The sequence below is a fragment of the Vitis vinifera genome, chromosome 11, assembly GCF_030704535.1.
Source record: "Vitis vinifera cultivar Pinot Noir 40024 chromosome 11, ASM3070453v1".
NCBI classification, from domain to species: domain Eukaryota; kingdom Viridiplantae; phylum Streptophyta; class Magnoliopsida; order Vitales; family Vitaceae; genus Vitis; species Vitis vinifera.
In genome coordinates, this window is record NC_081815.1 from 5,825,354 (window position 1) to 5,969,532 (window position 144,179).

Below are 144,179 nucleotides of genomic sequence, written 5' to 3' on the forward strand. Positions count from 1 at the left end.
TATTCAGTATCACCCAGGGAAGGCGAATGTTGTGACTAACGCCTTGAGTAGGAAATCTGTTGGTTCCTTATCAACTATTAGAGGTTGTCAGAAGCAATTATTGCAAGATTTGAGGAGTTTACAAGTCCATATAAGAGTTTTGGACTCGGGAGCTCTTGCGGCGAACTTTAGAGTGCAACCAAACTTGGTTGGGAGAATTAAGACCCTACAAAAGAATGATATGCAATTAGTGCAGCTTATGGAGGAAGTTAAGAGGGGTAGTAAGCCTGACTTTGTCTTATCAGATTATGGGATTTTGAGATTTAAGACTAAACTTTGTGTCCCAAATGATGGAAATTTAAGGAGAAAGCTATTAGAGGAAGCTCATTGTTCTAAGTTTGCGATCCACCCAGGAGGGACGAAGATGTATAGAGATTTGAAGCAAAATTATTGGTGGCCAGGTATGAAGCGGGATATTACAAGATTTGTGGCTTAGTGTTTGGTGTGCCAACAGGTGAAAACTGAACATCAACGACTAGCAGGATCATTACAACCACTTTTTATTCTTGAATGGAAATGGAAATATATTACCATGGACTTTGTGACAGGGTTGCCAAGAACCTTAAGGGGTAAAAATGTTATTTTGGTAATTGTGGATCGACTGAAAAAAGTCTGCTCATTTTCTACCTATGAAAGTCAAATTTTCTATGGATCGTTTAGCTTCTTTTTATATTAAGGAGATTGTGAGAATGCATGGTATACCTGTTTCTATAGTATCTGACAGAGATCCTCATTTCACTTCTAGATTTTGGCATAGTTTATAGAAAACATTAGGTACTAAGTTGAGTTTTAGTACTGCTTTTCATCCGCAAACTGATGGTCAATCAGAGAGGGTAATTCAGGTCTTGGAAGATTTGTTGAGAGCTTGTGCTTTGGACCTAAAAGGTAGTTGGGATGATTATTTGCCTCTAGTGGAGTTTGCCTATAATAATAGCTTTCAAGCTAGCATTGGGATGACACATTTTAAGGCCTTATATGGTGGGAGATGTCGATCTCCTGTTTATTGGGATGATGTTGGAGAGAAGAAACTTTTGGGGCCTGAACTTGTGCAATGGTTATGTTGATAATCGCATACGAGTTTTGGAGTTTGAGGTGGGTGATTATGTTTTCTTGAAAGTTTCACCTATGAAGTCTATAATGAGATTTGGAAGAAAAGAGAAACCTAATCCTCATTTTGTGGGACCATTTGAGGTATTAGAAAGAGACACTTTGGCTTATAAAGTGGCCTTACCCCCAAGTCTATCTAAGATTCATAATGTATTCCATGTTTTGACTTTGAGGAAATATATTTATGATCCTTTTCATGTTGTAGAGTTGGAGTCTATTCAAAATTTTGAGGACTTGACCTATAAAGAGGTGTCCATTCAAATTGTGGATGTGATGGATAAGGTACTACGACATGTTGTTGTCAAGTTGGTAAAGATCCAGTGGAGCAATCATAGTATTTGAGAGCCCACTTGGGAGTTAGAAGAAGAGATGAGAGAAAAACATCCTCAATTATTTCAAGACTCAGGTATGTCAAGTTTAGATGACTAAACTTTGGTTAAGGAAGGGAGGATGTAACGCCCATTTTTTTTTTTTTTTTGTGATGTCCCACATCTGATAGAGGAGAAAGTTCCTGACGCTATATATGTAGAGGCTCCTTTTAACCAAGTAGACACGTTTTAAAACTGTGATGGGGGAGTGGACAATATCTACACGGTTGGGAGCAGATCGTTACAAATGGTATCAAAGTCGATCCCCGACCCCGATATGAGAGTTTGTTTGGCCCAGTAAAAAGTGTTTGTCTGTTTGACCCCGCAATCTTATGGGACACAACGAAGACGTTGTGTTTGCATGGGGGGTGTTTGTAATGTCTCACATCGAATAGGGGAAAAAGTTCTTGGCGTTATATATGTAGAGGCATGTAGAGGCTCCTTTTAACCAAGTAGACACGTTTTAAAACCGTGAGGGTCCAAAGCGGACAATATCTACATGGTTGGGTTTGGATCGTTACACTTTTGTTGGTTGTGTTAAATGTGGTTTATTTATAATAAAATTTAGTTTATTTGATCAATTATTTCAATTAAATTGGATTTTAATTAAAAATTGACAATTTTTATTGAATTTTCCTCCAAAAAAGTTCATCCAAATAAAATTATTGAAGATAAAATTTCTAGAAAAAAAAATCGAGTATCACCAACATGAAAACAACCGAACTTGCCACTTTTTATCTTAAATTTTGAAACTTTTGAAAATGGTCTATTTCTCATTCTTTGTAAAATTTCTATATCATTAAAACAACATACAAAGCGTTTTTCAAAACTCTCCATCCATTGGACCATATTATTTATATTCTTGAAAAAAAATAATTTAATTGGAAAATTATAAATAAAGTTTGATATTATTATTTTTTAGAAAAAAAAAAATCTTCTTATTGTTACTTGTACAATAGAACTAGAATTTCTAATTTGAGCATATTTTGTTGCAAATATTATATCATTATGCATTAATTCACATATCAAATTCCAAAGTTACAGGCTAACCCTTTAATGTTATACTTAAATAATAATAATAATAATAATAATAAGATTGGTGAAATTTCACAATTTTATTGGGAACTTTCCTTCTTTTTTTTTTCTCTCAAGATTTTATCAAATTTCTTCCCTAGTTTTGACAAATTTCTTGATATTATTATTTTGAATCCAATAAAAATACTTCAGAATCTAATTTCAAGTAAACCATATTTACATGAAAACAATAAAATCTATAAATTTTTATCTTAAATTTATAGTTTTTTAAAATAATATATCTCCTATACGCAGTGAATTTTTTGCATAGCTAAGACTACATACAATGTGTCTGAAAACTCTCCATCTATTGGATCGTGTTATCCATATTCTTGAATAAAAAGAAATTTTAAGTTGAAAACTTATAAAATAAAGATTAATATCATTATTATTTGGAAAAGATAAAATATGCAATAGTAAATAAAGAAATTGTCCATATGTGTTTTTTTAATATTTATTCTTGTTTTTTTTTTTAAAATATTGTCTTCGATATTTTTTAATTATTTTTTTCTAATTTATATTTTATTTTAAAATTATATTGCCCTTTTATTTTATATTATCATTTTATTTTAAATTATTTTTCATATTTATCTCATTAATTATATTTTAAAAAATTACTATCACTTCACTTTTAATTTTTTTATATTCATCCTTTTAATTTTATTTAATTTTGAATGTTTTTATTTAAAAACATTAAAAATAGAAAATTGTTCAAAAAAAATGCTAAAACATAAAAATTAAATTAAATTGATAAGATGAATTATTAATATAATTCAATACTCAGCATGATAGATTCAAACCTTGCTAATGGTCCTATTTATTTTAATTGTTTTCCAAACTTTTCCATGAACATAAATGATCCTAGTATACTTTCTAGTCTAACTTTAAACATTAAAACTAAAAACATGAATTTTGTAGAAAAAGCTCAAACTATAGCAATAATTTATAGGATATATTATAAAGTCATGACTACTCAATTAAATCCTAGAGCCATATGTCAATCTGTTAAAGATGAAACATTATTATTACAATATAATCCTAATAATACTCAAGCTTTTGTTCCTAAAAAATTAAAATGGAATGAAATTATTCAAGGAAGTCAATGGGAATTAAAAGATTTAACCCATCCAAAACCCATTAAACCTTTAACAACTCCTTCAAAAATTATTCAACATACTGATGGTACTATTCAAATAGAATTTTCTCCAGCTTCTAGATATTCTCTCAATCAAGATTTCATTTCTTCAAGACCTTCTACTTCAAATGCTAGTTTAAATAGTGTCAATTTTACTCCAAAAATTCCTATTCCTGTTTATCAACAAAATGAATCTCCTCCTGCGTCTCCTACTCATTCAGATATGTTCCCTAATCAAGTCAACATAATTCATAAGAAAAATTACAAAAAGACTCCTTTTACTCCTAATGTAGAATGGATAAAATCAGATTATTTTTCTCCTCAAAATGATACAAAAAGAGCCTATTTTCAAACATTTCCTCCTCAAACTAGAAATGCATTAAGAAAACAATATGAAAAATATATGAATCAAAAGAAAATCACTATTCCCTTTTTCTATTGGTTTTTCAAACTTAAAAAACAAAGAAAACAAATTATAACTTTAAGAGATAAAGAAGGACACCAATTAGCCTTAAAACACTCAGAAAATATTCAAAAAATAATTTTAACAATAACCTCAGAATTAGGTTCACAACCACCCTTAAATAATCATCAATTCAATTTTGACAATAATTCAATTTCTGCATCACCCTTCAAAATTCCAAGAACCAAAGATGAACAAAGTCCCATAATTTATAAGGATATTAGATAAATTCAACAACAATTAGATTATACAAATCATTCTCTTCAATATGTGAATCAATAGACAACAAAAATTTCTCAATTTTTGTTTTCTTCTACCCCCGGGAGAGAGGATAGGAGAAACAACATCAAAATTACAATTTTCTTCAAAAGTTTCTTCAACTTTATCATCATCATCATCATCTTCTAAGTGTTTAGACCAACCTTTTATTATTCCTATAAATGCTGCAAAATCAAATATTCAATTAGCAACTCCAACAGAAATAATGTTAAAAGAAATACAAATCAGATTAGATAAACTCAATATTAATGGTATTAATCAAACTAAGAATCAAATTCAAACCATAACAAAAGGAAAATCAGAAATAAATAAAATAGAAGAACAATTCAAAATGTCTCCTGATTCAATAGTAAAACCTCCTGCAACAGTCAATGCAATTTCTAATAATTTTGTAAGTAGAAAAAATTATTATTCAAAACCCTCTTTTCCTGATGTCCAATTAGAAGAAAGAAATTATCAATTAGCTGCTAGTTATGATGGTAGTAGTTTTTATGAATGGAATATAGATGGAATGAGTGAACATCAAATAATTAATTTACTTCATGAAATGATGATGACTACTAATGCATATAGAATCAAGACTAGTAATTCTGACTTTCATGCTGCCGGTGCCTTGGTCATAGAATTCACTGGTTTGCTTAAAGGATGGTGGGATCATTATTTGAGTCAAAGTGATAGAGAATATATATTAAATGCAAAAAAGACAATAATCAAAGAAGAAGGAACATCAGTCCAAACTTATGAAGAAGATGCTGTCAATACTCTAATATTTGCAATAACAAAACATTTTATAGGAGATCCAGTCTATTTTCAAGAAAGAACTTCTGAAATCCTCAACAATCTTAGATGTCCAACACTTCAAGATTTTAAGTGGTATAAAGATATGTTTTTAGTCAAAGTTATATCAAGACCTGATTGTGGAAATCATTATTGGAAAGAAAAATTTATATTAGGATTACCCACCTTATTTGCAGAAAAAGTTAGACAAAGAATAAGAAATATTCATAATGGTAGGATTCCTTATGAGTCATTAACATATGGAGAATTAATTACTTTTGTTAACAATGAAGGTTTAGCCCTTTATACTGATCTCAAATTAAAAAGTCAAATGAAAAAAGAAAAACAAGATAACAGAAAAGAATTAGGAAAATTTTGTTCATATTACGGTTATGATACATTAGTTGCCCCTTCAAAAAGAAAAAATAAACAAAATAAAATAAAAAGTAAAAAACCTTCAACAGAATCAAAATTTCAAAAGAAGTTTGTAAAATCTACTCCTAATAAATCAAAACCTCCAAACAAATCAAATTTAAAAAAGAAAACACCTACTTGTTATAAATGTGGAAAAGTAGGTCATTATTCAAGAGATTGTCAATTAGAAAATAAAATCAATTCATTAGAAATAAGTGATAAACTCAAAAATCTAATGATAGGATTAATGATTGATAAATAAAATGAAGAATCAAGTGAAAATTATGACTCAGAAGAAGACAATCAAATACTAATAACACAAGAAATATCAAGTGAAGAGTCAAGTCTAGAAGAAGAATCAGATAATCAAAAGGATTGTGATGGTATTTGTGCATGCTCCTATAAATCAATAAATGTGATTTCAAAATATTCAAAAACTCATTTTAACATCATTATTCGAAATTATGTTCCTCTCATAAACTCAATATATTTTCAAATTTGGTATAATAAAGACAAAACCATTAGATATTTGTTCTATTCTTCAATAGAGATACTAAAATTTGAATTTTGTTTACAGATGGAGCAAGAAAGAATTACATTTGGGAAATTTACTCTTCCAGTATTTCCTAAATGTAATCTGTCATTTCGGATTCATAAAGATATTGAAGGTTTAGACAGATCACAAAAATGCATTTTAGACAACCTCTAGAATGCAAAAAGTGATATTCAAAAGTTGGAAGCTTTAAATGCCTTATCTTTCCATTTTAAACAGTTAAATGATAAATTAGAAAGTTTTTCTAACCCTTCAAGTTCTGATATACATTGCACCCCAATGGATACAGATCTTGAAATTTTCATTTGCAGGGAAAAAACAGAAGAATCCAAAGATGCATTTTCAAAAGATTTTCAAAATGAATTTCAAAAAGGACTTTCAAAACCAAATGAAAATTCAAAACTTTCTGAGGAAAGCCAAGAATGTCAAATTTCAAGATTTTCATTTTTCAAGTTGAAAAATTTGGACCTTCTTGAAAGCATTAGACAGATGATCTGTGAAAAGGCTAAAGATACAGGAGAAGCAAAACAAGAGCATATTATGCAATTTCTTGCTGACTGTAGCACTTTTGGAATTACTATTCAAGGGATGAGCTTCACTTGGATTTCTTATTATGACAACACTTAAAATAATTGTCCAAAGATCGATCCCTTGTGTAGGGAAATTCCATTAGAAAGGCATGACTGTAAGTGTGCTCTTACTTACAGTATTTGCAAAGCCAACATTGACTTAGACAGTTACAAACCAATAATCATTAAATTCAACAATGAGTCAATAGAGCTAACTCCTTCTCTTCTCATGGATTATGGAGTTCTTTATCAAATAATTTTCTCTCATCCTGATCAAACCGATGGATTTGGAAGAAAATTAGCAGTCTGTGTTTTAAATGCTTTCATCAGAGATTTTAAAGCAGTTGAACTCATCATAGAAAGTAAACCTCCTGAATGGTCAAATGATGGAGGAGTTTACCCTGCTCAACACCTCATTCTTCTCAAAGCCAATCAAAGAAAATATCAATTGTTCGGTACAGAGAGCCCTTGGCCTTGTACCAAATTTGTCCTAAAAAAACAAATCAGACATTGGAGGTCAAGAATGATTTCAAGAAATCTTGATGCTGAGATTTATAGTTCTTCTAACTATAATCTCATTGTTGAAGACAACAATCAAAAATTCATTTCCTCAATTTATCTTCCAGAAGTCCCTCTTCTTTTTCAAACTCAATTTACTTATCTTGTTGATAAGTACAGAAAAGAATATGTCCTTGAAGAAGAAGCCAGAAAAACTTTTGAAAAATATCTCCTAGAAATGCTCAGTTAAGAGATATCAAGAATCTTTTGTACATTTTTAATTATCTAGTAAAAAAAAAAAAGAGAAAATATGTAAAGCCTGAAAATGTGAAAAGTAAAAAATAAAAAAATCAAAAATCAAAAAATCAAAAAATCAAAAAATCAAAAGTCATGAATTGTGCAAGGACGTGTAACATTAACTTCAAGACAAGCAATAAAAAATTCTCCACATAATAAAAAATTACTAGATCAACAAACCAAAAATCAAGAAGAGTAAAGTAAAAATTCAAAAGAAGAATAAAATAAAATAAAAATTAATCAAGAGCTAAATGAAAATTCAAAACAAGAGTCAAGTGAAACAAAATTTAATCAAATTTTATTTTCTTTTGCCCCGGGAGAGGTGGAGGAAACAGAAACAAAAACAGAAACATCAACAACAACAAAGACAGAAAATCAAATAGAAATTAATGAAACATCAAAAATAGAAAATAAAATCAAAAAGATAAATGTAATATCTTCAAAAGTAGATAAGCAAATATTTTTTTGATGTTGTAGACAAAATTCAAGATGAAGAAATACTAAGAAATTATTTACAAAATTTAAAAAATTTAATTCTCACTGAAAATCCAAATAAAACTCAAGACATCATACCTAATCAATATTCAATGGATGAAATTTATAATAGATTCAAAAAGACTCAAAGGCCAATAACCATTAAAGACTTGGAAGAAGAAATAAAAGAAATAAAAAGACAAATAAATCAATTAAAATTAGATAATGAACAAATAAAATTAGAAAACAAAATAATAAAACAAGAAAATGAACAAATTAGAAATATAATACAATATAAACAAGATTTTGCTGAAACTTCTGATAATCAAGATCCAAGAATAATAATACCTAATAAAATAACTCCTATAGAATCATTTATAAATACAATATCAAAAATAGATTTTCAAAGATGGTATACAAATGTAAAACTTATAGTTGAAGATTTTGAAATAGAAATAGTAGCATTAATAGACTCAAGAGCTGATATGAATTGTATTCAAGAAGGAATAATTCCTACTAAATATTATGAAAAAATAGGACAAGAACTTTTTGCTGCAAATAAAGGAAAATTAGAAATAGAATATAAACTTCAAAATGTTCATATATGTCAAGATAATTATTGTTTTAGAACTCAATTTATATTAGTACAAAATATAAGTGAACCTTTAATATTAGGAACTCCTTTTATTACCTTACTCTATCCTTTTTAAGTAAATGATGAAGGTGTCAAAACTACAATATTAGGAAATACCATATTTTTTCCCTTTCTATATCCATTAACTAAAAAAGAAATACATCAAGTTCAAAGTGATTCAATAAATAAGAATATAAATCTAATTCAAAGAAAGAAAGCTCATATAAATTATCTATCAAAAGAAATTCAATATAAAAAAGTAGATGAACAACTTTTAGAAGATAAAGTTAAAAAGAAAATAAAAGAGATTCAAGATCTTTTTCAAAATGAAATTTGTTGTGATTTTCCTAATGTTTTTTGGTCAAGAAAGAAACATGAGATAAGTTTGCCTTACATTCAAAATTTTGATGAGTCCAAAATTCCCACTAAGGCTAGGCTTATTCAAATGAATGAAAAGCTTTTAGAATATTGTAAACAAGAAATTGATTCATTATTAAAGAAGAAATTAATTAGACCCTCAAAATCTCCTTGGAGTTGTGCCATTTTTTATGTTCAAAATGCTGCTGAGATAGAAAGAGGAGCACCTAGATTAGTCATTAACTATAAACCTTTAAATAAAGTATTACAATGGATAAGATACCCTATTCCTAATAAGCAAGATTTACTCAAAAGACTTCATAGTTCTGTCATTTATTCAAAATTTGATATGAAATCAGGATTCTGGCAGGTTCAAATAAGGGAAGAAGATAGATATAAAACTGCTTTTACTGTCCCTTTTGATCATTATGAATGGAATGTCATGCCTTTTGGTCTCAAAAATGCCCCTTCTGAATTTCAAAATATTATGAATGATATTTTTAATCCTCATTTTCAGTTCATCATTGTATATATTGACGATGTTTTAGTATTTTCTGATTCATTAGAAAAACATTTTATTCATTTGAAAAAGTTCTTTAATGTCATTAAAGCAAACGGAATGGCTTGTTCTGCTCCAAAAATGAAATTGTTTCAAACAAAAATCAGATTTTTAGGACATGAAATTTTTCAAGGAAAAACAAAACCGATTCAAAGGTCAATAGAATTTGCTGACAAATTTCCTGATGAAATAAAAGACAAAAAACAATTGCAAAGATTTTTAGGTTGTTTAAATTATGTTTCTGACTACTTCAAAGATTTGAGAATCATTTGTGAACCCTTATATAAAAGGCTTAGAAAAAATGCACCTGCATGGACTGAGCATCATACTAATTTAGTCAAAGAAATTAAACAAAGAGTCAAACGTTTACCATGCATCAGCATTCCTCATCCAAATGCATTACTCATTGTAGAATCAGATGCATCTAATTTAGGTTATGGAGGCATATTAAAGCAAGAATATAACAATTAAGTGCATATAGTTAGATATCATTCAGGGATCTGGTTGGGCGCTCAAATAAATTATTCAACTGTTAAAAAAGAAGTTTTATCAATAGTTTTATGTATTTCAAAATTTCAAAGTGATTTGATAAATAAAAAATTTCTTTTAAAAATCGATTGCAAAGCTGCAAAAGATATTTTACAAAAAGATGTTAAAAATTTAGTTTCAAAACAAATTTTTGCAAGATGGCAAGCTTTACTTTCAAACTTTGATTTTGAAATCGAATTTATCAAAGGAGAGTTGAATTCCCTTCCTGACTTCCTTACTCGGGAGTTTTTGCAAGGTAAGGATCCTTCTCCATCCTAATGGGTACTCCCGTTAGGCCTCAACTTCCTTCATCATCCAAGAAAACCAAAGCTTCATATGCTATGATTTCAAACTTTTCAAATGTTCGTCCTACTTTTCCTTTGCAAACATCAAATTCCTTTCAAGTTTTGAGTCCAGATTTTCCTCTTCTTCAACCTTCAAAAAGTTTTATTCAAGCTTCTAAATCATCCCCTAAAAATAATGTTGTTCAGAGACAATCTAGCCCCAACACTATTTCAACATTACCTTCTCCTTCTCAGTCTCCTTCTCAGTCTCCTTCTCCTTCATATTCTTATAGTCAATATGTCAAAAAACCCAAAACCTTAGAAATTGCTTTCATTGAGCCAGAGTTCAATTTTGAAGAGATTCCTAAAATTCTTCCTTACATCTTTCCTCAAGGAGTCAACTTCAATTTGAATGATCCTTTGAAAACTCGTCAATTCTATGAGTTCATCTTGGTGGACACTGATTCAGTTGAAATTACTCATAACACTGACAAAAACAATCCTCAGAGGATTGTTTTTTCCTAATGTCAAATTCTCAGAGTCATGACCATTGTAGATTGGAATCAAAAACCCTTCACTTGTAAAGCTTTTAGTCAACCTTTCCATCCCATGAGCTACAATTACATAGATTACATGGATGCTTGGTACAATATGTTTTACTTGCAAAGCTACCAGCATTCCTGGTTCATCCAATTTTCAAGAAATTGCAATACCAAATTTCCTGCTTGGTTTCAAAAATGGTGGACTTTCTTTGGTCTACTAGATTCAATATTTCCTCCTGATATTCAAGAGAAATTCAACTTCTACAAGAGCAAGACTTCATCACAGAATATCACTCAGCCTAAACTCTTGACGTTCTGTTCGAGATTAAGAATTTCATGGATTCTCACATGGAACGTCATCAAGAAGCAAGAGCAACCTCTTTCTTTTCCATTATCTCTTTCCAGAGAATTCAACATCAAATGGTGGGACAAATTCAATCATGATTTTGTATGTCAATAGAAGGTTTTGCAATTAATTTCAACAAGACCCGAATCGTCAAATTCAAAGGATTCATCAAGGTCTTCTCAATGACCGACTCAAGAAGAATTCCTAACTTTGAAAAGCAAATGTCAAGCTTCATTAGCAGTCGCCACTGATTTAGAGCAATATCGTCAAGGACTCATTCAAACGCTCAAACAGTTTGGAAATCAAGAAAATGAAGAAACTGAAGATGTAGTTTTATCAGATGACTCATACGTAGACCTTGAGTTTATCCTTTACGGATGACCTATGGGTCAATCCAGATAAAAGATTTCAAGAATCTTTTGTACATCTGTATCTTTGTAAATTTACTTCCTTGTGTTTATCCAATAAAATAATAATAATAATAATAATAATAATAATAATAATAATAAGTATGTGAAGTCTGAAGGTGTGCAAAGTTTGTAAAAAAAAAATAAAAAATCAAAAGTCATGAATTGTGCAAGGACGTGAATAGTGGGATTTGTCTCCCACTTTAACATGAGAAGGCAACGTGGAAGCCTTGGGAAAGAAGAGAATATCTCTTCTCTTTCTTCCCTCACTCTTTCTTATGCAGAATGCTCCACCTGGCCTACATGTGATGGAATTCAAAAACTTTCAAGATTGAAGATTCATCTGAAGTCCGAATCCTCTCCTATAAATAGAGCTGCAAATGACTTCATCAGGCAGAGTTTGGTAGAGAGTTCGGCAAGGGTTCAAAAGCTCTGAAAGAGTTAGCTTCAAGAGCAGAAAAAATATTAGAGTAAAAATTTTTTGAGAGTTCAAAAAATTTTCTCTTGTAATTTTCTTCTTTGAGTTCGAGTCATCCCTCTGCTGTCAACAACCTGTAGTCATTAACTCTCTGTATTAAGGTATATTTTCAATAAAACAATATTTTCAGATTCAAATATTTGTGTTATTATGCTTAAATTTCTGCAATAAATTAGACAGTATTAGACATTAAATATTTCTATTTTATGCTTGGAGATAATTAGACAGATTTAATTATTGCGTGCATGAACTATTGTATGTCCTAGGTGCAAATGGTAAATTTCTTCCCTAGTTTTGACAAATTTCTTGATATTATTATTTTGAATCCAATAAAAATACTTCAGAATCTAATTTCAAGTAAACCATATTTACATGAAAACAATAAAATCTATAAATTTTTATCTTAAATTTATAGTTTTTTAAAATGATATATCTCCTATACGCAGTGAATTTTTTGCATAGCTAAGACTACATACAATGTGTCCGAAAACTCTCCATCTATTGGATCGTGTTATCCATATTCTTGAATAAAAAGAAATTTTAAGTTGAAAACTTATAAAATAAAGATTAATATCATTATTATTTGGAAAAGATAAAATATGCAATAGTAAATAAAGAAATTGTCCATATGTGTTTTTTTAATATTTATTCTTGTTTTTTTTTAAAAAAATATTGTCTTCGATATTTTTTAATTATTTTTTTCTAATTTATATTTTATTTTAAAATTATATTGCCCTTTTATTTTATATTATCATTTTATTTTAAATTATTTTTCATATTTATCTCATTAATTATATTTTAAAAAATTACTATCACTTCACTTTTAATTTTTTTATATTCATCCTTTTAATTTTATTTAATTTTGAATGTTTTTATTTAAAAACATTAAAAATAGAAAATTGTTCAAAAAAAATGCTAAAACATAAAAATTAAATTAAATTGATAAGATGAATTATTAATATAATTTTAATTATTTAAATAAATCAATGTCAAGAGCTAAAAAGTTGTCATCACAAATTTGTAATAAAATTTTAAAAAATTAAATCTCAAATAAAATATTTTATATAAATCTATTTAATTTTTTTATTTAAAATGCAATGAAACATGTTTTAATAAAAATAGTTTTGAATTTTTAAAATAAATGAATATAAATATTTAAAGGAATTTAAGTTAATTTTTTATAAGAAATTTGATAAATATTAAATTTAATATGTGTATTATTATTTATTTTATTATTTTTTGAAAATTTTCCAAGTATTTCTATAGAATTTGAATAAATTTCGCTCTACATTTTTATCAAAATATCTACCCATATTTTTAATATATTTGTAAAATTTAAGTACTGATATACTTATATTTAATGATATATTCATTATTGACGTTCAATTCAATAATGACCTAATTTGTATGAATTGAAAACTTATATAACATACAAATTTAGTAAAATTATATTACCTTATAATCAATGTCATGATTCATACTATAAATCATGTCCAATGTGTAATCACCCATATTAATGCACTTATCATAAAAAAACCTATATACATTACAACTCAAGATGAAAGTTATAATTTGAATTTTCTTTCTAACTTCTAATGCATCGAAGTCATAAATATCACGAACAATCTACGTCTAAACGTTCAAGTAAACAATAATACAAAAGAAAGATAATAATATATATTTTTGGTAACATTAGATTGATCATTGATTCTTCCAGCTTTAATGAGAAGAAATGGAGGTACCCCACATATAAAAAGTAACATGTAGAGACATGACACGTGAAAATGTTACAGGCGTGGGTCGGTCTGGGCCCCATCATAAGCCAACCCGACTGGGAGAGTTGTCTGTTCTGATCTGTTTTCTTTCAATCATTTAATTCTGGATCCATCGTTACCATTTTACCAGATAAATGAAAAAAAAACAAATATGAAATAAAGTAGTATCATCATTCATCAAGTGCGTCATAACCGGTGCTTTCTTTCCATATTTTCAAGTTCAATTCATCTTTATATGGGCTGAGGAATTGGGCTCAAGTGGACAGAATTCCAAGAAAAGCCTGACCCGATTACAATGCGGGCTTTCCTAAACCCGGTTACAGCTGTGCAATGATTGTTGGTTGGTTGGTGCCGACACGGTGGCAGTTTTGGTGGTTTTTTGTTTTTGTCCGTATTTGCGATGTGGACAAGCAGAGAAGATTGGGTACATCGACCAACCTCAGATAAATGGATTGAATTGAAGTTCCAGTTGACCCTACAATTACGTCAAATTCAAACCACTTTTGGTAAACAATACGCATTGGAATGATAATTAGATATATTTTTATTGAAAACCTTATAGTCATCCAGAAAACAGGCTTACCCGAACCCAAAATTCAGAAGGCAGGCCAAGAAAATATGCCATCTTTGATGACAGCATCCAGAGGACAGTGAGTAAAACAAGTGACTATAGATGAGAGGGAGAAGGTTGGAGGCCTTTGGACGGCTCAATAGAGTCAATACAGAATCATTCTTTTAACTTTGAACAACTCTCAAAAAATATTTGTAATCGTACAAGTGTCACCTTTTGGAGGACAGCGCATTAAATTTATGAGGCTCGCTTTTGTCCCAATTGCTTCCCTTAACGTGGAAGTCAGAGATCCTCTGCTGGGATTGGCCGATGGATCGGCAACCCTTCATCAATTTGTAGAAATTCCGTCCCAATTTTAAATTATTGTTAAAAATTAGTATATTTTGTGTTGATTTTTGGTATGTGAATTTAGAATATCTCTAAGTTCCAAAAAAATCATATGTGTGATTTGTATGGATTGAATTTGAAACTTATTTATCTAATAAGAAAATTAACAAAAATAATTCAACAGTAATTAAGAAAACATAGAGGGAAAGGGGGGGTCCCAGATAAATGTCAACTTTATAATATACATGTCGGCAAACAGGTCATGGCCCATTTTCCGACAACTTAATAGGCCTCCCAAATCTCGATTACAACGACGAATCAAGTCCTTATTATAAAACTGCTAAACCTCCTTCCCTCCGTCCAGACTCTTTATCTCTCGCATTTCCTCACTCTCAGTAATATCTCCATTTGCCTCACAGAAATGTCGTTTTTTCTGGGGCTGGTGATAGGAATAACAGTGGGAATTGGGCTGATCGTGCTGTTCGTGCGATCGGAGAACATCCGGTCGAAGCAGCGGTCCGCCCTCGCCACTACCGTTGCTGCTTTGGCTAGAATGACTGTGGAAGATTCTAGAAAGATCCTCCCTTCCAAGTTTTACCCTTCCTGGGTCGTCTTCTCACAGCGCCAAAAGGCAACTTCTCACTTTCTCTCTTTCTCATACTTTTCTCTCTCTCTACATGTGCTTCTACTCTTTAAGTTTCTGATTGGATTTTTGTTTTTCAGTTGACATGGCTTAATCACCATCTCACGAAGATCTGGCCCTATGTGAATGAGGTGTTACTTCTTTGGCCTTACCCTTTGAAGACAGCGAGAAAATGGGAACAACTGAGTATTACCTTTTCGTTTAATTATTGCTCTAACATACATGTGTAGGCAGCGTCTGAGCTTATAAGGACTAATGTTGAGCCGATTTTGGAGCAATATAGGCCGATGATATTGTCGTCCCTGAAATTCTCGAGATTCACTCTTGGGACTGTGTCACCGCAATTCACAGGTTGGTCCCATTGGTTATACTTTCAGTGGATTTAATATCCCGAAGATTTTGATTTGTATGAAAATTGGGCTTCACGGAATTCGGGGTTTTTTTTTTTGTTGAAATTGTGCTTGGCATCTTTCGTGGATTCAGTTTTGTTCAGATATTTGTTTTTATGTAATTAAAGATGATTTTGTGAATATATTAGGGTATGGGTGAATTATGGGGGTTTAATCAATTCTATATGGGTTATGTAAAGAGTTTTTGTAACTGTTCCTAACTTAGCTATGTTACCCAAATTTCTAATGGTGTTGCTAAAAATGTTTGAGAGGTTATATTTTGGAGTGATAATCTTCTATTCTTTTACATATTGATAAACCGATATAGCAATTCTACTGGGGCTTGTTATTGCTCATATAAAATAAATTTATTAATAAATATCCTTTTTTTTTTTCCAATGTATTTGATTATCATGTGGCATAATGCACTTGAATACAGGGAAAAAAAATGTTTTTATCTAAATAGATTATGTGGCATTTTGAAAAATCATGATAACTTGGAGGAGGTGTTTGTGAATATGGTAATTACAATACTAATATCTTGTGCTCTTGCACAAATTTGGGTTGATTAAGTCAAAACTAATTGGTCAAGGTTCTTAAACAAATGGAATCTCAATCTCTTTGACATTGGTCTAGGGAAAAAGCAATATCGGCTGAAATATAATTGCACAGGTGTTTACATTTTCATATAAGCTATATAAGAACCTTTTGATTTTGTAGGCAATGGCCAAATGAATCCATTGCATTTACGTAGAGACTTGTTACTGTTAGTTGAGATAGCAATGATTTATATGATGGATTCAGCACAGTTAGTGAGAGTGGAGAGTAATTGCTACACACCATGTTTTATTGTCTGAATCAGTTAACTGGTAACAGACTTGGAATGAGACAAGAGCTTAAAAAAAGGTTTGTACAATTGGAATCAATCTTGATTTCTCTCTTAATAAATTTTTCGTTAATGCACAAACTGGCTAAATGACATGAGCTAAATTTTGTTCACAGAGTTTAATTTTATAGGCTTTATCAGGACACTCGATAATCTTTTTGTCCGAATGAAGTTGTTTTGGTTGAAATAACACTGAAACCCTCAGAGATTAATAATCTTATCCTATGTGGGTTCTGGTTGATACCTAATTATTGAGGGTGCAGATCATTCTTATGTTGTTATGCTTTTTACTCTATAGGATGAATATTGTTCTTGTGGATTCTCTTTTATTTATTCTATTTATCAAACTTATATACAAATATCTAGATGTAGTTTCAATTAAAAGTTGTTCTAAATGAGTGATGCAAGAAATTAAGGAATTTTTTCCTATGATATGTTCTTTGAAGGAACTTAATTACTAATTCTACTCATTCTAAAGGAGGTCATGATGAAGTTCTACACATTTATTTGTTATCTTGATCTTGTAGTTTTTACCAATTGATGCCATCTTTTAGGAGTATCTATTATTGAAGATGGAGCTGACTGTATTACCTTGGAGTTGGAGCTTCAGTGGGATGGAAATCCAAGTATAATACTTGACATAAATACTAGACTTGGTGTAGCACTACCTGTGCAGGTATTCTGCAACTCTTTTGTTTTTATTTCAAGAAATAAGTAAAAAGAAAAGAAAAAGAAAGAAAAAGCCATAATTAAAAATTGAAGCATGATGCTTCCATTCTTTGATTTTTCGTATTGAACTCCATATTTTTGCTGCTGAAATCTGCTTTGCCTGTCCTACAATGCTACCAAGGATTAGCTCCTTTGAAAATTTTAAAATTTAGAGCTATTATTTTTGTGTTTTTGTGTCTTTAATTTTTTTTTGTTTCTTGTTTATTTTTTATTTTTTCTTGAGGATGGGTTGGAGCTCTGTGTGTGTGGGGTTGGGGTTGGGTGGATGGTGTTGGAATGGGTTGGCGATGAGGTTAATTAATGAGTGCTATGCAAATAATGGCAAGTGAATGTAGATTTTGAAAACTGAGGCTCAATGGGAAGTGAATATGTTTTGTTTTAGTTTGTGTGATTAGTTTATAACTTACTGAAATGTCAATTCTGGTATGTCTTTTTCTGATTAAAGGACTAGGATTTTAAGGAATGACTAAAATTCCACCCAGGAACAGTTCAAGAAAGGAACAGATGGTGGCAAGTTCATCCTATGCACTGCAGTTGTCTTTAACCATTCATAGTGTATGCTGTTGTTGCAGAAGACCTCCTCTGTGTGGGAACATTGAAACTGGTGGCTGTTCCTTTGGAAATTAATGTTAGTTGGTCAATGGGGGAATTTTGGAGATCATGGAAACAGAATGATTTTTGCTCTTTCCAAGTTGCTAGTTGTTCTGATAAAAAAGTTGCTAGGTGTTGGTTGTTCCCATTAAATTGGAGATTGTTCCTCTTTTGGAAAGGTTTTGAGAAGCATCTTCCTTGGGTTGTCCTTCTATGGGTGGAAGGGGATTCTTATTTGTTATCAATTAGGTTAGAGGGGATGTTAGGGTCCTCTTCATTGTGGTCATCCCATTTAGGAGCATTTGGGTCTTTTCTGTTCTTTAGAGGTGGAGTTTTGATAGTGTCCTCATGTAAACCAACAAGATGGCTATGTGTTGGCTAGGAGTACAGGTAGCCTTTTCGCTCTCCTTCGAAGGGAAGTATCATTTAGGAGGACTTGGGGTCTTTTCTGTTCTTTAGAGGTGGAGTTTTGATGGTCCTGAGGTAATCCAACAAAGAGGCTATGTATTGGCTGTGAGTGCGGGTAGCCTTTTTGCTTCAAAGGGTAATATTATTTTGAGGGTGTAGTGGTTTCTGTTTTCCCTTTTCTTTTTGTGTTTATTCTTGAAAATATTCTTAATCCTTTTATCTTGTTCCTGCTCTCTTTCTGATAGAATTTCAGTTTTTTATCAAAAAAAGAAAAAAGAAAAAAGAAGCCATCAGGGTGTTGGTGGTGAGAGCGGTGGTGGTGTTGGGGGTGGTACCAGTGAAAGGGTTGTGGGCTTTGTGGTGGTTGTGGTAGTGTTAGGGTAGTGACAATTGTAGTATTGGGTAGCATGAAGGTGGTGGGGAAGTGTTTTGTGGGTGTTATTTATTAATTTCTATTAAAATGTTTATGTGGTAAGATACTGCACAAACTTTGCAAGACAATGATATCATTAGAAAGAGTTTGCCTTAGTGGCAGTGGTAGCAGTTACTAGTGATATCATGGTGTTGGTTTTAGGGTGGTGATGATAATTGCATTGTTAGGAGGTTATTATTATTATTTTTATTAGAAGCCAAGTGGTCATTGGTATCAACTTTAGATACAACCAAGAATGAGAAATCTTCTAATGATTAAAAGAGAAAACCTAACAAGAGCAGAAAGATAATTATACTGAATATGTATGAGACAAGGATGTGTATAAAATATGCAACAATGTAGAACTCAAGGGGGTAAAAATCTCCTACAAAAGAAAGCACTTGCTTGGCTTTGTGTTTAGCCAAACGATTAGTAATCTTGTTTGCTGAACTAAGGGACTAAGAAACGGAGCAATCCAAGCTGCTAGCCCAAACGGAGCAAACTCTCTCTCTACCAAAAAATTAGAAAGATCTAAAGGTTTGGTTTGCAACAATCAAACCTAATGGAGGTAGAGTCCACACTAAGAGCATGTTATAACCTACCCTCTTTGATCTGCAACCCATATTCCCATCAAGCTGTAGAATATTCGATGAAGTGCCTTTAAAAGTTGAAGGGGAAAAATTTCATAAGGATGGATATTAATGTATCAAATTCTAAATAGATTCTAAGGTCCTCCATTTATCCTTAAAAATTCTTGAGTTCCTCTTCCTCCAAATTATCCATATAAAATGCAAAGCAAGGCACACGTCAAAGCATCCTTCCTCTAGGAGAATCCCCAAATCCTTTGAAAGAGATAAATAACATATCTATCGTACTCTTAAGGGGAGCCCAATCCTAACAATGCCAAATAGCCTATTCCATAGGCCCAAGGTCATTAGGCAATGTAAAAATAGATGATCAATTGATTCCCCACTTCTTAGGCCTATAACACAATGATTTGCGCCAAGATCTTTGTAAGGCCTCCTTAACTATAGAAAATAATTGGTATTGACTTTCTTATTGGCGACCAACTATGCAATAATGGATGAAGAAGGATAATCAATAATAGATGAAATAGAGGAGTATCTCACTCTCATAATTCTGAAAAGGTTAAGAAATTGAGTGCAAAGTGGTTGGTCTCCTCATAACAAGTCTTTCCAAAAGTACCATCACCAGTAAAAATGGGGTATGAGTGAAAAAAATTAGAGAAAACTTGTGAAATGACTTTATTGTTGGCATCTTAGATTTATGCACAACAGAAGCAACACCAAATTTAAAAATTGATTCTTTAGGGTTAAAATACTATCCTTTATCCTTTAGGTTTGGATGTTCCTAAACCTTAAGTTCCAAGTGTTAAAGACGACCTCGAAGACCTATAGATCTTTTGCCTGATGGCTTTTTCCTTGGATCTCAACACTAGAGGGGTGGAATCCTCTATGGGGTTGATGGCTAGAGCGCTTTCTCTCTCTCTCTCGCTCTCTCTAAGAGAATAAGAAGACTATCAAAAGATTGAAGTCCTAACCCTAAAGAGGGTATTTATAGGCTTCTTGTGGGTTCAAGTGACTTGAGCCTACCCCTGAGTTTGGGTCACTTAAACTAGCCCACATGGGTCCTAATTGATTTAATTGGACTCTAATTAATCAATTACCCTAATCCTAAGAGACTGTTCACTAGCTCTTGTGCAACTTTGCTTATTTACCAAAATGCCCTTATGCACACAAGCGAATTAAGAACTCAATCAACCCTTATAAATTGTACCATCAAGGAATTCGAGCTTGAGTGGGGACCATTGGGGCCCATAGGAAAATACTGACTCCTTTAAAATTCAATTCTAAAGTTGACTCAACATCCCACTACATAAAGTCAATTATACTCCAGTATCTTATGCATATTACAACGAGACATAAGTGTTCAAATTTGTGACCAACTATTCATTGCATGTAGACTCTCTATGAATTGGTTTTCATGATCTAAGGAGGTGTGTGCTGTCAACCTTTCAAGATTACCTTTTCAATCCTTGAGTTACAAATCCTCCTATTATGTGATCAACTGACATACTTTAGTTCATAAAGAGCATATGTCAAATTTCACTAATGAAATTATTGGGGCCATAGATTTCATGATTACATGTCCGAACACACTATCTTAATCCCATGAAATATCATGGTCCCTTTATTGAGAATACCTGTTATCACCAACTTTCATCAACATTGACCTAATCCATAGGGAATATGTGACCATCTTAGGGTCTCACCTATAGGTCAAAACCATTGAAAACTTTAACATAAGGTCAGTACGTTCTCAAGGTTGAAAACCCATACAATGTAGTAACTTGGTGATGTTATAACTATTTGATAGCCAATAATATGACTTCATAGGCCCTGTCTAATTATAACTATGCACACTAATGTACTTATCATAGGAATCCTATCCCGATGACCAAGACCGATTATCTCTCTAATTAGGAAGTAGTATACTACAATCTCAAATGGATTGTCGAAGTCCATTAATCAACTATAAACAAATCATCTACTTGTAAGGAACTCATAATTTGGATTTTTCATGTAACTCTTAATGCACCAAAGTAATGTACAATGCAAGAGATGTTAGACCTGAATGCTCAACATACATAATGCATAGATGGGATAGATAAAAGGGAATTGGAATAATCCATTTATTGTTACATCATGTCATGCTTTTAAGGGCTTTATCCCAACATTTACAAGGGTTATGGTGTGACCACTTGACCACATTGTTAGTGTCCCAATCATTACAATGTGACCCATAGATGCTTAAGATGACTTTATGCAATAAAGCTTGACTTTCCCTCGAGAACGTCTAAAGCTACTTTCCTAAGAGGGCTCTATTCCTTAAAGAATTTTTTCCTTAAACCTAAACTCCCTTTCCTTTTAGGCTTATTTGCTTGGTCCTAACTAATGAGGTGGTCCTTCTTTCTTTCTCCAAATTTTTGACAGAAAAAAAAACCCCTTTGTAATTTCTTAATCTTAGGTGCTACTTTGGAAAGGATCTTAAACATCAACATGAAATAAATAGGCAAGAGAGATAAGCAAGTTATTCTACTACCTCGGGTCAACAAGACTTTCTTCCAACCATTCAATCTATAGAAAATCTTGTCAACAATTGGGTCCCAAAATGAAGCAACTCTAAGGTGGGAACCCAAGGGGAGACCCAAGTATGAAAATGGTCAATTTGAGGCTACACACCCTAGCATAGTAGCCAAACGTACAATATGATCTTGACTCATGTTGATACCTTAAAGGATGCTCTATTCTCTAGGTTAATTTCAAGACTCGAAATGTGTTGAAAACCTAACAAAATGAGCTTAAAGCTTTATAGATATTATGTTCTAGGTCTTATAAAAAATAGGGTGAAATCAACAAACTGCCAATAGGGAACCCTAGTTCTACTTCTATCCACTCAAAAACCTTCCAAGATGCTATGCGCCTCAACTCTCACCTAGAGTTTACTCAAAACATCTGTTGTAATGATAAATTGGAAGGGTAAAAGTGGATGTCCCAGTCTTAATCCTCTAGAAACCTTAACCTAGTAATTGAAGATGGATAACTCTAATCTAATGTGTCCATCTTGAGCCAAAACCTTTTCTTTCTAAAGCATGGTCCAAAAAACCTCAATCAACAGGATCATAATCTTTCAAAATTAATCTTAAAAATCATGCCTTCTTCACCTAAGCGCCTTTGCTTATCCACTACTCCATTTGCCACTAACACAACATCCAAAATATATCTCCCTTCAACTAATGCTCCTTGAGAGATATGGATTGTTTCATACAACACCCTTTAAATCTAGTGTGACAAAACCTTGTCTATTATCTTATAAAGGCTCGCCAACAAACTAATTGATCTAAAATCATATATTTTAGTGGTTCGACTCCTTGTAGGCATAAGAGTTGTAAAAGTGGCATTAATACTCTTATTGATGACCACATTGTTAGAGAATTGTTAAAAAACTTTCATCAAATCCGTATTGGCCCTAACTTTTTGTTCCTTCTCCCATAAGCTACCCTATGAAAAAACTGAGTTTTGATCCCTTTCCTTAGCCCAGTTGACCCTAACTTTTTGTCTTTGATAGACCTCTTCCCTAAACAATAAATTCTCCAACTTTACTTTCCTTGCGACTCTTTAGGACTATTAGCTCATTTGACAAATTGCCCTCAATTTCACATGAATCAATAAAAACTATTTTTAATGATTGCTTCTTTCCTCTCCCTAGTGTCCCCATACTATCCCTATTCTAGACCTTCAACAATTTGATAAATTGTAGTCTCTACATAAACTTGTGACCTTCTCACTCATCAAACTAAAACTCTTTCCACCAAGAATATAAACTCTCCTTAGTTAGTCCTTATTTATAGGCTTTAGTGTCTAAAACAATTAAGCAATGATCATAAATAGGTTAAGGTTAAGATTTTTGTAGGATATGAGGAAAGCTTGCTTCCCCTTCATAGGAAAAAACAAACCCATCCAACCTCTTACACACAAGGGTTTCTTGCAAATTAGACTAAGCAAAGGAAGTGTTCCTAAGGGGTGGATCAACCTATAGGGGATATCTGGATTACTCCATTCTTTATCCTAGGTTTAGTTAAGTGCATGCAATCTTCCTAAGGCTTTCTAGATCCTAGCAATGGAAGCAAGCAAGCAATAAAAAACTTTATAGGATCTAGATTTAATGCTTTGCAAATGTTTACCTAAGATTTGGATGTTTTCAGATCAATTCTTATTAGTTTAGAAAGTGCTAAATCTGTAGAAGATCTCGTAAACGCAGAGTCTTCTGCCAAATGGCTCCTCCTTGAATCCAGGCACTAAGATGGTGGAGATCTCACAGAGGTTGGAGGTTAAGGTTCTTTCTTTCTAAGTGGACAGAAAACAAGAATGCCAAGAGTGAAGCCTTAACCCCTAAGAGAGTATTTATAGGCTTCCCATGGATTTAAGTGACTTGAACCCACTTTAGACTTGAGTTCATTAATCAAACCCAAAAAGGGTCTTAATTGATTAATTAGCTCAATTAATCCCCAATTAATTGCTTAATCCAAAGAGACCATTCACTAGCTCATGTGTAACCTTACATATTTACCAAAACGCCTTTATGCACACAAGTGAACAAAGAATCCGTTATAAATTGTACCACCAAGGAATATGAGCTTGAGTGAGGACCACTGGGATCCATAGGAAAATACTGGCTCTCTCAAAATTCAATTTTGAAGTTGACTTAACATCCCACTATAAAGAGTCAGTTACACTCCAATACCCTATGTATATTACAATGAGACATAAGTGCTCAGATCCATGAACTAATACCTTAGCCACTATATGCAGTCTTCCCATGAACTAATGTCTATAATCTAATAAGGTAAATGCTATCAACCTTTCAAGATTACCTTTACCATCGTTGAGTTATAGATCCTCCTAATATGTGATGAATTGACATACCTTAGCTCACAAAGAGCATATGTCAAGTTCTAGTTAAGGAATTATTATGACAAGAGATTTTTTGAACACACTTCCTTGGGATCACCCAAAGGGACACGTTGTCTCAAACTCCATGTGATATCATGGTGTCTTTGTTGAGAATACCTATTACTACCAACTTTTATCAATAGTGGCCCTATCCATAGGGCCACCTTAAGGTTTCATCCATAAGTCAAAACCATTACAAACTTTGGTACAAGCTTAGTATTCTCTTAAGGTTGAGAAACCATATAATATAGCAATTTGATGAAATCATGATTATTTGATAGTCTTACATCATGATTCACCATAGGTCTTGTCTAATGTGTAACCGTACATATTAGTACAATCATCATGGGAAACCCATCTTGATGACCAAGACCAATCATCTATCCAATTATGAGGTAGTTCACTATAACCTCAAATGAATTGTCTAAGTTTACGAACCGACTGTGAACAAATCATCTACTTACATGGAACAAGATAGATATAAATGGGAAACTGAAATCTTATTATAAATTAATAAATCCAGTGAATGTTACATCCTTTCTTGTTTAAGGGCTCTATCCTAACACAACCAACTCCTATTCCCTTTTGAATCCATCAAACTCCCATATACTAGGGGTAAGCTTAGATATTTTATGTTTAAGTACTGCTGAAATTACTATCATGCTTAACCATTTCTAGTTAAGATGTAAAGAGCAGTTTTGTGGAGGATGAGTATTAACAAAATATCAAACTTAGAGCGGGCTCCATTCCCACATTTATGCAAACACTGGTGTAAAAAAACAATGTCAGTCAACTAAGTGATTCTACTGCATGTTGATCATTAAAAGGAAGAAAAATCAAGTTATAACATTTGCTTCATCTAAATATGCTTAATTTTTAGAGAGGCAAGAGCGTAGTTATTACACTTAAGATTGACCTAGGGAAGGCAGTTGAACTTATAGACATTTTATCACCACCAAGTTGAGAACAATCTTAATGTCAAATTTCACCAGTCAGATCTGATGAAGTTTTGTTGTATGCAAAGTGTCCTTGTATGTGCAAGTTTGACTTGCCAACTTACGTTGTCTCAGGCTGTCTGATAAGGATAAGTGTATGAAAAGTGGAAAAATGTTTATTAGGCCTTTTTTCCTGCATCTTTTGCCAAGACCTTAAAACTAGTCAGGCCTCATTTCCTGCATCTTACATGAAGACTTGTCTTGCATGTTTAACCGGAAAGTTAGGGCTATGTTTGGTTCCCAAAAAATTGTAAGGAAAGGGAAAAAAAATACCAAGGAAAATGTTCTTCTCATATTTGGTTTGCCATGGAAAATATAGAAGAAAATGAAATATAATTAAAAATGATTAGAAATATATGCATTTTCAAATTATTTAATATTTATATAGAAGAAGAAAATAAGTGAAATGAGTTTGAACATACAAAAATAATTTATTAGCTTCAAATATGTTTTTTATTTTCCTTCACTTTTTCTTTCCTTTCATTCCCCCCCCTTTTTTTTTACCTTGTATTTCTCTCAAAAATTTCCAAGAACCAAACAGGTAAAACTTTCTTAGGAAAAGCAAACATTTCAATTTCTCTAGTCTCTTTTGCTACCAAACATAGATAGCATAGAAAGTATCTATCACGCATCTATTTATAGAACACTATTTAAGTTAAGTTGGTATAAGACAATTCTAGGATGGTTGTCTACAATCAAATAGGTTGGTTAAGATTTCAACCTTTTAGGATTTAAGGAGGAAAACAATAATAAAATTATAACAATGAAAGAAAAAACACAAGAGGAAAACCAAAGATAAAGAAGAAATATAAGGAAATCTTAGAGTCTTAGTGAGGCTTTTTAGGAGTCTCACCCTGATGAAAAGTAATGGAGTCTCACTATTGAAAATTGCAAGGTAGGAACTTAATATAATTTATGATCATCATTGATCCTGTTTCATATCAATTAACCTTATTTATATGCTTTGAAATACTCTAGAAATAGAATAAAACTATGAAAAAAATAAGCTTAACCGATGTGGTAATTTATGAGGATTCTTATTCCTTTCCTAAAACTATTAAATCTTCTAAAAAAGTTAAAAGGAAAAAACTTTCGTTTTAGAATAAGGAATTTATTTTATACAAACTTCTCTTAATAAGAGTTTCTAATAAAGAAAACTTATATATTCTAAATAGAAACTATTAAAAAAGAGATTAATTTAGAAAATAGAAAGTTGAGAAACTTCTTACTTCTTTTAAAAAGAATTCTAAAACATCCCAATTTCTAAATAAAACTCAAATATCAACTACTAACTAATTATAACATTAGAGAATCTAAAAAACTACAAAATTATCTCAATACCATTGATAGAGTAATTTAGGATTTTTCTATTTCCTTTAATTTTTTTCTTGAGCAGATCTTGGAAATGCATCCTCATCACAAGCACTCTTATGAATATTCAGAAATTGGTTTGAATTGTATGAACAAAAGCAGTGTACAGCATTATTTGGTTTCCATGCTAAGATGTTTGTAATTGATGTTTAATTCTTTATTCTTCCACCTAGGTAAAAAATATTGGATTCACCGGGGTTTTCAGGTTGATGTTTAAGCCACTAGTTGATGAGTTCCCTTGCTTTGGAGCTGTTTGCTTTTCTCTGAGACAAAAGGTGTGGTATCTCTTTCTAAGATCTGGATGCTTTGTGAAAATTTTGAAAGCTGAAAAGTAAATTTGCACAAATATGCTATACTACGGAAAGAGACTTTAAGAAAGATGCAGATGTACTCAAATATATTTGCATGCATGCCTATGAATGGGTGATAAATTATATCAGGTAGCCTGCTGATTGGTAATATATGCCTTTAAATCCACTTAAATTTCAATAGAATCTCCTATGCAATATCCATAAATTCTAAATTTATTACCATCCAAAACAGATGGGTTCAATTTGGATGTGTGGTAATTTGTGGTGAATATCCATTAGAATTTTATACTAGGATTTTGAGCCACTGCCCCCACCCCCCCTCCTCTCTCTTTCTCACAGACACACACACAAGGACTCATGTGAGTGCGGTTTAACTAACAACATTCTACTTTTGGCTTGCAGAAAAAGTTGGATTTGACTCTTAAAGTTGTTGGTGGGGACATATCGGCAATTCCTGGGATTTCTGATGCTATTAAGGTCTGAGAAAGTCTCATGATTGGGTTCTGTTAGTGTCTCTGGCAGAGCCGATTACTGTATCATGTGATATAATAAATTATTTGAGTATCATGAATTCTATACTTCTAATTTCTTTAAAATCACAGATTTAATATCACAGGGGGTGGTTAATATTTTAAACCTTCAGGGTTTTAGCCTGGTCAATCTGGTTATCAAATGCGGAGCTTTAAAAGTTTTTCTCAAAGCAAGTGAAATGCTTTTGGGATGTTATTTAAATGTGTTATATATTGAATTAATTATGACTTTCTTGGAAGTCTAAACTAGGCACTCCACATGTTCTGACTATCAGAACATCTCTTTGAGGAAATATTAATCTAAACTCTTAAGAGTGAAACTTGGAAGGCTTTCTCCTACAGTGAAACAGAATATCAAGGTTGCAATCATCAATTTTGGGTTATATTTGGAGTAATTCATATAAGTTCAAAAACAAAGGTGTCAAATTTACAAGTTTTATATATGGTGCATTTTCTAATTTTTGCTTGTGTGAATGGTGTAGATTCATTTCATCTAGGTTTTAATAAAAATGCATATCCACTTATGCAGGACACAATAGATAATGCTATTGAAGATTCCATTATGTGGCCAGTTCGAAAAGTTGTTCCCATTTTGCCTGGGGATTACAGGTATGCCAATAGATGAAGAGATTCAAACTCAAACTTTTGATTAAACATTCATTATGTTTACCAAAAATCTGGAATATCTTGCCAGTTAGAACATTTGTTCCTAATTTGCCTCAGGCTTGCAGGTATATCAATGTTTGGAGAACAATCGAACTTAAACTTTTCATAGAACACTATTATGGTTAACCAAAAGTCTTGCAATGCATACAATGGACATGCATCAGTGGTTTGCATGAGTGCCCTCCTAATGCCTTTGTTTAATTGTCTAGAGAACGAAGATAAATGAGGCTCAAACCTCAGTTCTCTTCTTTTTTGGTTAAATAAAAATCTTATTGCCTTGAAAAAGAGTGCAGATAGATTGAAAGAGAAATTGAATGTTCACATTATGCACAAAATACAGGGAGAATTACGGGTTTCATTTATGACAATCAGTATAAAAAGTTTTTAGAAACCTGCAAGTTTGTTGAACAGAAGAGTTGACAAGGAGCTCCTATTCAATGAGGCTGATGGCAGACCTCAAGTAGTATGGCATGCTCATTATACTCAAATCAGGATCTTTGGATGGTGATTTTCTTGATGTCTAATTTTATTATTTTTTTCCTTTTTGTGTTTAGTGACCTTGAGTTGAAGCCTGTTGGAACATTGGAGGTGAAGCTTGTACAAGCAAAGGAATTAACAAATAAGGACATCATTGGGAAATCAGATCCTTTTGCTGTATTATATGTACGGCCTCTACCTAACAGAATGAAAACCAGCAAAACAATTGTAATTCACTCTGCACCTTTTCTTTTAAGAACTTTCTGATTAGCTCTTTGCATGTTTTAAAATAACCTTGTATTGTTTCCTTCAGAACAACCAGTTGAATCCAGTCTGGAATGAACACTTCGAATTTATTGTTGAAGATGCATCCACTCAACACTTGGTGGTAAAAATATACGATAATGAGGGGCTTCAGGCATCTGAATTAATTGGATGTGCTCAAGTACAGCTACGTGAGCTTGAGCCCGGTAAAGTGAAGGATGCGTGGTGGAAACTGGTAAAAGATTTGGAGGTCCAGAGAGATACTAAAAACAGGGGACAGGTAAGAACACCAATGCTGCTCTTTCTGATGAATTTCTAAAACTTGATTATGAGAATCTTATCCTACATGCAGTTGAGTGATTGATCTGCCTTAGTGAAATCCAAATATTATTACAAGAGATAGTAATTTGAGCTAGTTTGCTTAGATTTTCATATTGAATGGGCTCTACTACAGCTTTAAAGGCCACATCTGCAAGTGCCATAACTAATCATCCATTGCTAATTGTAAACTTGTAATATTTATATATATCCCTTTTCCTGCATGAAAATATTGGCTGCACACAAATATTTGCTAATTCTTTCTAGGTATAGAACAAAATAGATAATGTGGTTGAGAATGATTCTATTCACTGTCTTTGAAGCACTGTGTGTGTAAGGGCACATTTGAGTAACAAAACAAGGGATCACCATCCTTAGAACATGTTGATTTTTTTTGGATGAATTTAACAAGTGCTAGGGAATTTCAAGTTTTGTTTATTTCAAAGAATAACAAGAACAATGGATTGAATGTGGTGTCCTTTGAGGGTAGACATTGAGAAGGCGTATGATCATGTAAATTGGAATTTCTTGTTGTTGGTTTTACAAAAGATGGGTTTTGGGGAGAAGTGGATTGGTTAGATAAAATGGTGCATCTCAACAGCGAAGTTCTCCATTCTTGTAAATGGAATCCCAATTGGTATTTTTCAAAGCACTAGGGGGTTGAGACAAGGGGGCCCCCTCTCTCCCTATTTATTTGTGATTGTTATAGAGATATTTAGTTGTTTCCTGAAGAGGGTGGTGAGTGGCAGTTTTCATTTTAGGTGACGGGTGAGGGGCAAGGGCGAAGATGAAATTCAGATCTCTCACTTATTGTTTATTGATGATACTCTCATTTTTTTGTGAGGCGTCTCAAGATCAGATGACTTATTTGAGCTAGTTGTTTATGTGGTTTGAGGCCATTTCAGGCTTGAGAATCAATTTGGACAAGAGTGAGTTAATTCTTGTGGGGAGTGTGGATAACCTGAATGACTTGGCTTTGGAGTTGGGTTGTAAGTTGGACGTTCTTCCTTCCTCTTACTTGGGTCTTCCTTTGGGTTTTTTTAAATCCGTGGCAGCAGCTTGAGATGGAGTGGAAGAGAGGTTTCGTAAAAAGGTTAGCCATGTGGAAAAGACAATATATTGCAAAAGGAGGGAGACTTATTTTGATTCGAAGCACTCTTTCTAGTATTCCTATCTACTTCATGTCTCTTTTTTCCATGCCAAGGCTGGTTGGCTTGAGGTTAGAGCAGATTTAGAGGGATTTTCTATGGGGTGTTGGGGCACTTGTGTGGAGCTGGCGCTTTGCCAGTGAAAAAGGGACGCTTTGGAAGCAAGTTATTAGCCAAAAGTATGGTGAAAATGAAGGGGGTGGTGTTCCCAAGAGGTGAGAGATGGGGCATGGTTTTGGCCTTTGGAAATTCATAAGAAAGGAGTGAGATCTTTTGAGCAGCAAGCTATCTTTCTCGATGGATGGGTAATGGTCAGAGAGTGGGATTTTGGAAGGACAAGTGGTGTGAAGACGAACTGCTTTATGTTTCCTTCCCCTCCTTATTTGCCTTGGCCATTTCTAAGGATGCGTGGGAGGCGAACGTTTAGGACTTAATAGTTGAAGGGGGAGGATGGGTTCCTTGCTTCTCTAGGTCATTTAATGATTGAGAGGTGGAAAGTGTAGAGCGCTTTTTGTTGAAACTTCAAGCAAAAATGGTGTATAGGGATGAAGAAGACATGGTTATTTAGATGGTTTCGAAGAGCGGAAAATTTTCGGTCAAATCCCTCTATTATGTTTTGGAGCCCAGTGACCCTATATTGTTCCCATGGAGCATCATTTGGAGTTCTTGTGTGCCACCCAAGGTGGCTTTTTTTTCTTAGGAGGCAACATGGGGGAAAACTTTAACTTTGGATGAAGTCCAGAGGAGGGGGTTTTATTTGGCAAACAAATGTTTTTTTTACCATTTTGAAGAAAGAACGGTTGATCACGTTCTTCTCCACTGTGCAAAGACAAGGATTCTCTTTCAACTACTTTTTACTCTCTTTGGAGTATCTTGGGTTTTTTCCTCTTCAGTTAAAGAGACACTCCCCGGGTGACGTGGGTCCTTTATGGTAAAGTTCGCAAAAAGTCTTGGAAGATTGGCCCATTATGTATTTTTTGGATTATTTAGAAGAAAAGAAATATGCTTGCTTTTGATAATACGAAGTTTTTGGTCTAAAGGATGAAAAACCTTTTTGTTTGTAATTTATGGTCTTGGTCTAGGGTGTTTGTAGATGTAGCCCTACTTTTCTTTTTAGCTTTATTGATTGGCTAGGTTCTAAGTGAGGGCAGATTATGTTTTTTGTTCTCTTCTTCCCTCACTTGGTTGAGCCTTTTGGTGGTTGGTGTATACTTCCTGTATACTTTGGGATGCTATTTTGGTGTTTCCTTCTAGTATACTCTTTCTTTTACCTATAAAAAACACAAAAGCAAGAACAATGGGATTTGATTAAAAAGAAAAAAGAAGAACAATGGGAAATAAGATGGAAGAATATAGTCTTATTTGGGTAGAATTTACCAGAAAAATTCTAAAAAGGAAAACCTAATTTTATTGATGAGTAATACTAAGAATCTATCTCAAACCCCTAAAATAATGGGAAGGTTCCTAAAACCTAAATTATTGGGAAACTAATTGTAATTATGATTGGCTTCGCTAGATTGGCAAGAAAATAAAATAGGAACCTATGAAGATAAGAAACCTAGAAAATAATACACCTAGACATTGAAAACTTTCTAAAACTAAGAAATCTAAGAAATAGAAAATGTCCAAAAGAAACCATCTTCATTAGCTTTTCGCTTTCAAGATATCAATTTTGAAAATGCTTAGAAGAGAAAAGATACTTGCATGATTGCTTTGAATTTGATGGAAGTGAAGCTGATGCCACTTGGGTTGATAGATCATGTTCTTTTATTTTTATTTTATTTTCTTTTTTGATAGGCAAAAATTATATTATTAATAGCACCAAATCAAAAGAGGGCGCATCAAACTACACAAGGAGTATATAGAGGTTCCATAAAGGCAATTAGATTGAGAGATTAACAAAAAACCACCTCTCTTTCATCAACAAGAGTCCAACCAATCAACAAAATTTAGAATGAACAATGAGGCACCCTCTAAAGACTTTTTTGCTCCAAGTTAGAGAGAGCACAAGAAAGGGTTTTTGAGAGTTTGAATCGATAGTTCTTCATCAACAAAAGCTTTACAATTCCTCTCATTCTAGATGGTCCAAAATAAGCATAAAGGAGCTACCTTCCACACCTTCATCTGCTTCGTCTCCCTAAAAGTCCTCTGTTAACTTGATAACATTTCTCTAAGCATAGTAGGCATCACCCATTGTACTTTGAACAATAAGAAAAATAACTACCACCATATTATATCCATTTCAGCATGATGAAGAAAAACATTATGAGCAGATTCCTCACCCACAAAGATTGCATCTATTCACTAATGTCCATCCCCTTCTATTTAGCTAATTTAGAGTAAAAATTCTCCCTCAGGCTACTTCCTAAGCAAAGAAGCCTACTTTCTTTGGCGCTTATGGGTTCCATACTACATTTACCATAAAGGTTGTTTCTTTTTGGCTCCAAGGGCTTTGACTGGGTGGATGTTTGACCAGGAGACATCCACTCTTTGATCCCTTCCACACCAATTTGTCTTCCATACCTCTCTTCACTGAATACTTTTGCAGCTTTTCTAGAAAGGCTTCAACACTTTCTAGCTCCTATTCAGTTCACTGTCTTGAGAAACATGGATTTCATTGCCCTCCCTTCCCTATCTCCTTCCAAATATCCCTAACCGATGCATCCTTCGGGATGACAAGGGCAAAAAAAGGATTGGATATAGATGCTCAGTGCCCCTAAAAAAAAGCTCTGCTTTTAATGTCCCCCCCACTTTCTCCCTATTGCTTTTCATAATCCAGCTCCGTGACCATCCCTTAACCTCACGGTTGTTCCAACCCTTTACTTCCCCATACTTCCTAGCAATTACTCGCTTGTAGAAGGGCTCCCTTTTTGAAGTGTATCTCTAATTTCATTTCCTAAGCAACACCTTGTTTAGATTGGCTAAATCTCTTGTGCCTAAATTGTCTTTCCTCTTATTTATATATGCAATTGACCATTTCAACAAATGAGGTTTTTTCTCACGAGCTCCCCCTTCTCAAATCTCAAGTACATTTTTTTTGGGATGACAAGTAGCAAGATGTACTATATTAGCAAAGTAGACAAAATACTTTTAATCAATGTTTTTTGTCTACTTGTGGGGCTCTTTTGTGGGGAAAAAAAGGAAAAATACCTGGAATTCCATTCCGTTGTGCATATTTTGGACAGTTTGGAAGGAAAGGAATAGGTTAACTTTTAGGGGGGGGGGGGTCTTTAGATATTCAAAAATTCAAGAATTTTTTTGTATGTAATTTGTGGAGTTGGGCTAGGGTGTACATTGGTGAGGATACCTATTCTCTCTTAGGCTTTTTGGAGTGGCTTGCGGTCACTTGAGGGTGGGTGAGGTTCTTCCCCTCTCTTTTTTCAGCTCTCTTTCTTGGGCTTTTGTGTATACCCCCTGTATACATGCGGCTTTTTAGCCTTTTCTAATATATTCTGATGTTTATCTATCAAAAAAAAAAAAAATGTTATCCTTCCACTCTTCGATAGATATTGTCTCTTCCACATAGTAAGCCTCCTGATGAATCTTTTGGCCACTACCTCCCAAACTGTTCACAACTTAAAAGAAGCACCTTGTTGAAGACCCAAATATGAAGTAGGGAACTTCCTCCTTTTGCACCCATATAAAGAAGCCAAATCCTCCCCATTAGGAACCTCCTTTATGGGAATGAGCTCACTTTTTGACTAACTCTAAAACTACCTTAAACCACTTAAGGGTCAAACTTAAATACAATATTTGTTCTTCACATGTGTCACAGAAATGAGCATATCACCTGAAAACAAAAGGTGTGCCACCTCTACCCTCCAACCCATGCTCATAGAATTCCCTAAAGAGACCTATTTCTTCATTCTTCACAAAATCCCAACTAAACTTCCAAAAAACCATAGAGAAGCCATTTGGGCCAAGGGCTTTATCCCAATACAATCCTGTCAAAGCCTCTAAGACCTCTGAGAAAGAACTCTCCATTACCTCCTCCCTTTGAATAGACTCAAAACACCTCACATTTATATTAGGCCTCTAATCTCTTTTTTCAAATAGAAGATTCTTAAAAGCATTTGCCACCCCTCCTTCAAGTCTGAATTTTTAGAGAGCGTTACCCCATTCACCTTTACATTGCTTATGAACTTTCTTCTTGTATGCGTGTATGTCATTCTGTGGAAAAAATTGGTATTGTTGTCACCTTCCTTTAACCAAAATTCTCTTGACTTTTGTCTCCGAGTAATTTGTCCCAACACTTGTTAAACTCTTCAACAGCTTTTTTACAGGCCTCACTTCCTCCATTGACAAGATTGCTTCTTTCTCCTTATGATCCCAATAATCAATCAGAGCTAAAGCTTTTTCTTTTCTAATAGCCACATTCTCAAATATCTCTTTATTCCACACCTTTAGATCTCTCTTGAGAGATTTTGGCTTAGAGGTTGGAATGAAGTTGAAAGATCCTCTAAATTTGTAACTCATCCTTTAACCTTTAAGCTGCTCTTTGAACCCCTCAACTTTTAGCCACATATTTTCAAACCTGAAGGGATTTCCCCTTTTCTCACCCCTCCTCGAATAACTTTGCGATAGATTACTGAAATGATTCTCCCAGGCTTTCAATACCAGGAATCTATCAAACCTTGGTGAAAGCTGGTTATTGACTCCTGCCACTCCATGTATATGGGTGCCCCTTACTAGTGGAAGGTCACACAAATTCAGCTCCTCTGACACCTCAGAAAAGTGTCTCCTAGTTGAAGACAATCTAACACAATTCCTTCTTTCCCTCAGGAATCTACCACGTTAAAATCCCCTCTGATGCACCAAGAGTCTTCCCATAGCCCTCTGATATCGTCTAACTTTGCCCAAAATTCTTCTCAGTCTCTCCCTTGAGTTGGCCTGTAAACCCCAAAGAACACCCAAACTCACAATTTCTGAATCAACAAGATATCAAATAAATGCCTTTTTCCTTACCAATCAGCTTCAAAATCCTGTTAGCCATAAAAACAACACCACTGGTTACTCCCCTGGCTTCCACAGCATCCCACTCTAAGAATCTGCCTACCCCTAGGCTCTTGACCAAATTCAAGGTCATCTCCTGCACTTTTGTTTCTTGCAAATACGCCAAATCTGCTTTCTGCATTTTGATAAGAGACTTGATTATTTTTTGTTTCTCCTCGTCATTTATCCCTTTGACAGTCCAATATAGGATTTTAAGCTTCATTAACCAACTGCGGTTATCTCCCTCTCATTTTTGCCAGCAATATTCTCTTTATTTGAACCACTATTGTAATTCATTGGGCTTTCCAGCTTTTGAAATTCTCTATCAGTCTTGGACATTCTAACAGAGGTCCTTTTCTTCGTGAGAGCCAGTTGGTGCTCCTCTTCTCACCTCCATCTTCCTAAGCAAGGTTAGGATATCTTCAAATCAATTTGCTAAGAGTCAAGTAAATGGTGGGAGCTCCTATTGAGCCTCCCATAGTCAAAAATAGTCATCTCACCGTGGTTCACTTCAATATTTTCTTATACCGAAGCAGACTTTCCCCTCTTCCCTACATCCACCAAGCCCACTGGATCTCTTTCAGCATTTTCAGGAAACTCCACTGTCCTCCCATCTTGTAAAATCATCTTCAATCACCTCTCTCCTATACAAAGGACAGCACCAGGACTTTCTTCTCTTCATAACCTCCCCTCATCTACCCTTCCTATCATGGCCAATGAACCAGCCCCCCAGAGAAGAAGAAGAAGCCCTGATTCCCAAAGAGAAAATAGAAGAGGGAGGAGAACCTGGATTCTTATCAGCGTCCAACAAAGAGGGCTGATCTTGAGCAGAAGTAGCTTCTGGAGACGCCTCTGCACTTGTTGCTGCTTCGCCAAGGGATCTGGACTGTTTTTCAGCCTTCTTTGCAGAGCATACCAGAGAGGGGCCTTCATCTACATGGTCTTCTTGGGCCTCAGTAGCTTACAAAGGTCAGGGCCCAATCCAAAGCCTCCTTCCCCTGAAGCACCTGCTTCCCCTTAAGGAGAGATGGACCCAGCCCAGTAGATTTACTCCCAGGGCCACAACAGTTTATTCAATAACCTGTTGGGGTCCTTATTCCCCAATTTTTTAATTCTCTTTATAACTTAAACCCAAGCCCTTTCGATATCCTTCACTGACAGATTGGGCCACCACTTGAGATTGGATACAAGGCCCTTCCATATCCTTCTCTTTATAACTAAAATCTTTCATTTTCTTTTTATAGATTGTATTCTTCTTTTTATTATTATTGTAAATATAAAAAAAAAACCTCCTAATGTTCAAATCTAGTCATCTTATTGTTGTTCTTATTCTTCCTTTTGTTATTGTCAATATATTGCTATTATAAAGAAAACCCTTTCAATCTTCAAAAGGCTTTCAATTTCTACTTCTTTTCCCTTAAAATATGTTGCTAGATTAAGCTTGTAGTTATTTGCTCCTTTGATCCACCACCTGTTATTGCATCAGACCTGGGCCAGCCAGCTGGTGGAATTGGTACCTGTGACCTGGTGCCCTAGGAAATTCCGATCTTTATTACTCATGCTTTCAACTGTTGTATGTAGTTTGAGTCTGCTGGATACTTGTCTTTTCTGAAGAAATACTAACTTGAAAAACCATAAGAACTCTTAAAAAAATTATAACGGGTTTGAGTTTAACTTAGGTTGGTACTAAGTTTATATTTATTTCAATTGTCTCACTTTTTTTATTCATTTTGGTTTTCGTTTTTAGGTGCACTTGGAGCTTCTGTATGTTCCTTTTGGCATGGAGAATGGGTTTACAAACCCTTTTGCCCCTAAATTTTCAATGACATCCCTGGAGAAGGTTCTTAAAAATGGAGTGGATGGAACTGAAGTTGCTGAAAATGGAAATGCAGTCATGCAGAAAAAAAGGGAGGTTATTGTTAGGGGAGTACTTTCTATAACTGTGATATCTGCAGAAGACTTGCCTGTGGTAGATCTAATGGGAAAAGCCGACCCCTATGTTGTACTTATTTTGAAAAAATCAGAAATCAGGAACAAAACTAGGGTAAGGATTTGACTGCCCAAGCTTCCCTTTGTTTTTTCTTTTATCTTGGGAGTATTCTAAAGGTGCTTTGTGCTTTCTACTCTAAAATGCTTTGCTTTTTTATTTCCTTGGACCTGTGGGACATCATAATGCACAAACACTTAAAAGAATACAAGTTTGAATTTTGGAGAAGACACCCATAGGTGTTAAATAGGAAGGTCACTTACATATATGTTCTGTGTCCCGAAATTCTTACATGTGGAAGTAACTTTCTCTAAATATGCAGATTATGGGTTGACTTAATTTTCAGCATTCTTTTTTGTGTTCTCAGGTTGTGAATGATAGCTTGAATCCAGTTTGGAATCAAACTTTTGACTTTGTTGTTGAGGATGGATTGCATGATATGCTGATTCTGGAAGTCTGGGACCATGACACATTTGGGAAGGTAAATAAACCTGTTGTTTTTATCTATGTGTTTTTCATTTACTATTATAAGATCTAATAAACTGGCTCGAACAATTAAGTGTTGCATGAGAAATAGAAAAACCTGGATACACACCTACTTTTTGGAGTATATCAAGGGTGGCAGCTCTTATGATGGAATGTTTTGAATTCTAGTGCAACTTTGAAAATTTGCAATTTTCCTCTTTACTTAACAGATATGGCATTTTTTTAAGAGTAAATTTGCAAAAGAATACCGAAAGGGTGTGATGTAGGACAACCCTAGGATGGTTGCCTATACTCAAGGGTAGGTGGGCTAGGGTTTTATTTTTAGGGTGTAAGGAGAGAAACAGAGAATAAATTTTATGGTAGAGAAAATTATAAGATAAGAAATAGAGAAAAAGAAGAAATAATGAAGAAAAGATGAAAAAACCTTAGAGTCTCACTAAGGGCTTCTAGGAGTCTCATCTAAAAGAAAATCAATGGAGTCTCACCATTGAGGGTTGCAACCTTGCAATGAAAGAAAGTATAATATTATTCATCAAATTCATTCCTTTGATTTACATTGATTAGCCTATTTATAAGCTTCTCTAAGAAATTCAAAGTCTACTAGGACTCTAATAACCTATCATGACTCAAATTCTAATTATATTATAACTCAACTAGCTAATCCTAATTAGACTCCAACAAATACCAATCCCAATTCAATCCTAATTAATATTAATCCTACTTAAAGTTTACTTAGGTCTTCACTTTCTTCCTTGAATAAACTTTAAAAGGCTTTCCCCCATCAGGGTGCACTGTAGTACATTGAGAGTATACAAGGATTACCCAAAGTACAAACAAAACCAAAGGCGAAAAAAAGGAAGCATCCTCGATACAAGGCAAAGAATCCCTTAACTCCTTGACCTACCCAAACTATCAATGAGGTTTAAAACCAACTCCTACTCTCCAACTGCATTTAAATCCACATGCCCAAAATCACAAAATAATTCTTGTAAGCTTGCTGTCAGCTGTTTTTATTTGTTCCAAAAATTTTCTGACACTCTTTTCCAATGCACTACAATAATCTCATAGGGGCCAATCTTTCCTTCCGAGGAATTTACATGTCAATGCCCAAGAACCTCCCCCACAGGAAATACCTGAGAGACCTCAATGAAGCAAGTAACAAGGTTTATATGCCTTGGACAACCTGAAAGCGAAATAGAAAATGGCTACAGGATTCTTCAGACTTTCAACATATATGACAACAGTTTTCTAATATATGCTTCTGTGCATTTAGTAGTCTACTGTTGCAAATGTCTCCCATACTGTTATTTACTTGAAAATACGACCTTCTGTCCATATGGGGCTTGGGGTGGGTTTCATTTGTTTTCATCTCTGAAATTTCTGCTACTGGAAAAGAAACTAACATCCTTCCACCCCATCCAATCCCCAATTAAACCTGCCTTGAGAAAGATCTTGATGTGCACATCTTTGTAGTCCTCCACCTCAAAATAATCCCTTTGTTCAGACTGATCTGTAATCTATCAAGGAGCTCACAAGGCATCCACCAAATTTTCAACTCCCAATCATGAAAATTCAATATTCTATCCATGGAAATGGTTGTGAATGGTGCCATCCTTATTTTGCGCTTCCCTATACAAATTGGGAACATCACTGCTCATCATTCTCAAATGCTATCCTTTTGGTTATGCTTATTTCCCACTGTAGAATGTCCATGACGTTTGGAGATTTATTTATGATGTACGGAAATTGGATTTTTCCAAATTTTCATCAATTCTCCCTTTTGTGTGTGTGTGTGTGTGATTTTGTTTTTTCAACCTTCTGGTTGATAAGGAAGTGATGAGAAGTCCGATAAATCTCTGCAGTACTGCTCTTCAGCATAATTTGAAAGAATGTTGCCATAGTAGTCTGTTCTGGCTGATGCCTTGCACTATAATGTGAATTACTAGTGGTTTCTTGCTTGTTGAGTTGGTGTGAGACATGGTAATTTATATGGTATGCATTATCCATGTTAAAGCAAAAGGACTGTTGCCTCCACTAGACAAATGTACATACGAGTGCCCCAAGGTGTGCATGTATTTACAAATTCAGAGATAAATTGTTGATTTGAGGATATTCTAACTTAATAACTGTTCTGAGTCACTTCCGTGCCCATATGTATGGATTGTCTATATCAGTTCTGAGCAAAACATGGGCTACCATTCTCATAATTACAAATCCTCCACTCCTTAATATCCTACTCTTCCTTTTTCATTTTAAATTAAAAAAAGGGAGGTATGGAATCTCAACTGTGATCATTCTGCCTCATTTTCCTTTTTCTCTTTTTCCTTCTTTTTTTTTTTTTTTTTGTGAAAAAATCACCCCATAATGTTAAAGCACGAGTGTTGCTTGTGCAATCTCTGCAGTTGCCTTTACCTTGTGTTCTGAAAGCTTCCTAACCACAGTGATCTTTTGTGCAGGACTATATGGGAAGGTGCATCTTGACTCTGACTAGGGTTATATTGGAGGGGGAATACAAAGAAACCTTCCAGCTGGATGAAGCCAAATCTGGAAGACTCAATTTGCATCTCAAGTGGATGCCACAACCAATTTACAGGGACCGTGAGTGATCCATGTTCCTTGGCAGATGGTCAATCTTGGTTATATCCCTCTTCCACAGAAAATGTGTACAAATGATGCCCACCTGCAAATTCATTGATCAATAAGCCTACAGTAATTGTAATAGCAAACAGGTGTACATAATTGTTTCACTTACTGAGTATACTATAGAGTAGAAAATTTTGAAGAAAATGGAACTGATCAGATTTACATTGGAAAGAAAAGGGGGAAATGGTTGTATGAGTTTTTCAATTTCTGGAGGTTTTGCGTGCTTAGCAGGATTTCTAATTTCCAGACTGTTATCCTTCTAGCAGTTTTCCATTTTAGTTGTTTTTGCATTGTGAATCATTGGATATCTGAGATTTCTGCATTATTTCCTTCTCATATGGACGGTGATAAATCCTACACGCCTGGTTTTATCTGTATATAATTACTGATATATGATTCTATAATAACCTACTTTTGATTGAATCCGGAGAATCTGTATCACCCTCCAACCAACCGGGTAGTCTACCATATTTGTACAATATTTTAAGTCCAGGGGGCGCTTGCAGGGTACTTTTCTACTTCTAATCTAGTCTCTCCTTATTTTGTGACTTTAGGCGTACTGATCACATTTAGGCTTTAGTTGGAATAAGGGTCTTCTACTTTGTAACCTTATGCACGCTCGTCACATTTGGTTCAAGCAGACATTTAACTGCTGAAAATGGCTAGGTATCTGTTGGCAGTTTCAATGTCTACTTGTTTCAACATGGAATATTGAATTTTACCAGTCAACAATGATGAAAATAACTCAAAGGAGCAAAGTTGTAACTCACTCTCCAAAGGAAATTATTAGTTCCAGAAATAGCCTGAAATTAATGGCTAAGGAAGGTTGTAAGTGTGTTTATATACAGGGTTGCAATCCAAACTATTTTCAGCAAATCAATTTCCCATCACTGCAGGTAGGAAACCATATCGAGCTACAACCCAAGGTGCATGAATCCAGTTAATAAGGAGCAGTCCAGCCAATCAGATCCCCAAGTCTATGCTTCTTCAGTTTCCTGCTTCCCAGCTTACTTGCCCTGCATGAACAAAATCATGGTACAGAAATTACTTCATTATGAAAATCCTATGATGAGTATCTGCATCTATCAGTCTATCACAATATGATAAGAAGGCTCCTTTTTGAAAACCCTAGTATCCAGAGGTATAACAACCAAAACACCACCTACTGTCAGAGTCGTAAGTCGTAAAACGTATTGTTTTCCTATTTTCCTTTTCTTGTATCAGAAGTTTTTTTACATTATGAAATATGCATTAGATAATAAGATATAAAGTAATATCTGACAGACAATAAGATTTTGTGAAAGATAATAAGATTTAAAGAATTAAATTATATCATACCATGTCAAAACATTGAAGACTAAAGTTTTGAAAAGTTTAATTTAACACAAAAATGTGAGTTTAATGCATATGTTCATCACAAAATCCAGAAAAACAAGCTTTTTACATTTTTGGATATGATTTTTAGTTCCTGACTAGGCACATATATTTGTATGTTTTATTGATGCAGATTTTTGTCTGTCATCTCCAAATCTATGTTTGTCATCATTCCTTCTTCACCAAAAAAATAAAAAGAAGGAAAACTAATATTTAAAAAACAAGTTTTTCTTCACCCATGGCATTATTTTAATGTCAACATTCAAATTATTCAAATGTCAACTCCCCAATATTCTTTGACAACAAAAATGTAGTATTTCATATAAAAGATTATTTTATCTTTCCCTCCATTTTATGTTTATGGAAATATTTCTAATCTTAAAGTATATTTAAAAAAATTAATATAATAATTAATTTAAGAATAAACTTCAATTTGATTTTTCTTAAGAACAATAAAACATAGTTAAAACTATTTGTATTATCATATTCTTGTATCATGTATCTTATTTATATTGTAAGATATTGCCTCAAATAAAAATGGACTGGCCAAGTTGTTATATGAAATCCTGTATAGAAGAAATGTTACCACACTCACCAAACCTCTCTCTATATCAGCCTTTTTTTTTTTTTAATAAAAATAATTACGAAAGGTCAAAAGTACCCCCATCTTCTTCGTCTCCTAGTACTCTCCAAACCTTGATACCAACTGTTTTGCCATAGCACCCAATAAACAAAAAACCAGAGACTAAAGGTTCTAAAACAACTCACAATTGATGAGAATATGGTCAATTGATTCTCGTTGATTTTTGCATAAGCAACACTTGTTTACCAAAGTCTTTTCTCTTTTCATTAGATGGTCAATTGTTAAAATTTTTCCCCAAGTCGCCTCTCATGCAAAGAAGCATAAATGTCCTTAGCAGGGAAGGTAAGGAAACTTCAAGATAAAGACATTTTTCATAGGACTTAATTAGAAAAACACCATCTTTGGAATCTTTCCACACTTAACTCGACTCCAACAGGCATCCTGCTCAAGAAGTACAAAAGTTCCTCCACCATCTCAAACTCGTAATCAAACAGGCTTCCGCAAAATCTTGGATGCTAACCAGGCTTTGTCCCTTTTCCATCATCCCAATAATACACAACCCAAGCATCTCTATGGATTGTTATAGCAAACAAAGTCAGAATGCAATCCTTTAGCTTTGTCTCCCAACACCACTCATCTATCCAAAATTTTGTTAATTGACCATTAGCAATGGAAATGCCAGTCTTCACTTGAAAATCTCCCCAACCCCTACTTACGGTATTTAAAAGTCTACAATCATAAGCCTCCCCAGCCCCCTTCCATGATTCTCGTCCATAGACTACCTTGTTCACAAGAAAATTTCTGTGAACATTTTCCAAGCAATGCCTCACTCAGCAGTGGAAGACTTCTTAGTGCTAGCCATCCTCCATCTAATTGGAACAGCATAGATCCCACCTAATCAAATGGATCTTAGCATTAGGAGGATTGCTACACCACAAAAACTCTCACAGAATTCTCTCCAATCTCATCTGTGGTTTTCTTAGAATCATGAAGGAGGACATCAAGTAACTTGGAAGGATACAAACTGTGCTTTTTCAACAAAGTGAACCTAACCTACCACCCTTTGAAAGGTAGTTTTCCTTCCAAGAAGCCATTCTTTTATTAAATTTCTCCTTTATTGCAACCCAAATTTCCCTTCTACCACATCCCAAACCGCATAACTCTTGAAAGAGGCTTTCAAACAAACCCAAATATTAAGAAAGTCAACCCATTCGACATCTAAAAGTCAAGGCCAATTGTGCTCCCTCCTCTAGATTTCATTGGAATAAGCCCACTATTCTCCAAATTTATTTCTAAGCTTGAAACAACTCCAAAACACAGAAGCCCCCATCTTAACACCTCAAATATAACAGTTAATAACCGCTAACCTCACAAAAACTAAGAGAATTGTCAGAAAATAGAATATATGAGATCATAACCCCTCTTCCTTCCCTTCCTCACACCTTGAAGTCATCCATGAAGACATCATCAGAAGCCCCGATCTCTGCTAATACTCTCCACTTTGAAACTATTGTCTATCAAGGTTGAGCAAATAGACACAACATGGAAGATTCGGATATAAGGAACTACTCCACCCACAAATTCCTTGGGTTGTTTACATGCCTAGATCTTTCTCCAGCAATAATTTCTAAGGTCACTCTCTTTATTTTCATTTTTTTTAAATCTTTTTATATGGAATTGAACCAGGAACCTCCCCTACTTTTGAGATTCACTCCTCGCATGGAAGACATACTTAATGTCAACCTGAAAAATTCAACCCTAATGTTTTTTCCCCTTTTTGATTCCAAAAAATAGAATAGGTCTTCTCTTCCCAATAGAAAACCTATAGTTTGAATGAGCCTTCATGCATAGATGTTAATTTTCATGTAGATGATATTTTACACCAAGGTCTTATGGATTAGGTCTACCATCTAATAGAAAGGTTGAAACAAAACAGGATAATCTGTCATATATCTTATCACATTCTGATTTACAAGATATATGTATACAAAAAAGGGTTGACAAGAGATCTCTTAAATTAAGCAATATGATTTTTAACCTATATGGAATTTACCTAGATTTCTTGGTATAGAAAATTTGGGTCAATTTTCACAAGAAAGGAAAAAATATGGCAGGAAATATTTAAGCTAATCTTCTAATACTCCCCCTCAAGCTGGTGCAAAGATATTTTGCATTTGCAGCTTGTCTAAGATTGCATAAAATATGAAACTTGATAGGTCTTTTGTCAATATTTTTTTGATAAGTAAAAACAAAAGTGTGGATATATAAAGAAAGGGGGCCCAAATGGTGTCCCAAAAGATACAGGAAGTATACAACGAACAGCTAAAGGCAAAACCAAAAGCAAAGAGGGTTAGCAAAAAACAACACCTGCCCTCTCCTAGAGCCCAATCAAAAAAAACTGATTAAAGATAAATGCCAGTCATCTAAAAATGGCTTTGTCCAAGACCAAAAAATACAAATAAAAGAGTTTTTTAGCCTTTGGATCAAAAACTCCTCATTCTCAAAAGCAAGTTTGTTTCTTTCCTTCTAAATTGTTCAAAAGATGCATAAAGGAGCTATCTTCCAAGCCTCTTTTCACTTTTTGCCCACAAACAAGCCATGCCAACCAAGTAGAGTCTCTCTAACCGTAGGAGGAAAGAGCCAAGACACATCGAAGAGAGCCAAAAGCAACTGCCAAAGAACCCTAGCCTTTACATAATGAACTAGAATGTGGTCAATGGATTCTTCTTCAATATGACAAAGAAAACATTTGTTTGCTAAGGACCAACCCCTCCTCTTAACTTGACCCAAAATTAAGGTCTTCTCCCACATCGCCTCCCAAGCAAAAAATCAACCTTAGGAGGAGGAGCATAGGATCTTGAAATACTACTCATCGGAAAAGGGACTGAACCTGTTAACTCTAAGGCTACATAGAGGGACTTGACAGAAAACTTCCCACTCTTTGACTTTTCCCAAAGCACCCTATCCTCCACATCTCTAGTCACCCTCTTTCCTTGAATTCTCAAAAGGAACTTGACGTAGGACAACCCTAGGATGGTTGCCTACACTCAAGGGTAGGTGGACTAGGGTTTTATTTTTAGGGTGTAAGGAGAAAAACAAAAAATAAATTTTATGATAAAGAAATTTATAAGATAAGAAATAGAAAGAAAAAAGAAACAATGAAGAAAAGATGGAAAACCTTAGGGTCTCAGTAAGGCCTTCTAGGAGTTTCACTTAGAAGAAAATCAATGGAGTCTCACTATTGAGGGTTGCAACTTTGCAATGAAAGAAAATATAATATTATTAATATCAATCATCCCTTTGATTTACATTGATTAGCCTATTTATAAGTTTCTTTAAGAAATCCAAAGTCTACTAAGACTCTAACAACCTATTATGATTCTAATTCTAATTATAACATTCAAAGTCTACTAGGAATCTAATAACCTATTATAACTCAAATTCTAATTATATTATAACTCAACTAACTAATCCTAATTAGACTCCAACAACTACCAATCCTAATTCAATTCTAATTAATATTAATCCTACTTAAAGTTTACTTGGGTCTTCCCTTTCCTCCTTGAATAAACTTTAAAAGGCTTTTCCCCATCAGAACCACTCCATAATTTCCACCTTCCAATCATTGAAAGGCTTAGAAAAACAAGGATTCCAACCGCCCCCTCTAACCATGGTTCAAAATTGCAGTATCGTCACTGACTCGAAGGGTTTCGAGGCACATCAATCTCGGTGTCTTGGCTCAGTATTAAGTGATATGCAAAATAAGCAAAAAAAGAACTCACCAGTACTGATTGTGCAATACAAATGAGTCAGTTGAAACTTGTTTCCCATCACTATTCCGGTTCCAGCGGTAGAATGCATGTGTCCTGTTTTTTATTTCCAATGTGGAATGCCCATAACTGGCTTCCCGGAAAGCAGAATAATCAGGTTGTGGGTCTCTAAACCTACAAAACCAATGAAAGAATTGTTAAACATGACACTGCTGTGGAAAAGAATTGTGAATTTCACATAGATATTGGCAGAAGGAACTCATTCCTTTTAGCCCTTCATCAAGAATACCTGTTAGGTAAAGTGATGGATGCCCTTCCTAATTTACTTACTGTTCTAGCATTAGAAAACTAAAATCATGAGTGTGCTTTCAACCATGCAGTTTAGCTCACCTTCCAGCTAGACCTTCCTGATTTCCTCCATCGCCAACAGTTATATAAACAGGGGCAGATTCATCTGGGACAGGGTAGGGGTCACCACTAGAAACACTGTAGTGTATATTTGAGATCCGATACTGTGGAAAAAAAATTCTTCTTACTAAGATCCATTCTTAGCCAAAGATAGAACTGAAGAGGACAATTTGTAGTATTATGTGCTTGACATCTAGTACATTCAATATCAACTAGTTCAAAACAGCCATGTTTCAAATTTTGAATTTGTTATAGAGAATGGGTTTTTTCCATTAATGAAAATAGCATACATAATTTTTCCCCAAACTCTTTGATGCAAGGTCTCTAAATTTTAAGACCCCAAAATGAGACCCTCAATGATTCATCACTAGATGCCAAATGATCTCACATTTTGGCATCAATTAGAATTAAAAAAATGAGTGGTGAAAAAGGAAAAGATTCAATTTTTGGTTGATCTGTCAGATTCATATATTTATTGAATTTTTAAAAGTTTCTACCAAAATAAAAATATTTGAGAATCAGAGAAGCTTTGTTGAGTTTAGATGAGTTTCTTAAACAACAGCAACAACAACAAAAGAAGGGTCAAAAAATTTTCCCAAACTATGATAAGCATGCCTATGTTTAAATGCCAAATTATAGGGCTCTCATTTCAGAATTTCCCGATAAATGCCAGCACTCTCACAGTTTCTAACTTTGTATCTAACCAATGTATCCATTTCATTCTACATTAGAGTATTTTGTGAGTTTAGGAGTCTTTTAACAGAGACTGTCATTGTCTGAAGCTTTAATCACCCCATGGTTGGACCTTCTTTAGGAGTCCTTATATTCCGATACACTAATCATGAAAGGCCTTAAATACCAAAAATTTAATTAAAAACCGCACAACTATAAATAATATGCATGTATATAAGAGGGTGAAACCCAAAGAAACTGATATGATCTGAAGCCCTAAAATCACATCAACCATATTAATTCACAAGATTTCTTTTCTTTTAGTATTTGACAGAAGGTCCAAAATTAGTTGAGAACAAAAAATAGTGGTCAAAAGTGTTGGCAATACATTTTCTAATGGTCCAGAAATTTGAGGACACAAAATTGTGACCAATTGAAGGTACTATTTGGAGCTGTCATGACCAATATAATAATTTAGATGAAGGCACATCACATATGCTAAAATCAAAACAATCCTGAGAGTAAAGAGAAAAAGCATTAATAACAATTAGTAATTTGTAGGACTATACATTTTCGATGTACAATTTTTTTTTATTTCTTTTCTTGAAACCAAAAATATTTTTCTCCCCATTTTTTTCTCTCTTACTGATGGCAACATGACATATTTATTTTGGTTTGTACTTTTCCTTTCCCCATTAGTCTTTTTTACCACATTTTCCACTAGGAAAAAGGGTATTAGAGCAATCCTAAGGTAACTCCTACCACCAAACCAAGCTGTTGCCCCTAATCACTCTATACGCATAGCCTTAAACCTTCCATAAATCACCTGGCCTCAGTTTTTTCAATTCCATATGCTTTCTTCTCTATCTATAGAATTTTTCTTTGATAGCTATGACATCTGCTGTGCCAGTAGGAGCTGGTGTTTCTATTACAAAAGTTAAACTTAATGAAACCAATATTATTTTAGTGTCAAAAGTTGTTGAGATCTATTTGACAGCACAGGAAAAAGAGAAATATTCAAGTGAGTTATGTCCATCTAAGATTCAAAAGAGTTTACATTCTAGCAAGAAGACAGTGATGACTTGGTGTTGGTTTTGTAATAAGTCTTTTTATTTTTTTAAAAGGGAAACAAATAAATATAATAAAGGTGTTAACTGAAGGCGCACCAAAGTACACAAATTGTATAAAATGGGAGCCAAAAAAGCAACAAAAAATAACCGCCCCTTTATACGTTGATTATGTTGAAAGTTGATAAAAAGTGGAAAAAGTAATAATCGCCCGATTCACCACTCCAATCCCAATAGTCCTCCTCACCAACAGCCCAACCCCACCCCCCTCAAGTTTTCAAATTTACTAAGTATAACTTCTTAGACACATGGATCAAATTATTTTGAACCAACTTCTCTAGTTGCCAAGTTTAATTATGTTCAAATCCTTCACTCTTGGTTGTTTTCTATAATTAGCCTCTTTATTAGCTTGAGAGGTGTGGGAACCAGAAATTGTTTTCTCACTATTTTATCTCAACATATTTATTTTGTTTCGTGATTCTTCTTTTTCCTTTAATTTTTTTTTTTTTTTATCATATTTTCCTTTTTGAGGTCATTTTCTATGATTAGCCTCTTTATTAGCTTGAGGGGTGTGGGAACCAGAAATTGGTTTCTTCCTATTTTATCTCAACATATTTATTTTGTTTCATGATTCTTCTTTTTTCCTTTGATTTTTTATTATTTTATTTTATTTTTTTTAATCATATTTTCCTTTTTGAAAATTGTATATATTCAGTAGCTAATACATGATTTATAACAATGGATGAAGAGCAATTATTTATTTCAACACTTTTTAAATATCTTCATTTTATTTTTTGCAAGTTATAATTTTTAAGGATCACACCTAGTACATAGAATGGGGACAGATAAAAGCGCAATGATATTCCTTCAGTATACCTTGGTAATGACATTCATATGGATGATCGAGATTGTTCTTTTACATGTTCTGTTTGGCAAGAGAACAGAACATTTTCCATAGGATGAGACAAGACAGAAAAACTACCAAAGATTTGTATTTCTAGAAGTTCGTTTTTGGCAGAAGGGCATAGACTTGGTTTGTCTATTTCATGAATATTATTAATTCTTTCCCCACAAAAAAGGAAACAAACAAAAAGGAGGGATGGAGAACCATACCGATCTTTCATAAGCATGGACATGACCAGCAAAGACTATATCAACTTTGTTAAGAATGAACCAACTCTCAAAGGCTGCTCGCATGCTTTCACCCTCCATGAAGTGCGCTTCATTACTATTGTAGATTGGCACATGCATAAGCACAATAAGCCAGGGTGTCTTCTCCCTGTTCACCCTTTTGAATTCTTCAGCAAGCCACAGCCATTGAGGTGTGTATGTCACTGTTGAAAAGGTTCAACAATTCTGATATAAGAATAGCTGAAACAAGAAAAGTAAACCATGCAAGTCTGAAGAGAACCAATTCAACAAATTCTGATATAAGAATAGCTGAAACAAGAAAAGTAAACCGTGCAAGTCTGAAGAGAACCAATACTTATCGTGGCAAGTTTGATAATTGGTTTTAAGCAAGAAAACAGGGGATGTTGGAGTAGTCACCAACAGCAATCCAGGATTTTTTTTTTTTTTGATAAATAACAGCAATCCAGGATTCTTATTTCTTAATTTTACACTGTAAACATCAGCATGCAGAATTTGTATCTTCAACTGACACCTAGATGGCAAAAGATGGGGGTGGGAATGGGGAGGAGGTAGTGTTCCATATATCTCAAAAAAGAGAAAGAAGAAGGTAAAAAAAAACACAGGATGGGAAGGTTGTAGGTTAGGTCCCATACACAAAAAAAAAAAAAAAAAAAAAAAAAAACAAAGAACAAAATCACTTGATAAACTCTATTAAAATATTCCACATATATCTTGAAAGAATTAATTTCATATTATTTTAAGTGTTGCATTTAATCAATCATACTTTTTTCTAGAAAAAAAATATATTAATAGGACCAAACAAGTGGCGCACCAAAGTATGCATAATGTATTCAGAGAACACCAAAAATGCAAGCAAAAAGAAGAGAGAAACAAAAAACTTCCTCCCCCTACTTCAAGCTTAGCCAAATCAACAAAGTCTATTATGGACACAGAGTTAACATCAATGTACACTCTAACCCACTCTAAAAAATTACACATAACAGATGTTACAACCCCTTATATGATTACTTGTCAGTTTACATCTTTTCATTTGATCACTTGTTGATTTACATCCCTTGATAGGATTATAGTGATCACGGAACAATAATATTTCATTTACTACACCCAGATAATTTACTTTACAGAAAAATTTTCAACCAAAAGAAAAAAAAGAAACACACAAGTACAAGGTGTCATCATAAAAGCTGGAAATAATTTCCTTGAACTCGTTTGGCATATAGATAGCATAACAGAATATAAGAGAGCTACAGATTAATATAATGTATGAAGGAAACAAGAGACAGGGGAATGAAAAATTACCAAATGGAGAATAGCTGGACAGAACAATGATATGAGCAGATGCACGTCTGATGGCATACCAAAGAGGGCTACTGCTTTTGGAGGCTGCATAAGGTGTTGGGAATCGATAGAGATATGATTTGAAAGGAAGAACTTCCCCCTAATGATAATAAAAAAACACCTATATAATTAGAAGGCTCAAAGAATCAAAAGCAACAGATTGCATACAGTAAAGCCTTAATCCCAAGTTTTCAACTACTCGGAGTTGATTAGGATTAGAATCCTTTTTCACCACTGAGCTATATTTAGGACTATAAAAGAAAGGAAAAAGCATGTGTTGGTACCCTGATTTGAGAAAAAAAGAAAAGAAAATGGAAATCGCTTCTTTAAAATTAAATTTCTCTTCACAAATTTTGAAATATTCAAAAGCATGCACTCTCCAGTTATGCTTCCCGAAATACCCATTTTTGTTGGGTGGGAACAATTTCAAAGAAAACTTCACTCCCCTACTTTCACTCAGCTCCAGTTGACATTTCATATAAAGATGGTACAATTTTATATTTCTTACAAGGTGATGACAAGTTGAATATTCCTAAATTTATGCTTTCGACAGTGTGTGGAAAAACATAAGCTGAAAAAATATTTGGGTGATTTGATTTAGTTGCTATAAATGGGATGTTGTGATTTGATTTAGTGGAGTAAGGGGATAGAATTGGCTGAATCAATGTTTTTAAATTTACAATTATCACCTAATTTAGTTTTTATTTTTTTTCTGTTTTCAGGATAATGATTATTCATGCAATTGTATCCTTTTATTCTTTTTCCTTTTGCATGGACTTGAGAGTAGTTCTATATATATGTTGTAATCCTAAACTTCAAAAATATAGAGGAACAATTTTTCTCTGAACTTTCAGGGTATCAGAGCTAGGTTCCTACTGAAAGTGATACTTCTATTCCGGTCTCAAGTACTATATATATATATTTTTTTTTCTGGAACCATTAGGCTACTGGTAGGAGGATTTGATGTCTGGAGTCAACAAGGAGGAGAATGTTGGAGATTCTTCATAGCAGGTATCAATACCTCCATTTCAAGCCTCACCTCATGGCACCAATGACAATCCTTCATTGCACATCACCACTCATAAACTAAATAGACTGAATTTTCTTAGTTGGTCTAAGTTCGTTAAATTGTTTATTCATGAGAAAGGGAAACTAGGGTATTTGACTGGTGCAACAAAGACCCCAAAAGAGGATAATCTAGGCTTTCAAACATGGGACTCAGAAAACTCCATGATCTTGCTCTGGTTCGTGAATTCCGTGGAGCAGGAGATAAGTCAAACTCGAATGTTCTTAACAACAACAAAAGAGCTCTGGGAATTGGTTATGGTAACTTACTCTGATCTTGAGAATTCAGCTCAAATCTTCGAGTTGAAATCAAAGATCCATGATATAAAGCAAGGAGATCAAGTTGTGATTAAGTATTACAACATCTTGAAAGGTTTTTGACAAGAATTAGACCTCTTTTATGCATTTGAATGGGCATGTGCTGCACATAATGTCTGTTTTAAGAAGATGATGGAGAAGGAATGAGTGTTTGAGTTCCTTGTTGGGCTAAATAAAGAATTAAATGAAGTTTGTGGACAAATCCTTGCTAAAGAGACCTTACCCTCTATCCGAGAAGTGTTTGTTAAGGTTTGAAGGGAAGAAATCCGTAGATCTGTCATGATGGGAGGCTCTTCTTCAACCACCATCATAGAGAACTCAGCACTTGCTTCTACTGCAACTAAAGCTGCCAATGTTGCTGCTTGTCAAGGGAACTCAAAGAAGACAGGGAGCAAAGGGAAGATATTGTGTGATCATTGTAACAAACAATGGCACACAAGAGACACCTGTTGGAAGCTGCATGGGAAGCCACAAAATTGGAAAAACAATGGCAGATTTCATGAGAGCAGCTGACCAAAGCATGCATGCTGCAGCCAAGAGTCCAACAACCATAACTGAAACATCTCCATTCAGTAAAGAGCAGCTGGAACACCTCTATAGGTTATTTGATCAGTCTCCATCTTCTAACTCTTTACCATCCTGCTCTTTAGCACAAACAGGTAAATCTGTGTTTTAAGAATTCATTCTGGAAATTTTGCTCCATGAATCACAGATTCTGATGCTTTTAATCATATGATGAGCTTGTCAAACTTATTTTCTACATATTCTCCTTGTCCGGGTAACCAGAAAATCAAAATTTCCGATGGATCATTTTCATCCACTGCAAGGAATGGTTCAGTCCCTATTTCAAAAATTCTGACTTTAGAATCCGTCCTTCATGTCCCTAATAATTCATGCAATCTTCTTTCTATTAGTAAACTAACAAGGGACATGACTTGTGTTGTTAAATTTTTCCCATCTTACCATGAAATTTAGGACCTATGCTCAGGGAGGATGATTGGTAGTACTAAAGAGATTGGTGGACTATATTACCTTGTTGAGGATCCCATCAAGAGTAGACAAGCTCAAGTTGCAAGGAATAATGTTTTTTCTTCTTCTGCTGAACATCAAATAATGGTATGGAATTGTAGGTTAGGTCATTCCAGCTTTTCATATTTAAAATAGTTGTCTCCATCTCTATTTAAGAAAAAAATCCTTTAATGTTTTAATACGATGTATGTCAATTATTTAAACATCATCACATATGCTTTCCTGCACGGCCTTATGAAGAATTTAGACCTTTCGCATTGATGCATATTGATATTTGAGGACCTTCACACATGGTGACCCTAACTAAAACTAGGTGGTTTATCACTTTCATAGACAACCACACTAGAGTTTGGTGGATTTATTTGTTTAAGGAAAAATCATTGGCAAAAAGGGTTTTTAAAATTTTCCATGCCATGATAAAAACGCAATTTCAAACTCAAATTCAAATACTTCGAATTGATAATGGATCAGAATATTGTAACTCTCTTCTTGGAGATTATCTACTTGAAAATGGGATCATACAACAATCTAGTTGTTTCGATACCCCACAACAAAATGGGATTGCAAAGAGAAAAAATCATTACTTAATGGAGGTTGCTAGAGCTATCATGTTTACATTGAGGGTATATAAAAGTTTTTGGGGAGAAGTTGTACTCACGGCGCCTTATCTAATTAACAGGATGCCGACTAAAATTCTTGGTTTTGAAATCCCTCTTCATCATTTTTCTAAGGTTTAACCTCATATAAAAATATTTTCCTCAATTCCACTAAAAAATTTTAGGTGTACAATGTTTGTTCATATTCATAAAGAACATAGAACTAAGTTTGATCCTTGTACACTAAGTGTGTTTTTGTGGGATATTCAACCACACAAAAAGGATATAAGTGTTACAATCCTATCTCTAGGAAAATTTTTGTTAGCATGGATGTAACCTTCTTTGAGAATCAACCCTACTTTCCAACAACACTCTTCAAGGGGCAAGTGTGATTGAGGAACATTGTTTTCAAGAAATGTCCTTACCCTTGCCAACATTTGATGATAATGTGAGTCCAAGCCTTTCACATTCTTCTAGTTCAAGCCTTGTTTAGGCAAAAAACTTAGGTTCAAGTTCAACTACTCAATCGAGTTTTATTGTGCCAAACAACGAAGAATTGTTGACAGGGAGAGAATCACTACAGACAAAACCTCAAACTAAGCTTCGTGTTTACAAAAGGAGAAATCATCAAGGTAACCTAGAAAGTCATATTCTTGTCACTATCGAAGGGTTAGAACCGGTCATAAGGACCCAAGAAGGTGCGATTTTACCTAATCTCTCTTCAAATACAAATTCTAATGTTTCTAATGACCTTGATGTTCCTATTGCCCTTAGGAAAGGAACTAGATCTTGTACCATGCACCTATTTCTAAATACGTGTTGTACCATGATTTGTCTATCTATTTCCTTTAGAGCCTTTACCACTAACATATCTTCTATGGAGATTCCAAAATTTGTACAGGATGCTCTAATTGTTCCTAAGTGATGAGAAGCAGTCATGGAAGAAATGAGGGCTGTTAAAATGAATGGACCTTGGGATTTGGTAAGTTTGCCAAGAGCAAAGACACCAGTAGAATGCAAGTGGGTATTTACTGTCAAGTATAAGACTAATGGTTTGATGGAGAGGTATAAAACTAGGTTAGTAGCCAAGGGCTTTACACAAACTTATGACATTGATTATCAACAGACATTTAGCTAGTTGCCAAGATGACCACAATCCTAGTCTTATTGTCACTTGCAATCAATCTAAATTAGTCATTACAAGTTACAACAACTAGATGTAAAGAATGCTTTTCTAAATGGAGAATTGAAGAAAGGGTATATGAATTTGCCCTCTAGTTTTGAGCAATTATTTAGAACTAAAAGTGTGTGTAAATTGAAGAGATTTCTCTATGGGCTGAAGCAATCCTTAAGAGCATGATTTGATCACTTCACAAAGTCCATTTGGAATCTTGGGTATATGCAAAGTCAGGCCGATCACACTATGTTCTACAAACATTGGTGACAATAAGATTGTCATCTTAATAGCATATGCAAATGATATCCATCTTGATAGGTGATAACCTTATGGAATTAGAGAAATTAAAGGGAATACTAGTACTAGCTAAAGAATTTGACATTGAAGATCTTGGTTAGTTGAGATGTTTCCTCGGTATGGAAGTTGCAAAGTCTCAAGGTGGTATATTTGTTTCTCAACAAAAATATACTATAGACTTGATTAGAGAAACAAGAATGTTGGTTTGTAAACCAACTGATACAACAATTGATCCTAATAGGAAATTAGGGCAACCAAAGCTAAGTTTACATGTGGATAAAGGATGCTATCAACATTTGGTGGGTAAAAAATGTTTTCTTTCTTTTTTGATAGGCAAAAAGAGGACAAGTATTAAAAAGCATCTAAAAGATGGTGTAACAAGTACACACAAAGTATACAAACAAAGCCCAAAAAAGGCTAAGAAGTAAGGAGTCCCAAAAAAAAAAAAAAAAATCTTCTTACCTAACATTCAATCAATCTACAAAATCTAACAAAGACAATGGGTGATCCTCTATATATACCCCAACCCAATTCACAAAAATACACATAAAAGTAGATTTAATAGCTTGGTCGAGTTGCTCAACATCATTGAAAGTCCTTCTATTCCTTTCCTTCTAAATGGTCCACAACAAATACATAAACATGTCCTGATATAGAGTTTGCAGTTAGTATGGTTAGCCAATGCATGCACTCACCTATTGAAGAATGTTTTGAAATCGTGTATCAAGTTCTTGGGTATCTAAAAGAAAGCCTAGGGAAAAGATTACTATTCAAGAAAAAGAGGCACATGCAGATCAGGGTGTATACTGATGCTAATTGAGCAAGAAATAATAAGGATGGAAGATCAACTCCAGGTTATTTGTTAGAGGTAACCCGGTAACTTGGAGAAGCAAGAAACAAAATGTTGTTGCTAGAAGTAAAGCAAAAGTTGAGTTTCTGGTCATTGCTCATGGAATTTGTGAAGTCATTTGGTTGAAAAGGCTATTAGAAGAATTGAGGATTCCTTATGAGAAACCTATAAAATTATACTGTGACAATAAAACAATGATTGACATAGCCCACAATCTAATTCAATATGATAGAACTAAGCATGTTGAAGTGGATTGTCATTTCATTAAGGAAAAACTTGAGAGGGTTTAGTTTGTATGCCATATGTTCCTATAGAAAAACAACTAGCAAATATCCTGACTAAAGACCTTCAAAAGCAACTAACTAAAGTTCTAGTAAGCAAGCAGGGAATGTTAAATATCTTCAATCCAACTTGATGGGAAGTGTGGAAAATCATAAGCTGAAAATATTTGGGTGATTTGATTTAGGGCTATGAATAGGATGTTGTGATATGATTTAATGGATTAAATTAGGGGATTGAACAATTGCTTCAATGTTTTCAAATTTAGGATTATCTCATAATTTAGTTTTTATTTTTTTTCTATTTTCAAACTAATGATTATTTGTACAACTATATCATTTTATTCTTTTCCTTTTGCATTTACTCAAGAGTAGTCCTATCATATGTTGTAATCCTAAACTTCAAAAAAATAGAGGAGCAATTTTTTCTCTAAACTTTCACAATGTTAAATCAATTTTTTCTAAATTAATTATATTGTATTTAACCCTTTTTGGAAAATTAAACTAAAAATAAAAAATAAAAAATCATTAAGGATTTTATTTCACTTAAATTTTTTTACACTTGTATTTACAATAAATATGATGAAATAAAAAATAAATATCAAAGTGCTGATTTCTTCAAATTTTTCTAAAAATTAAAAAATATAAAAATTAAATGTATAAAATTTTAAAAATATAAAAATTATTTATTAAATAAATTTGAAAGTAAAAAAAGAAAAAAATGCTTATTCTTTCTTTGCATGTTTTAATTCTTTTCTAAAATAAATTTTGAAATTTGTATAGTAATTTGAAAAAGTTTCTTAATAAAGAAGAAAAATAGAAAATTAATTAATTTTTTATTTTAAAAATCATTAGTATGAATTAATTTTCAAGATAAGATTCAAAATTAAAATAAAAAATTAATCTTTATATAATTTATATAAAATAATCTCTATTAATATACTAACATTTATGTTTTTATTTGTTAATTGACTGGTGAATAGTAAAAGAAAATATTAATATTATTACAAATAAATAAATAATATTTTTTTATATAATAAATTGAGGAATTTTTCACTTACATCATAGTCTTACAAGGAAAATAGAAGATCTTTGATCTTCCAAGAGGATCTCAACCTCTCTTACTCTCCTTTCTCTATCTCATTCTCCCACCTACAGTTTTCGTAAAAATTCTAGTTTCTCTTTAGAATCAATGTTGAAAAAGAAACTTTGAAGATAGAGCTTGTTTGGAGAATGAGCTAGAAAGAGGGAAAGTTCACATGGAGTCCACTTATTACTACCCAACTAAAAAGGGTGTTTCAAGAAATATATTGGGATGTAATATCAAAATGCATAAATTCCTAAATATTTTTCAAATTTGTAAATATAAATTTAATTTTAAGAAAGTGAGTTTCTACTTTTCTTTTCTTTTTTTCTTTTTTTAAGTGATGGAAGTAAAAGACACTTTTCCCTAAAAGAAATGCAATGAATCAAGTTAATTGAACAAAAGAAAAAAAAATTAAAAATAAATGCATGAAGCGTCAAACAGTGAAATAAAGTACCTATCAAAAAAAGAGCAATAATATGCCAACACTTACCATATAAGGCATGTACTCTATTTCATGATTTCCTGCAGACCAAATCCATGGCTGATATGCTGCACTTTGCTCAACAAATCGACCCCATGTATCCCACCGAACACCAACATCGTTGTATTGATACCTATCAGCATAAGAAAGATCTCCTAAAAATAAGACAGTCTGTCCTTCACTGTGCATGTAATGCTCAAGAGTGGAAAGGGAGTTATATGTTTGTCCCAAATCACCTGAAACATACAAATAACAGTTCATTTACGACAATCATTCAATTGACAATATTAACCGAACAAGTAGATAAGAGTCCAAAAAAAAGTCACCAAGATAGCAATAAACATATTATCAAGTTTTATGCTTTTAGGTAAAGAATATTAGGAGCCTCTCTGCAAAAAATCTTGAACCTTGATGGATCATATTATAACTTATAAAGTGGACAGAAAATAGTTGCTGGTTCTAGTGCAGAATTTTGGGAAGTTGAGGAATACCATTGCTTGAAAAATGTGTTGACATAAGAGGATATAGTGATTGATGAGGAGCAAAAAATGAAAAATAGAATAAGAGATGGATGCACTGTGAGAAACATGAGGTGGCAACAGTTAAAGATGAGTAGATATCTAGTATGGTTTGGTCATCACAAAGACCACTGAGTGCACAAGTAAGGGCATTGTATTCAACTTGAGGATGCTGCAACTACAAGGGCAAGAGAGAGGACATAATGGCTTATGACTTAATGTAGGATGTAGTCCTTAATTGAGATGACTGGTGGAAAAGATTCATATGGGGCTGTAGCCATGTGCAATTTATGGGCAAATGCAACAGTATTTTCTCCACATGATGGAAAAACCTCTATTCTTTCATGTGTTTTTTTTTTTGATAAGTGAACGCAAATATATTAAACGAGGCAAAAAGCCACAAGGCATACAGGACGTATACACAGTAGCCAAACCAACAACCAACACGCACCACCCCTTAGGGAGCGGCGAGCCATTCCAAAAATCCTATAAGCGAAGAGGACTCCTCTCCCATATACACCCTAGCCCAACTCCACAAGTTACAAACAAAAGAATTCTTTAGCTTCTGAATAGCTAGAGAGCCCCCCCTGAAAGCTAATCTATTTCTCTCCTTCCAAACCGTCCAAAAAATACACAGCGGAATGGAAGTCCAAATCCTTTTCCTCTTTCTCCCCACAAAAGGGCCCCTCCAACTGACTAACATATCTTTGACTTTCTCTGGGAACACCCAATTAGCCCCAAACAAGGCCAAGACAATCTCCCAGAGAGCCCTTACAACTGTACAGTGTAAAAGTATATGATTTACATTTTCCTCTTCACAACCACATAAAAAACACCTGTTAGGAAACTGCCATCCCCGTCTTTGAAGCTTGTCCAAAGTTAAAACTTTCTCCCAAGACGCCTCCCAAGCAAAAAAAGCAACTTTGGTTGGGACCTTGTCCACCCAAATGCTCTTTTTCGGGAAGGTAATGACATTAGACCCTGACAAGAGCTTGTAGGCATCTCTAATCCGAAAAAGGCCGTGACTATCTCCTTTCCAAATCACTGCGTCCTCTTCAAGAGAAGTCCTCAAATCCCTCAACAAATGCAGCAGCTCACCTAAAGCGTCCAGCTCCCAATCATTAAAGTTTCTAGAGAGTCTTATATTCCAACCTCCTTGGCCGAGGCTAGAATCCCACATTTCATTTACCGAGGCGTTCCTTTGGACTGCCAATTCAAACAACTGAGGAAAAGTTTGGGCCAGTACCTCATTACCACACCAATGGTCAGTCCAGAAACTCACCTTAGTCCCCTTTCCCACTTTGAACTCAATATTATCCCAACACCAAGACGACTCCTTCAAGATATCCCTCCAAACCCCCACCCCAAACGTTCCGCGGGCCTCCTTTGTTCTCCAACCAAAACCCAACCGACCATACTTCACCCCAACCACCTGTCTCCAGAAAAAATCTTCCTCAATGGCGAACCGCCAAATCCATTTCCCCAACAGAGCCTTATTCAAAAGATCAATTTTCCGAATACCTAGGCCCCCACTCTCCTTTTGGGTACACACCACCGCCCAATTGATTAGATGAATCTTTCTTTCCATCCTTCCCCCTCCCCAAAGAAAGTCCCTTTGAAGCTTTTCAAGCCTTTTAACAACTAGCTTAGGCATGCGGAAAAGAGACAATTGGTAAATCGGCATGCTGGCCAAAGTGCTTTTGATGAGGGTAATCCTCCCACCCTTTGACAAATATTGTCTTTTCCACAGTGCAAGCCTTCTTCTCATTCTTGCTTCAACCCCATCCCACATAGCCATGGCCTTGTGCTTGGCTCCCAACGGCAGCCCCAAATAAACCGAAGGGAGGGTCCCCACTTTACACCCTAACTCCACCGCCAACATCTCAATGTCTTCCACCTCTCCAACCGGGATTACTTCACTTTTAGCAAGATTTATTCTAAGACCAGAGGCTGCCTCAAACCACACCAAAATCCAGCTTAGGTAAGTAATGTGATCTTGCCTCGCTTCACAAAATATGATCGTATCATCAGCAAAAAGTAAATGGGACACATTTATCTCCATTCCCCCCCTCCCTTGGATGTTACAACCTGAAGTGAAGCCCCCATCAACAGCCCTTCTCAACATAGCGCTTAGAACTTCCATACCCAGCACAAAGAGGTAGGGGGAGAGTGGATCTCCTTGGCGTAACCCCCTAGAGTTGGAGAAATAACCAGCCGGCACCCCATTGACCAGAATAGAAAAGCTTGCCGTTGAAATACACCACCAAATCCATTTCATCCACCGGTCCCCAAAGCCCATCTTGCGCATGACCTTCATGAGGAAGTTCCAATTAATACTATCATAGGCTTTTTCAATATCCAGTTTACATATCACCCCTTTCTCCTTGCGTTTAAGCCAATAGTCAATTACCTCATTGGCTATGAGCGAGGCATCTAAAATCTATCTTCCCTTCACAAAGGCATTTTGGTCCGGCGAAACCACCTTGTCTAGCACCTCCTTAATTCTGTTGGACAGCACTTTGGCCAAGAGCTTATACACACCCCCAAGCAGGCTGATGGGTCTGAAATCCCCCAAGTCCTCAGCCCCCCCTTTCTTAGGAATGAGGACAAGAAAAGTAGAGTTAAGGCTCTTGGCAAACGACTTGTCTTCATAAAACTCCTTGAACACGTCCACAATTTCCTCTTTCACGAACTCCCAACAGAACCGCCAAAAGGCCACTGTGAACCCATCCGGGCCTGGGGCCTTATCACCATTCATCCCCATCAGAGCCAAATGAATCTCTGCCTCAGTAAATGGCTGCTCCAAACCTTCAGCTTCAGCATGGTTTAAACTTTTAAGCTGCAGCCCTTCTATATCAGATTTCCATGATTGGTCCTCTGACAACAACTGTTGAAAGGCATTCACAACCCCCTCTCTCACCTCCCTCTCCTCCTCCAGCCACCTCCCATTGATTTTAATCTTGTCCATAGAGTTATTTCTTCTATGAGCATTAGCCATCCGGTGAAAGAAACCCGTATTCTTATCACCTTCCCTCAGCCACAACTCCCTAGAAGATTGTCTCCAATGCGTTTCTTCCATAAGAACCCAATTTTTGAAGGCCTCCTTAGCCTCTGTTTTCAGCTCTGACTCCCTTTCAGTTAGACTCTTGTCACTCTCCACCCTATCCCAAAATGCTACTTGTTGCAAGGCTAGATTTTTGTTGACTTCTAACCTACCAAACACATCCCTGTTCCAAGATTTGATTTTATCCTTCAGAAACTTCAATTTTGAAGCCACTCTGAAACTAGCCCTCCCCCTCCCCCCTGCCTCCTGCCACCAACCCCGAAGGAGATCCTTAAACCCCTCAACTTTGAGCCACATGTTTTCAAACCTAAAAGGGGAGGGGCCCTTTCTTACCCCCTCACCTTTCAGTAAAATGGGGAAATGGTCAGAAACGGGTCTAGGCAGCCTGCACTGAAGGACCCCACTGAAACAGTCCAGCCAATCTTGGGTCACTAAAAACCGGTCCAGTCTAGCCCAAGCTTGGTTATTCCTTCCCCCACTCCAGGAAGCCACCCCCCCCCCCCCCCCCCCATGCAAAGGAATATCCAAAAGCTCTAACTCATCCGTCACCTGGGCAAATCTTCTCATGGCGCCAGTCAGCCTCCCTTAATTACTCCTTTCCCCAAGGTTTAGGGTGACGTTAAAATCACCCCCAACACACCAAGGGTCATCCCAGATTCCCCTAATCGCCCCAAGCTCCCCCCAGAAGGTGTCCCTGTCTTCTTTGGAAAACGGCCCATACACACCCGTAAAAATCCAGGTCTTCCCATCCTCAACATTCCTAAGTCTGCAAGAAATTGTGAATTGACCCATTTCCATCTCAAGGATTTCCAGGGTTCTTTTGTCCCAGCAAATTAGAATCCCTCCTGCGGCTCCCTGAGCATCCAAAGCACCCCAATCCAGGAACCTCCCTGACCCCAAACTCCTCACCATACCCTCATTCATGGATTGAATTTTCGTTTCCTGGATACAAAACAAATCAACTTTCTGCTTTCTAATCAAAGCTTTAATCACTTTCCTCTTGGAGCTATCATTGACCCCGCGTACATTCCAACTCAAGAGCCTTATTTTCATTGGACTTCCATAATTTGGCACCCTCTTCCTTGCACAGTACCCTTTCTCTTCTTCCCCCCCTCATAGTTGACTGAGCATTCAAGTCTTCTCAATTCTCTTTCAAATTTCGATTTCTCCAACATAGCTTTGCTGTGAATTCTTTCTCTTCTCTTCCTCATTTTAACCATGAACTCCAGAATGTCTTTCTCTAATCCCTCTGTCGAGAATCCCAGGAATTGACTGAACCTAGCCAAATCACTTTCTTCCCATCTTTCTTCCACCCATGCACCCTCTTCTTGAGAAATAGGTCGGGCTAGTCACAGAGCCTTTCTATCATCCTCCATGCTATCGTTACTGATCTCTACCAAGTCCCAACACTTCCCCACTAACTGCTCTGAATGCCCAATATCCTTGCAACAACAATCCCCCTTGGTTGACTCCACAAAAAGCCTAGAACGGTCGAAAGACTCCTTCCTTGGAGTCCGACCAAAAGAAGAAAAGAAAGGAGAAGAAGGGTCCAGAGCCACCATTCCAGAGGGGGACGGAACATTAACATACCTTGCGTATTCCTCTAGCAAAGCACTATCGGTCCTGGAGATCCCCCCCCACTATGTCTCATCTCCACGTCGTAGCCCCCACTGATCATCCTTCCCCCAGCAATTAGAGATATCCACGTCTGGGCCCCTCAACGGGCTTCGAATGCGCTCCACAGCAGAGGAACCCTTCTCCGTCTGGGCCTTAGAAGAACCAGGAGGAGATGGACTTTGAAATGCAGGCCCATCCCCTCTAAGCAAGCACAAAGGCCCGGCCTTTTCCTTGGGCTTCCCATTCCCATTCCCATAAAACACCAGCCCAGGCGGACTTGGCCCAGTGAAAATATAAGCCTTAGACCCTCTAGAAGATGTTGCTTGGCCCAACAATCCCAACCCACCCGATGCATGGGGTCCGCCTGGAGGCCCGTCTTCGCTCCGCTTTGGATCCAAGGTCTGACCCGACCCACTGGACTGACGTTGCGTCCCATCCGCAATCAGCAGGCAGTCCTCGAGCCTTGAGTCCTCCATCGCCCCCAACACGCGCACCCCCGCGCGTGCACTCGCGTCACCCCCTTCCTTCGCAACTGTCACGACGGCCTTCCCTCTCTTTTCAGTCACCGGAAATTTGATGACTGGCCTGATTTCCCACCATAAGGTTACCGCGTAACAAAACCCATCAACCCAAACCTCCACTAGGCTGGGAGGAGACTCGCCGTTCCGCTTCACCAAGAGGCGTGCCCACTGTAATTCCTCCATGTTTTCTGTTTCTTTCATGTGTTATCAGGACCTAATTTTTTTTATTTTTTATTTTGATAGACAAGAAGAATATGCATTAAAAAATGCCAAAAAGGAGGGGATGCACGCTACGTATATAGGCTGTATACACAGAAAAAAAAAAAAAACAAAACTCACCCCATACAAAGATGATCCACACTAACAAACAAAATAAAGCTAACAAAAAAAAGAGAGTCAAGGAAATTCAACATAGAGGGGAAATCCAACTCCAAAGAGACCCTAGACCATTCAAAAAGTGTCCGACTGAAGAGATCCTTTAAACTTTGGTTAGAGAGCTCTTCATCTTTGAAGGTTCTTCGATTGCGCTCTTTCCAAATACACCAAAATAAGCAAATGGAGGCCAAACACCAAACTGCTCTATTCTTCTTTGAACCCCTTTAACTTTCCATTGTAAGAGAAGATTTCTCACTGAATCTAGAAATACTCAAGCCACTCCAAAAAGGGCTAACAAAAAGGTCCATAGCTCTTTTGTCTTGGCACAATGAATCAAAATGTGATCGGCTGATTCTTCACAATCTTTACAAAGATTACGTCTATTGATCATTTGTCATCCCCTCGTCATTAAAGTATCTATAGTTAAGATCTTCCCCCAAACAGCTTCCCAAGCAAAAAAACAAGTTCTAAGAGGAGCACGGGATCCCCAAACCCCCTTGCCAAGAAAAACTGCATTATTCTCCATCCTTAGAGAACAATAATAAGACTTGACACTAAAGATTCCCCTCCTAACTTCTTTCCAAAATAAAGTGTCCTCACCTTCTTGCACTTTTAATGGGTATAGAAAACCCAAAAAGTAGGTCACCTCCTTTATCTCCCAATCTTGGAAGGGCCTTCCAAAAAGGACTTCCTAGCACCCCCCTTTTGTCTCTTTTCTATAATTCTACAACTATAGCATTTTTATGGGAAGCTATTCTAAAAAGAGTAGGGTAAACATCTTTCAACTTGAAGTCCCCCACCCAAATGTCCCTCCAAAAACTTGTACGTCTCCCATTTCCTATACAGATAGAAGTTTTGACATTAAACTCTTCCCACCCTTTTCTAATGTCCTTCTAAAGGCTCATCCCAAAGGAATCCCTCCACACTCTAGTAGTCTAACCCTCTTCTAGCTTCCCGGATTTTCCACAAATGATCTTCCTCCACAAGCTCTCACGCTCAACAAAGAACTTACAAAACCATTTGCCTAACAAAGCTTGATTGAGACTGTTCAATCTTCTTAGACCCAAACCCCCAAAATTTTTAGCCTTACACACATCTGGCCATTTTACCAAGTGGATCTTTCTCTTATCTCCCAAATCTCCCCACAAAAAGTCTCTTTGGATTCTCTCTAACCTAATTCTCACTTTTCTAGGAATTACAAAGAGAGACATAAATTAGATAGGGAGATTTGAAAGAGTGTTCTTTAAGAGGACGAGCCTTCCTTCTTTGGATTTTCTTTTAAATCTCTCCTCAATTGATTCCCATACACCACAATGCTTATTAAGGGCCTAGATAAGAAATAAGAAGCTTTCCTACTTTGCATCCAAAAAGAAAGGCTGCTCTATTCACATCCACCATCTCTTCTATTGGAATAATTTCACTTTTTGGCAGATTTATTTTCAAGCCTGACACCAATTCGAAACAAATAACAATCCATTTCCAAAATCTCAGCTGCTCTACGTCATCCTCACAAAAAAGAAGGGTATCATCAGCAAACAAAAGGTGTGAAACTTGAGTCTCATCTTCCCCTCTGCCCTTAATCTTGAAGCCCCTAATGAACCCTCCCTGTTCAGCCTTTGCAATTAAGCTGCTGAACAGGACCTAAATTTCAACTCCATACTTCTTCTGCATCTGACAGATTCCCAAAGAAAGTTGTATTATTAAGTACAGAGTCATAAATATGACTCATATATCTAAATTCATGTCATTTTATCATAGAAGATTATAATGGATTGAATTAGCTCAATTCCAGAAACATGTTGGGTTTACATAACTCAGTATGATGAAAGCAGTAAGAGCAGAAAGTAGTTTCATTGATAAAACATCTCCAAATTGTATAATTTAGTACAGAGGGCCTACACAAAATGGATACATATAGTGCTTAGAAAGTTGGCTTTGAATAATTTACATGAATGCTCCCGCAATCATGAACATAATTGCAACCAGTATCAGTCCAATTTAGAAAGGATTATTACTAAAATTATGATCTATCCTTGAGCAATTTTCTAACCCACAGTCACTAAAGGCTTCTAATGCATTGGGAACAGTAGCTCTTTTAGAAGAGAGAGATATCTCTCAGCAAATTCCACCAATCTTTTGATGGTTTCAAGAAGATTCTGAGCATAAGCATCAGGTCGTTTGGATATACTTGGCATCTGTCCAGTGTGCACAGTACAAGAGTTTCCTGTAGCATGCAGGATTCTGAGTCACACTCCAGATAATTTTCGAAGATGACCCTAATTTACAACCTGTGTAAGCTAGAAGAACTCACAACATAATTTCAAATTTTCATCTATTACTTCAACAATGTAACTTCAATCAGGTGCCCATTTGATTAGGAACCTATAATAATGAAGACTAGAAGTCAAAGAGGACTTCTTCCACTTTCTCACAATTTTTCCATCTTCTCTTCAGGTTCATCCATTAGTTACATGACTAGAAACTTTAAGAAGTATTTCATAATCTACATTGTCATACTCCATACAGAAGATTTTTACTTATTTATTTTGTAACTGCAATATAACACAAATTTTCACCCAAAATCCTGATTTCCATTATGATGAAGTCACATGTCTATCCAACATCAGAGTAGCCCAATGTTCAAGTATGTAAGGAAAAATGATCTGATTTTTCCTTTAAAAATCTGGACATAAAAGGAAACCACTCACCAATAATTCCAAATATGTAAGGAGCATCAGGATCAATCTCAGGAGGTGTTTGAAACCAAAATTCCTGAGAAGAATTGCCACTTCCAATCTTGTAATAGTACTTTGTGTCAAACTAAAAACAAGAAACCATTCAACAGACTGGTCAAACAAATATAAAAGAGAAAGGATAAGGAGCTAAAAAACATGCAACTGAAAAATCCATAACTTGTCAGAAACCAAAACAAAAAATAAAAATAAAAATAAACCAATAAATAAATAAATAAAAATCATCAGAGACCATATGCAGATAAAGGCTTTGGGTAGTGTGCCTATATGTAATGGAATATCTGTTTTAAACAACCTGCAACCACTAATGCAATTTTAACTTATACAACAATTAATCCCATTCATGATATAAAAAATTTGATAATTCCATAGATACCTCAAGGCCATCAACAAGACAATGATGAATGTAGCCGGACTGATACTTGTAGAAGGTGTAATTTGTTGTTGTTCCCTCTGCAGTATAATCATAAGTTTTCTCTGATGTGCCATATTGTACTTTGCTGGGCCCTGGTTCATCAGTTGTAACCCAAGAGACGATGACAGCCTTTCCATCATAGTCACCTTGGGTGATATGCACCTAGAACAGAATGTTTCAAGTAGTCAAAAGGAAATAGGAGTAGGCAGATTACAACACTGAATATGTACTTGAATAAATAGTGACACAATATCAATAATAGAAAAATTGTAAGCAATCTCAATTTCATTATAACAAGAACATGAAGAGCCAGTGGATGACAAGAATATGCTTCATAAGACAAACATTTAGTGAGTTGGTTTGGAAAACAAACTAGAAAGATATCGTATAATGAATACATCAATCCATTGATCATAAATCTTGCATGCCACAAATGAACTACAAAGATATCATATAACCGATACAACACTAAATGATCATAATTTTGCATGTCAAGTAGGAAACAAAGCATCAGGGTTACTAGTGACAGAAATTATGTTCACAAGAAGATTACATTCAACCAAATCAGAAGTCCTTATTCCAAGGAGATCAGGCTATAACCATGGTCATGAATTACTAATATGCCCATGTGGTTTCACCTCAAAAAACAAGGTTCAAGGGAAATAAGGTTTCTAAGGACTTATAATGTAGCTAAATAGAAAAAGGATCCTACTTGAAACTTCTCAATGTAAATGTAGCAAAGGGGCAGGGTTAAAGAGATTGATGGTAAGGAGAACACATAAAGGTGATGTTTCTTCGATTTAGGCCATTGAGAATGCATCAAAAAGAGAAAGGAATGTATGCCTTTCACATATGTTTGTGTTATGGAGCTTTTATTACTTTCAAATAATTGGATGCTTACTTGCTGTGGTGCATTATAACCTTTTGGAACAGCAAATACTTTATTGTCAAGGGGAATGTCCACAGATGGAAATTCAGACCGAACAAAAGCACTTGTGATCCGTGCATTCCCATTCCCCACACAGCACATGAAGACAAAGAATGTAATGGAGAGCTGAAGCAACAACAAGCACATACACATCATGGTAGCCTCTGTCATGGTCATTGCTCAATCAGATGATATTAATATAATTTGCTGCATTCAAAATGAAAACCCAATTCCTCAAGAACAAATCAACTACAAATCAACAGAAATAATTGTAAAAAAAAATTAAACGCATTTATGTCTCTTTAAGCTTAATCATGGAAGACATGAAACAACAACTCCCAACTGTTTAAAAGCTGCATAAGACAAAAATTGAGAAAATCTCTAGTAATTCTAATTGATGCATCTTTTAATTAGAGAAAAAAAAAAAGAACATTAACAACATAAAACAAAACTTGACAATAAAAGAGGGACTGATAAAACATATGAATGGTTTTCAGAGAATGGTGAAAAGAGACAAGATTGCCAAACGCTAGTAAATTAAGAAAAATTATTTCCAGAACTATTTATTGCCATTCAAACAGAAAATGACAAGACAGAAAAAGAAAAACATGAGTGGGAAAAGCTTTTTGAATACTCTTGCATCACATCTAAATATGTTTGGATGCTGCCTTTTTTGATGCGTCGAGCAGGAGGAATTGTGCACGGACCATACCACTAGTCCTTCGAATGGTAAAGTCGCATAGCTTAATAAAAACCAATCCACTGATATAGAGATAAAATCAGTACCAAATCAAACTGAAAGTGATGTCCTGCCACAGAATCTTTTGCCTAAGAGACCAAAAAAAATTTGGGTTTCTATAACGGAATAACGTTCAAAGATTTCCACCACATCTTCTCTAACTGAATCCTTAAAAACCTACAGCCATCTCAATCTCATACCAACCCTGCAAGATACCTTCAGAAATGGCGCAACCCTTTCCAAATTCCACTTAAAGCTTCGAAATGAAACCATCCGAACATAATGAAGAACAAAAGATTAATGACAAAACATCATTAACAGATTAATAAAATTAATTGGGGAAATGAATTCAGAGATTCATATTTCTCTCGATTCTTTAACAAACCTAAACTTACAGATTCAAACCAATGTTAGTGCGACAAAAAACAGTTGAATTAGCAATAGTACGGGAGACAAACAGGGATAAAAAACTAGGGCGCCATGAATCAGAATAGTGGAAAGAATGAAGTTGGAGAGAGAGATCGAACCCAAATGAGTTGCAGAGGAGAGAGAAACCCCACTCTGGACACGTGAAAATGGCGTGGCGTGGAGGTGGCAAATCGGCAATCATGTGAGAGATGGTTTTATTTTGAGATAACTTTTTGTCGTGTTGCTCATTACACTGACCGAGACTTCTCTCCCATGAACACGTGGCAACTTGGGATTGGCCCAACTTTTAGAGATATTAGTGTGTCCCTCGGTGGTTTTTGAATTTTGGAAAGAAAATCGCAGCCGGTCGTTTTTCTCTGCCCCAGATATTATTTCAATTTTTTTCCTTTTCCAAATTTTCAACAATAATTAAATTATGTTCTCCTTTTTTAACAAGTCGTCACCCATACTCTCACTATAAAAATATTTTATTTTTAGACGCAAACTTGATTACGAGATTCATGTTGATCCGTAGAACGGAAATGGAAAATCACAAGACACGAGCCATTTCTTCAAAGGTTGGAAAGTATTTTGGAACTCTCATTTCAATACATATTTGAGAGTGTGGTGGTTGTAATATATATTTGAAACTATCGTCGGGTAAATAAACGAGAGAAATAAGAAAAAATTATTTTTAAAATTATTTAATTAAAATTAATTATTTAAAAAATTGAGTAATTTGAATAATAATTTTAAAACATGTTCAAAATCTATTATTTTATATGATTAAAATGACTAATTTGACCCAAAATTCCATTTTTGGGCTTTGAAAAGGTAGATGAAGGGCGGGTTGTTTGAGAAAATCAAATTGCTAAAGACAGAAGTAATAAATGATGCGGTTGGGCATTTTCAAGCCTGGATGAAGAAAGCAAATTCTGGGGTGTAAAAAGTTGTCACTTGAGAATGACGTCCTATTCGATTGAACCGCGTGGTCCTTAATTTCATTATCAAACATTCGGAGACAGGCTTGAGAAAAATAGAATGGCCTGAAGGTGAAATTTCCGGGAAGAGAGAGGCCCATAACCCTTCCGCGTTCCTGGTCCACTAGGGTGCCCACCAATAGAAATGGTCCAATGACATGAAAATTTATGGAAATTTCCATTTATGATTTCTTTTCAATTTCTAAATCGACCACACGCAGGGGACCCAAAATTGAAACATGCATGCCCACAGGGCTTCGTCTTTGCTTTGGAAAATTATGGGAAAAAATTTGGATTTTGACCAAAATACACCATAACTGAAGGTTGAAGCTTCTGGTCATGACGTGAATGATTCTCCAGTCCCTTGTAACACAATCTCTATACGATCCGCGTAAGCTTTCATCTTCAGCTAACCAGTAATCTAGCTATGAAGCAATTACAGTTCAATTCATTCACCCATTTCTTTACAACCCTAATTACAAACATTAGTTACAAGAAAAAATAAAATAAAATGAGCTAAATTAATATTAAAAAGGAAAAAAAAATTCCCTGTAATCAATATTGAATTGTATAGTTTGAAATTCAAGGAGAAGAGCCCCACAAAACCTCTGCAACAATGGTGGCGGCTTCGGCATCAGAAGCACAGGCCTCTCTCACTAGGCCCAGTATCTCCTGCTTGAAAGCTCTCTTCTCTCGTTGCCTCAACCCCTCTCCCACCTCCAACTGCACTGCAAACCTTGCTACGCAGCTCGCAAATGGATGCGTCTCCAAGAACCTCTTCTCTCTGCTGTCTCTGCTTCTTCTAATCCCTTCGATGTCAACCCCGTCGAAGCTTTTCATGTTCTCTTCTTCGTTGAACCAACCCATTTCTATCAATATGCCACCCATTTCTGATCTCTGCAATTCCAGGAGCTTCTCGATGACTCCTTCTTTGAGCATCGCCTCGATGGCTTCTTTTCTGCCGTAGTAGCCGATTTCGAATGCGCAGTCGACGGCAGCGATTCTGATGTCCAGGTCCTGGGAGGAGAAGAAGCTGATTATTTTGGGTATTTCGCCGTTGGATTCGATCTCGTCGACGAGAGGAGATTTGATGGATTTGATGAGAGACCAGAGGACTGTAAGAGAGGAGCGCGAACCCATGGCGATCAAGGCTAGCACTGTGCGACCCATCAGGACCTGACCCACGAAGACATCCTTGTTGAACCGAATCAAGGCCGATACAGCGAAACCCGAGTGTTCGCGAATCTTCTTCGAGCAATTGGGGTTGCAGAGGACGGACTCGAGCAGCGAAAACACCTTGGATTTGAGAATCAGATCTTGCAACTCGTGACTGAAGCCCTGCGAGACTCGATTCTCGAACTGGGTCAAGAGCTTGACCAGCTCGTCATCGTCGGCCAACTCGCGCAGCGCTCTGGTGAGATCCTCGACCCTCTCGCGGTCGATCCAGGCTCGAATTTCGGACTCAATGGACCCGGCAACTCGGGAGATGGATTGGGTGGAGGCTCGGCGAGTGAGGAAGCTGGTGAGGCTATGGCCCCGGGACTTCTGCAGGGTGTGAACCAGGTCTTTGAGGCTGGATAGATGGCGGGAGAGGGCGGAAAGATGTGGGTCGCTGGAGAGAAGAGAGTTGGACTCGGTCTCGAGCTCAAGCAAAGCTTTAATGGCAGAAGAGTTGGAATTATCAGAATTGAGAGTGGGGTTGGTTTGGAGATGATGAGAAGCTTGTCTGAGGGCTTCAAGGACTGTCAACACTTGTGGGTTTGGGTGGTCTGAAGCTTCTTCCATGGAAGCTTTGCCTCGACCTCTATTCCCTGCAGCACCGTATACTCTAGAGCCTAGAGTCCAGAGAGAGCGGTATTCGGCTCGTATATATCAAGACGACCAACCACTAGTCAGGGTTTATGTTAGCAACCTAACTATTGCCTCTCAATTTCATTCAAGCTTTGTTGAATTTTCCAATTCCCAACCAAATATTTGATTTATGAAATTGAATTTTTGGGCATTTTGTACCGCTTAAAGATGGAAAATAATTTGTGTCATTCAAATTATTTTTAAATATTTAATAATAAAAATTAAAACTTTAAAAATATAAGAAAAATTAGATATACCCTAAGTTAAAATTAGAAGAAAAAAAAAAGTAATATTAGTATTGAAGAAAATTAACAAGAGCCCTTAATGCTTTTATTCACGTGGTGACTAAGTAAAAAAAACTGTAACAATTTTGGATCATTCCATTTAAATGAAGTTTAGGTGGTGTTTGTATTTTTACTTAATTCTAAATAGAACCTTAATACTTAATAGTATTAAATATTATGTTATTTGTTTTTATAATATTTTATTTTTATTAAGTATTAAAAAGTAAAAAAAAAAATATATGTTATTTTTTTTTATAGAAAAATTATATATTTTATCTTTTTTTATTTAATAAAAAATTTATAATAAATTATGAAAAAATAGAAAAACAAATAATTTAAATTCTGAAAACAAATTATTTTCAATAAAAAATCAAAAAAATAAACACCACCTTATGATACTTAATAATTGGTTCATCTTTTGGAGTCTAGAGGGTCATTAATTTGTTGACTTCAATTTTAAAAAATCTCTAGAGCTGAAAATGTGACAAGAAGAGAAGTGTAATTAGGAATCGAGGTTTAGGAACATGGCCTGCCAGGCTGGGATTGATGGAGGCTTCTACTTGTGTTGCAAGCATTTTTAAGAATCTTCTAAATTTTCAAGTGCAAGGAAAACTTTTGTCAAGGCTTTAGGAAAATTAAAACCACACAATTTTTGCTAAATTATCATAATCAACTCTCGATATTTTACAAGTTTCGGGAAATTTAATACTTAATAAATTAAAATTAATTTAAATTAAATTATGCTTAAATCATTAAGTTGTTCTATAAAATTATTTTTAAAATTTAAAATTATAATATTAATTTATTTTATCAAGCATATTTAATAACTTAAATTAAATAATTAAATCAATAATATGATTTATCAAATACCCTCTACTTACTTTTCTTGTTGCATTGAGAGCATGAGTGTGGATTAAAGAAGGTTAATTGGTAGAGAATGATGGGTGTGGACCGTGTGGTTGACAACATTCTAGAGACCAACCATAAAAAAGCATTGAAATGATGAAGAATAGTCCCATATCCATCCAGACCCTCAAAAATCACTGAGCTTAATCAATTGAGGATGATTGAGTTAAGTTAGATTCCAAAATGGCACACGTAACGTCACTACTGGGCAAGTGGGGAGATTAGAAAGGTTGGTGGTCAGCATATTCATATGCTGCATGGAATATCTCACCCAAAACACAATGGTTTGAGTATAGAAATGGCTTTGTTTCTGGACTTCTTTCCTGAAAGTCCCCTTTGGCCTTTGAAAGGGTAGGACCCATGTGCCATACAAATTGGAAAATACATAAAAGGGGTTGGACCCGTGGATGGGCACGACTTTATGACGTGGTTTTTTATTTTTATGGGGTTCGCGGCTCTACGGTCTACCCCACCTAATAAATGCGCTTAATGTCTTTGCTTTTTGTCTTTATAACTTACACGCTTCAGTTATAAATCATTTTTCTCCACTTTTGGAAAATCAGAAAAATAAAACATGGCAAAGAGAAGAAAAATAAAATATAAAAGTAAATTTTTCTAGACCTACGTTTGGTTTCCAAAAATTTTTAAGAAAAGAAAAAAATATTATGAAAAATAATTTTATTATAAAAAAATAAATAATAAAATCCAATATAATTAAAAGTAATTAAAAATTTATTTATTTTTAAAATTTTAATATTTATATAAAAGAGTTAAAATAAGTAAAATGAGTTTGAAATAATATTTAAAAATAATTTATTAATTTTTAATTTATACATGAATTAAGAAAAATAATTTTTTTATATTTAATTTTATCATAAAAATATAAAATAAAGACAAACATAATTAAAATTGAAACTTATTTATTTTAAAATTATTTAATATTTATATAAAAGAATTAAAATAAATATAATAATTTTAAAATAATATATATAAATAATTTATTGACTTCAAATCTATTTTTTATTTTATTTTATTTTTTAAATTTTCTTCTTTATTTTCTTTTTCTCCATTTTTTTGGCTTGAACCAAATATTGCCTAGAAGTACTTTTGAGAGTTGTTTTAAAAGTAATTTTATGTTTTTAAGACAAAAAAGGAAAATATGTTTGATAATAAAAAAACATAAGACAATTTTCTATTCTTAAAAATAAAAAATGAAATATTTTTTGAATGTATTTTAGTTATTGCTTAGAATTATTTTAAAATATAATTATATAATTATAAAAAATGATTAAAAACAAAATATATTATAAATAAAAATTACTTTTATAAAATATTTAAAAACATAGAAAGTAGAACATTTCAATTTTAAAAAACTTTCAAAATTGTTTTCAAAAAAGACACTTTTTAAATATTATCCTCTCACCCTTCTTTTCCTAATGAATGCATCTAAGAATAGGAACGAAAATAGAATGGAAACAGGGGTGAATCATAATCCCATATAAGGATGAATCAAAACCTGAATTCATTTGCTGATGAGTGATGCCTCAACAATCCCCTTTTGTCTCTACACAAATATTTTCCTGGGAAAACACAAGCTCAAACTGAGGCAAGATCTCATTCTGGGAAACTCCAGCTTCTTGCAACATTGTGGATTAGGATTGACATTATCAGAAATGGCTTTAGCCACCTCATGCACGCCATCCATTACTATGCCTGGGCAAAGCAATTGAATAGTAGCTCAACAGGTAAACAAGAACATGGATGTCAATAATTTCAAAGGATTGGAATACTTTATTTCCACATAGGGCAACAAAATCAAACTCAGTAGCATTTGAATAAAATTGAGAAGGGGGGGAAAATTCTTTGTTACCTCTTCTGTTTGGAGTAATTCCAATAGTTACAGAAAATAAACTCACCTCCCATGACTAACTGTACAATTCTCAGCTCAATTTACTAAGTCGAGACCGCCTCAGCCTGATGCCCTGAGTAATTGCCATATTAGGCCCATCGATCGAATGATAGGTTAGAACCTGAAAATGCCAAGGGCTAGATGTTGACCACAGGCTCCCTTTGCCACACTTCCCGAATGGGCTTCTAGTAATCAGCCTCCCTGAAACTCATTTATAAATTTCCTTTCTTACTGGAAAAGAGCCCCATCTATTAACTCTGGATATGGATATCCCTGTCAAACAAGTTTGCTCTTTAAAATAAAAATATTTAATAGGATAAAAATGCAAAACAGATTATTCCTTTCCAGATGCTTCAATGCTTGGACCATCAGCTGCTCTTCTCCGCAACAGCGCCCTGAAAATTGAGAAGAAGGCAACCAAAGCTATCTCCATATGTTCGGAGCTGCTTGTTTTTATACAGATCTGCCCCATTTTCCGGCTGTTTAAGTTGGCATTTATAGACATTCTCGTGCCTCGGCTAGATCGGAAGTCAGACTGAATACTGCCACTCATTACCATCTCTTTGTTAAGAGATAAGAGTGCCATGTTCAGGCTGGCACTATCCTTCCTAGCAGGGTAGTCCCTCCCTCTCAAAGTAGCTCCAAAACTCCCACCATAAGCAACTTGTTCAAGACCTCCCATTTGACCAACATTCATTACAAACTTCAGTCTCTTTCCAATGGAAATGGTATCTTCAAGCTTGGCACCAACACAGTACTTGTTTCTGAATGAAGTCATTGAAAACCCACATTCGGTTAAATTGTGCTTCAAGTTCCTCATCTTTGTATTGCTGTGAACTGTATAGATCAGGTCTTTACCAGCAGATTGAACATCAAGACCCACAAAATAGTTTGGACCCCTGGGATCCGTATAGACTGCAGCACACTCCGATTGAATACTGAAATCCTGTTTGTCCTTGCTCATTTGTCCTGTGACTGAGGCGATGAGGTTCCCTTTCAAGTCCATAGTTGTCTCCAAGTTTATTCCATCAAAGCCCACATCATGATCCCATCCATGTGGATCAAGAACAGGTCTTACCAGCCACTGGTCACTCATAACAAGGCAACGATACCTGTGTGCAGGGCAATCCGAGTCAAAACTCAGAGGGACTGCCATATCTGGTAGCATAACCGCTTCTGGATATACCTCTTTGTTATCAGGATTATCGCTGTCGGCCAAACTTACCTCTCTGGAAAGTTTGCTTTCCCTTCGCCTCTGGGCCTCCTCTTTCACCTGTTTCTTCAAATAAAGGGTCTCCCTATAGTCTAGCTCATCGAGATAGTCCTTCTTCTGAGAGCTAGTCAATCTCTCAAATTGAGATTTTGTCAGAATTCGTATTGGAGGTAACTGATCATACTCATCCACTTCCTCTTCCTCCAAAAATAGAATCTCATCAATTTCATTGTCTGTTTCGCTTGGATCCAATGTGGAGCGATGTCGTAGAAAAGATGAGAGAAGATGGGGCAGAGAAGGGAGCCGAGTATTACTCGATGGCCCAAGTTGAATGCTGTGTTGAAATCTCAAGAGAGCATTAGCATCATTTAGAACTTTGGTACATAGGCACAATAACAAAAACTGAGATATCCAAACCTGTCCATTTGGAAGAATTTTCTTCCCCATGACATTAGTTCTACAATAGGGATGATTCTCCACCAAGAGCACAGGGTTTTCCAACCTTGTGTCAGACACAGCCTGCTGTACATAGTGTTGTACCAGATCTGTGCACTGAGTCACATAAGATTCATAGTTGACAGGGAAACCATTTGGACCTTCAGGAAGATCTGAGGAGCAGTGTGTCATGACTAGGATAGTGCTGAACCAAATAGCAGGACCAAACACTTCTGTAATAAGCTTCAAAAGGGGGAAGTCACTATAGCCCATGTTTATGAGGTCAAGGCGTTCAAAATATAAAACAATGTCTGGAGGGAATTTTCTTATGAATCTCTTCACAGATAGCAGAATTTTCCTATTCCTTCTCACATTACTTGTATTGGAGGGCAACAGACCTGGGGTATCAATGAAAGTTATTTTAATTCCATTCACAGTTCCGACAACCTCTCTGATGCGGTCAGTGGCAGGCTGAAATGCATTAGTCACAGCCTTTGCTTGATCAAAAATAGAATTTATGGTTGCACTCTTTCCAACACCTGTTTTCCCCAGGACAAGTATTCTAAATGAGAAATCCAATTCAGGTAAGCCAGCTGCCTCTTGTTCTTCTGCAATTGCTCTAGCTTTACCACTTCTAAGATTAGCTCTTTTCAGATCTGATTCCCCAGCTCCTATCAAAGTTGCTAATTGTAACCGATATAAGACCTTTGCCACCACTAGATTATCTTGTGACTGGCCAATCCGTCGGAGAAGACGCAAGAACTTGACTTGCAGATCCTCAACCTTTGACAATGGATCCATCCTTTTTCCATCAGTACCGTGATGAGACAGATAAGAACCTTCACCAGGAACTGGCTGTGGGGAGGAATGAAGTTGATTTTCCTGATTGCTATTAGAATGGTGAGATGTATTAGCAGGTGCAGGTGGTGCTACCAAATTGGTAGTGTGATCAGACCCTGATAAATAAAATGGCATAAGTCTTGTTGGTGAAAATGTACTAACATGGAACACCTTCAACCCATATATTAAAAATCCAGTTTCAATGTTCAAGCCAGGTTTCAACAATCTTGCAACCAGACAACCAAAAATTACCATTTCTCAGTTTTAAAAAAAATGTGGCCTGAGCATCACATGCTACACCTTGTGTACAGAAAGATATGAGATTTGAGCATCTTAGGTTATACCATATTATTAGAATGAGAACATCATGTAATAAAGCCACCTAAACAGTGTAATTATAGCAAAAATATAAGTTGGATGGGAGCCTAAAAGGAGTTTAATCAACTCCAAATGATGTGGTCATGCTAATGAGTCAAAACCTATGTAACATGGGTTCAGGGTGTGGGTGTTGGGTACGGGTATATCCAGGTGTCTAATCCATTCCACCTACAAATTTTAGGATATGGGGAGTCGGCTAAAAAGAATCTTAATTAGGGGTGTGAATACTGGATATGACATAGGAAAAGGAAAAAGAAGAAAAATCAATTAAACATCAATAAAAAAGGATATCTTGGATAAGAACCCTTATTCTTTTCTTTTCTTTTCTTTTCTTTTCTTTTTTATCCTTATTTTTTCTTTCTTATCCCTATTTGCCTTTACAAAAGTTCACTTCCAGTAATCTGTTCTTTCTTAATGTTATCATCTGCTAAGTTAGTCAAAATTAAAAAGTAAATCTATTAAAAATTTAATGTCAAATAGACAGATCCAAAGGAAAGTAGGAGTATTTGACAAGGGTTCTATAACCACCACCTCCAGTCATGTCATGTTGACATGGGTGTGCTAGGTGAAGTTGGAGGATCCAGGTATCATAGGTCAAAAGATGCAAAACCCAACCAACATGGCCAAATCTCATAAATTGGTAGAGTATTGCATGCATGAAAAGCACATTTTATGAATTGTTGAGTACAATTTGATCAATTAAGGAAAGCATCTTTGCTTTTTCACATTTGGGGTATGCAAATAAATATTTCAGAAATTTCTAGCATTGTATTGTTCAATTCTACAAATAAGAAAGCAATTAGTGGAATGGATCAATAGTGGTGACTCCAAACACTCATATCTGAGTTTCAAACAAAAGATATGTTATAACCAATGATATTCAGACATTTTAATTTCAATCAAAGTAACTATTTCCACATGATACAACAAACATGCGGGTGTGAGATTTGTGTCATTGTATTGGATATGGCTATTTAGTTGCATTATCTCTTTCTTTAATTTCATTTAAAAATCCCGTTTATATTGCTTCAAATACATTTATTCCTCTCTTTATCTCTTTCTTAATTTAAAAAAAAATTATACTAGACAATAATATAAAATAAATTATAATAAAAAATAAATTAATTTCTAACTCTAATAACCAAAGTGTTTTATCTCTTTCTTAATTTTTTTTGAAAATCATAATATGTAAATTTAAAGATAAATATAATAATTAATAGCATAAAAAATCTAAATAGAATATCAAAATTAATATCTTAAAAAATCTAGAGATAAATTATAATAATTAATATAAAAAATTCAAAAAAAAAATCATATGATAAGAAATTAAATATGAATAGTATCTTATTAATATTTAATCTATTAGAAAACATTAATTACAAAATCAACATAAATTTTAAACTAATCAATGTTTATTGGCATAATATTATCTTTTTTTTTTTTAAACATCCTATTAAAATAAAAGACATTATAAACAAGTTTTTAATGTATAAGGAGTAACATCAAAGTAAAATAACACTTAACATCTTATTAAAATGGAAAAGATATAATAAATATATTCTCTAATTACAATTAACCATATAGTATTATAGATGACTTATACTTATCTTTCTATGCTTATATTTAGTGTTAGTTTATTTTTCGCTAATATTGTATCTAAATACTTGTACCCATAGTTGAGATCCTTTTCAGTTAAAGCCCCATGTCCAAAGACTTTAGGATGTAAAGGATCCGACATCTAGACATGTACCCGCACTTGACACCCGTATCCAAACCCATGTAACATAAGTTATAACCAAGAAGGAATAGGGTTCACAAACTACAAAAGAGGATAGAAAACCGGCAAAAGGATCTATTTTATGTTGTTCATAGGAGAAGCTTTGCGTTTTACTCCTATGAAAATCATTAAGCTTTTTAAAGTGATTATTGCAAGGATTGAGTGCATTCTAAGAAGCATTAAACCTAATTTGCTTTTTTCATTTCACCCCACACATTGAAAAGTAATTCAATAATGATTAATGGCCATTAAATTTGTAGCAATGTTCTAATTAAGTGGTATGCTTTTTGAAAAACATGGTTAAAAGCTAAGGGAGATATCCAAATTAACACAAGTGATCCAAAATCATGATTATGAGAATAAGAATGGACCTTTCCACACATCATACATAAATTTGTCTTGTTAATCCAAACCCAACCATTGAGAGGCCTTTGTCATGATTTTTGAAGAGAAAAGGCAATTAAGAGAACCCCTTGAGTAACTCTCCTTCAACACAAGGATCCACAGTATTGCTGGGAGACCTAGCACTAAAAGCCAATGCAAGAATGTAGGCTACCTAAACCCCAAAAGAATAAGAATAAGTTTTTTTGAAAAATAAAAAGTAAAACCAATTTAGTTTCATAATGAGACCAATTGAGGAAAAGCTCCTACAAACAAGGATAAAAATATCGGTTTTGATGGATATATTGGTAACTTGATTTATGAATATATTGATGAATATTTTGACAAAAAATATCAATGAAACAAAAATTGATCAAAACTTATCTACATATTGGGAAAAACTCTTAGAAATGATATCAATAATATAATAGACATTTTGAAGTTGTTTTGTTGAAAAAATTGATATATGTATTGTACAATTTTTGATATTCAACAATAGTATTTAGAATTTGAAAGCATATTATGGATGTGTGTGTGTTTATATAAAAGCATACGTTGATTTGGGTGCTGATGGAGATGCATATTATCAGAATGCACCTTTTCTTTCGGTAAAGTTTTGATTGTTCGAACTATATTCAATGACATAAAAGAAATGATGATGCATATATAAGTATTTTTTTTTTTTTAAATATTAATAATTTTATTTATAAATTTATATAGTTATAATATAAAAGACACAAAAATTAAAGTTAATTTATTTACAATAATTTTATTCTAATTATTTTACTAATATATATATATATATATAATATAAATATAAATAACTATAAGATATTTACATTGATCTATAATGTTTATAAAGTAGATACATATAAAATATGCATCCTTAAATAACAATAACTTAGATAGCTTGGTGGCATGGGTGTCATTTTATATACTACAGTTCATGGGTTCAATTCCCATCCCTGCACTTCAGCCACACACAACATTAAAAAGAAGTATTTAAACATCAAGCAGTCATAGCACAAGCAGCTAAAAACGTGCTGGGATGGGCTGCATAGCACAGTGGGGTGAGTTGATGATGGTGGGCCATGTGTGGCCCAGTAATATTTTGAAACTCAAAGCATCGGATGGCTGATGTGGCATTGACAAATCGGCATTTCACCCAAAATATCAGGAAAATATAGCTATTTTGACTATAAATCGGTGATAAATTGCATATATCGTGGAAATATCAGTCTATGAATATTTCTCCTATGTGTTGGAGGCTGCCAATACATGATATATCAGCGAAATGTTGTTGACAAATCGCAACATTTTCATCCATGCCTAAAACACCCCCATACAATGAAAATTTACAAAATATTATATAAAGGTGGATGAAATGGAAAAGGACTAGAGAAACTCCAGCAAGAGGACCACATATGACAATATCATTGGTTCACCTAGGAATTCAAGCAAATTATACTGATAGAAACCATCCAATTTCAAATGTATAGAAGGAATGGAAGTGCCAAAACATATTTTTAAAGTATTCCAAGAAGGAAAAACATTTTTTTTAAAAAATTCTTTTTGGATTGGGGGTGTGGATTTTGGACACCCATGGAAGTTGCCAAAGAGCAAATTTCCTCCAATTTAATTTCTCAAACTTGCTTTTTTCATCAACTCTATAGTATGGTAGTTGTTAAGCAACTCAAAAGGAGAGACTGATTTTTGCTGAATAGATAAGCGAGGAAGAGTCGAATGGGTCATTTGCTTCTTCACTGCCCTAAAGCAAGAATGCTATGACTTGATCTACTCCATTTTTAGAGTGGTATGGGTCATGAACTCACCAGTTAAAGGGAATTTGTTGAGTTAGCATGGCTCATTTGTTGGCAAGAAGTGGAAAAAAGCTAGGAGGGTCACCCTCTTGTATTTGTCTTGGACTTTGTGGAAAAAAAGAAACATGAGGACATTTCATGATGTTGAATAAGAGGGCATTTGTTGGACCAAGCAATCAAATATGATTTTATATCCATATTTTTGGGTTAGGTTAGGATGTACAAAGAGGATATAGATCATTCTTTGGCTATGATTGATTTTGTAGGGTAGTTGAGCTTCAAGTAAGGAGAGAGATTCTTTTTTGTTTTTTCTTTCCTTGAATAGCCTAAGCGGCTATTGTACACAATGTGCACTTTGGTGCACCTCCTTATAGGCATTATTTAAATATATACTTTTTTTTTTTTTACATATAAAAAAATTATCCCAAAACTTAAGTTTTTAGAATTTTGGTTGGCAATGTATATCATGCTCTAACGCCTTCCCTCACATGTCGGGGCTCTACGCTCTTTCTTTTTTGTGGCAAGCGCAAACTTTGGCATAAACAAATCACATTTTTGTGATCTAACATAATTAGGCAAATAACTTGCTCGGGTGAAGACTTAATCCCAAGACTTGCGGTCTATGTTACATATATTTAGTTACAAATGTCAAGTGTGGGCACATGTCAAGGTGTTGGATCAATTGTATCCCAAAATCTTTGGACATAGGGACTAAGTTGAAGAGGACCTCAACTATGGTTTGGCTACTTGGATATAACAGTAATAAAAAATAAATTAACACTAGATATAGGCACAACAATTTAAGGATAATATATCTATTATACAACATGCTTAATTGTAGTTTAAAGTATATTTATTATATATTTGCTATTTCAATAAGATGTTAAATGTTATTTTACTTCGATGGTACTGCTAATTGTACATGAAAAACATATTTATTATAGGTCTTTTATTTTAATAAGATGTTGAGAAAAATCTTTACAAAAATATTATACCACATTATTAATAAATTTTGATTAGTTTAAAAATTAAAAAATTCATATTGATTTTATGATAAAAATCTTCTAATACACTAGATGTTGATAAAATATAGTGCATATTTAATTTCTTATCATGCAAAAAATTTAACTTTTTTATATTAATTATTATAATCTATATCTATATTTTTAAAAGATTAGTTTTGATATTTATTTTTAGATTTTTATGCTATTAATTATTATATTATGATATTAAATTTTATCTATTATATATAAATATAAAAAGATTAAGAAAGAGATAGAAGTTCATTTGAAAAAAAATTATTTTTCCATTGCAACTTATGTTATATTATCATTTGATATAATTTTGAAAAATTTAAGAAAGAGATATTGGGCAAAATAGTTGTATCTAATGCAACATAAACATAATTAAAAAAAAATTAAAGAAAGAGATAAAACAGTCACAAGTTAAATAACCATATTAGATGCAATATCAACATGTCAACATGGATCTCACTTTCGCACCCAAGTTTTATTATATCAACATGGGTATTTTAGTTGCAATTAACGTGTCTGTGCATTACAACTTCCAATTAACTAGAGATCTAATACCATATTGGATAACTAGTTATCTTAAAAGTTTAAGCTATAAAGATTTGGATTCACAATATGTATTATGCTCCAACTGTAGTCAACAAGTTTTATTTACTTTGGCAAACAATAGGAAAAGTGGCCAATGCTAAAGAACATTTGAAGTTGTTAAAACGCTGCCATAGGTTACAACACAGAATAGAACACATCATCACATGGAAATGCCTAAATGAGAACTCCAAAAGCTTCAAATTCCCCTCTCTAACAAAGGAGAGTTTAATAGATATACTACAAAAACTTAAGTAGCTGTTATTTTATGTCACATTTATTTCAACAATAAAGTTAATCTACTTCACAATGTCAACCTATATAAATTCATCAGTTATGAGATTCATTTGATAGTGAAGAATCTCAAAGATGATATTGTCATTATTTACAAATGATTCATAACTTCGATTACAAGCTGAGTGTATTCAAATTGGTAATTTTCTTAGATTCCTCCTACTTCTTTGTCAACCGAAAGACAAAATCTCCATTTTCTAGTACACTTCCATGGTTAACCAAACAACTCTTGGGAAACAACTTTCATTGCCAGATTTGTTATCCACTTTCCTTCTAAACTTGCCACACAATCTGAGGGGATCTTAACCTTCCTACATTCTCATAAATCAAGAACTACATGTTGTCATGCCTGTATTATTCTTCATTGCCTCTATTTTAACTATCATATTTAAAGTAATATACCTCATCAGTGATGGTTCCTCCTCATCCATACAAACTATCTATTAAAAGATGTAAAGGATTCATGATAAACATCTTCATATAAGAACTAAACTACCATCCAATCAAAGGATTGCTATTTAATCTCACCAACTTGCTAGCATAAAGGAAGTCTGTAACTATCATCTCAAGTTCAAGTTTAGTAATTAGCACAAGGGAAATAGTGAGGAATAACGAAGCTCGTTAAAATTAGGATGGGTTTATTTCCATTCTACCCTTTACTTATCTAATTCATGCTGTGGGATAACATATCCTTTTTGATAAGTAAAAGCATCATAAATACAATGGCATGGAGTAGAGAAGGAAAAGGTAGAAAAGACATACAACAATCTTAAATTGGGAAATAAAACTAAATTAACATCTTTAGAAGGTCAATGCACCTTAAAAATAATGGATCTTCTAAATAATAATCATACGTGTTAACAAGGGAAGGAACAAGGTGATACCTCTATCACCAAATTCTTCATCAAGAGATTCCTCAGCAAAAAAACCCGTACTTCCAGGCAATGGTCTTGAGGAGACCAATGACTTGGATATTATTTGAGAGAAAACCCAATCCTTGATACTCTTCATCCTTCCTGTAGAAGTCTAGAAAAGGTGGAAATTTAAAAAAGGTTAGTATTGATGTATACCTTGAATTGCTCCTAAAGGAAAGGATAGAGAAAGCATATAAAATAAATAAATAAATAAATAAATAAATAAAAATGAAACAATAGATCTTTTTGAGAATTAATAATAAAAAATACTAATAAAAATCAATAGAAAATTTTCACTTACAAATATTTGGTAACTATAATCAAAACACAACTATATTTATTTATATTGATGAACTTCAACATGAATCTCAAATAAAAAAAATATATCCAGCCATATTTTTCAATGCAAGCACTAAACAAACTGATAGCAAAACCTCAACAAGGATTTCCTTTCTATATTTGTTTCCCAAGACACTAATTATGTTGCCATTTAGTTAATTTGTAATCAAGAGTTGCATCCTATAGTTTAGACATTCAATTAACAAGAAGACCCTTCTCAATGTTCTAATGATTTTTTGTGATGCAATTACTTCCAATGTTTAGCTCATAACCTAAACTTCTAAGTTTTACTGGTTTATAGGTCTTCTTGGTTATGGTAAGTTTCTAATATACTGTAAAAGAGAGCAACACCAGAAGATTCTAGAATTATCACAATTCAAAGAAATTCTTGATAAAAGGCTATAAAATATTTTTTTTCTTAGCAACCAAAAGTCAATATCAAACCAAGATTCCAAGTATCTACTAAGTCTGGTATAACCTGGCTGAATCGTATCTGCTTTGGTGAGTTCTAGAGCAATTCAAATACCTTTTTTTGATGGGTAAATAGCAATATAATAAGAGAAGAAAAGGCACTCCAAAAAAGCACCCCAAAGTACATAGGAAGTATACAAAAGACGCCTAAGAGCGCCTAAAAAAAAAGGACAGGGTACTATAGAAAACAATGCCCCCCTCAAACAAAACCCAACCAATCTACAAAATTAGCAATGGAAGAAAGATCGAAAACTAAAAACCCCTTAGCTCACGCTCAAAGGTTACAAAGAAAATGAAATTCACACCATTGAACCGAATGACCCCCATCTTCAAACATCCTACTATTTCTTTCCTTCCACACTGTCCAGAAAAGACACAAGGGAGCAGCCCGCTACACTTTCTTCCTCTTTTTTCCCACAAAAGACCCATGCCACCCTAATAGCGTCTCTCTAATTGAGAGCAATTCAAATACCTAAGTTATAATTCAAAACTAACTCAGTGCCAACTTGCCTTGAATTGGTTGACTCAACCAATTTCTTGAAATAAATCGCTTTGAGTGGGATGAATTTCATAAATGACTCCAAGTTAGGGCACAAAATCCTACTTCTTCTTCCCTTCAGGGCTGCCTCATGGTGCTTTTATGGTGGTAGAACTTTCCTTGAATCCTCATATTCTTTGTTTGTGACTTAGATTTCTTGTTAGCAACAACATCTCTAGTGGTTTGGATTTTCTTTCGATGGTGATATCTCTAGTAGTGGCTTGGCTTTCCTTATAGCCACATCTCTGAAAAAATTTGTAGATCTTGATATGATGAAGCCAACTAGATGAAAGTGAATAGGTAATCCCTAAGCTAACCCTAAATTTAGTATTTATTATCAATTTTTTATTTTCTCTTTTAGATTAATTAATTAGAAAGCATAACAATCTCATGTAAAAATAAATAATCCACTCACATATAGTGAGAACGGGATATAACATGGAAAAACCATCTAGCAAGATATGAGGTGTAAAAAACCACAAGACGGTCTCATGGTCACTTATCAATCCATTATATATGAGAAGACGGTACACAAATTTAACTGACCAAATGTGTTTATTCCCTAAGGTCATAGATCGATAGCACTTACACCTATCTTCCACGTTGACGCAACACTCCTTTGTTCTCCTTAATTGATCCTTCAAGGCTCTTATCCAAGTTTTGCAATGTGAATCTCTGATCTTTGTTGAAGTCGAAAGGTACTTTCAAGATAAATCTTGAAAGTTAGAGGTTCAAGCTTTTGATGATGTCAGCAATGGTGCTTCACCATTGGTGAGCAACCCTCGAATCTTGAGCAAAGGATTAAATTAGGTATGGTATATCGTATTTTATTAAGAAAGATAAACGAGTATTATGTATTTTTATGGATGTGGGTATTGGATATTTATATAAATATAGCAAATGTAAATTGAATATTTGGTGTAGCTTATGTATTGTATTAAGAAAGATCCAACTAGCATTATGTATTTATATGGATATGTTTATTGGATATTGATATGGATGTGGTAAATATGAATTGAATATTGGGAGCACATGGTAATGTATTATTAATATGGATATGACATTGGATATAAATATAGGTACATAAATAAATTCAATATTAGATATTTACATGGATATGCGTATAAAGGCATAGACAACTCAAGATTTAAAAAAACTCATGCCAAAACGGAGGATTTGAACTTGTGCTTTTATGACTTTTTCATATTATCATATAATTATTAATATTATCATATACCAATCTGAAATTGTGCTTTTATGAACCTTATTAACAATGTTAAAATTGTAGGAAGTTTATTTTACTAATTTTTCAAGTTTATCTAAATTATATTTAGTTTTCTCATAATTTTCATAATTCTTTTAGAAATTTTTAGTCTTTTGACTAACATGTCTTGTCTATTACCCGATATCGATCTGAGTTTTTTCATATGCACCCCAATACCTTCCAAGTCAATAACCAATATTGCAACTTTGAATCTTTTTTTCTTTTTTTGGATAGGCAAATAAAATAAAGATATTAAGAGCGCTTAGCAAAAGCACATCATAATACACATGATGTATACAAAGGATGCAAAAAAACAAAACACAAAAAAGAGGGTAACAAAAGAACCCTTTCAAAAAGACCCTCACCAGTCTAATCTATCATGGTTAGGGTACCTTCACCTATGTACAACCTAACACACAACAAAAGGTCACACAAAAATGAGAATTTTAGCACTTGATTAGACAATTCTTTGTTTTCAAACAGCTCAATAACTTTGAATCAGATATCAAACAACTCAATAACAACCCAAATAATGAAACTCAACCAACCATAGCCTTATCCACTAGTTATGGATCAGCTACAAGGCCATAATTGGACATCATATCATTCTCACCAACTCGAGCCACATCCTTTATGGCATTACCAAATCATCTCAGCCAACTTACTATCATCTTGTTCCTCGATAGTCACAAATTTGTTTTTCTATTAATTTATTTTTCGTTCAATCATCACTTATGTCCATTATTTGTTAGTCCTAATACACATTGTTGATCCATTTCTTAGCATCTTAAATTTTTTTTATAGGCACATTTAGACATGTGTGCATAAAAACAAGAGCACTCAACAAAAAAAGGACATAAACCAAGAAAACAGAAAGTATGCAGAGCATGCAAAGGCCAAGAAGGAAAAAAGAACATACCTAGGTAAACTGCCCTAAACTATTTACAGACTACCAAAAAGAAGTTAGAAACTTCCATTTTCCCACTAGTCTATAGAAACAGGGACTTTAACAACAATTTTTTTTATATCTAAGATTAGTTTTCAAACAGTTCAAAATAAACATAAAGGTCATAAGCCACCAACCGGCTTATAGTTGTGTCTAACTAAGCTACCATGCCTCACAAGAACACTTCTTTACAAAACAAGGGAGAAACCATAGCATGCCAAACAAGAAACATTAAAGACCAATGACTGAAGCCCACTTGTAGAGGACATTATTATTTTCTTTTTTTTGTTTATATGGGCAACAAATATTAACTATACTTCAACCTCCTTGCATTAGTTGGTTAATTGTAAGAATCACACACACACAAAAAGGACCTTAGATGGTGTTGTTGGAATAAGAAAACTCCTTGGCAAGGAAGACTAAGAATTCGCCGAGCATCAAAGACTTGTAGGACCTAACTAAAAATGTTTCATTCTTTGAGGTTTTAAAAAAAAAAAAAACTTAACTAGAACTTTAAAATCCAAGATTACAACACAACACTTGCAATAGGGGTTGCACCAAAGCCCACTTCCAATCTAAAAAGTACCTCTTTTCAACCATTCCAAAGTCCCACATCATTGCCACCCAAGCATTCTTGTGTACTGCTAAACTAAACAACCCTAAAAAGCGGTGAGCCCTTCCAAATCAAGACTTGGCCCAAAATTTGTCAAACAGTGATGCTCCACCCAATTGTTTGTTCTCAAGCTAAACCCATCCTAATCTTTTCTACAGCCTACAACATACCTATGAGGCAAGACTTGTGTCCAATATGTTAAACTTTAGGGTAAGTGACAAGCTGCATTACAATTTTCGTCCTTAGAGACCTTGGGTTTGACCTTATAGTTTCTTTACTCCCCTATTTGTTGAATTCATGCCAAGAAGAGGTCATGTGTGAGAGGGAGCATTAAGGACCATTTGGCTTGATATACATTACTTACCCATTTCCTAATAGCTTAAACTTTTGGCAAATGGTAGTGTAACATCATCACCATACATAATCATACTCAGATCACATTACTGTTGGTGCCGGCAAACTTGATAACCCAAATTTGAAACAAACATGCCGCTCATAAAATTCACCCCCCAAGTTAACACACAATGACTATAACAACAAAGAAGAACCTCTCTAGTTCATACAAGCAACTCTATGCTATGGAAACATAATGTTTACATCCTTCTCTCCTTGCATACAATCAAAACAAGTTCACCAAAAGGGCCACTTTAGGGTTTCTGCTGCCATTAATCTCATTTTGTCCCAAAAACTCATCTCTTGAATGAAGCTAAAAGAAATTTACTTTCCAACATTCTTCTATCTTGATAACTCATCTCTCTCTTTCTCTCTGTGTATATATATATCTTAGAATCCCTCTCTTTCTCACACACAGAGTTATAAAGCTAAAAGAAACTTGCTTTACAATACTCTTCTTAACATGCCCCCCATGCCATGGAACATCATGTTTAAACCCCTTTCTCCTTGCTTATGACTGAAACAAGTTGACCAAAACGGCCACTCTTGGGCATCTCCTGCCACTAATCTCATTCTTAACTCTCTCTCTCTCTCTCTGTGCAAAGCATCCAAAAGAAACTTTCCAATGCTCTTCTTAATGTTATAATAATTAGAATCCCATTCTCCCCAAATCTTCCTTAATAAATATTTTTATAGGTAATTTTTCTCTCTAATTGATAGCATTGGATTGAAGCCAAAAGCAACTTGCTTTCCAATACTCTGCTTTATGTCTTAATATTTTCTGAATCGCTTTCTCCACAAATTTCACATAATGGCTCATAATTTCCTTTCTTATAGGTAAATTCTTTTGGTACTCTCTCACCCTCTCTTCTCTCACTCATTGATCTCTAATTAATCTCATAAGAATGAAGTCAAAAGAAACTTAATTGCCAATACTCTTCTTATGTCAAACATTTTCTGAATCACTTGCACCCTAAAATTTCACTCAATAGGTTGTAAGTTTTTATAGGTCTGCTTTAAATTCACCAAGTTACTTATTATCAGTTCCAATTCACCTTCCCAAAAGAAAATTTTAATACACTTATTTCACGTATTAGATCTTTTATGAATCACTCTCTTCTCAATCTTTAGAGACATTTAGAATTATACGGAAAAATCAGTCTTGTATAAACATATAAAATAAAATACACCCCAAAAAAGAGAAACCCAACATCATCAGTTGGGAAGAAGAGTTAGTAATCCATAAGAACAACACAGTAACCTATCAGAATTCCTAATATTTATCCAATTCATGAGCCATACAAGGCAGATGGTTACCAGATGAGAGACTCCACAACGGATGCTCCACTTCACCCGCCCCAAGTATCAAGTCAATGAATTTAACTTCGCAAAGTCAGAATCGACCAACGTCTCGAACCACTAGCTATACTCTAGAACCCATATAACAGATGGGTTCAATTCAACTTATCTTCTTCTTCACACCACAATCCCACCACAAACAATCGATACCCACTACACATTTCCATCACCAGACGCCAAATTCCAACTCAAACTTACTATTTGATCGGAAATCAACAGAAAGCCGTCGAAGAAAATTTCTAGAACAAGGAAATATTTGACGAAATCTACAATCCCGAATTGGAATACAATTTGAATACAGACTAACTTTCGAACCCTAAGAAGAGCCGCACCACACCGAACCAACAAAACTGCATGCAACGTCAGACCAAAAAAAAAATAAAAACCCTAGTTTTCTCAAGAACAATGAATACAGCAATAGCTAAGACCTCGGCGAGGAAGGGGCATTTTGGGGAATTTCATGGTTTTAACACAGCTGAAGACAAATACAAACATGAGGTCGAGGAAGCTATGAAGAAGATTAGATAGACAAGACACGGAGCCTTGGCGGTAGCGATTTTCTGCCTGGCTCTTCTATTTTAAAAAAGGAAGGGTTATATGATCATGTACATTCGGGACCACGGAGCTCCTTCTTTGAGATTCTTACACGTAGAGGGAAATCTCAGAATTGATCTCTGGTCTCTGATACGACCATGGAAAAATATGGTGGACTGGGCCAGCTGAGTGATGCTTCCTTGGGTTGGGTTCAGCCCATACAACCCAAGATGGTAACAACACGTTAAAGAAATCAAAGTCTAATGGAAAATAAGATTTTATTTTACTTTAAGAAAGGAGAATACGAAATAGAATACTTATAAATACGATTGAAATGAGTCATAGTAATCTTCAAAGCTAAACTATCTAACATCATTAGTAAAATTTGACGATCGATTGATTGATTCTAAATTATAAGTACATTTTACCAAATGATTAATTCTAGATTACAAATACATTTCTTAACTCAACAATCTACTATTCTATTTGTTTTATTATTATATAATGATAATAATAAATATATAGATTTTAAGATAACTTCAAAATATCATCCATTAATAACACAATAAAATTAGGAATATTACTTTTTTTATTATAACAATCAATCTACAACTATTTTTTAGTCACTCTTAATCTCTAAGTTTAAGAACTCATTGTTCTTAGCAATTAACATGTCATCTATTAAAGTCATACATTTTACAATAATTATTTAAGTATTACATATATGTCTATTAGCAGTCTTTTTAATAGTACCATTAGAGTCTCTAACAGCTCATCCTAAAACACTTTATTCTTTATCTTTGAACCATCAAAATTTAACTTGAATATTCCATTAATTGGAGTTGGAGGAATCCAACGAATCAAAATTTCAACTATTCAAGGGACATTGCATCCTTCAATTTGAAGATAGAAGTCATTCGTATAATCCTGAAAATTTTGGAAGGTTAAGGTAGTTTTTTCAATGACGAGAAAAGGGTTGGGTTAGGTCTTCTGAAATAAAATTCGATTTCTATGAATCCATACATTCCACAAAATAAGAAATGTTTTCCATAAGATGCTTACAAATTTTGCAATTAATTTTATAACTTTTATACACTATTCAAGTTAAGATAGGAAGTCACCTTCTTAAAAGAGAGGTGTAGGGCAATTATACTTAATGTGACCCCAAATTCCTTGAACAAAGGGACAATATTTAAAAATATGGTTAATATTCTTAATATTTTATTTGCAAAGATGACACATATTTGTATTTTCCAACCTTATAGCAATTAAAAACTCACAAATAAGGAGGACATCTCTAATAACCCACCATAGGAAAAACTTTATTTTTGGTAAAAGATTTAACTTCCAAATTCAATGTGTATAAAGCTTTCTCATTACCCAAGTTACTAACTTAAGGATAAACTTACCATTTTGAGAAAAATCCCCCAAAAAAATTATCCTCAATGGGAGAGGAAGGGAATGGAATTGATTTAATTTATGCTAAAACATTTGAGGGGAAGAATGCTAAAATAAATTGGAGATTCCATTCCTTCATCCATGAAAGACACAAGAGTCAATATATATACCCAATAGTATGTCCAAAAGCAAACTTTTCTATCATATCTCATATCCTATACACCATTTTAAGTCTGCTTCAATATATTTTCTATAATTAATAACTTCTTCCCAAATAATGATGATATGATTAATAACTTCTTTCCAAATAATGGAATTACCTTCCTTTTTTGAAATTCTAAAAAAATTATTATTTTTAACATTTTTATCTCTCCTGATCCTAACCCAAATGCTATCATTATGGGTGAGGATTTTATTTTTATAAAAATACATTTTTTTTTATTTGTATTCCTATTTTGTTAAATAATTAAGCATATTAATGAATTATTCTCACTTTCTATTCTAACATCCGATTCAAAGAGGAATGGGTTATAAACACATTTTTGTTGAAAGAAAATAAATAAAAAATATCACTTATTTTTAAATTTCCAACGTTGTAATTTGTTTACATGATAATGTAATTCATAATAAAATTCAAATTCATTTCATAACATACTTATATATATCAATAAAATGTTATGTCATAATTAAATTAAAAGGTATAATCTAAAATTACATCATCGGAAACATGATCAAATTTGCAAACACACAAAAGCTTCATGACTCTTTGGAGCTAAAGATTTTCAAAGGGTGAGAATTCGTCTTCCAACTTCCTAACATAAGTATGACAACAAAGTTGCAGTTAAAAAAAATGAGGAAAAAAAAAACTTTTTCCATAAAGACAAAAAAATATAAAAATAAATAGCATTTTTTTCCACACAATCATCTTTTAAAAAGTTACAAGTTAAAGTAAACTTCTTTAAAAATGTCTTAAATCTTAAAACAAGTTGTTTTAAGATTTTAATGAGTGTTATAAGAATTTAAGATTTAACTCAAAAAATAATGATGATTTATATTATTTAGGTGCAATGAATTTTTTTTTTATAAAAAAACAAAAAAAAACCAGGTTTTCCTTTTTTATTTAGAGAAGTAGGTAAATTAGATAAAAGAAAAGATATATCTTCAAAGTTTTCCACTAGGGTGAGAGTTTTTTTGTTACTTTGAGACACTCACAAAGGGAGTAGGTAAATTAGATAAAAGAAAAGATATATCTTCAAAGTTTTCCACTAGGGTGAGAGTTTTTTTGTTACTTTGAGACACTCACAAAGGGTTTCTTGTAAAGACCCACTCTCAACCGTGTAGATATTGTCCACTTTGGACCTAGGGGGCCCTCACGGTTTTAAAATGCGTCTACTTGGTTAAGAGGAACCTTTACATATATAGCGTTAGAAACTTTCTCCTCTATCCGATGTGGGACATCACAAACACCCCCTATACAGACACAACATCCTCATTGTGTCCCACGAAATTGTGGGGCCAAACAGACAAACACCCCTTACGGGGTCAAACAAACCCAACACCAAAGTCGGAGATCGGCTCTGATACCATTTGTAATGACCCACAACTGTGTAGATATTGTCCGCTTTAGACCTAAAGAGGCTCTCACGGCTTTAAAACGCATCTACTTGGTTAAAAGGAGCCTCTCCATATATAGAAAAATGGTGGAAAAAAAAAAAAAAGAACGCGTGTGCACTGGAATATAGAAGAATGGTGGGAAAAAAAAAAGTTGCATGCGTGTGGGAATGAAAGATAGAGGGAGGAAAATAATAATATTTATAATAATAAAAGACGTGCATGTGGAGTGTGTGAATGAGTGGATGAAAATAATAATATTATTAATAATAAGAGGCCTGCATGTGGAGTATGTGAGTGAGTGGATGGTATGTACATATATATATATATATATATATATATATACATATATATATATATATATATATATATATATATATATATATATATATATATATATATATATATATTACAATGACAGTTGTGTTTGGAAAATATGAAAGTGGTAAAATAAACTATGTATAAATAAACAAGGTGAAATACAATTTAGTTAAATTTATAGTATTATAATTAGATTAATGATAAATATTAAGTTAATAAGTAGCATAAAATTTAATTAGTGAAATAAATTGTAGTTTAATTAAATTATGTTGTGTCCTAAGAAATAAATTGAAAATAAAAAATTAAGTTTTATATGAATTAGAAATTTATTAATTTTCTAAAATATGAATAAATTAAATTATCTTTCATAATTAAAAACATTAATTTGAACACTTAAAATTTTAGGATTATCAAACCTATAATTTTAGATAAATAGTAATGATTATTTATCTTATATTTTATCATGTGAAAAGTAGATTTTCAAAATTATTTTTTTCCAAAGTTTTTGAGGACTTCTTTTAAGGTAAGGGAAATTAATGCAATTGTTTTTTTTAGAAACAAATTTTTATATACATCATTTGGAAACGTTTTGAGTTATTATTCGTTTTATACATGGATCAAATAAGTTTTGCATGAAAAGTATGTTAGAACCTTATATTTTGTTTATAACAGAGAAATGTGGAGATATTATGTTTTGCAAATTTGAATAATTGAAATAAGTATTTGACTCTGGTTTGTTTGGTCTTTGTCAATGGGATAGAATAGTTGACTTTTGACTTTTTGACCCTTATCAACAGGATATAATAGTTGATTTTTACATTTTTTGATTGAGAATGTAATTGATTTGGACCCTAACCTCTAGGGACTTGGTTAGAGGTTACTAATACTAGTAGTGTTTGGTTCCGTCCACCTTAAAGGAACAATTTGAGGGCACCTATTTGAAAAGTCTCACCTAACTGAGCACCATTTGATGTTTGATGACCAGAGTAAATAAATTATTTGAATGTTTTGACTGAATTTGATATGAAAATGTTTGAATTAGAAATGAAAGTGTACAATTAAAAGTTTTAAATGCATTGACAAAACTGACTCAAAAGTTTATGAAAATAATTAGTTATAATATCTTCTATTTTGCAAGTGAACTTGAAATATTTGATCTATGAACTGCATTAATGTTCCTTATTGGGCTTTGAGCTCATTCCCTTTTGTTGATAATTTTTTCAGGTATCCCTAGTTCGGACGAGGAGTGATGGCTAGGCCGGGGAATGGTCATCGTTAGGATTTTGCTTAGGATGTTATTTTTGGACATGGTTAGTTTATAAGTTTATGTTCATTTAGACTATTTGGTTTTTTGGGAGCTATTTAGATATTGGACTTTAAATTTTTTTTTTATGATAGATTGAAATTGGGTTTTGGAGATTATGGATATTTTTGTTAGCACTTGAATTGTTTGAGTTTGCAATCTATTTGGATAATGAATTTTTGGTTGATGGATGCTTAGTTTAAAGTTAAGTTTTGAAGATTTTAGAATTTTGTTCCGCTACTCTGAATAAGTATTTGGTAATTGGTAATTGGTAACTTGCAGTTACTAGATAATTGTTTGGGTCAGGTTACACTTTAAGCCTTCAGGTTTGAGGTGTAAAATGACAGTCACGCCCTTGAAGTGGGTCTTTAGGCTTGACATTTCTAAAGATAATGCAAAACTCCTTTTACTTGCTACAAGCTTGTTGAAACTCATCAAGATAATAGATATGATTAAGTATAACAATGAGACAAGTTTTTTCAGGTATCCGTCTCTAATCAGACGAGTTTGAAATTTAAATAAACGGGTTATGAATAGATATTTTTTTTAAACCCAAGATAGGTTCGGGTATTACCTTTTCCCTCTCGATTATATATAAAATTAATTTAATTTAATTTTTATATTTCTTATTTTTAAGATAATAATAATAATAATATTCAATAAAATAAGTTATAAAATTATAATATTTTAATTATTTATAAAATATATTTATTTTAATATATTTAAAAAAAATTAAATTTAAAAAAAAATTAAAAAGGACCAGGAGGGGCGAGTATGAATCTTGTTTACTTTTTTTTTAATGGGATAGAGATGAAGATTATTTTGAATAAACGGAGCGGGATTGAGATGGATGCTAAGTGTCCCAAACCCACTGCATTTCCATCCCTAATCAATAATATTTTTTATTAAAATAATAGTTTAGTTCATTTAATACTATATAATACTAGATTGTTTAACTAGCCAGGCACGAGGATAGTTAAATAATAAAGTTAAATATCATATAAAATTTTAAATTATTTAATAAAAATTATAAAAAATAATTTAGTAATAAATGAAATAAAATTTTTAAGTATTTGTATTTAAAAAAATTATAATAGCCTCCAAAAATTTATACATACATTTATCCAATAATAAAAAAAAATCTATATATCAAATTAAAATGGATTAATTTTTTTTTTTTTTATAAAAAAACATATGTTTGATAAGATTTTTTTCTATTAATTCTATTTAATTAGAATTTCTTATGCATAATATTCGGTAAACTTTTACAAATTAAAATAATAATCCTATTTAGATGGAATTTCTTACACTTATCAAATTAAGACTAAAAAAATAATACTTCAATCATAATCTTCAACATAAAAAAATATTAAAGGTAGGTATGAAAGCATGAGTATTTATAACAAAAAAAAAATTGTTATATCCCTAATTTTATAACACATTATAATTAGAAAATAACTAAATTTTAAATTTAATAAAATATTTAAATTTTAAATTCAAATAATTATTGGACTTTTGAAATCAATTTATCTTTATTTATAATTCTATATAAATAAAGAAATTATTAAAAAAGGAGAATTACATATATTTTTGTTATAAATTGAAATTTGTGTGTATATATTTTATTATGATTCATACTTTTTCTTTGAAAATAAAAATAAAAATTTAGATTAAAAAAAAGTTTATATCTCAATTTTATATATTTGACAAATTTAGTAAATATTAATTTTTAACATGAAAATGAAAAGGGAATATAAATTAGAAATGAATCATATTTATATTATAACTCTAATTCATTATTAAACTAGCACTCTTTGTTAACGAAAAACCCAAAATAAATCATTATTTCTAATATTTCTTAAATTTTTGTAATTTGACTTTAGGTCAAATAAGGATTTTCAGCAAAACGACAAGTACCATGATTTATTAAACCTAAATTGTATCCTAAAATCATGAAGCGAAGATACACAATAATTACATATGATATACTTTTAACAAAGTCAACTCATCCATGCTTTAGATGTATCTCCCAAAGAGTAAACATCCAAAGGGAGTTTAAGTTAATTTCTTTTACAATATTGAAGTAAGTCTAGGTGCCATTTGGGGACCAATTTATCTTTTCATTTTTTTGTCAATATATAGGAAAATTTTGAAAGCCCTCTAAAAATCATATTTAATTTTTCTATTTTGTCTTTTTATATTATATATATATATATTTGTTTTTAGAAATATTAATTAATTAAAATAGATGAGATAACCCAATTTGAAAAAGAGAGTTTATAAATATATTCACCTAAATTTTCTTTACGTTCACTCTTCTAGTGAAAATTTTAAGACCTAAATGTCATTTGGTGAAATTCTTAAAGTGTCATTCAATACAAAAATAAAAAAATAAAAAAATAAAAATTGGAACCCGTGGTGTCCTGGAAGGTCAAATATAATTGAGATGTTTACGAATGAATTACTCTTATATGTAAGGAAGACAACCATGTGTATGACTCCTACTGTCTTACCAAAGCCCAATTTTCAGAAGGAATTCAAGACTGAATGCGATGTAGGTGTGGGGGAATTGGAGTAAAGGTTTGTCACCCAGACATCTTGGCATGTAAGGAACAAACCAAAAAAGAAGTGAAATGACATTTGAAGTAGGAGATATGGTTTTCCTTCGTTTACAACCTTATAAACAAACTACCGTGTCATCCAAAGGGAGTAAGCAGTTGTCTCCTCGATTCTTTGGGCCTATGATTATTCAACAGGATTGGACAAGTTGCCTACAAATTAGAGTTTCCAGTTAAGTAAAAAATCCATCCTGATTTTCACGTTTTTTGCTTGAAAAAGAAAATTGGGAAGACAATCACTCCTTTCCTTGAGTTACCAGCAACACGAGAAGATGGACAGTTGCAGCTTGAGTCCATTTTCATCTTAGATAGGAGAGTGGTCAAATGGAACAATCGATCAATGACACAGTGATTGGTTCAATGGTCGTGGGAGGATACATTTAAGGTACAGTATAAGTTTCCTCTATTTTAACCTTGAGGTCAAGGCTTTTATGAGGGGTAAGAAATGCAACCACCTATTTTAAATTAGGGTTCTGCAATTTTATTTTGGTTATTTTGGGCAATTACTTGATTTAATTTGATTTTATTGCATAATCTACGTTTTCCTTTTTCGTTAGGTCTTTGGGCATAAAAAGAGAGGTTCTTTTCTTAGTCTATATGTCTTCTCTTCTTCTTCTTGGCTGTTCACTTTTGAGATATTCATCACCAAGTAAAATACACCCCTAACAGATTGGAGGGAGTACTGTATACAGATACAGATATCTGATCAGTATACCAGTGTTTAATTTGGATTATCTTCTCCTCTTGTTTTTGGTTGATTTGGACTGAGCTTTCAGGAGATGGGTTGGAGGTATAAAGCCGGGATAAGCCTCATAGCTGTAGGGACCCCTCCCCCTGATGACACGTGGCACACACTTCCTGGTGACACGTGACACACATTTCTATCCGAATTAATCTCATCCGGATTTTCCCAAGAGTACACGTGGCGCGCTTCTCCTATCCAGACCCCTAAGGAAGAGGCACACGACACTCGCAAACATCACATCCGGACGACCGACATATCCTATCCGGATATGTTTTGTCCGGATCGTTGACTGAGGTAAGCGAGTCTTGCACGTCATTCCAACAACCTGCCACGGCCCACGTTCTGCCACCTGCAGAGTGAAAAGACAGGAATGAAGTGACGGCAAGTCACTTCCCACGGTCTCTGACAACCACGGCGCCTCCCACGATCTCTGTCAACCGCCCATAGGGTGATGATGGCCCTGTCACCACCTAGATGCATCATGACAAGCCAAAACATCTCCCTACCATTAAAGAGGGAAACAAAGCTTCTGGTACTATATATATGAACTTTCACACAAAGAAGAGGGTAAGCTTGCTATACCTAGTAAAAGGCCAACTGATTATTCTCTCTCACCATGGCTGACAAAACCATTGGAGGGTGTGTCTGGACGCCTTTTGCAGGAACGACTGAACCAGGAATCTATATTGGTTGAGATCGTGCGTCCATCCATTTGGCAACTACGTGGATCAGGGCCGCGAGGCCTCAACAATAGCCACTGTTATCATCATCTGGGTCACCTATGATGAAGTTACTCTTTATGTCATATTTGGATTAATATTGAATCTTACATTGATAATTTATGTGAAAATTCTGTGTTAAAGCGCAGTCTAAGTTTCCTTTTCAGTTACCATCAAAGACGATACTTGTGTGTTTATAAAGATTTTCACACGTCTGGGATAAAATTTGATGATTGATCGAAACCTTAGGCTTTTCTTAATAAGAAGCATAATGGAACCATCGTCTACCCCTACGCTTAGATCATCTTTGATTCTTCTGAAGGTCGAGGAAAAAGGTTCTCATCAACTGAGAAAGAACAACAGAAGAAAGAAAGAAGAAAGAAAATCACTGTAGTTGGCCACGTACGTGGTACCGAAACCATTAACTGCGGAGCATTACCTTAATTTACAAAAAGATGAGGCAAAGAAATACGAAAAAAATGAAGAAATTAAGAGACATGAGAGATGAAAAGAAGCCGTACAACCAACATCCGGAGTATCTGGGCAGTGTTTGGTAGGAAGTTGATAGTGGAGGAATCATCATGACTTAGAGCGAGCGTCTCTTTTAATTCTGTTTCTGAGTGTGGGTGACCTGGTGCTAAGTGACGCAACATAAACACCGAAGCTTCCCAAAAAAAAAAAAAAGAAGAAAGAAAAGACCTTAAAATATTTGTTAGTTTGTAATGGAGGAAATCGTGCAATCACCACAAACCATGGAATAGCTGCTGGAGAGAAATCTGCAACTAAAATCTTTTGAAGTGCTTTAACTTTCAAGTTTTAAATATTTTTAAATCTTAAATAATTTAATTATAAAATGACTAGTAATATAGAAAATAAATTAAAATTTTAATTTTACATTTGTTTATTATTTTATTTAATGTCTAATTTTAAATTTTTTTAATCTTTATAACAAAATATTATTTTAGTTCATTATTATTATTTTTTAACTATATGATATTTGTATTAAAAAGTATTACTAATTTTTATAATTTTTTAATAAATTTATATGGGTTAAATGTTTCATAAATAAATTATTTTTAACACAATTAAGTAAATAGGTTAAACTTGTTAGTCGGGATGAGTAGTAAAATCTAAACACAAGCCATTATATTAAATTGATTATACAAGTTAATATAATTATAACATGAACATGATTACACCTAACCCGAACTTGCTAAAGTCTATGTTATTGTGTTGTGTCAAAATTATTAACCCCATTGCCTTGAACACAATAGCTTTCGCTAAAAGGCTAATCAAGACATCATTGAAACTAGTGTTACCTTGGTGTATCAAGCCTCCCTTCCCTTGTGTTATTGATCATTTGTTTTTCAAATTGCCACGTATCATATTAATCACCTTTCTACGCCACCTTTGTAGCTTCAAACTCCATTTTGAAATTTGATTCATCACCCACCAAACACCAAATTATATGGAACTCTTACCATTTAGTTGCTTATGCTATCCTTTACTCAAGCCTTCCACACCATACAAGCTTGAACCCAAACCCAAGCTTTGCATCCTCTCAAGCTTCTCATTCATCAAAAGTGTTTATGTATGCCTTGATCTTATCCTAAAAAAAATCTGTCTTTGTTGAAAAGTTAAACTTGATTTAGAAACTTTCTAAATATTACAATTAAATCTAATTTTAAAAAAAAATCAAGGAGAATATTTGATTTGAAGTGGTTATTTTAGTTTCTATTTTTAAGTAGTTAAGTCTTAGAAGAAGTTTTAATTCTCTCAATTTGTGTCTTTTTTTGTAATTGCTTGTGTTTCTTTTTCAATCCTATTACTCCAATTTAATTGTTATGTGCCTACGACAAGAAATAAAATATTTTGTTAAATATTCGAAATAGTGTTAGAAAAAGTCTAAAATCTTGTGTCAATGATCCCTCTTAGATTTGACACTTAAGATTTAGAAATATTAATTTTAGAGGATTAAAGTTGTTGAGTAAGAAAAATATGGTGAAAGATTGTCTTCTATGGGATCAATTATATAAAGAATGCCTACTTGGTGGAGATCTTTTCAGTGTTCTCTCAGCTTTGACTTATGGACTATTTACTGGTGAGAATATTCTCCGACATATTTAGTTCAGTTATGATGGATCTTGTTCATAGATTCATATGCAATAATAATAATACTGCAGTGCTGCTTAAAAAATTTGCTGGAGAAGAGGGAGACAGGGTAGATGTGCAGAAGCTGTTTGGTGGCTAGGTAAGAATTAAGAATTAGGACCAAACCCCTCACTTGCTTTCTGATCTTCCTACCATGTTCTTAGCTACAATACCATTAAAGGAAATTATTTGCTCTCAAGTTTTTGGTCTGATCAATTTCAGTCTGGCCTTTGACTGCCTCGGGTATCGAACCAAAGTTCAAAATTCCTCGTTCTAATGAAATGAAGGGACTTCTTATTGCCATTTGTTTTGTAGGAAGTGTCCTCTCTGACTATTTCTGGTATGTTAGGAGAGGAGACTAGAGAGTGTTTCTCAAATTTTACTTGCTTCTGATCCAAATTTTGTTATGATCCGCAGGGGCACTGGGCGTTGTTTGGACAACCCCACTCATAGCTGCGCTAGGGATCTCGCTCACCATACCACTTGCCATGGTAGAGGACATGTTCTTCCATGGCCAACACTATTCACCCATCTACATCATTGGCTCCACTCAGGTAGAAGGTCTTTGGTTCAAAAAACCCATCTGAAATTTTTAATTACATAGCTAATTTTGCACGCCACTGATCTATCCATGGGTGTCTCTGCAGGTATTTCTGGGATTTGTACTAGCTAGCGTTTCCGAATGGTTATCACCAAAGTTGAGCTTGTGATGCAAAATCAGAGAGTGATCCAGGCGAAGCCCAAAAAAGGGAGACAATACAATACTTTTCTGACTGAAAAACATGGAGTAGTTTCCAAAAGATGACGCTGATAATGAAAGAAATGTCTTATCCCATTTTTTCTTTTTCATTGCATTGCAGTGTATGAAAGCTTGTTATTTTGATTCAAAACATAGTTCTTCCTAACATTTCATCCTTAAACTTACCAATGGCTTGTCCCAATCAGTTACCTTCTTAAAGGGAATTCAAAAGAGAACCTTCAGTAGTATCTCACCCTCCTCAATTACTTTGCTTAAGCGCAAATCAATTTCTCCCCTGGGATTGTAATCCCATGATGGATGTTAACTGGAATTGTGCCATTAGCATTGTGGAAGTTCTTCCTCACAATGCTGGTTATTTGTAACAATAATAAGATACCAAAGAAAAGATAAAGGAGATAATGGAAAGAGAAGACGCAACAAGGAAATGTCATTCATGAAATTCCCCCTTTTAATATTTTTTTTTCTATTAATTTCTTTTCCATTAGATAAATAAAGGATAATCTGCTTTGATAATAATAAATATTTTACGTCTCGAAAAGAACTAACCGTTGAAAAATGTTATATTTACTCAAAAGGATACTTTGATCAAATAACAATAATAATAATAAAAGATAGGCCATGAAAAAACATGTATACACCCCAAATGTGAGAATTGTTAAGCCTCAAACAGTTGGGTATAAAAGTTACAATTTACAAAATGGCAACTATATAACAAGAGGAACTCTCAGATTACAGTAGACACCATCACAGCACCCACCCCTCATACTAAGAAATTAAACTTTAAAAGCAACTTCAGGTTTAGCTTTTCTAGTCCTTGCAATTCAAATAGAAGGATACTGTAGTATTTAAGAAATGTGTTGGTGATTTAGAAGAGCCTGGAAATGGCACAATGAAACATGGTGTTTGTCATTCATGATAAACCACTACAAATATTCTGCAGCAAGTATTTGTTTATATGACTTTCTGAAAAAAATTTAGTGTGCACAAAGAACTCTAAAATCAGATTTGGACATCCCCATGTGAGAGATTAGTACACCTCTAAACTAAACCGCCAAGCATTTGCAACTTCTAAAGAGGGATCATGAGAGAGAATCAACCCACCACCAACAACATTCCAATGAGCAGAGGCAAGGGGAAAATGAAAGAAAAGAATCAAATCAAAAGCCATTTTAAAGGAATCCATACCTTTAAAAATAAATAAAATTTGCCCAATGCCGGAGAGTGCCACAAAAATTCAGGCTCAGTTTTTGCTCCAACTGAAAATTATAAATCTCCCCTCAAAGATGTACCATAACAGCTGCTTGGTCTTTAACCAAAAAGGACAGCAGCAAGTCAATGACATTGGTCTTCATGGTCTACAGAACTGGACCTGATGCTTCTTTGATGTTCAATTTTGCACTTTACCATGACTGCCAACAATTAGTTGAAAATTTAGCCTTGTGCCATTGTCATATCAAGAGGGGGTTGGTTTTTCACTTGCTTTGTAATAAAGCATCTTCTGTACATAGAACATCATGTATCCTTGCGCAGCCCTCACAATGTTCTCATTAACTTGAGTGATCCAAGCATCATCACACTTATACCACTGATTACTTAATCGCAAATATGTCACATAATGGCCAGCATCTAGTTTACCTGTGTGAGTGACAACAGCAAACAACTCAAACTCCGATGATAACTCATTTGATGCATCTGGCTCATCCCCATCAAAGGAGAATATCCTGTTCCCGAACCGGCTCCTCAATATGGAGGAAGAGAGATAAGGTGCCATGTCCAACGAAAATGGGAACTGGAGATAGCGGTCTACTTTCCTTGACATATTTCGGATGGAAGAATGTTCAAACCTTTTGATGTGGAAGCATGAAACCAAAGGAAGCTTTCTTATGGACATCTGCTTGAGAGATTCCTGTCTCACCTGACACTGTTGGCAGAAAAATTTCTGATCAGAGCCTAATCTCTCAGGTCTAGTGAACCGGTCCAAGCACCCCATCAGGGTTGATGTTCCACAGTTTTGGCTTGAGTTCATGGAGTCTGCCTCACCATTGCAAGAATGATGGGATTTTGTTGACCCCATCTTTGTTGAAACCCCCTGATTTGGCTCCAAGTCCAATGAGATGTCTACACATGGGTCATACGTTGTAGATGTGAAACCACATGCCATGCACATGACATCAGATCGCAAGATACCAGAGAATACTCTATGAGCAATACAACATTCTCCATTGCCTGTGATAGCAAATAAATGGGATCATATACATGTTTACTTTATATGATTTTAAAACATCACTGTTCATATCAATTACTTCATGAACTCTTTTTTCTTTCTTTCTTTCTTTTTTTTCCCTTTTGGTTTTTTCATTAGAACTAAAATTACGAATACAACAAGTAGATGATTCCAGATTACAGTTCATGGAAGTAATTCCTGCTATTACAGAAGTACAGAGAAATAAAAATACACGTTAAAAAAAATTCTCACTTGAGCAAATTATGATCAGGCAAGCAAGCACAAACGCTATGAAGAATGCCTTTAGAAAAAACAATATGAAATTTGCTTATAAATACGGTTAATGATTTTCATTAAAAGGAAAGTATTCATGATGGTATCCTTGCCATTACTGGGAGAAAGCAATAGCATGTGCTGAAGAACTATTCTCACTTCCTCTCTTATAAATGTTACTGCATGCTACCAAAATTTGAAATAAACTATTAGCCAAATAATCAATCACATCCAAGATAATTTGCACAACAACTAATTCTGACTCCAAAATGAGATGGCATTACACCACAACCAATACATGCTTACAAAAAACTATTACTATTATTATTATTAGTTTTTATGACTATCTTCTTGGAAGAATGAATTGAAGTGTGGAACCCTCTCCATGCCCACCCTTCCAACACCTTAACACCTCAACCCAGCTTTTGGGGCATCCTAGTTTACGCTTTGAACCCATTTTCATTTTCCATGCATGACCGAAAGATCAAATATTTTGGAGTTCATGAATCATCACAATGTGATATAGTTGCAAATCACACCAGATCTTAAAGCTTGAAAATGATTTTCCCTTTTCTAGGCAATCACAATGGGATAGGGATAGAACTAGTATCTTGTTAATGAAGGACAACTGCAGCACAGTTTTACAAGAAGTTCCAATGAGACCTTCATGGAAAAAACTGTGCCTTGTCCAAAACACTCCATGCATAGGAACTTCATCAACAGAAAGAGCAGGAAGTTCAATGGCAACATCACCACCAAAGATATCAGCATGACCTGAACAACATGAGAATTAAGGTTCACAAAGATTTGACTAAAGGGTTTGTCTCCGGCTGCCAACCTAAAGCAACCATCCTCCTTTTCCAGGCTTGGGATCTGCTGTGTAGAAACATGACCCTAAACATGTCACAGGCGGAGTTAACAAGAGAATTTATTTGACACAAGAAAATCCTATGATGAAACGAATTAGACCAAGGAAAAGTAGACTTACTGGAGTGAAGCAGATAACACCATCAAGCCTGCAGGTTGAGTATTAGCCCTAAGCCTGAGAGCTTTTGTTAATGCCTAGGCCGACAAACAAAAGACCTAAACCCACACCCTGCAGTTGAATATTGTGGATACTCGTTAACTTTTAAGAGTACTCTGGATCATGTTGATCAAATTGAAATATTAAAATAGAGAAGAGATGGACACTGGTTGATAATAAAGAGTATTCAAGCTGATCATCTTGCTGGGATTGAATGATATCAAGCTTCACTTATGCTTCATGCTTTAAATATCTATAGACTTCCTTATGGGTTAATTAAAAGCACTTCCAGAGTGCATCCTTAGATCAACTGAGTCGTTCCACCACTTGGTTACTAAGTTTTTACCACTTAGCTCCTAAATTTTGACATTACTAATTGGAAGGACCCCTTTGCTTTAAAACATGTACCTATAATAAACAATTTGATATGCTCCAGTTTATTTGTTTGGAGCTACAGGTATATCCCAACTTTCAAAGCAAACCAGTTAAGACCCTAGAGGGTCCCAAGACACAAGCAGATCATACAATAAAGTCACTCCCTACAGAAACAAAGACAAAATTCAAATAACCCCTAAAAGATCAACATTCATTGAGCTTCAAAAATCATACGAAAACTGCAACAACATTCAAAGGGGTCTAAAGTAGCCAAGCCCTAACACAGCCAAATACCATGATTATGTGCATTGAAGCAAACATCTCAAAGAAGTGCAGCAAGTGATTGCGATGGCAAAAATCTAACAATCATGGAAAATGAAGTTCCCATCAGAGTTGGGATTTTCAACAAGCAAAGAATGTCATCCATTTTTTTCCCCAGACTTAGAAGACCATAGCAGCATGGTAAAATGTATGGAATACAAGAAGGGGTAAAGTGCACACAATAAGACAATTTCCATCTAGAATATTCTATAGACCTAGGAACAAAATAATCCAATTCATATATACCCACTGTGAAAGCAACAAAAAGTATTTCAGGGCAGAGCATTGCTAAATGGGACATGTCAACCAGTATGTTCAATGTGTCACCTAAGAGCAACATGCTCTCACCCCTTCTTTTCAGCCCTTTACTCCAGTTTCTGACTCCTCATTGGAGTAACATAAACTAGCAAACATGAACAATTAACAGGAAGATCTCCCAACTGAAGCAAACAGACATATCTGATGATGCATGAGAAACCAACGGAAATATTTGCACCAATAAAGAATTTACCTTGGCTTTGGGTCTTGCGTTTATCCTTTCCCATCTTTTCATGGATGCCATCAAGCATGGAAATGAAAAATTCATGTGCATCCTGCTGTTCATAACTTGCTAGGTTTGCTGCATGTTGCCACCAACTGCAAGAAAACCAATCAATTAGAGAAGTTCCTCCACTATTTGATAACATGCCAATATCTTTTAGTTAAGTGAACAAAATTGAAATCCGACTGCATCATAACAGCTCTGCCTATAACTTGCAAATATCAATCTGCACAAAGTACATCAAATTTGATAATCCCAAAGTCAAAAATCATTCTTTTCTTAGAAAAAAAAATCCTATTTTCTGCAGATGAACAAGAATGTAAAAGGAAAAAAAAAAATCAATAATGAGGCAAAGGTTAGGCCCCAAAACCAGTACTACAAACTTACCAACCCCATACCACATCTTTTCAAGACTAACATAAAACCAAGTACATAACCTTTTCTTTTATCAGAACAACCAAGCACGTTAACTAAAGTTTCAAAAAATAAAACTTGCTCTAATTAAAAAGAGGACAGCATTATGAATATGGAAACATCATGTAAATAATTTCAATCAGACCTGTAAAGAAATTTTGCGGGGCTATAGGGCGTCCGATCTCCGGAAAACACAGCAGAAAACATGGCATCCATATCGCAAGCCAAACACAACCTCAAATTCTTATTACTGTTACTATCATTGCTAGCAGCATTGCGCTTGGATGCATTACTAGCATTGTTCTTCTGCTGACAATAATACCGATTATGCCGATCACTCAAGAAATAGTTTCTCAGTGGAGGAGTGTGAAGCAATGCCTGCAACACCGAATTCATAAAACAAGTGTTTCCCAAATTGTTCAATCCTCTCAATCCCCATGGCAAATTGGACAAGTTCGCACCATCAGCCCCCTCAGTTCTTTGCAATGGACTCGAGTTTCGAGTCATCAAGACTCGTTCCCTCAGATCAGGTGTCCAAGGCCGATAATCGACCCTCCTCCTTTTCCTCAAATTCTCCGGCGGCGGAGAGGATCGGATCGAACCGCCGCCGAGGGTGGACGCAGTCGTCTGCGCAACCACTACCGCGGCGTCGAAGTCCCGGTCGTAGACCTGGTCGCGACACGCACAACAGAATAGCTCGGCGCGATCTACATCCACGGCGATCTCGTGCCCAGGCGGCATCGACACAGCGTGAGCCGCCGCGTGCGACGGTGAAGGCGAGTCTGAGCTGTGGCACGACACCGCCGCGCAAGTCACGCAGGCGTAGAGGCGCGACCTCGCCGCCTCGCCGCACGCGCCACATCGAGGCACCTCGCTGGGGTCGCGGCGGATCGCGGCCCGACCGAGCGGCTTTACACGGAGGCACTCCTGTAGGGCTCGGAACGGCTTGGAGCCGTTTCGGGTTCTGTATTCGGCTAGGTGTGGACAAGGCTGTGGAATCTGACCGTTGATCCGGTGGTGATTGATCTTGGACGACATCGGCGTAAACGGAGCTGCGGAGCAGATTCACAAAGAAAGCCCTAGATTTCAAGAACATAAGCTTCATGGATCGGTTGAATCTGTCAGATCTGATCAGAGAACCAGTAATCCTAACCAATGGCTGACATTCAACACTCTGCAAATGAAATTCCCTTCAAATGCAGAGACCCGATAATCAGAGCTGGGCCTTCCATCCTGTTCATCTTTTGATTCAGATCCTCACTTTTGGCTTCTGTTTTATTTCTAAAATCAATTAATAAAAAACCATATTTAAAAAAAAAAAATTAATTCCAATTTTCTTTCTCTATTTTCGTGAGTTTTGATCCACAAAAGAGGGCAGAGGGCAGAGGGCAGCAGATGGCAAAGACAGAAGAGAGAAGTAGAAATTTTTTTGTCACTTAAGTAGGATCAATTTTACAATAATTTATTAAATTGGTCTCTTTTTCCGTTTTGTTGTGTGGACTTTATCTTCCCTTTTTAAATCTCCATTCCCAGTAACCGTTTTATTGCGTCATAAAATTATCGCCTCAAACAATTATACAAACATTCGCTTTCATTATTTTCGATTAAATCCATAAGAAAAGATGAAAAGAATGCACTGCTTTGGCGACTATAGTGGGAAGATGAAAAGTAGGGGCTGATATTTTCAGGCACTATGGTTTAAGCCTTTAAGGGGTATGTGGAGATTTTTCATTTCTCTGTAAATGGCCCACGACATGATGGTGGAGGGGTGATGTAGGTGCATTTCCCAATCAGAAAGGGGTACGACATGGGGAGTCCGCCCGCCTCTCCCTCCTTACCCCTCACCCCCCACCTCCCACCTCCCACCCCCCATTCATTTATGGCATATTTTACAATTTTATCTCATTTTTGTGTGCATATGCCTCTTTCCTTGATGAATTTCTTTTTTTGCCTTATTGTTTGTTGGTGTCTTGGAGAAAATTTAGTTAGTTGTTTGGTTGTAATTATGGAGGTGTTGCAAGTAGGGGGAAATGAAGCCTTCTACTCTACTTCTGCAGCAGCTTCCTAGTTGTCACCTAGTTGTATAGTTTATGTTCCAGGGAAATCTCCTTTTTTGTTGTTGCTAATATGGGAACAAAATTTGAATTTCAATTACTTGTTTCAGAAAAAGCTAAAAATTTACTAAATGAAAGCAACCAGTGAGTGCAAGTAAATGTTGAGAATCAGCCTTTTTCTTTTCTTTATACCAATTTAAGGTGTCCCCATCACCATCTTTCCATAAAAATCATACCTGGTTTTTTAGGCTTTGAGTTCACAAAATAACCATTTTTTGTTGTCTTCCCTTTAGACTATCAAGGAGAGAGAGAGGGGAAAGCATGATATCAATACTGCAAAAGCAGTTGCTCAATTGGCAATTTCAGGCAAAATAATCTCCCTGAGTGTGAATCCGATCATGAAAAGAAACAACCATTACCTCTTTAATCACTACGGAAGTTCTGAAAACCAATGATAGAAAACAGAAAACAAAGTTGGGTAAAGATTTAGCTTATGCTAAATAAAGCAAGGATGGTGTCAAGAATCTTAAGGTACTCAGAAAGCTCTGCACCATCTTGTTGGACTGACAGTCCTCAGAAAAACCCCACTGCTGTGCAACTAATCAAAGGGCATGGCAAACGTGACAAAGATTCTCACCAAAAATAATAGAGGCATGATGATACTTCCTCATTGGTATGCAACTTAGAAAAAATAAGCTCCAAATGACATTATCCTCATGGTGTGCAACAAGCTAAGCTCACAACAAAGCAGGGGCATATCACTTTAAGCTCCCTGGTAACTTTACAGACATCTGCAAAGAACTGCCAAGATTGAACACCGACGAGTACTGTCAGCTATGTACTATGACTCCAATCACCTCCATAGGGTATTATCAAAATGGTGACAAGCAGCAAACCTCAATCCAGCTTCAATTGCAGTTCAATTCAACCACATAGGTATGGTGCTACATATGAACGATGCGGCATGCCAGAGGTTACACTTGGACCACCTTGAAGATGAAAACCACCTCAACATGCTTAAAAAATGTCAAGTTGCCTCAAATTACCAGGGAAAACAGACATGTTTGCTCCATCAGGGGTCAGGCGATTGTGTCACTGTTCAAGGGGGAGCATTAAGCTATTATAGCTCAGAAAGTACTGAAGAGGTTAAAGATGATCCAAAAGAAAATAACTTGAAGATAATGCTCCTAGTTACATTTATCAATACAGGCTTCTTAATTGATGAAATAAGCCAGTACTAGAAAGAGAGACAACAGCTGACACAAACAAATAACCCCTCACATTTTCTTGCACAATCAAATAAGCCTGACTCATTTTCTTCTATTTCCTACATAAACAGTTGTGCTTTGAATGGCTCATGAGCTTCATCTTATTACCAAACATCCGCAACAAATATTGAAGACAACGGTTCTCTCATTGGGTAATCAATAACATCACAATTACATTCATCAAGTGCCTATATGGTCCTCGCATTTGTACAACCTCTACAAATAAATTGTTTTAAGGAACAATAATGTTCATGAATTTCCGCTTGGCAAATGCCAACCACCATTTATTTGGGGTCCCATTGGGTCTATATGCAACGCTCAGTAGTCTCCCACTTGTCTCCTCCCTTATCTGCTTCAGATAATTCCTGAATAGCTCTGTGTTCAATGATCACAAAAGTCAGAAATTTTTTAAAGTTTTGAAGTGTACTTGAACACTCAAGCACAGCACATCAGGCAGGCTATCATGCAAAAAGCCAAAAACCCAACGTTTTGCATGTCCCACCATATATCAATGTTCCTAAATATCAAATATAAATGTGTAAGTTTAAAGTGCCATTTTAGGTGCAACAGTAAAAGTAAGGAGCTGCCACTTGTGAAAGCGCAGATTTGATCTCACTTACAGCACTGTGCAAAAACACTAAAAGTTAGGACCGTATCCTACTCGCACCTACCAGGACTCTGCCTGGTGGAACCTGTACTACATAATGACCATAATACAGAAATATAAATTCTCAAATCAGAATCACAAGAGAACTAGGAATTTCCCCCCAGTGAAATATTTTGCTCAGGACCCATTTGATGGTGGATTAAAATTACCAAACACAATAAGCAGTACTTTGTGGAGAGCTCATATTTTGGTTCTAAGTCTTAAAGCTGCAAACACCATACTCCTAGAACCATTTTAGGAAACTTAAGGCGCAATAAATCATTTAACTTTGAGATTTCATGATATGATGATGACACAAGCAGCCCAATTCGGAAATTTATCAGAAGGTAGTTGCTGCAGGCTATGCTGTCCAAATTTTTTATGACAGTAAAAATACAGCGAAGTGGGAAAAACAAATAGAAGAGCATAAACAAGGAATACAAGTTTTTTTTTATCACTATTAAACCCAGAGAATTTCCACCACTATTGGCCATTATATTCAAAGGCCATTGTAGCAGTTCAATCTTGTTGACAAGATATAAAAATTTATTTGCTATTATCTAAGTACATAACATAATTAACACCAACTGATTTAATATTGGAATCCTTGGTGTACAATCCTGCCTGAAAATGAGAAAAGGAGAATCTGTTGTGAAAGTTGTCAATTTTCAGAACACCCCACTTTATAAAGCCACCATTTCAAGGTTTCATTCTATGGAATATAAAACAATATAGTGTCTCGGTATCCAGCAATAACCAAATAGTGGTAAGGCCTTCCACCTTTCTTGTATATTTAGATGGCACCCACTTTTCTTTTAGGTGCTTCTTAATATAATTACCTATAAGAGGGAGATAAAAAGCAATGATTGTTAGCAACAGGGAAACCACTGAAGCTGTTTACTACCAATAATTGCAATAATGGGAGACTACATAAGTGAGAACTGTTGGCAGGGTTAGTGCAAACTTTAGTGCAGTGCAGTGCAAAATCAGACGCCATCTCAACTTGGTTCACCAAAAGGGAGACTTTCCCCCCAATTTTACCTCCACCACTGTTGACACTCACAGACCAAGGTCTAAGAAAGAAAAACTCAGCTCTAAACAGTGCATCACCAAGATCGTCAATGCCTTGGAACAGCATCAGCAATCAAGAAAAGAGCATAAAAGCCCTAGCTCTTGCAAAAACCTTTCCCCATAACCCTCACTTTTCAAGTTGTGACAACATCAAGTTACCCAAGGCCCTTTTGGTGACTCTACAACCAAGGACTTAAAGCCCAATGACTCTCTCCCCTATCTCTCTCTCTCAGCCAAATGCAATTTTGAAGTTCTGCATGGCCAATTTTTTTTTATTGCAGTTCCAATTGGAAAATTATTTGAGTCAATGAAAAAACGGCATCCAAACCTCATCACTAAAGACCAAGATAAGAAACTAGGTGATACATTGAGCCCCTAAAATTGAACAAGGAGTACCCAATGGTAGCAACTCAGTTGGTTTACACATGGCTGGAAGAGCTCCATCTTGCCAAGAAGTTTTCACAAATCAAGAGTCAACCTGGTTCCTATACAAACAACCATCAATAACACCCACCTTAGTGAGCAAATGCAGCTGGGGTAACCATAATCATGCCCTTTGTTTTGCTGCAAATATATTTGTTTTCCACTAAAACTGTTGGAGAAAGCAATAGATTTTTTCTTAAAGGACTAACAGAAGGGGAGAACCTAAGATTATTACAGACCGAATGCTTTATATAAGAGCTCCTTCTTCAGCAAGAGCCAACGACTCATTTTTTAACCTAGTGACTTAAAAGAATGAGGTTTCATATCACCCAAACTAGCCTATAGCATTAGAGAAATTGTTTCTCCATCAAGTCATGCATTGCAAGGTTGGAAGTGTCTTTTAGGCTTCCCAAAAGCAAATGCATCAGAACAGTTAGCAGCCATTAGATCAGAACCATGATCAGCAAAAACTCAGGACATAGCCTGAGGGTCTAGATTGATAAGAGAACATCAATGCAGATTTAACTTCACTGAAACAAGAAAATGAGGGTACCTAGGCTTGACACCTACTGTTAATGAAGATATAAATAGTAAAGTGTTACAATCATGGGGAGTGGGAAAAATGGAGCATTTCCAAGAACAGTTCCACGAAACAATTGGGCATGCTTGAGAACATAAAGGAAAAACAAACAAACAAACAAAATGAAACAGAGATATTCGAGTTATAATCCTCACAAATCTACATATTTTACTGTTCATACAACAATCAACTTGATGAACATTGAGTGCATTCAAAGCATCCAAAAAACAATAATTGTTTCTCCCACTAAATTCTTGGTAAATCTAGTGTTTAGAACCAACAATTGTTATCACTTTTCTGATTTTGATGCATTAAGTGATATCTAGGATGATTTTTCTATTAATACATTAGGTTGTTTCTGATTAAAAAAAAAAATATTGATATTCTAGGATGAAGCCACAAAACAGATTAAAGAGAATAAAAGACATGGCTCAAACTTTCACATGTTAAAGCTATTACAATGATCATCAAAGAAGCAAGCAACAAGAACTTTAGAATGTGATATTAACATGTTTTACAGAAAGTAAATTTTTCAACACTCTTAAAATTTAAATAAGCTTTCTAGCATATGATATAATGCAGTTAATACTAAGGGGGAAAATGATAAGAAGGACATTTACCTGCTTCTGGTTGAGATAAAGGAAGGGCAAAAAGGCCAGGAAAAGGAAAACCTGACTCTCCAGGCACAGGGACCTTTTCCAAACCCAAGTTTATGATTGCCTTGGTTCCTTCAGCCAGAGTTCTACAGCCCTCAAGCCTCTTCAATGCCACATTGATGTAGAATGTCAGATAGATAAGGAGCTTATCAGCCGAGCTCTTGATATCAAAGTTTCTAAAAAAGACATTAGCGCGGAAAAATGTGATTGCCTCATCAACAATATCAGTCCTATCTGCAAAAAAATTATCTTAATGCCCGCATGAAGAAGAAAGTAAAATATGATGAGAAAAGTTGTAAGCCATAAATGACATAAGAGTAACCTTGATCTGAAACTGGGGCAGGACCCTTTATATGACTTTTTAAAGGAAGTAGGGGACACCCACAAGCTTTAGTGATTCCCTCATCATCAACGAAACTGGAGTGATGAACCTGCCATGAAAATATCAGTTATTCATGAGGCAATGTGAAAGCAAGGAAGCAGAAAAACAACTATAAAAACAATGAAATTGACAATGGCATGAGAAACATTATAGCAGTAACCAAAAGGCCTATTTTACCAAATTGGGATTGAACCACATTTTCAAGAATTCTTCAAACCCTTCCCCTTTTTTGACAAAAGGATCAATAAAGGCTGAAGCTAATTTTATTCTTCATCAATGCCCATATTTGTTCACAAGGATAAATACCAGAAAAATCTATATCATTCAAAATACAGATTTTGCCCAGGATCCCCAAGCAACTTACATTTAACATATTACAAGTGGAAGCGGTATTCCTACCCATCTAGCTATAGTGCTGATGGCAAATTGTAGATAAAATCATGGGATGAATTTATCATAATACAATAAAATGATAACAGTTCACAAGGTCCATTCTAAATGATACAAACCTTAAAATAACAGCTTGAGAAGATATGAATCCTCCATCCACATTGAAAACCTTGCAGTCTGAACTCTAAAGATTAAAAGCCAGCCATGTTAATGGCCATAGTGAACACAAACCCCCTTGGAAGTACATTCATTCTCGATTAATTGTCTAAAATGTTCAGTTCTCATTTTTTATTTATGTCCATAGGCGATGGAAAACACAATTTAAGCAGGACTCCCTCTATCCAACAAATCTGCCTAATCCTGATGAAGATGAAAATCCATCCTATGTGTAGTATTTCCTCTTATAAACTTTACTAGCTTTTGCTATTCATTCAATAAATTTATATAGATAAACTGAAATACCATTAAATCAAAACTCCACGAAAGAATTGCAAATTCCTGTCAAGTGTTGTGGATTTTTGTGATGGTCGATATTGATTTCATTGAACGACTAAGATTGATCTCTACATTCCATTTGGATTTCAGAAATAGCAAAGAAAGAAAATACTGAAAAGCGTTTAAAAATGGATTCCTTCATCCAAGCTATTTTCAGCATTTTACTTCCCTTTCCTTCAATTGCAGGGTTTCAAAATCTGTAAGAAGGGATAGTAATCATGTTTTAGGGAATGGATTTTTTACTTGGGATATGAGAATGCAACTTTGTGTCCAAGGAAGAACTTGTGATTGGATGAAGCAGCTTTATAAACCCTAACCCTAATATACAAAAATTCATAGTCATCCTTGATAGAATTATCTACTAACCCACGTTCTCAACCACCCCTGTAGCATCTCATCAATGCAAAACAACAAAATCTCATTTTTCAAATCGTGAACCATCCTTACAACACAACCATGCACAACTTCCAAACAATACATAAAGAAGAAAAAGGAGTGGGCATGAACAAAGAAAATTCATACCATTTTCCAAGAAAATGCTTGAGCTCCAGAATCAGGATTTCCCAAATCAAAAAATGATTATCCCCGCAGATGGTTGGAAGGTGTAAAGAGAGTGGGTGGGTTGGTGATGCACGCAACCGCAAACGGTGTTGCTTTCAAACCCCCTATGCCGAATACCCTTTTTGCCCTCCAGTTGCAGCGCCACTTCTTATTCCGGTGGTCCACAGGCGAAAACGCCGCCGTTTCAGTCTTTTCTCCAGCTCCGATTTCGCCCTTAATCGACAAAGTGGTCGCCTCAATGTTTGTCACAGAATTTTTGGGTTATAATATTCAGGGAGTCAGACGGAGGAATTTCAAACGGCGTCGTTTCACATCAAAACGGCGTCGTTTCAATGGCAAGTAAGTGCTTTAGTTTTACTGTACAACGGCCGGAGATTAACCGGTAACTCCCACATTTAAATTTATGTTTTCCTGGTCTGCTGGAGAGTCAACAATTCTCATATTAATTGAAGTTGAATTTTGGTGGTGCATATTAATGATTTTTTTTTAAAAAAATATGGTTATGTTTGGTTGCCCAAAATTTAAGAAAAAATATAAAGGAAAAGTAAAAAAAAATTAATTAAAAATTGATAAATTATTTTTATTTATTATTTCAAATTTTTTTTACTTTTTTTAACTTATTGATATAAAAATTAAATAATTTAAAAATAGTTTTAATTATATTTAATTTTTTTATATTTTTTATAAACAATCAGAAAAAATTATTTTTCTTTATATTTTTTTTCTTAATATTTTCATGAATCAAATATAACCTTACTCTCATTCTAAGGATATTATAAAAAATTTATTAAACATAAGTCAAAATAGAATTTTCATAAAACGTAATATTTTTTAAATTTTAATATTATTTTTTTTAAGTTATAACTTATGAGTTTTTAAGTAAAATTAGTAGAATGTATATAAAAATTTTTATTAAACTTAAAAAAATGACTTTTCAAGTTGACTAGATAGACCAAAAATGAAATTTTAGGTAATGTTTAATTTTTTACTTAAGTTTAAATGGAATATAATTCTAAATACAACTTAATAGTATTAAGTATTAAGTTGTTTATTTTTTTACAACATATAGTTGAATACACATATTTTAATGTTTTTATTCAATTAAAAATATTGATAAATGAGTTAAAAGTTTAAAAATAAAAATCAAATCTAAAGTCTAAAGGAACGTTTCATTTGGCATTGAGCTAAAGAAAACAAACGTACCTTAGTGTTTAGAACCATGCATTACTCTAGACGCATTGGGATTAAGGAAAGAAAGTAATTAATATCATCATTAATTATGGAACCACATTTAATATGGTGTAGCCTTCATGCAAGGGTTGCTAAGGCCTCTTTAGATGACAATTGCTAATGGCATGGGCATCTTTTTCAGCCCCCAACAAATATTCCCCGGTGATATTCCAATGGACATGCAGATGGCAGCCACATTAAGTCTTTATGCCTCGTTTTTTATTGACCCCCTTCCATATCATAACTCAAACAACTGAAAAGAACCTCTGTTTTTGTTGAAAAAATTTGGATACAATGGAGAAAGGAAACACTCTCACACACTCACTTTGATACAATAAAACTCTCTTAGATACAAAATAAGAACAAGAAGAAGAATAACACAAGAAAGGCTCAAACAAGTTCTTGGAACTTTGTCCAAAGACTCTATTTCCTCCCACCTCTAGAAATCTTTTGGGAACTAAATGGAAATAGTCTTGGGATTGATCAAGCCTTTTCACTTTTCTGCATGAGATTTCAAAAAGAAGAAAAGTCATATATATAGCACTCTTAGGGTTGAAAAAAGGTTACAAGGATGAGAAAAAACTCATTGTCTTCCTCAATCTCTTCATCTTTGTAACATTCAAAATTAAATCATATGTTTAATTCACACATTAAACATGATTTAATCTCAAATGTGTAACTCTCTTACACTTAACCTCTTAGGTTTATAAAGTTACAAAGATGAGAAGACTCATTGTCTTCCTCAACCTCTTCATCTTTGTAACATTCAAAATTAAATCATATGTTTAATTCACACATTAAACATGATTTAATCTCAAATGTGTAACTCTCTTACACTTAACCTCTTAAGTTTATAAAGTTACAAAGATGAGAAGACTCATTGTCTTCCTCAACCTTTTCAAGTTTTGTAACATTTCAAAACTTAATCATGTGTTTAATTCACACATTAAAAGTGTAACCCTTCTTACACTTTATTTTCCAAAAGTTATTTTCAAAAGTGTAACTCTTCTTATACTTTATTTTTTAACCAACAATATATATATATATTTATATAGATATAACAGTTTTCTGTTGATGCCAGAAGACACACCGCACGGCACATGCTCGACGTACGACAGTCTGGGATTATACTAGACTATCACGCCTTCATGCAACACAAATAAATGGCAAATACAGCTGGGCCTCTTGGCTTCCATGCATTGGACCTCAGCTCCATCTTGGATCTTGTGAGTTGTGACGCATGTTGAGTTCATCTGGAGGCAAGTTCTTCTCCAAATTTTGGGATTTCCTTTTCCTCCCACCTGACTTCACTTTCTTGGCATTTCAAATGGGCCCATCAACCTCAACTTTCCTCATGTTTTGTTTATTTATTTTTTGCTTAACTTTGAAGCAACCTGGAGGAGATCATCTAAGGCAAGAAATCTTTACGTCAGCTGACTTTTGAGCTGGAGTTTTTCATCATGCATGGGCAGTATAGTATTGGTGAGTTGCAGATTGATTAGGCAGCAAGATGGGATCACTGGGGGAAAAAAGATTGTATAGCACTGCAATATAAGATTACAGCATATCTTTTTACACTGAATAATAACCTCTCTTCCCAGAAACACTCTGAAAAAAATTCCCAACCCTTCCAAACATCAGAGCTTGTTAGCAGAAAATCTATGACTTGAGATTTTTGAGCACCAAGCGTCTGAGGTCAAAGAATAATATTAGCAAGACTAGCTGTACATGGGCACTAATCTAGATGTGCTAGTGTGATTACTTAGATGATACTTGTGAAGGATGATGTCAACATATAGGGGATATTGGCTAAGGGCCCCCGTTGACATGCAAGTTCATGAATATCCTTCACAATATCGAACACGGCATTCGGTTGTGCTAGCTTGAGTGCATTCTCTGACATTCTCTTCAGTTCTTCTGTTTTGGTGCTGAACCATTCGGCCACGAGTCTGGCTGTTTCTTTTGAACTTCGGGTGAAGACGCCTGCACCATTATCTACTACATATGGGACATTGCCCTTTTCCTAAGGATCCAAATGAAAGATAGAAGGATTAGAAATGAAGGTAAAGCTACCATATTGTTGTGTTTGAAGTAAATGCACGACTACAAAAATGTGATTAATAAGGGAACCGAAAGAGATCATTTTTCACTAACTTGTCCTGGAATGTAGTCGTTGAGGATAATTGGGAGGCCCCTGATCAATGCTTCTGCAATTGTCCCAGGTCCAGCCTACGAAAAGCCGAGAACCCATGGAAATCATCAGTCCAAGATGCTTGACAATATGAAATGGAAATAGTATGACAGGGATAATACCAAGACAGGGAGCTCTTAACATACTTTTGTAATAATGCAGTCACAAGCTCCCATCCATTTCTCCATCTGGGTCTGAAACCCCTTGACCTATGTTGCAGGGAAAGGAAAAATTAGATGTCCACCAAGGAATACATGTAAAATTTTGTTTCGTCTTTGTATATTATGATTGGTTAAGCAAGCAAATGTAATTACTTTAACTGGGATCTTCCAATCGACTGCTTCTAGCGTAGAGGCTAGGACTTTATTACGACCACATATGACAATCAATTGTCCGATCGGTTTCCCTGATCCTTCATCTAACAATGACTCCCCAAGAGCTAACGCAGTCTTTTTAACAGGACCCATTCCTTCACCACCACCCATCAATAATACTGCAGGCAAGTGTGGGTCCATCTCTAGTTCGACTCTTAAATCATCCTTCAGTCAAGAGAAATGCAAGAACAAACAAAACCAGAGCTCTGTTCAACAAAGGCCAAACAGGAAACACAAAAAGAAACACTTCACTTTCGTTCAATAATCTCATGAATTCACCTTAGAGAGGACTGCACGGCAGAAGGATGGCCTGATGGGCAGGCCAAAAACACGAACTTGAGACTCTTCTAGGCCATCCAATAAAGACCGTTTAGCCACCTCCTCTGAGGGGCAGTAGCATCTACTGACCCCTGGGTGAAACCTGGATAATAGTTTCGATTTTATATGAAGTGAGCTCATATTATAAACATAGATGAAAAACAGCATCTCATAAGAACATTAACTGACCATGTACGGTGGCAGGTATTGAGATCAGTTATAACCGTGACAAATACTACTTTCTTCTGAAGGCCTTGCCATTTGAGCACCCACAATGGAATATGCTGCATTAGAGGATGGACACTGATGATGATGTCTGGTTTATACTCCATTAAACCAGCCTCCACCTCCCTTGAACAAAATTATTTTAGTTAGGCATAACTGACATTGGTCAAAGAATCTTGTAACACTACAGAATTTCCAACATTTAATAGTAAGATTATTCTTTTTTATTGTGTATTGCGGATCCAATAAAGTACTATCCCCTTTCAGGGAATATAAGTGATTATATACTAAATTATCTGCTTTTATACTAAGGGTGAAAATATATAGTTGGCGTAGCAAAGAGAAAGATACTTGGCATAGTAGGCGGCAATGGCAGCAAGATAGACAGAGTGTATCCATCGGGGGGAGGTACTATGAAATGCAACCTTCCAGAGTTGCACATGTCTGACCATGAACTTGTATGATCGCTCCATGTCGTTCAATGGCCAGCCTGTGTACTCTTTCCATACATCCTTCACAAAAATCTGAAATAAAGAAGATGCCATATGTGAGGAAAGGAAGGGAATTAATAAGAGAAACTGATATTTAGTTTGAGTTTCCAAACCAGGACAAATGAAATGTAAATGGAACTTCACATGTCATATAGGTTCACACTGCAAAAACTCCAAAAATTGAGGTATATGATATTGAATTTGGAGACAAATATTGTATTTTATGCTTCAAAAGAACCTGAACTTCAGTAATGACTCAGAGGAACTTGATTTATAAAGTCTCCTCTTTCCCTCAAGCCACGAAACCAAAAACAAAAGGAAAGCCATGGAAAGATGGCAAAATCACAACCAACCTGAATTTGGAAATAAGATGCAGAGAAGAGAACCATCAAAACTTAACCAAAACCTTTTCTTGTCAAACCTAAGAATTTGGCAGAACTATTAAGGAATGGTTGCAGAAAGATCATAGGACACGGAATCATATATGGGAATTAATAAGAAAAAACAATAAAAGGCTGCCTGCCATTGATTCTAAAAATGGAAAGGGCCTAAAATTGCAAAGGAGGAAGACCCATGTCAACATTTGAGAGGGAGCACAGCAAGAAACATCATATTGTGGAAAAAACAAATGAAGAAGAAGCCAATTTGTAAGAAATACAAGGAAGGGGACAAAACAAAAGAAGAGAACAAGAATAACTCAATAAAAACAAATTTTATGATATTTACATAATTTGGAGAGAGAAAAAAAACCATAAAACAAAATCATCTGAATTAAATCAAATATCATTAAAATCATAGAAAAACAGATCAGGAGAAAAACAAAAACAACAAGGCAAAAAGGCAAAACCAGAGGCAACCCATGGAGACCCAGAAGAGAATGGACCCAATTACCCTGTATTCATCTCCAAATTCCGACTGAAACGCATCGCGAATGGCCTCTGCGGAAGCTCTGTGACCACCACCAGTATCGCTCATGAGGATCAACACATTCTTGGTTCTCTCAGCTCCAATCTGCACCAGCTCCATAGTCCCATCGTCGTCCATGCACCCATCGGAACACCTCCTGTGACCGCTCCCGCTGTAATACCCACCAACTTTCTGGAACACCGTCTCCGCGATAGACTTCCTCGGCGAAAGCAAGGACATCGCCATGTCCCTAAATCCCAATTCAAAGACCCAAGTCAAGCCCCAACGGTCGAATAGTGTGCGACGCCGGAAAATGATTTGTTCTTTTTTTTTCAACCAAGAGAATAAAAGACAGGTTGGTGGAAGAGAATGGTAGAGAGAAGAGAGAGAAAGAGGAAGAAGTTTGAGGAGGGAGAGAGAAGGAGAGAGCCTGAGCTGGCCGAATGGGGTTTGAGGAATTTATAGCCGTCGGATTCGCATTTTGGTTTGGAATGTTCCAATGGTAAGATTCGAATCTTCACCTTGGTGCCCCTCAAGGCCTCAACTTCTTCGCTCCTTGTAACCTCACTCCAATCAAACTTCTTCATTAAATAAATAAATAAATGTAATCTTATGTAAATTAGTTTCAATAGTCCAATTGCTTTCCAGAAATCGCCAAAAGTCCAAATAGCATGTAAATGGAAGCATGGGTGCATTCATATTTAACAAACCAACTAATGCGGATCCCATGATGAACATTGAATACTTTCTATGATCTTCAAGTTGAAGCTACTGACCTCTTAATAATCTAAAATCATGTATTTTAATACATATATAACCGCATTTTAATAAGCAAGAGGTATTATCATCAAACATATTCAGTCAAAACAATGCATTCATGGGTCACAGTTAATACGACATTTATCATTTTGCTTAAGTTACTAGAAAAGACTTTGTCAACCTTAAAAACATCATCAATTTTTAATACACTTGAATAAAATTTTCAAAATACATGTTTTATTTATATCTCTCATTACAATTTGCATATTTTTATGTTTTCTATTCAACAACGTAGGAGAAACAAATTTCCTATTATAATTTTTTTTAAGAAATATTAAAATTATTTTTATATTCTTACTTGTATAGATAAACAATTAAATCACGGGGCTTAGAAACCATGTTTAATAAGTAAGACATATGTAAGCATACTTAGTAAAAGAAATCCATTGATGTGGTCAATCCGTACCACATTACTCATTTTGTTTAAGTTGGTGGAAAAAGCTTTTTAAACACGCATCACTTGAAAAATAAATATAAGTTTTAATATATTTGAATAAAATTTGTAATCTACTATGTTTCATAATAATTTATACAAGTACTATGAAAGAGGAAAAACCCTTTTCTTTCAAGGAACAAATTTCTAATTCCCTTTTAGTTTAAAAAAGGGAGGATAAATGGACAAGGAGCCCACTTATACTTTACATAGAGCAAATAATGGAAGGCAAAGAGAGGAGAGGAGGAGAAGAATCATTTTCAGCTGTCATGACTCATATGTGGGGTTCCACTCTCTGTCTATGTGAGCGACTGATAGAGAATTGGAGCAAGTGGAGCTGGCGACTGCGCCAAGTCAACCGGTCGCCCGTCCTTTGTGTGGAAGCTAGCTGAATTAGATTGTTGCAGCCATACAAGATCCGCCTTTTTAGGAGTCTTCTTCATTACCTTTCGGAACACTATCTCTATGGATAAATTTTGAGTTGGATGATGTTATAACTAATTCACTATAGGCCAGATGCTGCTTTTCACTTCTCCCCGGTTGCCCTCATGAATCTTTGGCTTTGAAATCAAGTCACTTCTCTTTGATATATCCTATTGGATAGAATAGGAGAAAAACATTGCGTATAAGTATAAAATTCTTTTAATTTTATAAATATATTTTAAAATTAGGAGAATCTTTTGACTAAACAATATTTATATGGTTATAATAAGTCATTAAAAATAATATCAAAATCGATTTTCATGATTTGCTTAATCCCGTGAAGAATGTCTATCTCCTTAAAAAACAAAAAAGTTTATAATATTATATAAATACGAACTCTTTTCAATCTTACAAGTATGTTTTATTTTCTGCTTTGGGCTTACATGATTGGGTGTGTTACAATATTGCTAATTTTTTTTTTTAATTTCAAATTCAAGTATGATATTTAAGTTGTGCACGTATCTCAATTTATTTGAATACTTCAAAAATTATGAATTTGGATCTTTTACCTAAAATATTAACACATTTTTAGGGCTAAACCAAATAATAGAGGCTAAAAAATGTAATTGAATTGCGTAAATGTTATATATTTTTAAACCTTAATATTTCAATAAAAGTAATTTTAAAAAATTAAAATAAAATTACATATTTTTTTCCATGTGTGCTTAAAAATCAAATAGAATTTTAATATTAATTTTTTTTATATATATAATAACACTTTTTCAAAAAATGTTAAGATATAAAAGTTATACTTACCAAACTTAAAATTATAACTTTAAATACATATAATGAAATCCACCATTGAATAATGATACAGACAAATAAAATCAAAGCATAAGATACGACAAATATAAATGAATAAAAGTTTGAAATACACTTGATTGTTGTGACTTTTGTACTAAAAATGTATCTTTAATAAGTTGTCTTTATTCTAAAAATAGAAGATGATAAAAAATTCTTTTGTACTTATATGATAATGGTTATTAATAAAAATGGATGTTACACTAATTTTAAAAATAATATTTAAAGGTATTGGATAAATTTATAATTTTTATATGAAATTTATTATATATTTATATAAAATTTATTATTATTTTATATTTTAAAAGTAAAAAAATAGTACATGTATGAATTGCTTATTTAGTTGAATTATATAATTATTATGTCCTAAGAAAGACACATAAATTGTCATAATCTACTGTTTTAAGATAATAAGACATGTTCGATAAATATTTTTTTAAATAATTTTTAAAAATTATTTTAATAACATTTAGTAAAACAAATATCTATTTGGGAATAAGAAATATTTTTAATAAATTTTTTATGTTTTAAAATATGTTAAAATAAATTTTATGTACAGTATTTTATTTTTAATTTATATAATTATTTTTTTAAATAATCCATTTTTTAATTATCGGATCTGACACAATATTCAAGAAGATATATCAATGAACTGGTAGTTGAAACTGAGCCCTCCTAGAGGACAAAAACCAACCCTTTACTACTGGGCCAACATGCCTCTACTTAATAATTAGACCTATATTTTATATATTTTATTTCAGACCTAAATTTTATATATGTTTTGGAAAATAAAATATTAAAATAAAGTTTTAATAAATACATTATTTTTATTTATTTATTTATTTTTAAATTTAATTTATTTTATTATTTAAAACACAAAAATCATGAATTAAATACAAATATAATAATTATACATTTATTATAAAGTAGACAAATTATCATTTTAATATTAAAGTTACTTTTAAAATCAATAAATTATCATTTTAATATGAAATGTATTTTTAAAATCTTTTATCATTATTATAAATTATATTATTCATATATCAATTTCTTCTTATTTTAGTTATAATATATTTATTATTATTTTTTTATAAATTTTTTAATATTTTCATAAATTTTGATTAAATTTTGTTCCTAGATATTTTGTAATATATTATGATATATCCGTAAAATCAAGTTATCGATATATTTATCAAAATCGATATTTTTATCCTTAGTTAGTAATTGTTAATTTAATTACGTAAATAAATAAATAAAAACGTAATGACGTGGAAATACAACATCATCAGTTTCTGTGCCACGTGGCGAGCTGGGAACTAGGTTTGGACAAAAAAAAAACCTGCCACCTCTAGTCCAAGTTAGGATCTACCTCGTCTGAGTCCGAATTCTCCACAAATTCCCAAACAGGCCCCTTTCTAATATTTTTTAATATTCCAACATACCCCAATATCAGTACTTATTTTTCCGACACGCCCTTCTCCTCATTTTCCCCTTTTTGCCCTAATTCCGAAAGGCCCCAAACTCTAGGGTTTCCGTCCACATGCACCATCGGCTTCTGGTAAGACCTCCATCTCTGTCCTAACAACTACGGTTTCAAGGCTATTCCTTTTCTCGTAAATTCATTGGGTGTATTCTCCGCTTACTTTCATTTCTCATATTCAAGCGGGGTTGAATGATGTAGTTTTGATTTTTCAAACGTTGCTTGATGGTAGAATGATCATGTGGGGTTCTGTTGTCATGTATTGAACACTAAATTCCATGCGTTGTTGGAAAATATGTTTACTGATTAGATGATCATACAGAAATTTATGGACTTGCTTATTGAACTGTTTTCAGTTGATGGTGTTCATCCATGGATCGTTTTGGCTTCTTTCACTCTTTCTTTTTATTTTATTTTATTTAATATGTGGGGAGTTTTGGTTGTAATCATTGCAAATAACTGAATTCAGTGGTGATTTTGATATGAAGTGAAAGGACTGCTTTTTTGATAGTGACATACTATGTCAGTGAAGCTTGGAAGCCATGCTTGGACGAATAAAGGGGTAGTCAATTGTTTGTACTATTGTCTTTTCCTTTTCTTTCGGAAAGTAAATTTAATTTAATTCATTATTGCAATGAGGAACAGATCATGTGAGCATAAGTGAGATTGAATTGGCCTATTTAGCACAATAATCACATCAGAGTATCAAATTATGAAAATCTGACTTGGAGCAGGATACACCAACGGCCAGTTTGCCACTAAAGAAATGATATTAGGACATTCATGCTAGGGCTAAGTTTTTGTGAAACAGGCAAATATTTAATGGAGATGTGTGGGGATTTACAAGAGGAATAGAAATTTTTTTGAATTTGCTCAGCAGTTATAGTCAGAAATGTTATATTATCATATTTTGTTTTTTGAATTCATTTCTTTTTGCAGGTTCATTGGAGTTGATGGAGTTTTGATTACTGTTTTTTGGTGTAGAAGTGATCTCTAATCTTGTTTGCTGTATATATGATTACTTATAGCTAATGTACATGCTTCTCTACGAACCGATGGTTTAGCTTGATCAATTGGTGCCAACTCATTAATCATATTATATATTGTTTTCCTTTTCATTTTTTCATATTGCCTACTTTATTGTGTAGTATATCAACTTATTTTCTTGCATATTTGGTAAAAGTGGAAAATACATATAGTTATATGAAATGCTTACACATTGCAAGAATTTAAGCTTATCAATATGTAGCCTTTTGAGTGAAATATATTAGGGGAAAACCAGGGAAATGTATAGAAAGCAAATGTATGGCTTATTTCTATAAAATACGCATGTAAATATTGAAGAATAGAGAAATTTAATGAAATAGGACAGCAAACATGAGAAATACATAACATATTTCTATAATCCATATGTAAATATTAAATAATGCATAGGTTCATTATAAAATCCACAAGCTAGGTGTATGCTTGGATACACTTTATGTTCTTTGTTTTTAAAATCAGAAACTTCTATATAAAAGCAGAGCATCTTGTACCTAATTATGTTTTTTAAAAATCACTTTTAGAAATTTTAGAATTTGAGGTAGAAAAAAATTTTTGTACTTCAATTTTTTTTAAACAGTTTTTGAAACCATTATTTTTTCAATATAAGTTTGTAAGAGTTCTTGTATTTTATATAAGAGTTACTACCATTTTCTGATTTTAAAAACATAAAATAGGAAGTGTATCCAAACAAACACTAAATTTTCTAATACATAGTTTTATTCTAAAAGTTCCTAGTTTCAAAGAGTACCCAACCAACATGCAAACAAGAAACAATGTTTTAACTTTCCAAGTTCATCATTTTCCCCTCAATTCAAAAGGGGGAAAAAGTTCACTCTTGGTTCTTTAAAACTATTCAGATAGTAAAAGATGCATGTGTCATTTGTTTCCTGTAATATACCATATGTATCCTGCTGTATGTCATAAGTTTTGAAAACTGTGCTTTGCCTATGAAAAACTTGCTATTATGAATTATCTTAAATTGGGAGAAAAATCAAAGCAGAGATGTCTACAATGTGATGTTCTCTGCTTGTCACCAGAGTTCTATGAAGTATTTTACTTGTACCAATCTTTCCAAATATGACCTAGTTCATTTAGGATCTTGCTTCCTATTCATGTGATGAGTCAATTTCTTTGATCAAGTTTGTTTTTTGCCATGTATTTTGGTGATCAGCTATTGGCTTTTGCTAACCAGTTTTGTCTTGATTCAATTTGCATCAGATATTTTGGTTACCATTACCATCATCTGATTGGTTTCACTTATACCTTAATTTTTCAATTGACAACCTGTCATTGCCATCATGAGATAAAGCTAGTTAGTTTAGAAGATTCACATGTTCTTGAATGAGATCCTGATGCCTTAAAACTTGATTGTTGGGTTAAGGCTTCATTGCAAGGATGAAGTACTATTTGAGGTGCTTTTTATCTATTGCAAGAATGTGGACAGGGATCAAAAAGTGCACATCCCTTGTTTGCATTCAGTGGCAGTTTCATTCATCCGGTGTTTAAAGAAATTTTAATAAAGAAGTGCCTTTTATTGGGCATTGGGATCATGGAAATTGAATAATTCATCCTATTGAAATCCATTTTGTTTTTTAAAATATATAATTAGTTTTTAAGAACATTTATATGTATTTATTTGGTTGTTTCTTTACTATTGGTTCGAGATGAATTAAATTACATTAGACAAATTCATTTTTTTTTTCTTGTGGAGGTAATGTCATGTCTCCAATTTTCCTATTTCCCCTTTTTTTGTTAATAAATAATTTAGAATTTCCTTTAGTGCATCCCATATTTTATTGCCTCTAACAAATTGCGTTATAGTACAGAGTGCATGATTCAATTTTGATGGGACATCCTCCAATTCACCCCTTGATCAATATCTTCTTTGATAGAGCTAAACTATAATGTAATATTGTGTAATTGGCATTTAAATACATGCTCATTGTTAGCAACAGAATAGAACAAGCAGTTGATGTAGAGTTCAGCTACCAAGATATGCTGAATTATTTGGCCATTTAAGAGATTGACTAATAACATGGTGTTTTTTGGTTTCCTATTCAATCCCCAGAGATATTTATGATGGGAAGGGGGAAGCTTATATTAATTTGTCAGTCCGGTGGTAAGTTTGTAACAAATGACGAGGGGTCCTTGTCATATACTGGAGGAGAGGCACATGCAGTAAATATCAATCATGAAACATTTTTTGATGATCTCAAGTTGAAATTAGCTGAAATGTGGAATTTGGAATACCAATCCTTGTCGATCAAGTACTTTCTTCCTGGAAACAGGAAAACTCTGATCACTTTATCCACCGACAAAGACCTAAAGAGGATGATAGGTTTCCATGGGGATTCAGTAACAGCAGATGTTTTTGTTATGGGAAGAGAGGGTTTTGATAGTCATGCTCTGAACATCCATGCTTGCAGGTATCTCTCTCTGTTGCCAGGAACCCAGATACTACCTTCATATTTGTTTTGTACCAGAATTACTGAGTTTTGGATTTGTTGAAAATCACTACCCAACACGTCATGGTAAAAGGGAGCTGTTGCATAGTGATTGGTGATAGGCTGGTAATTGCATTTATTTTGTGATGGGTACTCGAATTCAATCACATTGTTTAATACTTGCAGGGAAAGTGGGATAAAACTGGCTGAGACGGTAAACCATATTGCTGTCTCCATGACGCCGGCTGTAGCACCTCAACCTTTCGCAATTGCTCCTGTTTCTCTTGGTGTAATGCCTTCTGGTGCCTTTCCTATTGATCCTGTTACAGTTGTTACAGATGTAGCATCCCCAGACACTACTACAACAGTTGCTCATGCCGCTGTGACCGTCAGCCCAGTTGCTCCTGCAACTTTTCTTGTATCAACAGTTGCTGACTCTCTAACTGCTGTTGATGCAACTGCCCAAAGTCTCAATGGAATTAGTACTACTGCAAACCCTTTTGCTGCCTTTACCATCACTGGTGATCCAAGTGCTGCTGCCCCAACCCCAACTGTACCTGTTGTTATTGCTGCCATAGATGCAACTGCTCACGGCTCGGTCATCTTAGATATAACCTCAACCCCAGCAGACACTGTTAAGAAGCGAAGACGGACTGCATCCTGGAAATTTGGTGCCAATAGTCCTACTATCGTTTCTGTCACTGATGATGTTGGGGGAAAAAAAAGAACTGCATCTCGGAAAAAAAATTCCCGAAGTCAGAATACTGTTCCAGTAGCTGATAATGTGGAGCAGCAACAAGAGAATGGACCCTGGAAAGATGACTTCAATGGTTCCTCTAGTCTTGTCGCATCTGATGATGTTCCACTGGAAAAATTAGTTGCATCATGGAAAGATGGCATTACCGGTGTTGGCCAGGAATTCAAAAGTGTCTATGAATTTCGTGAGGCACTGCAGAAATATGCAATTGCACATCGCTTTGTTTACAGATTAAAAAAGAATGACACTAATCGAGCAAGTGGCAGATGTGTCGCTGAAGGCTGTTCTTGGAGGATCCATGCATCTTGGGTACCAGCTGCACAATCGTTTAGGATAAAAAAGATGACCAAGTCACACACATGTGGAGGACAATCCTGGAAGTCTGCTCATCCTACAAAGAATTGGTTAGTGAGTATCATAAAGGATAGGTTACAAGATACTCCACATCACAAACCCAAGGATATTGCAAAATGCATTTTCCAGGACTTTGGAATTGAATTGAACTATACACAAGTATGGCGTGGAATTGAGGATGCCAGGGAGCAACTTCAAGGTTCGTACAAAGAGGCATATAATCTGTTGCCCTGGTTTTGTGAGAAGTTGGTGGAAACAAATCCTGGTAGTGTTGCTAAGCTTTTAATCAATGATGACAAAAGATTTGAACGCCTTTTTGTGTCCTTTCATGCCTCATTACATGGTTTCCAGAATGGATGTCGCCCCCTTCTTTTCCTTGATGCTACCTCTCTAAAATCAAAATACCAAGAGATTTTATTGATAGCTACTGCAGTGGATGGTAATGAAGGATTTTTCCCAGTAGCATTTGCTATAGTAGATGTGGAGACTGATGATAATTGGCTATGGTTCTTAGAGCAGTTGAAATCTGCAATATCAACATTACAACCGATGACCTTTGTCTCTGATAGAGAGAAGGGCTTAAAGAAATCTGTGCTTGAGGTATTTGAGAATGCCCATCATGGTTACTCCATATACTACCTTATGGAAAACTTCAAGAAAAACTTGAAGGGTCCATTCCATGGAGATGGAAGGGGTTCTTTGCCTATCAACTTCTTGGCTGCTACCCATGCTATCCGACTTGATGGTTTTAAGAAGTCCACTGAGCAAATTAAACGGGTTTCTTCAAAAGCATACAACTGGGTCATGCAAATTGAGCCAGAGTGCTGGGCAACTGTATCATTTGAGGGTGAGCACTACAACCAGATTACAGTAGATGTTATTCATGCATATATTAACTTGATAGAGGAGGTGCGAGAGTTACCTATAATACAGAAGATAGAGGCGCTCATATGTATGATAATGGAGTCGATCAATACCTGTCAAACAGATTCGAGTACGTGGTCTTCACAGCTTACTCCATCTAAGGAGGAAAAACTACAAGATGAAATTATAAAAGCTCGCAGCCTTAAAGTGTTATTCTCTACTGATACCCTATTTGAGGTCCATGATGACTCCATTAATGTAGTGAATATTGATAGCTGGGACTGTAGTTGCCTGCAGTGGAAAGCGACAGGGCTACCTTGCTGCCATGCGATTGCCGTCTTCAATTGCACAGGAAGGAGTGTATATGATTACTGTTCCAGATACTTCACTCTCAATAGCTTCCGGTTGACATATTCGGAATCAATAAACCCTTTGCCTAGCATCATTAAGTCTTTGGATAATGAAGAAGCTGCATTGCACACTCTGAATGTGCTTCCTCCTTGTACATTGCGGCCATTGAGCCAGCAGAAGAGGAAAAGGGTCAAAACAGAAGAGGTTATGAGAAGGGCAGTTTCTTGCACCAGATGCAAGTTAGCTGGGCACAACAAAGCTACGTGCAAGGCAACCTTATAGGTCTGATCTGTTTCTTTTTGTATGTTTTTTACTGTACAGGCTTCATAACTATTTAGATAGTGATGTACCATAACAACTTGGATGTGTTGTCCATTGCCCTCCATGCCCCTGTATTGACTCAAGCTACTTCATTATAGTCTGATGTTCAAATCTCAAGTTCCACCCATGTGTATCTAAATTCATTTGTAAACTTTGGACCGCCCATATTCCTGAAATATGTTTCAAGGATATTGTTAATAAGAAGCAAATTTATGTGTTCAGAATTTCTTGTGAACTTCATGGTTGATTGTTGTTGTCAAAGGACTTAGAACTTGGAGAACGCAGGCCATTTCGTGTCAACTACGTATAGCTCTGGAAAAGTCACATCCCAGTGGGCCTTGTAAACATCAATAACAAAGAACTCCACAGGAAATCCCAGGCTCTGTTAAGAGAATGTACCTGCATCTGAAATCTAGTGTAACTGCAGTTAGGTCTCAAATACAAAATCATTGCAGTTTATGTGGTCTCAAGGAGTATACGGACCGTTGCCAACAGTGAGGCAGTGGGTTTAAGATTGCAAATATATGGCATTGCATCCTTGCTCAACACCCCAAGGACACCAGCAATGGATGTATGATTTGATCTGAGGCTGTGGTCGAGTAAATTCGTTGGATAGCGTAAAGGATAAATGGAATTCCATTGTGGGTAGTAGATGTCTTTTGAAATTGCTTCAAAACTAAATTTTGGTTTATCACAATACAATATACTTAGCAAGGTATCATTTTCCACTTATGTACACAACCATGCATGTTTGCAAACATTATACAAAGCCTCCTTGATGAACGGTGACAAAAAGTAGAAGGAAAATTAAGGATTTGTTTGGTCGTTGTTTTTGAAAATTATTCTAAAAAATAGTTTTTAAGAAGAATTTTTAATATTTTCAGAAACAAAATCGTGTTTGTGAACTGAATTCTGAAAAAACAATTTTTATTTTAAAAAACACATATTTGATTGAGTTAAGAAAAAATGTTTTTTTTAGAATAAATAAAATAAAAAACATGTTTGGAAGTTGCTTTTTTTTTTTTAATTGAATGTTTTTTTGGTAACTCCTCTCAATTTATGAAAATATATATAAATAAAAAATTCAACAATAAAGAGTGATGGATTTGAATGGGAAATCAAATTATTATTTTTATTTTATTTTAAAATTTGATTTTGTTTTTATTTTATTTTAAATTTTGATTTTGATTTTGTTTTTATTTTATTTTAATTATAATAAATAAGAAGATGAAATATTTTAATAATAAACTATTAAATATTAAATATGATACTAAATGAGGAATAACAATAAGGCGGTCCCCTTCAATAAATGGATAGATTTTTTAATAGAAAGAAAAAAAAGATAAAATATTATGATTCAAATTTAAATTTTTTTTAGCACTTGAAATTAATTGTAGAAATATTGCATGCCAACATTTAAAGAAAATATTGACAATTATGTAAAATCAGATATATTTTATTATTTTAAATATTGGTAAGAAATATTATTAATTTAAGGATTTGTGATTTATAAGGATATAGTTATTTGAAATTTTCTTACCTATCTATCTTCTTCTTTTTCCCTATTTTCTACCAAACCTCATCTCTCCAACATCCTTTTCAATTATTTGAAATTAATCTATAAATGTAAAACCTTTTTCACATGTTTATTATTTTGTAAAATAATTTTTTTATCAACTTAATATTTAAGATATAAATAATTTTAGATAAAAAAATTATATCCATTTTTAAATTAATTTAATAATTTTAAAATTAAAAAAATTATATCCATTTTTAATATAAAGTGTTTTTTTAAATCATTTTTATTTTTTAATTTTTTAAACAATTTGCATACCAACCCTTACCTTCAAATTATTTTTTCATCTCCACCTTCTTCCACTGAGGTCTCTTTCATGATCTCTCCCTTTCTTTTGTCATGGCTACTGTTTCTATACCACGCTCCTCTTTTCCTCTTTCATTTATCTACTCCTCTTATCTCTCTCTCTCTCAAACACACGCATATTTACCCACTTATGTTGTTCCATATGAAGTTCATATTACAGTAGCCACCATCACCAACATTGTTGCCATCAATTTTCTCATTTAAAAAAGGAAATTGCAAAAAAAAAAACAAATGAGAACACAAATTTGAGGGTTTGTTCTTTGTGCATGGATTTGGGATTTAATTCAATTTATTATGTGATGCAGTTTTGGAGGGTTTGTGATTTGTTATTTGCTTGTGTTTCTTTGTTCAATTCAGTGTAAAAAATAGGGAAAACAACTTGAGGTTGTTATCGTAAAACATCAAATTGAGAACAAGGAGAATAAATTTGAAAACACGGGAAACAACTACCAAACGTGTTTTTGAGTGTTTTCTGTTTTCAAGAAGGGAAAACGGTTTTTGGAAACAACAACCAAATAGACCCTAAGAATATGCTTGATAATGATTTTAAAAAGTGTTTCTAGTCTTTCTAACACTTGAAAATAAATCTTTTTATAAAAGTTTTCAAGTGTTATAAAAGTCACAAATGCTTCTTATAATCACTGACAAACGGATTCTAAATCAATTATCAGAAGGGAATGCAATTTACATTATTAATGGCATCCAAATAGAATTACTTCAATTTACATGTATCATTTGCAGGAACACGACATAGGTGCTTTTCTGATCTGCCTAGCAGAACATTTGAAAACTAAATCAAATAGATAGCAATTTGCACTAAAAGCAGGGTAAAACTCCTACCTGACGGAACATTCAGTCTGAGATATATAAAACACCTATATTTCCCTCTGAATATGTTATGTTTCTTGTATTAAGTCAGTATATGTACGGTTATTCCTGTCCTCCTGAGTCATCAACCTTGGAGAGCAAGCCTACACATAATGGGCAGGGAGGGTCCTGTCTATCTTCATGACATGTTCTCTGCTCCAAACAGTCTGCATGATAAACATGACCACAAACTAAAACTGCCACAACAGAGAGCTCACTTGAAGAGAGTACATTTTCTAGACAGTAAGGTTTCCGCCTCAATGGCCTCTGACATATTCCACAAACCATCCTCACCATATCAAGAGATACTGCATCCACCACTGATGAACTTGACCTAATTCTTTCTGGCCGGAAAAAGGCTTTTTCCCTACTCCCTGAAAAAATAAAAATTGCAGAGATTAAATTTACAAGAGAACATGTAAAAGGATAATATTATACATCAAAGGCTGTACTAATATTTGATACTATCAACAAACAGATCCAGGAAATGCTTCCAAAAAAGAACTCCGATTAATCTTCTGTATGGACTTCAAAAAGTGACTGTTTTGAAAACAAAGTCTATAGCTTACATTGCCCCCACAACCAAAATTCCCTCAAATTTTCCTTTTCAAATTTGTATTCTAGAAAATAAGCTGACTATGGGTGTCTCATTTGTCATATATGCAAGTAGAATAATAATAACACCACACCCATTATTGTAAATAATGACTAAATGCCTCATTTCTCTTCTCCCAGATTTATTTTCCACCAAAAAACCATTGAAACACACACAAAAGAAAAGACTAAAAAGATCACCAGTGTGTTGTCCAAAGTCTGACTTGGAATGGTTAGCCAACTTGAAGGACAGTTTCTCATCACATGAAGGAGTGATCTTGCCATGAGAAGTTGAAGCATCAGCATGGTTGGCTGAATTCCTTCGAGAATATTGATGACCATAGTGATGCCGTGAACGTCTTAAAAGTAACGTACGACTGAGATTGTAATGATGATGTGAAAGTGGATGATGGGGATTTGATAGCTTCAAAGAACTATCTGTCATATCCATGACCGATGTGAGAGGCTTGAGAGCACCGGCTTCAGTTAAATGTGAAGATTTCTGCTAGAGACAGGAAAAATAAATGACATGATCATGTTTCATTTTGTTGCTGGAAATTGGAAAAACAGAAAATATAGAATTTTTTGCAACATTCCAACCTAAAGCAGTGCAAATTTCAAATTTCATAAGTTTTCCTGCACCACAAGTTAGCCAAATGATGCATTTGATGACAACCATTAAGCAAGCAGTTACTCTAGAGAATTGATATCCATGACACACATAAACACACAAAAGAAAGAAAAAATAACTAACAACTAACCTCTGTTAACAAATCCATTCCAGAGGAACAAGGCATGGTGTCTGCAATATTCAAAAAAAAAAAATATAATGATCAAACACATTTACTCTAGGATTAAGAAGCAAGATATTTCTTATCATTGCATTATTCAAAAAATAACACTGATCCTCAACTACATTGTAATCCAGAAAATGGACCAGAATACATGACATGCTCAACAACCCCAAGCATCCATCAAAAAAATTGACCAGGAGAAGGGAAAAAAAAGTAAAAAATAACAGTGTCTAAAGTGACACTAAGGAAATATTAAAGGTTTCAGAAGGAGAATTAAAGTGCCGCAGAGGAATGACAAGGGTCCCTGGATATGTTTAATGATTCATCTTGTCTAGGAGATGGGCTACCTGCAGAATTTTTATGTTGAAATTTGAGGTGGATGGAGGAAAACAAGGTTTTGATGTTTGGATAAATCTGAATATGGGTAGCCCACAAAGCAAGAGGCAATTAGAAGAATATTGTGCATTGAAACATGTCAGAACTAGAACAGAGCACTGGAAGCAAGTCTCACCAAATGATCACCATGGAAGGAAAAAGGTATGGTTTCAAGACCGTTAACCACAACAAAGGCCATAAATGCAAGGATGGCCCAGAAAAGTTAAGACATAAAGGGATTTAAAGGATGTAATGCACATATAAACACAACAGATAATGATTAACCTAATTGTGATCATGAATCATATACAGGAATATGTAAGCTGAGAAATTAGCAGAAACACCAGAAGCTATAGTCTCAGAAATCCAGGGGTATGATGGCCAAGTAGGCCAAGATGTTATTCTACATCCAAGCTACCAGCTCTATGTAACATATATTACCCCTCAATTCTAGCAATACCATTAATAGTCCAGGAGGAAATGAGGAATAGATCAACCAAATCTTGGGGCAAGAGTAAGAATAAAAGGGAACAGAAACCAGAAGGATAAATATTTATGGTAATGACTTAGAGAGGAACTGAATGGCAAAAAGTGGGTTTAGGCTGAAATTTGTGTAGTTTTGTATCTAATGAATGAAGAAAACTGAATATCAAAGGCCTTATTATCATGAAATTCATGTATACTTTTGTGAATTGGGATAGGGTGTATATAGAGGACCCCACTCTATCTATGATTGATTTTATAGATTGGTTACTTGTAAAGTAAGGGGAAGGCCTTTTTTTTGTCTCCCTACTACCTAGCTTTTTGAGACGTTGTTTGTATACTTCGTGTGTACTGCTTTCACCGCTTTTAGGCATTTCTAATGCAAGCCTTTTATTACCTATCCAAAAAAAAAAAATGAAATTCGCATCTCAAAAATGATTAGCTTTTGTTAGAAAGGGTCCAGCAAGAGGTGCCTCAACATATTTCTTGAGAGGAGCAGGGGAATGACAGAAAATGCATGTGGATCAATTAATCAAGGAATCACTTTGAAATTGCATATTAAATTGGCTTCCAACATAGTTACCAAAGCATGTTCATTTGCAATACAGCAGCATCTGGTAAATTTCTCCTTGAGAGGTTTGGTAAACTTCATGACTGGCATCAGTCAAACTATTTGGCAAAGACTTCATAGCCTAAACCAAGAAAATTTTTTAAAAGTAAAATAAAATAAAAGTTTGCAGCAAGTGTTGTAACATTGAGTCCTTATACTCCATATGATAGCCGAGAAAAATGTAGCAAAAGGCAAGAACTTTGAGTTTAAAATCATATTCTCTCATAATTAGTTGGGACCTAAGAAATCGAAAACCACCACTCAACCGAACCTTTGTTTTCTTCTCCAGCAATTGCAGCATTATCCTGCACTGTACCATTTTGGAAGAAAATGTTGCTTTCCTTCCATAAAAATTTTAGCTTTGCTTACAATTAAAATTTTGAAGCTCATATTGGATAGCAGAATCAATAGATGGAGAAAAGGTAAACACACAGTTAGCCATTAGTCCAACCTTAACTAATTAAAGAAAGCAAAGATGAACACAAAAATGTTGAGAGGGAGAAAAAAGTTCAAGAATTTAATTCTAATTGCAAAATGCAAAGCCCCAACCCCTCCTTCTGGTTGCTGAGAAAACAGAGGGAAAAGAAAAGAAAATGAGACAGTGCTCCTTTTGTTTGAAAAAATTGGGGAAAACACTCAACTGAGAGATATTCGATGCTATTTACAGCACTAAACAATTAAAGGGAAGAAAAAGAAGGCGGCCACAAACCCTCCGTTTGGATTCCGAGAAAGGAGAAAAAAGAAAACCAAAGATAAGAAAATCTGGGTATTGTACTTTCTATTGTCTCCAAAAACTGGAAACAGCCCCAAACACACTCCACTACGCTCTATATACCATCCCAAAATCCATGGCAACAACAAAAACCCAAACATTAAAACTTTAATTTCCTACTATTTCCGACACTTCCCGACTAACCAAACACATTGCACACTCCCTTCTCTTACAAGGTACCTAACACAGAAGAAGAGAAAGGAAAGACAGAAGTTGAAATTGACATCATTTACACCATTTCCAACCAACCAAACAGAAAAAGAAAAAGAGGGAAAACGTACCAGAAGAAGCAGAAGAAAGAGGAGAATCGGAGGTGAAGGGATGAAGCTGAGAGGGGCGCTTCCTTTTCCCCATGATATCAAAAGGCATGGAAGTAACGGCCACAAAAAACCGCCAATTCTAGGGCTTGGTTTCTTTGGTTTAGCAGTGGTGCAGCATTAATCTACACAGAAACATACGGCGGAGGCATCGCCGTTTAACCTCCCTCCACGGCTCCACCTCACCATTGTGTCACGTGCGTAATGTTGGGTTATGAGTGATGCCGTGCCTTCTCGTAACGTACTTTTGTCCTCTTCTTTTGGATGGCTGAGGTCAGCCGTCGGTTCATCCATATTTACTGTTGGTTGAAAAAAAAAAAAAAGCTGCACTATAAATATGTATTAACGTTTGTAGATGTAAATTATGGTACACTTATACATGTATTTACCTTTTTTTTGAGGTGCCAATTTTTTATTATAACAAAAAAACTAATCTAAAATAATAATTTTTCCATGAAAACCACTCATTCAATTTTTCAACAGATTATGCAAATATAAGAACCACGGGATCTCAAATCACATATCTACTATTAAAAGAACGATGCATAATTAAATCTGATGTCTCAAGTCTTATATTTCGATACCTATATTATTTTTCTAATTTTACAAAGCAGCATCAAACATATTCCCAATGAATATTACCTCATGTCGAAGTGAATATGTAAATCTTTCTCTTAACCTAAGAAATGCAAATATGAACTTCTTAAGATAATTCATAATAAGCATCACATCCTTTTGCATTTAGGAACACCCAAGGGATGTCACTAAACTTTGAATAGAACGAAGAGAATGTCTCATCCTGTTACATTCTTATGCTCTCAAACTTAGCAATAAACATTTGAATTTTGGATAATTTTATAGTTGAAACACCCTCATGAGTAATTGAGCAAGTATCTCATGCTTCTTTAGCACGCTTATATAGTTATCCTATAAAATTCCTTAGGACTAACCACATTAAAGATTCTATAGAGAGCTCAAGCATTCGTTTCACTGCCCTTATTATCTAGTTTGTGTCATTCCTATTTGGTCTTAAATTCTCATGCAGATGTTCCAATACCATCCAATTTCAATGGCAACTCCATCCAAATTTCATTGACTTTCTTATTTGTTCTCCTTACATTTTCAAGAAAAACTTCATGTGTGCCTCCCAATGTGGATAGTTGTTGTCATAGAAACAGGGTGGGTTATTAATTGATGATCCAACCCTCTATGTTTCCATAACTTAGATCTAGCAAGATCAAAAACTTTGATACTAATTGAAAGTTTGTAAATCTAGATTATAATATACCAAACGGGGAGTAAAGAAGTGTTTACTTCTTTTTAGCCTACATTTTTTATTTTTAATTCCTCTTCAATATTTAGGAAGTAGAAAAAGAAATCAATCACACTAAGAGACCTCAATTTTTATGTGGAAATCTACCCATGCAATCTCCTAAAGACTATGCGAATATGACAACCATGAAGTCAAAGACCTTAAATCATAAATCTACTATTGAAATAAGAATAAACAATTTTACCTAACAAATTTTATCCTTAAGTCTTACTCCTCAATACTTATATCGATCTTAAAGTCTGCAACATAGCACCATGCATGCTTCTAGTGGACTCTACCTTAACACCTGAGAAAATACACATCTCTCTTTTAACCTAAGGAATGAGAAGACAAACTTCTTGAGAGTTTACGATGCAAGGAAGTCTAGTCTTCTGGTGTGTCCAAAGTTTGCATCTAGAAGAACAAAAACATTTTTGGCATGGTATTTATAGAATAAAACCCTAGTAGACATAATTTAGAATTTCCAAAAATAAAACTAAACAAAAATTTGGAAAAAAATAAATAAATTTGCGCACATTTTGAATCCTACCATGAGCACTTGAGCACTATGACCAATGCTTGAGTGTTCAAGAAGTTTTGAAAATACATTTTTAAGACATTAGCACTCAATTTTAATGTCTACTAACCACTCCATAACTTAATTAATTCAATGAGCTTTTTCCAAACCTTTTTATACTAACTTGTTACATCCTAGTATTAGTATATATATTTAAAATAAAACTTATATTACATCATAATATTTATTATTGTAAAAAAATGAAATCTCTCTTAAATTAATATTATTTGAAAATTATTTTTACAATTCATAATTTAATAAGTATTTTTTTTTTGTTAATATTATTTACAGTTAAAATATTGAAGTTTATGAGTAAAGAAATTATATTATATTATTAAATACATAAAAAATACTTATATTTATTCTTTAAATACAAATTTAATTTTTTTAATTGAAACTTTTTGTTTTACAAAATATGTTGTGGACCCCGCATTTCGGCTCAATGCGTTTCCCACTCGATGGCGAGCTCTATTTTTATTTCGAAAAAAAATGATTTTTATTGATTAAGAAAAATGACTTGGAGTCGCCACTTATTTTTATTTTATTTTTAAAAGGGTAAACAAAATAAGAAAGAAAATACCCTAAGTGTGACTCCTTATTTTGGAAAAGGTGGTCTGTGAAAAACCGGATCGGGTTTGGGGGTCAGGTTACTTATCGGGAAGGTACGGTAAAATACCATAGCACCCCTCTAAGTCCCTAAAGTCGGGTCTCTACTAATAAAATGAAGCAATCATGACAATTGATGAGGAAATCAATGAATACTCAAAGTGGTCATGCCCACGTGAGAATCTAAACATGCATACCGAAAATGACCAGAGCGGATGTGGATGCGTACCTGGGCAGTGATCCATGATGCGCTATCAAGAAACGGGATTAGTGAATGACGAATAGATAAAATTATGCGCATGTCAAGGAACAGAATAAATCAAACAAGCATGGTAAATAAATCAATTAATCAATCAGTCAGTCATAAAATCACATATGTGGGGTCCCCACCAAAAGCCCGATTGATCTTGCCTGAATTAATCTCGCGAATCCCATTATTTCGGAATTATGAAGATTCATCATTCTTGTTTGTGTAAAAATCAAAAGAAATAGACATTATTTAAAAATCGGAGTGGAATTAAAGCTATTCGAGAGAAAACTGGGTTTTTGAGATTTATTTGGAAATTAGAGTCTCGAAAATTATTTGAAGATTGGAGTCTTGAAAAATTAAATTTAAGAATTGGGATTTTGGATATTAAATTTGAAAGAAATTAGAATTTCGGAAATCAGAAATTAAGTTCAGAAATTGGAATTTTGAAGAATGTTTAAAATGGAATTTCAAAATAAATAACTAAAATAATAATAATTAAATAGATTAATGTGAATTTTGGAATTTTGGAATTTTGGAATTAGAAATTAAATAGGGAGTCGAAAATTTTAATGAATTGTTTAAAATGAAATTTTAGAATAAATAAATAAAATAATAATAATTAAATAGGTTAATGTGAATGTTGGAATTTTGGAATTAGCGGAAGTGGAAATTTTAATGAATTGTTTAAAAATGGAATTTTAGAATAAATAAATAAAATAATAATAATTAAATAAATTAATGTGAATATTGGAATTTTCAGAAATAGAAATTTAATTCGAAAATCGAAAGTTTTAAATGAACTATTTAAAATGGAATTTTAGAATAAATAAATAAAATAAAATAATTAAATAGATTAATGTGAAATTGGAATTTTCAGAGATAGAAATTTAATTCGAAAGTCGAAAGTTTTAAATGAACTGTTTAAAATGAAATTTTAGAATAAATAAAAAAAATAATAATAATAAATTAATGTGAATATTAGAATTTTCAAAATTAGAAATTAAATTCGAAATTTGAAATTAGGAAATTTTAAAGAATTGTTTAAAATAGAATTTTAAAATAAATAAATAAGTAAACAAATAAAACAATAATAACACAATGCTAATAATAAATAAAACCCCTACTCCTCTATGCTAACATCTTTGGCTCACACGTGGCTCCATTAAAACTCCCTTAAAAGAATAAAAAATAAAAATAAAACCTTTGCTTCCACACTTTCTTCCTGCAACTCTCCACTAACCCATTTTGAGAAAATGCCTCAAGCTCCAGTTCTTGAACGCAAACACCAATGACCCCTTCTCAGAACCAAGATATTAAAACAGCCTAATTTTTCTGCAAATCTCATACCGAGCATCCACGTTTTCCTTCACAAAACTCCCCAAATCAAAACCCACAAAAACCCTTTTCAAATCATCAAACAAATGCACCAGCATCAAGGCTTAAATCACCCTTCCCACCCAAAACAAACGGAAAAGCCAAACGAAATCCAAACAGAATACATTATTAAGCCCAAAAACCCTAAACCGACACAACCTACGTGATAAAATCGTCCCGAGCTTATTCCATAGAAGCCCGAAACCCGAAAGTGCACCAACCGCATTCAAGATTCTTCCATCCTCCGCAATGAAGAATTTATTAGGAGACAAAAAACCAAAAATTTCTTTATGGGTTATCCCAATGAAAATAATGAAGAGAAACAAACACTAGAAATGAAAAAAAACAAAATTCGTGGCCATACCTGGGCTTCTTCCCGCAAATCTCTCTCAGCTTTTCCACCTCCCAAAACCCCTCATTTCGAGCTCTCCCCCTAGCTTCAGGTCCACTGCAGAAAAAACTCTTTTTCCCTTTCTGGCAGCCTCTTTTGCTCCTTCCGAAAAAAAAAAAAAAACCTCTCTGCGAATGCCCTTCCCCTCTCTAAAAAATCTTCACCTGCTCTCCATTTCCTTTCCCGCCCATTCTC

The 144,179-nt window shown here is 34.3% G+C and overlaps 8 protein-coding genes across 21 annotated transcripts; 2 read left to right on the forward strand and 6 right to left on the reverse strand.

Annotated features, from left to right (window-relative positions):
• Positions 1-15,079: 15,079 nt before the first annotated feature.
• Positions 15,080-40,839, forward strand: LOC100247088 (synaptotagmin-5). Its single transcript, XM_002264998.4, has 12 exons — positions 15,080-15,486; positions 15,579-15,629; positions 15,729-15,849; positions 17,328-17,449; positions 26,987-27,088; positions 27,527-27,601; positions 28,184-28,263; positions 28,875-29,025; positions 29,111-29,341; positions 37,267-37,563; positions 37,874-37,987; positions 40,449-40,839. Exons 1-12 carry the CDS (start codon positions 15,277-15,279, stop codon positions 40,596-40,598), a joined length of 1,704 nt encoding a protein of 567 aa, XP_002265034.1. The 5' UTR covers positions 15,080-15,276; the 3' UTR covers positions 40,599-40,839.
• A 469-nt stretch (positions 40,840-41,308) lies between these two features.
• On the reverse strand, positions 41,309-69,760 carry LOC100252214 (bifunctional purple acid phosphatase 26). Of its 6 annotated transcripts, none has more exons than XM_002264644.4 (10): positions 69,635-69,760; positions 68,342-68,575; positions 67,402-67,602; positions 66,981-67,092; positions 58,187-58,413; positions 50,961-51,099; positions 49,623-49,843; positions 46,753-46,874; positions 46,375-46,536; positions 41,309-41,651 (listed from the first exon to the last, which is right to left on the reverse strand). In XM_002264644.4, exons 2-10 carry the CDS (start codon positions 68,543-68,545, stop codon positions 41,576-41,578), a joined length of 1,464 nt encoding a protein of 487 aa, XP_002264680.1. In that variant the 5' UTR covers positions 68,546-68,575; positions 69,635-69,760; the 3' UTR covers positions 41,309-41,575. The 6 variants fall into 6 exon arrangements, with proteins under 6 accessions (XP_002264680.1, XP_019078544.1, XP_010656512.1 ...); XM_019222999.2 differs by having other exon boundaries at positions 68,342-68,532; positions 69,635-69,704; XM_010658210.3 differs by having other exon boundaries at positions 69,503-69,686.
• Positions 69,761-75,304: 5,544 nt separating this feature from the next.
• Positions 75,305-91,602, reverse strand: LOC100266108 (translocase of chloroplast 90, chloroplastic). 4 transcript variants are annotated; one of them, XM_010658211.3, is made up of 4 exons: positions 90,995-91,602; positions 87,051-87,249; positions 85,084-85,225; positions 75,305-78,049 (listed from the first exon to the last, which is right to left on the reverse strand). In XM_010658211.3, exons 3-4 carry the CDS (start codon positions 85,208-85,210, stop codon positions 75,780-75,782), a joined length of 2,397 nt encoding a protein of 798 aa, XP_010656513.1. In that variant the 5' UTR covers positions 85,211-85,225; positions 87,051-87,249; positions 90,995-91,602; the 3' UTR covers positions 75,305-75,779. The 4 variants fall into 4 exon arrangements, with proteins under 4 accessions (XP_010656513.1, XP_002263521.1, XP_019078645.1 ...); XM_002263485.5 differs by lacking the exon at positions 87,051-87,249; XM_019223100.2 differs by lacking the exons at positions 87,051-87,249; positions 90,995-91,602 and having other exon boundaries at positions 75,305-77,982; positions 85,084-85,199.
• Positions 91,603-103,810: 12,208 nt separating this feature from the next.
• On the reverse strand, positions 103,811-110,212 carry LOC100243788 (ubiquitin C-terminal hydrolase 22). The gene is made up of 3 exons (XM_010658214.3): positions 108,514-110,212; positions 107,925-108,049; positions 103,811-105,422 (listed from the first exon to the last, which is right to left on the reverse strand). The coding sequence occupies exons 1-3, from the start codon at positions 109,404-109,406 to the stop codon at positions 104,650-104,652; spliced, it is 1,791 nt and encodes a 596-aa protein (XP_010656516.1). The 5' UTR covers positions 109,407-110,212; the 3' UTR covers positions 103,811-104,649.
• Positions 110,213-111,764: 1,552 nt separating this feature from the next.
• LOC100262695 (actin-related protein 2/3 complex subunit 3) lies at positions 111,765-117,306 on the reverse strand. Its single transcript, XM_002264176.4, has 4 exons — positions 116,856-117,306; positions 115,389-115,497; positions 115,031-115,300; positions 111,765-112,065 (listed from the first exon to the last, which is right to left on the reverse strand). The coding sequence occupies exons 1-4, from the start codon at positions 116,856-116,858 to the stop codon at positions 111,923-111,925; spliced, it is 525 nt and encodes a 174-aa protein (XP_002264212.1). The 5' UTR covers positions 116,859-117,306; the 3' UTR covers positions 111,765-111,922.
• A 2,338-nt stretch (positions 117,307-119,644) lies between these two features.
• On the reverse strand, positions 119,645-123,074 carry LOC100248939 (monogalactosyldiacylglycerol synthase 2, chloroplastic). Of its 2 annotated transcripts, none has more exons than XM_002263407.4 (8): positions 122,615-123,074; positions 121,584-121,756; positions 121,197-121,358; positions 120,969-121,110; positions 120,630-120,854; positions 120,462-120,524; positions 120,279-120,353; positions 119,645-120,147 (listed from the first exon to the last, which is right to left on the reverse strand). In XM_002263407.4, the coding sequence occupies exons 1-8, from the start codon at positions 122,873-122,875 to the stop codon at positions 119,887-119,889; spliced, it is 1,362 nt and encodes a 453-aa protein (XP_002263443.1). In that variant the 5' UTR covers positions 122,876-123,074; the 3' UTR covers positions 119,645-119,886. The 2 variants fall into 2 exon arrangements, with proteins under 2 accessions (XP_002263443.1, XP_019078384.1); XM_019222839.2 differs by lacking the exon at positions 122,615-123,074 and adding an exon at positions 122,077-122,354.
• Positions 123,075-126,594: 3,520 nt separating this feature from the next.
• On the forward strand, positions 126,595-133,004 carry LOC100254040 (uncharacterized). 4 transcript variants are annotated; one of them, XM_010658216.3, is made up of 3 exons: positions 126,595-126,723; positions 129,758-130,115; positions 130,320-133,004. In XM_010658216.3, exons 2-3 carry the CDS (start codon positions 129,766-129,768, stop codon positions 132,739-132,741), a joined length of 2,772 nt encoding a protein of 923 aa, XP_010656518.1. In that variant the 5' UTR covers positions 126,595-126,723; positions 129,758-129,765; the 3' UTR covers positions 132,742-133,004. The 4 variants fall into 4 exon arrangements, with proteins under 4 accessions (XP_010656518.1, XP_002263415.2, XP_059596679.1 ...); XM_002263379.4 differs by having other exon boundaries at positions 126,603-127,678; XM_059740696.1 differs by having other exon boundaries at positions 126,603-126,723; positions 127,585-130,115.
• A 2,322-nt stretch (positions 133,005-135,326) lies between these two features.
• LOC100267845 (uncharacterized) lies at positions 135,327-139,689 on the reverse strand. Of its 2 annotated transcripts, none has more exons than XM_002264004.4 (4): positions 139,439-139,689; positions 136,885-136,925; positions 136,325-136,625; positions 135,327-135,903 (listed from the first exon to the last, which is right to left on the reverse strand). In XM_002264004.4, exons 1-4 carry the CDS (start codon positions 139,524-139,526, stop codon positions 135,593-135,595), a joined length of 741 nt encoding a protein of 246 aa, XP_002264040.1. In that variant the 5' UTR covers positions 139,527-139,689; the 3' UTR covers positions 135,327-135,592. The 2 variants fall into 2 exon arrangements, with proteins under 2 accessions (XP_002264040.1, XP_010656520.1); XM_010658218.3 differs by having other exon boundaries at positions 136,325-136,628; positions 139,439-139,686.
• Positions 139,690-144,179: the final 4,490 nt, after the last annotated feature.

Coding starts and splice junctions, on each gene's coding strand:
- LOC100247088 (XM_002264998.4), top strand. CDS start 15,277: ATGTCGTTTTTTCTGGGGCTGGTGATAGGAATAACAGTGGGAATTGGG. Junction 15,850..17,327: donor TGTGTCACCGCAATTCACAG/GTTGGTCCCATT, acceptor GCCATCTTTTAG/GAGTATCTATTATTGAAGAT. Junction 37,988..40,448: donor ACCATGACACATTTGGGAAG/GTAAATAAACCT, acceptor TCTTTTGTGCAG/GACTATATGGGAAGGTGCAT.
- LOC100266108 (XM_002263485.5), bottom strand. CDS start 85,210: ATGAAGAGTATCAAGGATTGGGTTTTCTCTCAAATAATATCCAAGTCA. Junction 78,050..85,083: donor TGAAGAATTTGGTGATAGAG/GTATCACCTTGT, acceptor TTTATTTATCAG/GGTCTGATCACACTACCAAT.
- LOC100262695 (XM_002264176.4), bottom strand. Junction 115,301..115,388: donor TGCCCCAGTTTCAGATCAAG/GTTACTCTTATG, acceptor ATTTTTTTGCAG/ATAGGACTGATATTGTTGAT. Junction 112,066..115,030: donor TTTATCTCAACCAGAAGCAG/GTAAATGTCCTT, acceptor CATTGAACACAG/AGCTATTCAGGAATTATCTG.
- LOC100248939 (XM_002263407.4), bottom strand. CDS start 122,875: ATGGCGATGTCCTTGCTTTCGCCGAGGAAGTCTATCGCGGAGACGGTG. Junction 121,359..121,583: donor ATTGCCGCCTACTATGCCAA/GTATCTTTCTCT, acceptor ATTTTGTTCAAG/GGAGGTGGAGGCTGGTTTAA. Junction 120,855..120,968: donor GCCGTGCAGTCCTCTCTAAG/GTGAATTCATGA, acceptor TCTTGACTGAAG/GATGATTTAAGAGTCGAACT.
- LOC100254040 (XM_010658216.3), top strand. CDS start 129,766: ATGATGGGAAGGGGGAAGCTTATATTAATTTGTCAGTCCGGTGGTAAG. Junction 130,116..130,319: donor CTGAACATCCATGCTTGCAG/GTATCTCTCTCT, acceptor TAATACTTGCAG/GGAAAGTGGGATAAAACTGG.
- LOC100243788 (XM_010658214.3), bottom strand. CDS start 109,406: ATGTCGTCCAAGATCAATCACCACCGGATCAACGGTCAGATTCCACAG. Junction 108,050..108,513: donor CCCGCAAAATTTCTTTACAG/GTCTGATTGAAA, acceptor GTTTTCTTGCAG/TTGGTGGCAACATGCAGCAA. Junction 105,423..107,924: donor ACGCAAGACCCAAAGCCAAG/GTAAATTCTTTA, acceptor TTGCTATCACAG/GCAATGGAGAATGTTGTATT.
- LOC100252214 (XM_002264644.4), bottom strand. CDS start 68,545: ATGACCATGACAGAGGCTACCATGATGTGTATGTGCTTGTTGTTGCTT. Junction 49,844..50,960: donor GTCCAGCTATTCTCCATTTG/GTAATTTTTCAT, acceptor CCTTTTCAACAG/TGACATACACACCTCAATGG. Junction 41,652..46,374: donor GTATTGCACAATCAGTACTG/GTGAGTTCTTTT, acceptor TTGTTCATGCAG/GGCAAGTAAGCTGGGAAGCA.
- LOC100267845 (XM_010658218.3), bottom strand. CDS start 139,526: ATGCCTTTTGATATCATGGGGAAAAGGAAGCGCCCCTCTCAGCTTCAT. Junction 136,926..139,438: donor TCTTTCTTCTGCTTCTTCTG/GTACGTTTTCCC, acceptor TGAATATTGCAG/ACACCATGCCTTGTTCCTCT. Junction 136,629..136,884: donor GAATGGATTTGTTAACAGAG/GTTAGTTGTTAG, acceptor TCCTGTCTCTAG/CAGAAATCTTCACATTTAAC.